This window comes from Balaenoptera musculus, chromosome 10, assembly GCF_009873245.2.
Source record: "Balaenoptera musculus isolate JJ_BM4_2016_0621 chromosome 10, mBalMus1.pri.v3, whole genome shotgun sequence".
NCBI lineage: Eukaryota > Metazoa > Chordata > Mammalia > Artiodactyla > Balaenopteridae > Balaenoptera > Balaenoptera musculus.
The window spans coordinates 95,703,471-95,847,649 of NC_045794.1; the positions used below are offsets into that span (position 1 = coordinate 95,703,471).

Consider the following 144,179-nt stretch of genomic DNA (forward strand, 5'->3'; position numbering starts at 1 on the left):
CTTGACATGAGAACATGTGAAATGTATACTCCAGACTCAGTTCTCCTAAATCAAGGCAAAGGTTTGTTAACAATGAACCTCCATACAGATGGAAAATGAAGGGCTTCTTACTACCAATTTATCCAAAAGCTCTAGAATAGTCATTTGCAGTTTGAGGTCTGACCACAACTTTCACTAGTGCTCAATGTATTTTGAGGTAAAGTACAGAGCATGGAAGAATGAAATTCTCTTCAGTTTCAAATGAACTAATATCTAAACCTGAAAATATTATCAAAGGTGATTCTTTGTTTCTGTAAAGAATAAACCACCCAAATGAATTTATTGGTTTGAAATATACTTGTTTAATAAACCTGACAAGGAAAAATCAAACCAACAACCCTATTTTTGCCATAGTAATGAGAATCTATAAAAGGTTAATTTCTTAGTCCTTGGGAAGTGACACCACATGAGTTCTATAAAAAAGTGGCTATTGAGATTGTTAGACTCGATGTGAGCCCCCCTCAGAATACTGGGGAAACTGCAGAGACTTGTTTATTTGTGGACTATTCCCACTCATGCTTACCAGATGGCTATTGATGACATTAAGTTCTTGTATCACCATGCTCAGATCTTCATGTAATTTAACTATTGCGTTTTTCACCTCCCCTAGAAGAACGTTAGTGGAATCGTTTGTTTCAGGCTCCCTAGGCAGGTCTTTGGTTGCCTGAAAACTAGAACAGGACATAGAGGTGAAATGGTCTACATTTTGGGTGGAAAATGCTACCCAATTACTGCTAGAAATAGGACTTGTCTTCTTTTTGGCAGAATCAGAGTTGTCTGGAAGAATTTCCAGTAGGTTGAGGTGGTTATTTTCCTCTTCATCAGAGGACAGTGGGCCCCTAGGAGCAAAAGGGTGATGAACCCTGGCTGTCTTATCTTTATCTTTAACAGAGGCAGAAGAAGATTGTTGATGGGACAAAGTCCAGAAGGAAGGTCCGGCCAAAATTGGGGGTGAGAGATGAACAGACTTCTCTGGAGAGGCTGAATCAGGAGATGACGCGGATAAAGTAGAAAAGGAGGAGGCTCCCTCAGAGGCAGTTGAAACTAAAATGTATAAATGACAGACAAAGATTAGGCAACATACAAATGACAGTAATAGCTAAAATCATTTTACAGTGTAAAATCCTATCTGGTCTCAACTTAAATAAATTACTTAGAATTTTATATGTTAACTTGTCATAATAAGCCCAAATAAACCCAAAGCAGGAAATAGAGAAAATCTAAAGATGTGTTATATATCAATAATACCATGGAAGTGAAACTAAAATAGAAATATCAATATTCATCTTGACTCTCAAACCTTGCCCAATATATTTTTACACTACACTTACCAGAGAGAGCAGAAAAGTAAAGTATTACATGGTATTCTACTCACTGCCAGCATTTTAAGTTGACATTTAAAGTAGAAAGTGTGAGAAACCTGTAACTTAGATTCCTTCATTTTTTTTTTTTGACAGAAAATATTATGGCAAAACGAACAACCAACTACAAGTACCCCACAGTTATAAAACTAGTCTTTTTCTCTTAATGGTCAAATATAGTCAAGACTGAGTCCAAGCCATCTGAGATCCAGGACACTTCAGCACATGTATATAATTTTTTTTTTCCACCAAGAAACTGTAAGTAAAATAAAAAGCATTCTAAGCCTATTTTCCATAAAATTAAAAATTTGATAACGTTTTAAACTTCCCTTCAGGCAAAATCATATTAAATCTCTTCTTTCACACTTCATTCTAAATCATTATTTCCCAAACTGTTCTGGGGAACACTGTGTTCCTTAAGATGTAAAAAGACGTTTTGTGAGAACAGGGCTTCAAAGTCAAGACTAGTCAATTGCATACTGTGCCTCCCATTAGGAGATTAACAATGTCCGTTAGCAGATTTAAGGTTCTGAGAAATCGACAGTACAGCTGACCCTTGAACATGGCGGTTAGGGGCGCTGGCCCTCTGCACATTTGAAGATCCCTGTATAACCTTACAGTTGGCCCTCCATATCCGAGGTTCTGAATCAGCAGATTCAATCAACCTCTGATCCTGTAGTACTGTACTACGTGTTTATTGAAAAAAATCATGTATAAGTAGACCCATGCAGTTCAAACCCATGTTGTTCAAGGGCCACCTGTAATTTATTCAAGTGTTTTCCAAACTTTCTTGGGCACAGAACTTTTTCTTGTCTCCTTGGAATGTCTATTTACATTCACTTATGTCTTAGGTGGTAAAAATTGGCAAATCCCAGTGCTAAAGTCTTTGTAACTAACTCTGGGCTTGTTACTTAAAAAAACAAAACAAAACAAAACAAACTTATTGACTATAAGTCATAGAAGAGGGGAATTAATGCTTACCATTTAGCACTTATCTTTCTATATTAATTTTATTTATTTTACATATTCATGTCCTTCTAAACTAAATTGGACCTCCTGTAAAAAAATGTGGCCAGGGCAGGCAGCTTCTATTTTCTGCTTCAAAGCTCTCTGAGGCCTATCTCCAGTTCTCAGGAAAGAATTCCAATCACAAAACTTTTGGGGGGTGAAATGAGTATTCTCAGCTGATGCAGCAGCAGGACACAAAAAGGAAAGTAGGAACTTCATTAACACACGGTCAAGACAGGACAAGCACACTTAAGAATCTAGGTCAGCCCTATCCAGATATTCTATCCTTGGATTAAAAAGAGGGTACGTGGTAATGGGCATGCCAATGACGAAAGCCTCCGCATATTTGTGTTCTGAGTCACACAGCGACACTCTGAGCTCCACTCACAGCTGTCATCTGACATGTCCTTTTGCCATCCTCCTGTCTTCTATATCCCAGGTCTTTCTCTTTCTTGGTCTACTCTCGTGCTGAAGCAGCATGTTCTCCAGTAGTTCACTGAAAAAGGATGCACGAGAAGTAAAATTTTGAGAACTTGCATGTCTGAAAATGTCCATGTTCTACTTTTAGGCTTAATGATATTTGGTTAGGTAAAGAATTCTGGGTCAGAAATCCTTTCTTTCCGACTTGTGAAGGCAAAATTCCACTGTCTTCTTGCTTCCAGTATTGCTGCTTTGGAGTGGGAGCCATTCCATTCATTGTATATAACTGTATGTAACGGTTTTATCTCTGAAGTTTCATAGAATTTCCTCTTGGTCTGCTGTGTTTGGAGGCTTCTCTGTGTGCCCCAAGGGTGACTTTTTTTATTCATTGAGGTCAACTGAAAGTCAACTGACTTTTAATCAGGAACTCATTTCCTTCAGCTTTAGAAAATTTTCTTTACTGCTTTAATCATTTATTTTCTCCTCTCTGTTTTCTCTGTATTCTTTTTCCAAACCTCTAACTAGTCCAGGTGTTAGACCTCCTGGAATAGTCCTCTAATCTTCATTTTCTCTCCCATCTTCCCTACCTTTGTCTTTGTGCTCTACTTCCTCAGAGAGTTTTGTCAACTTTAGCTTTCAGTCCTACCACTGAGTTGCTAATTTCTGCTCTTATATTTTTAACTTCCAAGAGCTATTTTTTGGGGGTTCTCAGAAATTCTTTTTGTAACACCCTGTTTTTGTTTCATGGGTGCAACATATTCTCTTATCCCTTGTTTCAATGTTCCACATTAGAAGTTTCTTTCAGATGTCTGGAACACCTTGCTGTCTGCTTATGATTAAGAATGAAAAATTACAAAGTTGATAGGAATCTCTGAGTGTAAGTGTGAGACTTGTCAACACTGAGCTTCAGTGTATAGTCATCTGAGTGGGTCATCTGTTGGGGAACCACTAATGTCAGTATCTTTGGTTCTCTCCTCTGAGGGTTATAGGTTCTTGTGAGAACAGTTTCTCTCTCCTGCCTAGAAGGTAATGATCTGGCTCCCGGTGTGCTGGGAGTCTAGCAGGGAAAGGGGACAGGGTTCTCAGCATTCAGCATTTGGTTTGCATATGGTCACTTAATCCTGTAGTGTTTGTTATAGGACCTGCACACTCAACTCTACCTAGCATCTCTCATTTCAGAGACCCTCCACCTACCTTCTCCAGAAAACAAATCTCCAGACTTCTGCCAGAGGTTGTAAGAGTGGGTGAATATTCAGGGCAATTGTTTATCTATTTGGCAAGGAGGAAAAGTCTAAGGATTTAAATTGCTTTTCAAATAGCTATTTTCTAATTCTCTTTATTTAGCACCACACTCCAATAACAACATGTGGAGTAGGCTTTATAACCCCATTTATTTTATTTTATTTTAAAATAAATTTATTTATTTATTTTTAATCTATTTTTGGCGTGTTGGGTCTTCGTTGCTGCACGCTGCACGCGGGCTTTCTCTAGTTGCGGTGAGCTGGGGCCACGCCTCGCCGCGGTGCGCGGGCTTCTCATTGCGGTGGTTTCTCTTGTTGCGGAGCATGGGCTCCAGGCGTGCAGGCTTCAGGAATTGTGGCACGTGGGCTCAGTAGTAGTGGCTCTCGGACTCCAGAGCACAGGCTCGGCAGTTGTGGCACACGGGCTCAGCTGCTCCGTGGCACGTGGGATCTTCCCGGACCAGGGCTCAAACCTGTGTCCCCTGCATTGGCAGGCGGATGTTTAACCACTGCACCACCAGCGAAGTCCCTATAACCCCATTTAAAACATGAGGCAAAGGAATCTCAAAGAGGCAAAGAAACTTTCCCAAGATCACAGGACTAAAAAGGGGCAGAGATGAGACTCAAATTCTAGTCTCTGATGTTAAACCATATAATCTAACCCACTAAGCTCTAAGTCCACACCATTCTACTATATTATAATTATTTTTACAGTATTAGAGAATTATGTTAAATTCTGGATATAAAATTGAGAAGGCAGGCAACCAGGATGGTGAGGGAATATGACAACCATTCCTTACATAAAGATATATAAGGAATGGTTGATGGATATGCAAATCTTTATTCAAAAAGGGATAGGAAGACAAAGGGTAAGAGGCTATATTTGGTTATTGGAAAATAGTCACAAAATCTTAGTAATATTTATCTCCCTTTTCTCATATTGTGCACAAGTTGGAACTGGGGTTAACAGGTGAAAGTAATAGTAAAAGAGATTTCAGTCCAATTTAAAAAAGAAAACTTTCTAATAGTCATGGTTTTCCACACATGAAATGAGCTGCTTTGGGAAGTGGTGAGTTTCTTGATACTCATGGAGCTCATGCACAGCGTGAATGACCGTTTGGCAGGAATGTTTCAGGCCAGATCAATGCATCATGTGACAGAACTATATATCCTTGGTGAGATTCTAAGATTCTAGGACCCAAAACACATATGTTAAGAGTACTAAGAAACTATTCTAGAAATAATTCACTCTGGTCAGGAAGAATGATTTCATAAGGAACATTTAAGAAGGCTGGGAGGAAAATAATATTTGAGTCAAATATTAATATCATGTTATCCATATAAAGATAACACAGTTATGACAGTCACACACGTGTGATGGGATGAATATCTGGTATTCCACTTCATGTGTAGTGTTTCTCAGAGTGTGGTTCCTGAACCAGCAGCAGCAGCACCTGGTTATTTGTTAGAGATGAACTTCTTGGGCCCCACCCCGGACCAACTGAATCAGACACTTGCGGGGATGGGTTGGGCTCAGGAAACGGATTTTTAACAAACCTGTGTTTCTGTTGCATGCTCAGGTTTGAGAATCACTGCTTTTTACTGTATGCCCACCCTCCTTCTGCTTTGTAGCTACAACTGCTGAGTAAATAGCTTCTCACTATTTACAGTTCTGCAGCTTTGATTCATAGGCTACAGGATGCTTTTGCTCATAAAAAGCCACTTCATCTCTAATTGCTGCAGGCCAATTTACTTTTGTTTCCAAACACGCTGCAGCTGTGCCAGACGCTGCACACTGCACTTCAGGGTGCATCTCCCTGCCTGTTTAGTGACCCTTCTCTGGCTCATTAAGGAGGTTATTTGTTAACAAGCATCCTCTTCATACAGTCCACCCCCCAGAGCTGAAATGCAGAGAATATTGCAAATAAGCTGCAGTAAATGGCTGGTTGTAAAAATCTCACTGTGTGATACATGCATGCTAATGAATGTTGCACTCACTTGAATATATATAGCACTGACAAAATTATTCCAAATGCTGATGTGTTATCTCTAACTTTTTATACTCACGAATAACATTGGGTCTGTTAATTATCATATTACAATTTTTAACTTAAAAAGCATTTGGAAGTACTGGGCTGCAAAAATAAGATGACAAATACACTTCTGGAAATATTTAAAAACTCTCTTTAGCAGTAAATGGAAATTTTTCTGCTAGCAGCAGGTCTTTGGTCAACTAAACAGTTCACTGTACAACAGAGGGATTTTTTTCTTTTCATTCTCCAATTCATCTCTTTCAGTCTTCCTCACTGATATATAATGGCTGTCAAGTTACCTACACACATGAATTAAACTATTGTGATTTTGTTCTATGGTTAAAAAAATGAGACATTTACAAAAATCTTCATAACAGAATTATTCATAACAACCAAAAAGTGGAAACAACTCAAATGTCCATCAACTGATGAAGGGATAAATAAAATGTGTTTATCTATACATTGGAATATTATTCAGCCATAAAAAGGAATGAAGTACTGATTTATGTTACAACATGGATAAACCTTGAAAACATGATGCTCAGTGAAAGAAATCAGTCACAGAAGGCCACATATTGCATGACTCCATCATATGAAATGTCCAGAATAGACAAATCCAGAGAGACAGAAAGTAGATAGTGGTTGCCAGGGGCTGGGGTGAGGGGGACTGGGAGTGACTGCTCATGTGTACAGGACTTTTTAAAATTAATTAATTAATTAATTAATTGATTGATTGATTTTTTGGCTGTGTTGGGTCTTCGTTGCTGCACGTGGGCTTTCTCTAGTTGCAGCGAGCGGGGGCTACTCTTTGTTGTGGTGTGCAGGTTTCTCATCACAGTGGCTTCTCTTGTTGTGGAGCATGGGCTCGTGGTGCGTGGGCTTCAGTAGTTGTGGCATGAGGGCTCAGTAGATGTGGCTCACAGGCGCTAGAGCACAGGCTCAGGAGTTGTGGCGCACAGGCTTAGTTGCTCTGTGGCATGTGGAATATTCCCGGACCAGGGCTCAAACCCGTGTGCCCTGCCTTGGCAGGTGATTCTTAACCACTGAGCCACCAGGGAAGTCCCTGTACAGGACTTTTGAGGGTCATGGAAACGTTCTGGAATCAGTAGTGATGGCTGTACAACTCTAGGAATATACTAAAAACCACTAAATTGTCCATTTTAAAACGGTGCATTTTATGGTACATGAATTAGATCTCAGTTTTTTTCATGTAATATTTGAAATTTTACTTTTAATGCCATTATTATAAATAAGCTACACAAAAGAACCTGATTTAGGAGTAACACAGAGAAATGCTAATAAGTCTGCCTCATTATAAGTGATTATAAATCACTTATGCTACATTTGTATTAGGAAAATTGGATTACTGGATTAAAGGTGAGTTTACTCACTTACCTATGAAGTATAAGTTTGGTTCACTAAATTAAAAAAATCAAATCAGTGTGTCTTTTTGTCTGTACAAAAGCAGGCAGGGGCTGCGCAGCTGGAAGAGCTGTCGGGGCCGTGTCTGGGGGACAGGGAGCACCTGTGCTGTGACTTCCCCGGCAGGTGATAAGACTCCCCTCTCCCTTCAATGCTCTGCTCTGCGCGGTGCTTCTGAATCAGCCTGACAAGTAGCTCAGAGTTAGCTGAGATGGTCTGCAGAACTGTTTTCTATCACTTTCCCCATTTCTTAGGGAAATTGTTAATTGTTCTAGCTCTGAAGGCTTTTATAGCCCAAAAGAAAAAGGTATGGTTAATGAGTCCTTTGTGTGTGTGTCATGTTTGGTTTCTTTCCCCAGCAAAGGTGAACTGAAAAACAGCTACAAAGAACAACTACTGCTGAAATTCAGAGTAAGAAAATGGAACCGATGAGACAGAAAGAAAGGACGAAGCCAGTGAGAATGCTCACAACTATCGCAACATGAGAATGTATAGATTTTTTTTTCCTCCCCCAAATTAGAAAGTAAAATCCAGTGCGTCTAACACACTTACCCTAACTGTGGCTTATGAGCCTATAATGAAAGCTGCCTACCACCAGATCTGGCTTCTAAGTACTTACTAGCTCCTTCTTCCTTTTTAGCGTGCATGATAAACTAAACGACTAACGACCTAAAACAATAGTTTGAGCTCTAAATAAACAGAGAAGCAGAAGGAATGGGCTGTTCTAGGAACAGAGCTATTTATCATCAAAGGGTCAAAGGAGGTCGCTGCAGCAAATCCATCCCTCTCATTCAGTAAAGACACTGAAGTGTATTAGGTGGCTGCCTCAGACAGCCTCCCTGATATTTGCAAACTGCTAAAATATGAGTGTGCAAGTATTTTTCAATTTGCCCAGCTCATTATCTCCAAAGAGTTTATAACGTCAGACCTGGAGCCTTCCTGTAAACAAATATTTCTTAAAAGAAAACCAGGAAATAGGTACTATCTTCTTTATCCTCCGTCATCTGAGACTAGCCACCCATCCTGGCCTCATCATTTCTTGAATTCCTCAACCACAATGACCTTCAGCCATTCCTCTGAGTATTCCCTAGAATATGTCATCACTCACAACTGCCCTACTCTGAAATCTTGTTTTCCAAGACTACTTTTCTTCTCAATTACTTCCAGCCTTTTAGATTCCTTTTACATTCCTTTTAATACACCTACACTTTGGCCTCATTGAGACAATAGATGCAACGATCCTTCTATTTTCTCTCTGTCAGTGCCTCCCGGTTCTGGCTCCTTTCTTGTCCAGTCTAGAATCCCAGGATCCATCACTTCAGCCATTCTCTAGCTACCCCCTTGCCAACACGTCTTCTGCCTTACCTGCTACTAATTCCTAGTTCAGGAGTCAGCAAACCTTTTATATAAAGGACCAGAGGGTAAATCTTTTAGGCTTTGTGGTACATACAGTCTCTGTTTGAACTACTCAGCTCTGCTGATGTAGCACAAAAGCAGCCAAAGACAATATGCAAGCTGAGTAGTGTGGCTGTTTTCCAATAAAACTTTATTTACAAAAACAGGCTGTGGACCAAGAGGCTGCAGTTCCCCAATCCCTGTCCTAATCCTATTTCAATTTAAATATCTACCCTTTTCATTCCTATCCCTGGGATGCTCAGCGCTACAGGAGAAAAGCACAGGCGGCTGCAAATCTGGATTACAAATTACTACTCCTCCGTCTTCTCAGTGTCTTATCAGCTCCCTCTTCCATTCTCTAGATTGGCTGTTCTAAATCTCCAGTCTCTTCACAGCCCTTTTACCACTCCAAACCCTCAGGCTTGGTAGGTGACCTCAGACAATAAGATCCTGAGGCCATGACACATAGAGTGTGGCCCACGAAGGCTCAACGCATTTAAATTATTAAAAACAACAGAACCCTTCCCTCACATCTGGTACAGCCTTTCTCCTCTCTCCTTGAGGGCCCGCAGCATGAGGTGACTCTCTTTCTGGTCTGGATTCTAGTCTGCCTTCCCCACATCCTGCTTCATCTTGGGATCTCTCCCCCTACCTCACCCACCGGCTCTTGTCTCCTTTCTCTCACGTCGAATCCTTTCCTATAACGGCCTCTGTGTTCCATGTGGCAGTGCCATCATGACTTCTGTCCTATAGATGGAGATACTGACATGCAGAGAGGTCAAGGGCCTTGCCTAAGGTCACACAATTAGTGGTTGAGCTGAGATTATGAACCCAGGCAGTCTGACTCCAGAACCTGTGCCATTAACAACTATGCAATTCAGCCATTCTTTGTGCTATGTTGTGATGTAATTACATTTACACAAGTTTTAAAGCCCAAAATACAGTATTAAAATTTTTTGCTTTAAACAGTTGTATGTTACTTTTCAAATTAGAATTAAAAATAAAATATATAGTATTTTATATTTACCCACATATTTATAATTTCCAGTGTTCTTTTATTTTTTCCATGAGTCACTGGGGTCTTCCCTTACACATACAGTTTAGCAGTCAGTCAAGGATTTGGGCAGACTTTATAAATGGAATCTGAGACTCCATCTGAGTCTCCCTCGCTTTCAGGGTTTCCCTCATAAATTTTCAGCTTCTCTCCCAGTGCTGAACTCTCTCTTTTGACGTCTCAGGCCATGTGAACTGAACAGTACCCTCAAGGTATTAATTTCAGTTACTATATTTTTCAGCTTTGGAATTCATGAATTCATTTGATTCTTTTTTTATAGATAGTAGTATTCTATTCTGATGAAATTCCCCATCTTTTCTTCTGTTTTCTTGATTATATTAATCATAATTATTTTAAAGTACTTACCTTGAAACTTCAGTATCTTGATTATTTGTGAGTCTCTTTCTGTTGTCTGTTTTCTCCTGTATTTCTGGTCATTTGTTCATTTCCTGGTATGCCTGGTAATTTTTTGTTGAATGCCAAACATTATGCATGAAAAATTGCAGCAGCTCTCAAGAAAGGATTTCATTGTCTTCCAGACACTTTGTTCTAGTTGAAGTTCGGTTTCAGCATTTGGGAGGGCTGTTCTATTTCTGGCTTGTCCTTACTCCTAGAGTGTACTTCTGATGCTTAGGGTGTAGCCTGTTAGAGAGCCCAGCTGAAAGCACAGAGTATTTACCAGAGCCCCTACAATTTGGCATATCCTGAACTCCAACCTCTGTCTCTTAGTGCCACAAGATTATGAGAATCTCTGATTAGCTCGTCAGCCTCTTCCCATTTAGGATGGCTAAACCGGTTGGCTGCTTCCCATTTCGATTCTCGGCATCTTATCCAGAACATGAGTTTAGCAGCAGGCAAATGTAACAGTAAGAAGTTATACAAAGACTTATGGACTTTTTCTCTGTGATTCCCTTCCCTCTGGAATATTGGCCCCTTGAGTCCCTGAAACCTTGGAAGTCCCAAACTCCAACCCTACCTCCCAAGCTCAGTGAGACTGTGGAAAGCCCAGGCCTCTAATTTTCCCTCAGCTTCTATCATCCTGCTCTGCTAATAAGCAAACAATGCAAGCGGGGAAAACTGAGGTGAATGTGGGACCAACTAAATGTGAACTAGTTTCCTACTCTTCTCACATCACTTCTGACACCAAACGTGTGGGGTTTCCACACGAAGGATTTCTCCTGTGCTCTGTGGACACCCAATTGGGTGTCCTACAATTTAATTCAATTCTGACACTACCCAGAGTTAGTGCAGACCCCAGAGATTAAGGGTTTAAACCCTCAAGACTGCCCCCCATTTCAGATGCCAATTGCAAGTTCAGGCCTCCTCTATTTCTGATCTGTTGACTATAAATTGAAGGATCCCATGGTCCCCTCCTTGGGTTTGATAATTTGCTAGAATGGCTCGCAAAACTCAGGAACATGCTTTACTTACTATTACTGGTTTATAAAGGAACAGCCAAATGGAAGAAATGCATAGGGCAAGGTATGGGATAGGGGCACAGAGCTGCCATGACTTCTCCAGGTGTGCCATCCTCCCAGAACCTTTATGTGTTCCCCAACCAGGAAGCACTTCTAAACCCCGTTGTTTAGGGTTTTTACAGAGGTTCCAATACGTAGCCATGATTGACCAAATCATTGGCCCCTGATGATTAACTCAGCATCCACCCCGTCTCCTCTCCCCACAGGTCAGGGGTGGGCTTGAAAGGGCTTATTATGAATAACAAAAGATGCTCCTCTCTCTCGTATCACTCAGGAAATTACAAGGGTTTCAGGAGCTCTGTGCCAGGAATCAGTGATGAAGACCAAATATATATTTCTTATTATATCACAATATCACAATCCTTTTTCCTAGGATCCTGACCCATCATGTGTTTTCTACCTTGGTTGTTTTACGATGACTTCTAATAGTTTTCCAGCTTTAACCGGTATTTTTGGTGGAGGATTAGACTAATGCTATCTACTTCATTTTAAATAGGAGAAGAAGTCTTCCTTGTTAACTGGTTTTAGAGGAACTTCTTGCTAATTTTTATAATTAAATGTACTTGGTACACAAGCAGTGACCAAAATTTATTTTCAGTTTTCTTTTTGTGGTATTTGTGAAAGAAATGAATCAAAATAACAACTTCCCAGGGGATAGCCATGCACATAAACTAACATGGCCGTCATAACCAGTACTAATTGGGTTCTCCATCAGCAGTCTCAGCAGAAAAGTTGATCTGGTGACAAAACTAAGAATTAGTCTTATTTTTAGGCTACTCAATTCAAAAAAATTCTGGAAAGAGCAGTAAGAAGAGTCTTTTGTTATTCACTGGCCTTACTAGCACCAAGATAAATTTCTTTAACCTCAACATTTTGGCTTCCATTGTTTGTATTTATATTGTACTTCTGACCTGAATTTGAGGCAGTTTAAAAGATTTATATTAAAAACTTTATATTTATATGAGTTAGTTAGCATTATCATATATAAGAATCAATAAACTACTTAGTCTTTGAAAAATGCACCAGCAAACAAGTTATTCTTTTACTAATTAACTTTACAGAAGAAAGTGTAATTATAAAAATGTAGGATTTAATATCTGATGGCCAACGACCTGGAATCTCAACTGGCTTTATCCTTTATTATCCAGTCTAAAGAATACTGCAACCCTCTTAAAGTTTTGTAAGACAGAAAAGGGAAGAGATTCTCCACCTGTTTTTGGAATCAGTACACAGCTCTTTTAAAAAAGGGAAAACACACACACACATATTCATGTGTTCCCATATATATATATATATATGTTCCCATATATATATATATGGGTGTGTGTGTGTGTATACATTCCGATATACATACTAACCAATTTTTTTCATATAGTTTTTTAATAATTAGCCTAAATGTTTAACAGGAAGCTCTTCTTTAATGCTAGTTCTTTCTAATTTGTTCTGCATCAAAACTGTTCAGAACGTGTGCTTCAATCAAGCACTTGTAACCCACAAAGATGAACTGCTATTAGCCCTTTAATAAACAGGGACTTTCCCAGCTCAAGTACCTCTCTTAATACCAATGGATGGAGAGTAAAAGGAGGGAACAAAAACAGGAGGCAGAAAGCAGAGAAAAGTAAAAGAAGAGTACTTCAAAAGAGGTTTTCTGCTTGTTTTTTGTAGACTCACCCCATGTGGTTAAGGTCTTGAGGTTTTCACCCTCCGTCTGAACCAGGCCGGATTCTGTTGGTTTCTGATGGTCCTTACTGATTACAGTCTCTTTCACTGGGTCAAATGTTTTGAATGAGGGGGAGACATAGAGTGTCTCCACAGAGCTCTGGTTATAGAAAGTAGAATCCGACTTTGATATCCTTAAATTAGGGTTGATGAACTCTTCTTTACTAGATGGCCAAAATGCTGGTAAAGTTGTCAATGTTTCAAAACTTTTTGCAGGTGGCTGCTTTTCTAGAGACGTTTGCAAAGGGTTTTCTATTACAGTATTTGTAATGGTACTGTCTGATTTCTTGTCGAAACTCACATTTGTCTGCAGAGATGGGCTTTTTTCTGAGGGAACAGGCACAGCATCTGTGAAGTAACAAATAAGAGCTGTAAACAAAAAGTAAAACTGAAAATACTCTATTTCAAATTTACTGCATTTTTAATAATTGGATTTTTTTTTATGCCATAACAGAATTCTCTCCTATTTAGTCGTTTCTACTTTCTTACTATGTTTCTCTTCTGTCTATATAAAGTATACCCAAGCTATAATTGATGCACTAGTCATTTGGTGGCTGTCTTCTCTCTCTCTCTCCTCACTGAAGCCAAGGCAAGGAAAGCTTCAAATAACTTGTCTTTAAATATTTCTCCCTTCACCCACTTATCTGTCTCTGAAACCACTATATTTTTAGTGCCTTCAAACTTTCATCTCTAACAAGATAAACTAGAGAAAATATGCCACATCATACTGGTCTAGCCTTACAGAACCCCCAGCTACAAAAAAGCCTTTTTCCCCAGAAATAAAAAATGTCTTCCCACCCCAGTGTCTATACAAAGCTGTAAAAGAAAATCACTTTCTTAGATAGCAACCTAATTTTAATAATAAATCTCTGTGGGAGAAAAAAAGCAATTTTCCAGAGCAGTTGTGATGATTACTAAAATGTAAGTTCCATCAGGTCAGGGATCTTTGTCCCTTTTATTCATTAATATTACCAAAGTACCTAGAATATAACGGACAAAGTACCTGGAATACAACAGACAAATAATATTTATTACAAATTGAAGGAATTGAAAGAATGGAGAGAATCTGAAATTTAGGGTGGGTCTGATATGGAAATATTATTGAATATGAATTATGAGCCTGGTCCAAGTTTCTAGATGCAAATTGTTATCAACACTGTCAGTGCTAGAGACTTGCTCTCAAATAGTTTCATCTGAAGTTGGATATGGAAAGAAAGAAAACTGAGAGAGGGCAAGAGGAAGACTGTCTCATTTGAGCTCCCAAAAGAGAGGAGGCTACCGGAATTACGTAAGTTGCTATCAAGTGTTTACATATGACAATGTGCATCACAACATACCTCATAGTGTGCACTGAGATGCTTATTATCATCACTTGCAGGCTCTGAGTTATTATAAAGAAAAACAAATTTTCTTTGACTCTAACCTTCCTTTCCATTTTCATCCACAGTTGGAGGCTAACCTGGGCAAAAGTGCTGCTGGTTTACCACAGAATCAGACAGTTCAAGAAACCTAAATCATTAGCTCTACCAGGAATTCCATTTTTCCCCAGCCCTCTCATCTCCAAACTTTTTCATCTTTTAAAACTCAATTCAACTACTCTCACCTTCTCTATAAAGGTTGCCCTGATTTTTTTCCTCGCTTTATCCTATTATTGTTTATCTTACCGTATCCTGTTTGGAGCCCTGTGAGCAGTTGAAACACTTCATCTTGTTAACTACAAGTCTGGCTGCCTACCTGAAAACAGGCTCCTTGAGGAAACCTTGCTAGGAGTTTTCTTTATACCACAGCACACAACAGTGCCATTCCCATAGGATGTGTTTGATAAGTGCTTGTTGAGTGAAAAGCCAAACTGAAGCACAAGAATAAAAAAAGGTAATGCCTTTGTTTTTTAAATTGAATATAGTTTAACTACTTAATAATGATTAAAGGAAATGGAAAATTGGTAGATGAAAATAACTTCTAAAACATTCCTGATATGCATATGATCAAGTTATACCTAGCTGATAAAGGTTCTTTAAAAAATTAATATATTCTTAGTAGAATACGAGATCAATGGTATCCCAAAGTGCATGTGTACATCACCAGATTGACATAAAAGCATTCCTAAAAAGTGAATTTTAGTTAAATATTTTTCCATTGACTTTCATTTTTCTTAGGAGGAAAGTCTTTCTATAAGTAATGAAATCATCTTGAAATTTAGCAATATGTAAACTAAGATAATTCAGAGTGACAGTGACTTTCTGATGACAATATTCATAATAACACTCCATCTAAATCTCAGAATTGGGATGTATAAAGTCATCTGTATAACCATAATTTTAAAGTTTAGTACAAAAGTTTAAAATTACAAAAGAACAAAAAAAAAAATCTTAAAATTCAATGAAAAAAACCAGACTGGAGTCATTATGTTTCTATCAGCCCTCTTTCTCAATAGTCCAGAAAGAACAGAATGCAATCTTCTGGTTGCTTCGACTTTTTAAAAAACTGATAACCTTTTAAAATGAATAAAGTACTATGATCTAAAAGAGAAAGCACGATGACAAATCGAAAATAATGATTTTAAATGCACAGATTACCTAAAAGAGAAAAATCTTCACTTAAACGGAAAGCTAAAGAGGCCTGAAGATTCTAGACAGCAAGTTGTACTGGGTTTCTATGCCATCAGCCGTGTTTCATCCCTGCTCTTTCTGTGCAACATGACAAACTGATCCTCTTCAATTCAATCTCTACTTTAGTTATTTATAGTTCACGTTAAAAAAAATCCTGCAAAAATTCCCTCTTGTTTCAGTGACAAAGTCTACATGCCTTGGGTTTAAAGGCCCTTCATTGCTTATTTTCTATCGTTACTCAATAGGAAACTAACCCTCAGTCAGGCCATTCTCTTGGTTACTCACACACCCCATGTTCATTCAGGTCCCTTTACCCTCATTCTCCGTGTTACTCCATCTTTCTTTAGCTTTATTACCATTGATTTCTCACCCTGCACTCCAACACTGGAGCACCCTCCCCGTTCTCTGTCTATTTAAATCCTACCAATTCCTCAAGGCCCTTCTCAAATAATTACTACTTCTGGAAGCTATTTCCAGTCATGTCTATCGCTCAATCCTAATCCTTCCCTTCTGTGAAATAGTATTTATTTCTGTAAACTCGTTTTTTCACTGAATTATTTGCTGTATAGAGCCTATCACACACCATATTATGTTCCTGCATTCTGACTTCATAGCCTCCACCATGCTTTTGCCTATAGGAGGTGTGCAAATATTTGTTAAATTTAATAATTCCTTAATTAGTAAATTATCTAATATCAATTTTATATGTTGACTTTGTGTATAACAATGTATAGTGTATGTGAAGCCTAAAAATAAGAATGATCAATCAATGATCAATCAAGAAACGCTTGTTGAGCACTTACTGTTTGCACTGAACTGTATTAGATTTTAGAGACATACTTAAGAGGAAGTCAGAGTTCTAATTGTCAATGAACTTAAGAGCAAGTGTGTATTTTATTGAGACAGATAAGTAGATAGGTAGAAGGAAAGAATATATATACATACTTGCATGTATATACACACAAAGTGCCAAAGACATAAAAATAACTAATAATACAAGTTACCAGTTCAATTTCACAATGTATAGGAGACTGCAGCTTCTCAATAAATGAGTGAATATAAAGTATACATTTGTTTAGCAAATGGTCTTTTTCATGGGAAAAAAAGAAAGTATTTGTATATTCGTATACAGATTTATATAACGTAAACTGAACATGTTTCAGTTTGGGTTCCCCCAAAAGCAGACTCTGAAAAAATAACTTAGATGCAGGTAGTTGATTTGGCTGGTGACCTCAAGAGCACAAGTGAGGGAGTAGAAAGGTAAAGCAAAAAAGGGGCAAAAGCCAATAAACTGTATTAATTACCAGATTATAATATGTGTATATATATATATATATATATATACACATACACACATATATATTGTGCTGAAAGGAAAAGAAGACTGTCAATGCAGAATTCTATATTCTGCAATAATAATGTCCTTTAAAACTGAAGGCAAAATAAAAACATATTCAGATGAACAAAAACTAAGAGAATTAATGGCTAGCAGGCCTTTATAACAAGAAATGCTAAAGGAAGTACTTCAGGTTGAAGAAAAATTATTATACCAGATGGGAAGTTGGATCTTTGGGAAGGATAAGGAGTGCTAGAAATGGGAAATATTAAGGTAAATATAGAATATTATTTTTTCTCTTAATTTCTTTAAAATATATGTGACTGTTTAAAAAATTATAACACTGTGTGTGAAGTATTACAACAAATGTAAATATAATTTATACTACAATTATGGCATAAATGATGGGGTAGTAAATTAGACCTATACTGTTGCAAGATTCTTACATTTTATGCGAAGTAGTGATGCAATGGGACTGCACAAAGTTCAGGATATATAAATTAATCCCTAGAGAAACCACTAAAATTAATACAAAGAGGTATAACTAAAAATCCAGTTGATAAATTAAAATGGAATTCTAAAAAATATTGAATTAGCCCAAAAGAAGGCAGTAAGGAAAGAACAGAGGAACAAAACACAGATGGGACAAGCAGAAAATAAAATAGTAGACCTAAATCCAACCATATCAGTGTTTTTTTCAGTCACATTTTCCAGACTGGATAAAAAACAAGATCCAATTATATGCCGTATACAAGAGACACAGTTTAAAAACAAAGTCACAAATAAATTGAAAGTAAAAGGATTTTAAAAGACATACCATGCAACAATAAGCATTAAAAAGCTGAGTGGCTATATTAAGATCAGATAAAATAGGCTTCAAGACAAAGGGTATTATTAGAGAATAAAAGGGACAGTTCATAATGACAAAAGAGTCAATCATCTGGAAGATATAAACATAATATGTGTATGTAGATGTATAACAGAGTTTCAAACTAAATGAAGCAAAAACTGATAAAATTAAAGAGAGAATTAGACAAATCCAACCAAATCACAGTTGGTAATTTTGATACCCCTCTCTCAGCAAGTGACAGAATACACAAAATATCAGGATACAGAAAACATAAATAACACTATCAACTATCATGACTTAATCAACATCTATAAAGCACCACACCTAACCACTGTGGAATACACATTTTTTGCAAATTTGCAAGTATACATGGTATGTTTACCAAGATAAACTATATGCTGAGCCATGAAACAAACCTCAATAGACTTTAAAAGCTTGAAATCTTATATTAACTTCTCTGGCCAGTGGAATTGAATTAGAAATAAATAATAATATACCCAGAAAAAACTCCCCAATATTTGGAGATTTAAAAACACACTTCAGGGAATTCCCTGGTGGTCCAGTGGTTAGGACTCCGCGCTTTCACTGCCAAGGGTGCGAGTTCAATCCCTGGTCAAGGAACTAAGATCCCACAAGCCGTGCGGCACAGCCAAAATAAATAAATAAATAAAAACACACTTCAAATGCCCATAGGTCAAAGAAGAAACTCTGTTAAAATAACTGGTGCTGATCAGACTTCCTCTTCTGGCTAAGATGGAACAGAGACTGGATTTAACCTACTGCTTAAAACAACTGAGAAACTGGACAAAATTAATGAAACAGTGTTTCCAGACTGTGAACTTCAGGCAATACAGGACAGTGAATCCTGAAAGAAGGAAATAAAGAAGGTGAGCCCTAAGGATTTTCCCAGTGTACTGCCTGGAGAGAGTTTCCAGGCCACAGAGAAGGAAGTGGGAACCCAGAGGGAGTGCAGTAGTATCCGAGTTGAGGAGATGGAGCTGGGCATCTGCGGAGGCCAAGATGATAGGAGTGTGTAGGGCACGGTACCAGAGAAACCTCTGGAGATCTGCTGATCAGTGTAGGCAGGTGAGGAAACTACCTGAAGCCGGGGCATGCACCTCCCGAAAGGAACAGTAGGTGTGATCTTCAGAGCTCACACGGGTGGGGAGTTCATGCATCCACTAGCCAGTGGGAGACCTCATCATTCACAGGACGCTGGTTAGAGTAACACACATTGCTGGTGGGAATGTAAGAGGGTGCAATTACTTTGGGAAACAGTTTGGCTGACACAGCATTCCACTCCTAGGTATTTGCCAATAGAAAACAAAATTTAAGTCCTCACAAAGACTTCTTCATGAATGTCTTTTTGTTTGTTTGGTTGGTTTTTTGTTGTTTTTTAAAAAATTTTTTGGCTGAGCCGCGCGGCACGTGGGATCTTAGTTCCCCGACCAGGGATCAAACCCGCACCCTCTGCATTGGAAGCATGGATTCTTAACCACTGGACCACCAGGGAATTCCCAAGACTTCTTCATGAATGTTTATAGCAGATTTATTTGTGACAGACAAAATCTGAAAACAACCCAAATGTCCCTCAATAGGTGAGCGGATAAACAAATTATGGTATACCCATACAATGAAAAGAACCTAGTGGCAAGACGGGAATAAAGACACAGACCTACTAGAGAATGGACTTGAGGATATGGGGAGGGGTAAGGGTAAGATGTGACAAAGTGAGAGAGTGGCATGGACATATATACACTACCAAACGTAAAATAGATAGCTAGTGGGAAGCAACCGCATAGCACAGGGAGATCAGCTCTGTGCTTTGTGACCACCTAGAGGGGTGGGATAGGGAGGGCGGGAGGGAGGGAGATGCAAGAGGGAAGAGATATGGGAACATGTGTATATGTATAACTGATTCACTTTGTTATAAAGCAGAAACTAACACACCATTGTAAAGCAATTATACTCCAATAAAAAAAAAAAATGAGTGAACTATTGATGCACACAACTTCAAAATAATTAGGCCAGACAGTGAAATAAGCCAGACAAAAAAGCACCTACTGTATGAATCCATTTATATAAATTCTAGAAAATTCATAAAATCTATAATGACAGGAAGTAGATTAGTGGTTACATAGGAACAGGGAAGGGGCAAGGCAGGGAAGGGCAGGTGTAAGGATTACCAAGGGCACAAGGAAACTTTGGGGGATGATGAGTATTACCTTGATTGTGGTTGTCATTTCACGGGTATATACATATGTCAAAACTTATCAAGTTATACGCTTTGAATATTTACATTGATTGTATGATAATTATATCTCAATAAAGCTGCCAGAACCATAACTGGTACAGTTTTGTCTCTTTACTGGATTCTGGCTGATACAGTACTTTAGGTAAATTATTGCTATATCTTTAAATTAAATGCTCTAGGGCTGGGAGAGAATAGAAATAAGGAAAAGCAACCAGGAGACCAGAGAGATTCAGATTCTAAGGTTAATTTAATACCAAAACAAGTACCAAGAAACTACACATTCAGGCACTGTGTGAGGTTTAGAGGTACAAGGATGTCAAAGAGGTTCAAGGAAGTCTTCTGAAAGAGGTAGTGTTTGAGCCGAGCTGAAAGGAGGAGAAGTCAACCAAGATGAGAAAGATGGGAAGGGTGTCCAAGTAGGTGGGACAACCTCAGCAAAGCAATGAAGGTTACAGACAGCGTGGGGCGGCAAACCATTCGGTGGTCCTAGAGCAAAGTGTGTGGCAGAGGGGTGGAGTGAAATCTGCAGAGAAAGGAAGGAGCCAGGGCCAGGGGACCTCATGACTGACAGGCAGGAGTGATGAGGAAGAAGGAAATAGAAATCTCAAGACACTCCTTGAAACTCATTCCTCTGTGGTTGTTTCAGCTGAACTCTGCTGGCGCTCCTCCATCTCACTAAGCAGTCTTTTCAATATTCTTCCCTGGCTCTGTTTCCTCTAAAATGTAGACAGTCTATCCTTGGCCCCTTTCTTTTCTGCCTCTGCAATACCCCAGGGCGACGTCACCTATTACCATACTTAAAGGAGGATGAGATCTATCACCTGTAAGCAAGTAATTCGCACATTTTAATTCTCAGCTCTGACTTCTGCTGAGTTTTAGCCCTAAATACCTACTCATCCCTCTGCACAGGGCAGTCTCACTACCCTCCAGCCTCCTCATCCTTGGGTGTTTGTTCTACCTCTATTAATATGACCATGAACCTCCCAGTCACGCAGGTTATTTTGGAGCATAGCTGCTCCCACAGCCTCTAAAAGGTCTCCTCGCCCTGTCGCCTCAGTTCAATCTGCATAGCACAGCCAGAGTGACCTTTCCAAACTGAACATCTGATCATTTTCTTTCCAATACTTCTTCAAACTACTTAATATGGTTTACAAGGCTCTTCATAAATCAGCCCCCATTTACTTCTCTTGTCTCGTTTTGTACTACTTTTCCTAAAACCGTATGATTCTGCTATGCTTAACTTCTCCCAGTTCTTCACATTTACCATGCTCCTGCCAGGCACCAAGTCTTCACCCACACTGTTCCTCCTGCCTGAAATGCTCTTCTCCCTCTTTATACCTGATTCCAGCTTCCAGGGTGATGGTCATTAGGCGGACATACACTTTCATGTCTCTCTGGTTTTGCTCATGTTCTTCCCTCAGTCTAGAATATCCTCATCCTTACCCTTCTCTGTCAAAAACTATTTCACTCTTCTAAACTCAATTCAAATACTACCTCCTTTGTAAAGTCTTTTCTATATCCTCAAAGTTAAAATGAATCCCTCTTTTCTTTGCTTTTGCATAATACAATGTGAATATTCTTATTTTCACTTATTATTTCAAATATTATTCATTCATTTGCCAAATATTTATTACATATTAGTATGTGGCAGGCGCTAAGCTCTGGTATCAGCAATAAACAAATCTGTGGTTGACGACCTGTTAGAGCTTGTTGACAGCTCTGGCACCCCTGGAGGCTGAACACCCACTCAGGGCACACATCCTGTTCAACTTGTTCAACCTGTAACTGACCGGTGGAGTACCTAAACAGTCACTTGATAAGTGTTTGTTCAAGGAATCATTATCTGGATGATCTAGTCATTAAAAGAAACTTGACTATAGGACAGGAGAAGTCTTAGAGGACATTCTAATTCAGTCCCTTCGTGATATACAGGAGAACCTGAGACTTCCAGAGATTAGGTGACTTGCCAGGATCACATAATGATTAAAGGGCAGAAGTAGGACTAAACTCCAGATTCCTGAATTCTAAACCAATGCTCTTTTTAGGGGAGTCAAAGAAGGACTAAAGAGTGTGGTAGAACCAGCTGCACCAAGTACTTCTTTACCACAGTTGTTGTAATGGTGCATAACTGTGAAGTGACTGGGTTCAGGCCATTTGTCCCTGGGACTGCCTTTAGGGATGCGGGGCCTTGTAGTGGGGGACAGAGTTAAGTTGGCCTGTGTATCTGTGCCTGTTTGTCTTCTCCCAGGAAGGGGTGTGGGGTAGATTTTTTCTTGGATTCATATAAAGAGTGAACAGCATTTATGGAAAATTTTCTGAAGCCCAGGAAAACCTGCGGGGATTTGATGGAGAACAGCAAAAGGTTTGTCTTTTTATGTTTGAACACAAAGCACATAAATGGATACTCTGTAAACACTAAAGGGTTTGTTTCGTGAGGGCTTCCCAACTTTCTCTGGGAGAGAATTTCTCTGGATTCCACTGAAAAGGCAGAGAGGAGTACAGAGTGAATTAATTTGGTTGGCTTGCTTTATCTGGTTTCTCATTTTCTTTCAATTTAAACCTGAATGTCAAAAAGCTTTATTCTCAAGTATATATCCAGCAGACTCCTGGATGGGAAGCCCAGTATTAAATTATGAGACTGTACCCAGTCTCTTCATTGTACAGTGATTTACACCTGCTAATATACTTGATTAATGCAAAATAGGACCTTGAAATGTCAGTCATATTAAAGCTGGTTTGGATATTCTTGACAGTTATCTTTAGGAAGAAGCTTATTCCCTATGTAAGACATCAGACAGCATATTTAAATGCAGACTATCACCAAAATGCCTGAAGCAAGGAAAAAAAAAACCACCAACAACACACCTCCACGCTTTGAGCCTAAGGACAAAAGAGAAATAGCTATGTTGTCGAAGGTACTGAAAATGTTTTTGCTAGTTTGGAGACGATGATGAAATCATTTTTAAAAGAGAACATCAGATTTAATTCCGAGTTGAGAGACTTTGCCTACAGATAGGAACATTCCCATACTGGTAACACTTTTTCATTTTTCAATAATTCCACTGCCTTGTTTCAGGTACTATAATCACTGCAAATTATTTTATATTCTATTATATTGTGACTCTAATAATGGGTGTTATATTCCAACAGAGCTATTGCTGTGATCAGTTCTCCTGTTAGTCTGATACATAGTATCCAATTACAGCTACAAAGCAGAGAGCTGGCATGCATGACAAAAGACGGATGCCAAAATATGTCTTTCTGTAGTTTAAAACTGTGTAACTGAAGGAGCTTCTACTTTAGTAATTATGTTAATCAAAGGAAATAGGACCTGAAGATAATAAGGCATATATACAATGGAATATTACTCAGCCATAAAAAGAAACAAAATTGAGTTATTTGTAGTGAGGTGGATGGACCTAGAGTCTGTTATACAGAGTGAAGTAAGTCAGAAAGAGAAAAACAAATACCGTATGCTAACACATATATATGGAATCTAAAAAAAAAGAAAGAAAAAATGGTTCTGAAGAACCTAGGGGCAGGACAGGAATAAAGACGCAGATGTAGAGAACGGACTTGAGGACACGGGGAGGGGGAAGGGTAAGCTGGGACAAAGTGAGAGAGTGGCATGGACATATATACACTACCAAATGTAAAACAGATAACTAGTGGGAAGCAGCCGCATAGCACAGGGAGATCAGCTCAGTGCTTTGTGACCACCTAGAGGGGTGGGATAGGGAGGGTGGGAGGGAGACGCAAGAGGGAGGAGATATGGGGATATATGTATATGTATAGCTGATTCACTTTGTTATAAAGCAGAAACTAACACACCATTGTAAAGCAATTATACTCCAATAAAGATGTTAAAAAAAAAAAAAGATAATAAGGCCATTTTGCTAAGAGGCCAGAGTTATAAATTATTAACATGGAGGGATGATTTGAATTGCTCATTAATATATTGGTTTAAAGTAGACAGACCATTAATTTAAAATGGATATTTAATGTGAAAGTTAAATAACATGTTTGACATGAAAATCTTAATATATTTACCTTACAATATATACATAAAGCCCCAAATAATCGTAATAAGTTAGAATAGCTATACTCTCCATATGATCTATGATAAGTGTGTGTATGCATATGTGTATGTGTGGGTGTATATACACACAGTTGTAGGTTCTGAGAATTTTTTATCATATATCATTATATTTAACTGTAGTATATATTATATCCAAGTATTAACATAAGAAAACATATTTGGAAAATACAGCTATGAAATATGCTAAGTATATTTAGTACTTCTTTCGATATAAATTTGAGATAATGGTTTAGCGTCTCACAGAAAAACAGAGATATGGACACATTTAAAATTAAGGTGCTTTTCTTTAAAAATCTTCAAGCGGGACGGCTGAAGACTTTCAGGCCATGAAAATGGATCACAATGAATGGATTATAAAATAGGTAGATACAGGATGCTCACTATTAAATCTTACACCATAGTTATGGTTCCAACAATAATAAAAACTATAATTTCCCTCAACAGATTGTTATCAAAACTGAAGCTGGAAATGTCTTCGGGAAGCTGGTGATCATTCCCTATGTCCGTTTTTCTGTTTTTTAGGCTAGAGCGTAAGTGGATCTGGTCTCTGGCACGCTAAGGTCTCCATGTGCCACAGGGCATACTCCAGGCTGACCGAGATGGGCAGGTGCCTGAAGGCACAAGTGTTTGTGACCATCCAACCAAACCTTGTAATGACAATAAAACCCTACAGGTGACTCCAGGAGAGTAAAATATTAAGCTAAACTGGGTCAGAGGTTTAATTCTGACATGAATTAAATATATGAGATGTTTGAAGTGGTACCCAGCCCACAGTAAACGAATAAACAGATACTGTATTTTGGGACAGTCTAAAGAGGTGGCATTACGAGGGAGTCCCCACCATGGCCCTGCCTGGAGGCAGATTGGAACCTGAACACGCCAGTACGCTCCCTTCTCCCCAGAACCTTCTGTATTCACAGACCCCAAGCACGATGCATGCTCTTTGTACCCACCGGTTCTTGGTATTTGAGACCAAGAGACCTGGGGTGCCGTGGAAAGATGACGATGAGATGAGGAACTACAGTTCTCAAACATTTTCCCCATTAGATGTACAGACCAATAATAAACTTTATTACCTCAGTACTGAGTAAAAATCATGTCTAAGTCTGCAATACCGCAACAAACCTTTAAATATCATTTAAATTGTGAATTCAAATGAAGTGGTATTTCTCATGAAGCATGAGTGCTCTATTACTCAAAATAAGCATACACACAAAACCCTGACCTATTAAAACTTCAAGTATTATATAATCTATGTCCCTTTGGAAAACACCTTACTGAATACCTGATGACAGGTACCTTTTCTCTTCCCCCAGCAAAGGGGGATGGCCCTTATTCTTTTTTTTTTTTTTAAATATTTATTTATTTATTTATTTATTTATCTTTGGCTGCATTGGGTCTTCATTGCTGTGCGTGGGCTTTCTCTAGTTGCAGCGAGCAGTGGCTTCTCTTGTTGTGGAGCACGGGCTCAGTAGTTGTGGCGCACGGATTAGTTGCTCCGCGGCATGTGGGATCTTCCCGGACCAGGGCTCGAACCCGTGTTCCCTGCCTTGGCAGGCTGATTCTCAACCACTGCGCCACCAGGGAAGCCCGGTCCTTGTTCTTATAGCTCTCTGCATATATATATATATAAAATTGAAATATAATTGATGTACAACATTATGTGAGTTTCAAGTGTACTACATAGTGATTTGACATTTGCATACATTATGAAATGATCACCATGACAAGTCTAGTAACCATCTGTCTAGATGTTATTACAATATTATTGACATATTCCTTATGCTGTATATTACCTCCCCATAGCTTATTTACTTTATAACTAGAGGTTTGTACCTCTTAATCGCCTTCACCTATTTCACCCGTAGCTTATATTTTAATAATATGACTTACAGCACCATATTGTAATTTATCTATTAATGTTTCATTTGCTCTTTTTATTCCAGCACCTTCCATATATTTTCATTCATTCATTTATGTAACAAATATATTGAGGATGGATCATGTACTACGCACTGTGCCTGAAAATACAAAAGCCAGCAGAATTAGACCAGCAAAGCCTTTAGACATTGTTAATTCATTAGAATTACAAAACACAGAAGATAAAATAACCACAGATATATTTAATTTGTTTAAAGAAATAAAAGCTTGAAAAGATGAGCAAGAAAGGAGAGATTATAAAAATAAAACCAAGTAGATCTGACAAAGATCCAAGTAGACTTCTAAAAATGAAAAACAAAAAAACTGAAATTTAAAAAATAATTGGTTGATTTAAGCAGCAGATTAACTCCAGTTGAAGAGAAAATTAGGAACTGGAAGACAGGTACAAAGAAATCATTCAAAAATACAGCACAGAGATCAGAGGGAAAGACAATATGGATGTGAGGAGTGAGAGGGTCTACACCCCATCCAACCAGAATTTCAACTCTCCTTCCAGTCTCCAGTCACCTGCCCCATTCTGTGCCAGTCATTCTTAAGTACGTGAAAGATTCCCCAGCACAGCAGGTGCTGTCCCACCTCTGTGCTTTTGCTCTGGCTGCTTTTTTACTTTTCTTTCCCTTCCGTCTTCTGGAGGTCGACTTAAGGAACACAGCTCCCGCCTCTGAGCTCAGCTTCTCACAGGTGTCGGAACAGAGGCAGGGGGTAAGGGGCAAGTGTCTCTCTTCCTCATCTGGCCCCTGTTGTGGTCACATATCTGTTGGTGGTGGTTGTTTCTCTGGCTAGGATGGTCATCCGCGCCCTCTGTATGGCAGGCACCCCAACGCTGGCTCTCCTGTGGGGTGAGTATGAGTGTACCCTGGGGGGCTCCCACTCCCGAATGTGGGCCATCCAGGTCTGGTTCGGCTTATTCCAACCACGTCCCTGCTGCTCCCCCCTGCAACCCCACAGACTTTCAATCTAGCACCTCAGGTCTGACATGCGTTAGAATCCTCTCCTCCTCTCCTCTCCCAGGCGATGGAGAGAAAAGTCACACTGTAAACCTATGCTCTCCAAGCCGCCTGGGTCCTCAGGAGTGCTCACAGACCCTTGTGCTTGTCCTCAGCGCTCCTGCTTCCCTCAAAGACAATTCCAAACCATCACTGCTCTCCTCAAGCACCCCTGTCAACTTGACCTTCTCTCTCTCACTTTAGAAGATGAGCTTCTCCCTTACTCATCAACAAAAGAGAGACTTGAAGCTGATCCGCTTCAGCCTCTCACCCTCCTGCTCACCTGCTGACCTGCGGCCACCACCAGTCCTACACCTTCCCTCAGCCCTTCCCTCCCATGCCCACTTGGCCTGTTCTGCCATCCGTGTCCCTGAGACACCCACGCAAGTCACTTCCTCTCTTTCTAGTTGAAACTTCTATTAGCTGTCTCCTCTCAGCTCAGAGGAGCCCAGTCTCTTCTACTGTACATACTTCTTCTCTGAGCTCCTCTGGTTGTTGTTGAATCTTTCTCCTGCTCCCCTCACCCAAACACAACGAAAAATGATTCCTTTTTCCCCCACCAGTGAATTCACTTCCTTCTTTCCTGTTCACTTCGTTCCTCAAAACGCTATACTCTGGCTTCCATTCCTACCCCTCTCTCACAACGAAGCGGCCCTCTGAGAGGCTAGCGCTGACCTCTTAATTGCTGAATCCAATGGACATTTTTCAGTCCTTACATCACACGACTTCTCTGTGGCGTTTAAGATTGATTAGTCTCTCCTCCCTCTGCATCCTTCATTTCACACCTTCATTCATTCCGAAGATATTTATTAGGCAATGTGTCACACGCTATTCTAGGTACTAAAAATACAACAGTGAACAGAAACACAAAGTCTTTGTCCTCTCGGAGCTCACACTATAGTGAGGGAAGAAGAAATGAACAATTAAGTACTTATATATAGTAAGTCAGATGGTGGTAAGTTCTGCGGCAGACAATGAAGCGGTTAAGGGGTACCGGGAAAGCCAGGAATGAGCAGGCCGGTGGGCAGAGGGAGGGGGACAGGCCTCACTGTTAAGGTGATATTTGAGCAGAAAGCTGAAGGAGGTGAGAGAGAAAAGCACGTGGACTAGTGGAGGGCAGAGTGTTCCGGTCGGAGCGAAGCATCCCTGTAGAGACCCAGAGGCAGGAGGCTGCTTGACAGGCCCCAGGAACACCAAGGGATCTCAGGCGGCGGTGCAGAGCGAGCAACGGGGAAAGGGCGGGAGACGAAGGCAATCAGAGGTGTCCTTGGAGGAGATGGGAAGTCCCTGGAGGGTCCTGAAGCAAAGGAATGATATGCTATGACTTCTTTTTTATAAAATCACTTTGGCTTTTTTTGTGAAGGAAGGCTATGGGGGCAAGGAGAGGAGCAGGGCCACAAATTAGGAGACTCCTGCAATAAACCACGTTAGCGGTAACGGGCAGGACCAGGACAAGCCACGGAGGTGACCTGATGCTGGATATATTTTGAAGGTAGAGCAGAAATGAGAGGAAGAAATAAGCCAGGCATGACTCTAAGGCCTGGGTTGGATGCATCTCTATTCCAGCTGCCGTTCGGGAGGCTCCTCACAGACTTCCAGCCTCTTTCCGCTGAGGTCTTTCTGCCCTCCAGGCACCGCTACTGGACAGGGCCCAAGATGATCACGATGGCTCTCTGTCCTGCAAAACCCACATCTGGGAAGCTCTTGTTCTGATCAGCTACGGGGCACAGGCCAAAACCAATTCACCAGGCCTCAGTGGCTTTACTACCAACGCTACTGGTCGGCGTCTCTCTCTCCAGGCCAGAGTCAGATCCTGACTATAATGCCAGGTATGAGCCAGGCACTGGTTCTCCAATTCCAGAGGATGTATTTCAGAGCCTCTCTCACTGGGGTTGGGGTTAGCAAGTAGCAGTCTCTTCACTGCTCCCCCAAAAGGGGGTTGCATGGAGACTCATGGCATATGGCAATAGCTCCCTCCCAAGACATTTCTTCACCAGACTCTTCCACCACACTGTCCCCTTATAACATTCCAAACTGTGTGTGTGTGTTTGTGTGTGTGTGTGTGTGTGTGTGTGTGGTGAGGGTGGGGCTCAAGAGTCACAGGGTAGGTTTCCCTCCATTTCCTTTTAAAAATTTCCACATATGGACTTCCCTGGTGGTGCAGTGGTTAAGAATCCACCTACCAATGCAGGGGACACAGGTTCGAGCCCTGGTCTGGGAAAATCCCACATGCCGCGGAGCAACTAAGCCCGTGCGCCACAGCTACTGAGCCTGCGCTCTAGAGCCCACGAACCACAACTACTGAGCCCGCGTGCCACAACTACTGAGCCTGTGAGCCACAACTACTGAAGCCCATGTGCCTACAGCCCGTGCTCCACAACAAGAGAAGCCACTGCAATGAGAAGCCCGTGCACTGCAACGAAAAGTAGCCCCCGCTCGCTGCAACTAGAGAAAGCCCACGCACAGCAATGAAGACCCAATGCAGCCAAAAATAAATTAAATAAATAAATAAATAAATAAATAAATACTTCCACATATGGATTTGGTATATGATATCTATTTTATTATTAGCTCCTAAGGCAAAAGAGAGTCAGAAAGAGTCCATTTTAACATCCGAATACACATACGTAGCCTGGCAGAGTCCAAAGTTAATATATTAACCCACCTTCTGAATCATTATTAAGAGACTTTAGAACCCTGTAACTCTAACTTGCCCCTCTCCTCAGTTATATGCTGTTGTTACAACTAGCATTTCAGTTCTTCTTCTAACACCACAAATTAAATGTTATAATTATTTTTTAAAAACGGTATTTGTTTAGATTGACCTATATGTTTACCAATATCTTTGCTCACCATTCCTTCTTAAACCTCAGACTTTCCTTTTGGAATCATTTCCTTCTTCCTGAAATATATGTTTATAAGTTCCTTTACTGAGGGTCTGTGGTGGTAAACTCAGTTTTTGTTTATTTGAAGTGTCTTTTTTTTTTTTTTGAAAAGGACTTTATTTCACTCTTGTTCTTAAATGATTACACACTTTAGGTTGACAGATAGTTTCTCAGAGAATAGAGACAGTATTATTCCCCGTCTTCTGGCTTCTAATGTTGCTGTTGAAAAGTCTGCTTTGTTATTCTTTCATAAATAATTTGTCTTTCTTTCTTTCTTTGGTGTTCCACAGGTTCACTATGATATGAGAGTTTGAAAATTTTTTAAATTATTTATCCTATTTGGTATATATTATGTTTCCTGTATCTTTGGCTTCATGTCTTTCATCAGTTCTGGAAAAATTATCTCCCATGATCTTATCAAACTTTGTCTCTCTTTCTACATATATATTCTCTCCCTCTGGGACTGTAATTGGCTATATTAAATTTCATTTATCATTTGTGTCTCAAGTTTTCTTTAATATTTTCCATCTTCTTTGCCTCCTTGCTGCATTCTAGGGAATATCTTCTAATACACACTCCAATTCAGTAATTCTCATGTCAGTTTTATCTGATCTATTGTTTAATCTATCCACATCTACTGGGTTTTTACTCTGAAATAATTTTATTTTTCCTTTCTGAAAGTTTTATTTGGTTATTTCCCAAATCTGTCTAGTCATCTGTCCCTTATTGATTTCATTTTTTTTCTTAAACATTTCATACTCAGCTCATGTCTGAAATCCTTGGAAGCTAAATCTGCTGTTCGTGACTTTGCTGACTCTCAGTCATGCAGGCTTATTCCTTGTGTTTTGGTGGTCACTGATGATGACATCACGTTTGGCCAAGGTTAATCTGTAAGAGTGGGGTCTAAACTGGGTCTGCTTTCCTCCAGAAAGGATCTGTGTTTCTGTCGGGAGCTGGGACAACAGACCTCAAGCACTTTAGCCCCCCAGCTAATGCAGAAGTTTGAGGTTCCGCTCCGCTCCCTCCCTTGCCACAGACTCAGTCAATCCTTAGTTTTCTGATTGTGGATGCTGATATCAGCATTTGCCTTCAGGGAAAACTGCCTTTGATTCCTTTAAACTCTTAGCTCCCCACTCTAATCAGGTTTCAGTTCTCGGGTTTATTTGGTTTTTGCATTTTTGTTCTGTTTTGCCCTTAGAGATTTCCTTTAGCTCCCATGAACCCAACAGTGCATTAAAAAGTATCTTTTATTCCAGAATCTAGAGGTTTTGTTTGTTTGTTTGTTGCAAGAGGAACTTCAGAGTGTCTAGTCCACCACATTGCTGAAAATGAAGTAAGTCAGGAGTATAGTTTTTACCCTGTAGATAATGAAAAGCCATTAAAGGCTGTTTTGAGGATTTGTGTGTTATACAGATGGCTGTGGAGACTATGTGGAAGATAGACAGGAGTGAGATTTAGGCAAAGAGATCACTGACAAAGGTATTCTAACAGTGCAGGTAACAGATGACAAGAGCCCACACAGTACGGGCAGAGATAACAGTTAAAATATGATTATCATAGAACTGTCACAATTTAGTGATTGAATATTTCTGAATAATCAATCTTTTCCCAAGTTTTCCTAAGATTATCATAGAACAGACGCAATTTAGTGCTTGAATATTTCTGAATAATCAATCTTTTCCCAAGTTTATGGGTAGCAAAGGATTGGTAACTATTAGTATCAAAGTATTAACTGCTCCTTTCTGGGTTTTTCTTTTCTAAATTAATTGAGTCAAATACCTCCAGGAAGCAAAACACCTTTTTAAATCCATATTTATTCAAAACATTTGACCTTGGCATGAGCCACAACTGAGCTATCAAGATTTGTAACTGCTGTAGCCCTTTGCTTACCTTGTCTCAAGGCCACACTGCATGCTGGTCCAAAAGGAACACCTGCTACAGAACTCTAAGGCACTTTCAGAGTACCTTTGCAGTACACTAGTGCTATCATATTACACATGAGGACATTCACTATCTACTTCATCCAGTCCTCTAAAGTGCCCATACCCTGTTTACAGAAGGTGGTAACATGAAGAGGGAAAATCAAGCACCACTATTTCCGTTTTGTTAAAACTGCTAACTTCAGGGAAACGAAACTGTAGCTCGAACATGTTGGACATGCTGGACCGTGATCAACAAGAATGCAAAAAGATGAACCACTAGATTTCTCTCTGAGTTTTACTAAGGGAGCAGGCGTGTTTGACGATGACCTACATTCGAGGTTTGTTGTGCTGTTTTGAAATAGTAATAAAATTCTCAGATCTCTGAAATGCACGGCAGACATAACCACCATCCAGAAAGCACAGTTAGAATCTTTAATTAGGTGTCTCAAGGAAAGAGAGACTGATTAAAGAGACAGGAAAAACAATCGTCTAAGTTCGAATTCAGTTATTTTAGCGTACTGCTATTCAATATTTCCAGAACAAATACAGAACTTTCAATGGATGTCTCATAGGCACCTCAAGTGTAACATATCCAAAATGCAACTCTTAATATAGCCTCAAACCTGTTCTCTCCCGTCCTGCCCTTCTCAGTAAATGGCACCATCACATATTCACTTCCCAAAGGCAGAAAACTAGGAATCATCTTCGTTTCCATCCTTTTCCTCATGCTGACAACCAACCATCAGGAGATCCTGAGGGCTGAACTCTAAAATATGTGCCAAACCTGCCCACTTTTCTCCACAGCCACTACCTCCACCCTCAGCCATGGTCACCTGGACAGTCTACAAAGCCTCATCACTGGTCTTTCTGCTTCTGCTTTCTCCCATAATGCATTTTCCCCCCGTTTATATTTAAGTAACTATAAATCAGATGATACCATTCTTCTGCTTCAAATGTTCCCTTTGTACTCAGAATTCAATCCAAAACTCCCCATGACTTACGCAGTCCTGCGTGACGCGGCTCCTGCCCACATTTCTCTGACTTCCTTTCATACCAACCTCCCCTCATTTGCTCCTCCTAGCCTCACTGGCCTCCTCACAATTCTAGGAGCAAGCTAACCAGTTTTTCCCGACACTGGGCCTTTGAAATTGCTATTCCCTCTGCTTGGAATGTTCCTTTCTAGGCTTTTTCATTCTCATCTTACACCCTATCATCTCTTCATAGAGGCTTTCTCCGATGACCCCTAACTAAAGTTAAGACTCTCATTCACTTTACTGAAGCTGCCTGTTTATTTCCTTCACAGCGCGTTTTACACTCTATAATTATCTTATTTGTTCATTGCCGATCACCTTCACCAGAAAAGAAGCTCTCTGAGGGCAGACAGGGCCTGCCTGGCTCACTGCCAAATCTCCATGCCTACCACAGTGCCTGACACACAGTGGAAACCCAGTAAGTATCTGTTGGATTTAAACCAAATTTCTTAAGCCTCCCTTCTAGAATTTTACTATTACTTAGCAATTAGTATCTACTCATTAATAGCTATTTCAGTTTATGCTTATGAAAAGTTGGACAGTCTCTGAGTTTTGACTCTAATTTAGAGAATTAGTTTACTAAGTTGGGGTCTAGAGAGCATATACCATTACAAACAATAAAAATAACAGCAACACTCCTTATTAGTATCAAAATTAACAAAATATGTGGCTCTATTGAATAGAATTCTGTTTCAATAAAGAATCAACAATACTGAGTATTCCTCCCTCTATATCTATTTCATTCCACATTTACCCTGAGCACATCCCCAAGCTTCTGCTCTTTTCTCTTCAATATCTTACCAATTCTGACTCATCCATTATTCAATTCAATAAAGATAAATTGAGAGCTTACTATGTGCTGGGCATTGTGCTAGAAACTGGGGTTACAAGGGTGAAAGGATGATGAGTGAAGTGTTAACAGACATAGTCTCCCTCCCCACAAGTCCCACACATACTGAGTCCCCAAGGCCCTTTCCCCAAGCACAGTCACCTAAATATGAAGCTGCCATTGCCCAGCAGGAAGTTTCATGGTGGGTCTGGAGATGAAAGACTTGAATTGAAAACAAACAAAAGCCAGATTAACTTGTAACAGAGGGAATCTGGGGAGAATATTGGTTTAGCTTGTTTTCCCCCCTCCCCCCAAGCATCTACCTGAGACTAAAGATCTTCTGAGAGGGGAGATAAACAGAGGAAGCAAGAGTTAGGTACTGGAGAGGGAGCTCTTGTATCCTGAGCCTGTCCAGGGCCGAGTCTTGGGAGTTGGGGAAACCAAGGAAGGGCCAGTCATCCATCCATCCAACAAGCACCTACCATTAGCTAGCTCTTTCTGGAACTCAGCATTCAGCAATGAACAAAACAGAGAAAAATTCTTTCCCTCATGCTGCTTTCACTCTGAGGGTGAAGAGGATTTCTGCTTGTTTCCCAGGTGGAGCCTGGAAAAGTAAGCAACATTTTGGAATGCCCACCCCTCTTCACCTCACACCAGCAGAAGACAATGGAAGCAGAAGAAGAGAAATGCAAGTAGGGGGTCTGGGAAGAGGGCATCTGAGTCAGCCACTCAGAATCTCCCACTACGTGAAAGAGGTTATAGTCTCTGCCATCGGGAAATTTAAGATTATCTTGAATTACAAAAAAAAATTTAAAGAATACAGCTACTCCTTTTGGCACACTTGAGGTCATGGCTTGAAAATATGCCGGCGACTCAAGCACGAGTTAAGACGTCACCTCTGCCTTTGAGGGCTCTTCCATCTCTCTGACAGCCCCTTGTCTTTCTTCACCGCTAAGATAGCCCCTCAGCTCTCTCTCTGCCCTCCAGACCGTCCTCCCTCTAAAACTCACTAACTTGAGTAACAACATCTAGAAACCGGGGGAGGAGGATCATCCATGCTGTGTCTCTGGGCACCTGCCACACCAGAGACAGATCCTGGTTTCAGACCAGATTTGAAATGATATGAAAGGAAAAGCTACATAAATAATATCTGGCCCAACACCAATGCCCACATGCATTCCCTCTCTAAGTCCGTGAACATTATTTTAAATTGTATGTGTTTCCTCCTTTTAAATAGACTTTTTTAAAGCTAATATAAAAATCAAGTGTCAATTAGGGATGAGGAAAATCCCACAAAATTTCAGAAGGTAACTCTGCTGGTAGTGAACCTCGCTGGTGAACTTGGAGTACACCCGTTATGCTGCTCTTCTTTTAAAAAACTGTGATGCAGGGAGATCAGCTCGGTGCTTTGTGACCACCTAGAGGAGTGGGATAGGGAGGGTGGGAGGGAGACGCAAGAGGGAGGGGATATGGGGATATATGTATATGTATAGCTGATTCACTCTGTTATACAGCAGAAACTAACACACTATTGTAAAGCAATTATACTCCGATAAAGATGTTTAAAAAAAAAAACTGTGATGAATCTTCTCTGAAGACACTTTTAAAAGTATATGCAGAAAATACAGAAAGAGCAAGAGGACGACTATACTCAATTTAGGGGCATTTCAAACGATACTTTTTTAGCCAACAATTATTTAGTGGAGCACTTACTATGGACTAAGCACTGGATTAGAGGCAGAGAACACAATGATGAACAAGACACAGACCTTCTCGCAAAAAAAAAAATCATAGTCTAGTTGGTTTGATGACAGAGGAAATAATGGGTAATGACAGTACAGCAGAATCGGCGGGGATCTGGAGCCCACACAGAGTGCCATGAGATCCCGGAGGAGGAGCAACAACCCTGCCTCCAGCATGTCAGGAAAGGCTTCCTGGGAGAAGCCACATCTTAGCTGAACCCTAAGGATTCAAATGAATAGGAATGGAGAACAGAGGAATGAGCATATGCAAAGTGTGAGAGAGCACGGCCTTTACGGCAAGTGGTTCAGCATCCATAGCTAGACCCTTGCGTGTGGTGGAGGAGGAAGGAGGTGAAAGGTAGACTGGAGAGGAAAGCAGAGGCCAATGCCAGAAGGAGCTTATCTGCCAGGCTAAGGTGTTAGACTTCATCCTAAGGGGAGCTCCTCAGCATTCTGACCGGCTCAGAGCTGCATTTTAGAAATGTTCCTAGTCTCTAGTTCTGTTTTGACCCCTGACTGCTCTTCCTAACTTGCCCTCCTCCAATCTTTTCTTTACACCGCACCCGCAGTTGTCTTCCTAAAGCAAGGATCTGGTTATATCATGTCCTTGCTTAAAACACTTCAGAGGCTTCCCATCGTTCTCCAGACACAACTGAAACTCCTCAGCATGGCTTATAAGGAGACCTGGCACACATGGCTGTCTTAGTATGTTAGGGCTGCTGTAACAAAGTACCACAGACTGGGGAGATTATAAACAACAGAAATTTCTTTCTCACTGTTCTGGAGGCTGAAGTCTGAGATCAAGGTGCCAGCATAGTCGGGTTCTGGTGAAGGTGCTCTTCCTGGTAACAGGCTGCTGACTTCTCACTGTGTACTCAGCTGGTGGAAGGGGCTGGGGAGCTCTGTGAGGTCTCTTGTATTGTATAAGATCACCAATTCCATTCACGAGGGCTCCATCCTCATGACATAATTACCTCCCAAAGGCCAAAGTCGTTTTAGAGGAAATGACTAAAATAAAGTCGGGAGACCAGAAGGAAGAGCTCTCAGGCACATACCACTCAACATCAACACAGATCCCAACAGGAAGAAACACACCTTGAATCTTCCGTAGGAAGTGACACTATTTTACTAGAGCCAGTGGGAGGAAGAAAGAATTTCTCCTTGCCTGGCAGCAGCTCAGCCAGTGAGAGACTGTCACAACTCAGCCAATGAAAAGCCACTACACTTTGAACTTCCAGTTTCCTCCAATGGACTTTTTGTTTATAACAGTCCCTCCCAACTTCCCCTTCTCCTCTACAAAAGAGTCTCCCCTGCTTTGCTTTACTGGATTTGCATGTGGATTGCCATAGTTGCATGTCCAAATTGCAATTCTTTGCTTTCTTGAATAAACTTGCTTTGCCCATAAAATAACCGGCTGTTTTACTGCTTTAGGTTAACACTCCTAATACCATCAACTTGGACATTAGGTTTTCAACATATGAACTGGGGATGGACACAAACATTCAGACCATAGCAATGCCACCTTGCCCAGGAAGCTCTGGATTTACATCTATTATTCTGGCATAATTATTAGTTGTGCCTCTTTCCACTCTCAAAAGTATCCTGGTTTGGACAAAAAAATTATATGGTCACCTTTATTGATAAGACTCTGCTTACCTCTCTGGTTTCGTCTGGTACCTCTCCTACCATCCACTTAATCCTAAGGCCCTACTAAATTTATTTCAGTTCTTTAAACCTGCCCAGCTTCCTCTTACCCCATCCTACATAAAGGCAGGGATCTTGTCATCATTGGATATCCAGCAGTTAGCACAGTGCCTGGCACATAGTAGGTATTCAGTAAATAGCTGTAGGATGCATAATTTACTCACTCTTGGAAATAGATATATAGCCATTTGTTTCACTCAAATAAAGTCAAATTGGGACTTATACACCTGAGATGTCACAGTCATTTGATGAAGAACTTGTCACCTTAGTTTACATTAAGCTTGATTCTCCTAATTTGAAATGTCTAAGGGTTATACGGTATCTTTTATAATACACACACTCATTAGTAATATAGAAAAAGATTTAGGTGGGATGGCTTCTTGACCTAAAACGCATAAATAATTCAAAAGTCAGTGTCTCTTTTAATCATCAAAATGATGAAAAAAGGTGGTTACTGCATGGCAAATAAAAGGTGGCATCTTTAAATGTAGTTACCATCCTTCTAGTCTTTCAATTATTTAATTGACTTCTGCAAATGATTGTGGCTTTGCCCTATCCATTTCAAGAAAAACCCATTTAACAGTTTCATTTATGTCTGTTTTTCATGCACAAATCATGTTTTCCATATTTTTGAAGTAAAAAAGTGGGAACAATTAAATTTTAGAAAAGGTTTTAATTGGATTTCTTCACCAACCATATAATACACAGTTACTATGCTGATAACCTCTCAAATTTCTGTAGTCAGTTCTCTAATTAAAAGCATGCTTTGCAATGCTCTGATGATTGACAGAAAGATACTTTCAGGGAAATGTGAAAGCATATAGCAACTGTCCTCAAAATGGAAGCCGTTAATGTAATGCACCCAACTCATGAGCAACTGCTTGAACAGCATCATACACACCTAGAAGTGGCAAAGAGCAGAGCTCAAAGTCAGAGCTAAGGTAATGGCAGAGTCACTATGATACCTGTGGGTGGTCTGCAGAACCCCCGGATCAAACGATCCTCTTACTAAATCAAATAGACATAAGTAATATAGCACATCAGATGATAAGTGTTACAGGGAAAATAAAGCAAGGAAGAGAGAGAGGGAGCGCCAGTGGAGGTGGTGAAGTGTCAATTTTTAATACTGTGTTCAGGAAAGCCTCCCTAGGCTGTAACATTTCAGCAGGACCTGAAAAGAGTGACAGGGAGAGCCAGAGAGTGAGTGAGAGAACACCATGTGTGTGGGACTCAGGAGTGGCCTTCAGAAAAAAGGCACTTCCTTGGCATGCTGTAAAAGGAAGCTTAAAGGAGATGGGATCAGGAGATGGGACCATTGGAACGAACTATTATTATGTACAACATGCTCAGATACCTTCTAATTGCCTTGGAATATACTCTCTTCACCAATGCACTAAAAAATGTATTGTGATGGGGCACAAGCATTATTGAAGAGCCTGTAGTGCTTGTCATCTGTGGGCTAGAGATGACCATAGGGATGATGCAGTGGGATTGGGTTCTCTGATCTCAGTGGGAATAATGGCACCCCGGAGTGGTAATAGCCAGATGCTACCACTTAACTCGTAGAGACAAGCTAGACACAACAACCACAGTAGACACAGGGATGCAATGACATCAGTTTTTTGTTTGTTTGTTTGTTTGCTTTTTTTTACTTTCAGGGATGTATAGTAATGGTTAACGAATCACAAGATGGATAGAAAATAGGTGGGCAGCCTACTAAGTGCTGCTTGACATATACAGGTGGAAAACCTAATTAGTGTCATCATGGGAGGAGTCATGGCCTCTTAATTCCTAAACTGAAGCCAGTTCACAGAGCCAGAACCTCCTGATTGAGGGGAAGGTCAGATCCCTTTGAGAAAGAATCCTGAAATGCCCACCATAGGTATATATGGTAAATCTTCCCCTAAGCCTTCCCTAGAGGACCTGAAGCCATTTACAACAATGACTGTCCTTGAAAAGGGAAATACACAGAATTTCCTGGTCTTGTTAGATACTGGCTCTTAACTGACACTAATCCCTGGAGATCCAACAATGCCATTATCCTCTACTAAGTGGGGATTTATGGAAATCAGGTGGCACATGAAGTCTCTGCCTAGGCTCCAACTCACAATGGGTCCGGTAAACCCGCAGACCTACCTCTAGTTATTTCCATGGTCTCAGAATGTATAATGGGAATAGATACACTTAGTAACTGGCAGAATCCCCACATTAGTTCCATAACCCATGGAGTTCAGGCTATTACGTTTAGAGGGACTAGGTAGAAACCCCTAGAATTTATTACACCTCCTCACTCCAAAAAATATTTTTGCGCAAACTGCAGACATTAGCGCTACCATCAAAAACTTGAAAGTTGTAGGGGTGGTGATTCTTGTTTTTCTGAAAAGCCAGATGGTTTGTGGAGAATGACCAGAGATTATTGCAAATATAATCAGGTGGTGATGCCAATCACAGCTGCAATTCCAGCTGTGGTATCTTTACTAGAGCAAATCAACATAGCCCCTGGCATCTAATGTCCAGTTATTGGTCTAGATATGTTCCTTTAAAAATCTCTATCAATAAAGATAATTAGAATCAGCCTTCGTGTGGCAGGGACACAGTAAACCTCTACTGTCTTGCCTCACAGTGTCTTTTAACAGAGACCAGGTAGACCTGGATTTTCTTGATATCCCATAGAACATCACACTGGTCCATTACATTGATGACACAATGCTAACTGGACTTATTAAGCAGGAAGTAACAAACCCTCTTGGTGCTACATGCATGCAGAAGGTGGGAGATAAACCCTAGGAAAGTTCTAGGGCTGCCACATCTGTGGAGTTTTTAGAGTATTCAAAGGTCTGGAGTGTGTCAGGATACCCCCTTGGAAGTGAGAGACAAGCTGTTGCCCCTTGAACTGTCCAACACAAAGAAAAAAAAACACAGTAATATGGGTGTCTTGGAATTTTGGAGGCAACGTATACCACATTTGGGTGTGATGCTCTGACCATTTCCTGCCATTTTTTAGTGGGGATCAAAGCAAGAAAAGGTTCTGCAACAGGCCCAGGCCACTGTATAAGCTGCCCTGCCAGGTGGACCTTATAACCTAGAACCAGTGCTAGTGCCCAAGGCAGAGAAGGATGTTAAGCAGAGTCTCTCATGAGCCCCAGTAGGAAAATCACAAAGCTGACCTCTAGGGCTTTGGAGTAAAGCCATGTCTTCTTTTGCCTACACCACAGGACACCAAATGACTATGTGCCCATCGTGTAATGGGTGTTATCTGGTCCACAGAACACACAGCAGCATTCTATTGTAAAATCAAACGGAATAGATGAGACCAGAACAAGCCAGAAGGCCCATGTAAACTATTCAAGCAGATGTCTCAGACTCCATGGAACCTGCTCCCATTCTTTTACTGCTTCCCCTTCAACTTACACCTATAGCTCCATGGAGAACTGCCAGTTAAGAGAGAAAAGTATAGGACTGATTTACAGATATATCTGCAAGGAATGCTGGCACTAGCCAGAAGTGGTTAACTGCTAAATCAGAGCCTCACTCAGAAGTGCCCTAAAAGACAGTAGGAAAATCTTCCTAGTAGACAGAATTACAAACAGACACACACTTCACATGGAGGGCAAGATGCAATTCAAGGCTGATGGGTGCTATCAGGGACTTGGAAAGAATAAGATTGGAACACTGGTGACAAAGAAATACGTGGATGAACCTTCAGGATGTATGTACACACTGTGTGAAGATGTTCATGTCCCATATAAATGCTTGCCAGAAGACATTTCACTGCAGAAGAGGTTCTCAAAAATCAGATGGGCAAGATGCTCTGTTTAATGGATGTCAACCATCCTCTTTCCTTAGTCACTCTAGTGGTTATACAATGGGCTTTCTCAGTGTGGCAGGGGTGGAGACTGTGCAGGGGCTCAACAACATGAGCTTTCTCTCACCAAGGTGACCTGGCTACCACAACTTCTGAAATGCCCAACCTGCTAAGAGTAGAGGTTAATGCTACATCCCTAGCATGGCACCATTTTCCAGGGAAAACAGCAAATTAATTACCTGGTGTCAGGTTGATTATTTTGGACCCCTCCATTACAAAGAGAGTAGTACTTTGTCTTCATAAGGAGACACACATATTCTGGGTGCAGATTTGTCTTCCCTGCCTGCAGCCCTTCTGCCAGCACCATTAGTGAACATACAGAATACCTTATCTATTTTCACATCATCTCACAAACAACCCTACACAAACTATTCCAGAGTATAAAAAAAGAGCAAACACTTTCCAAATCTTTTTATGAGTCTGGCAACATCTCAGTATCAAAACGTAACAAAGAAAATATGAGAAAAGTCAGTTGTGGTTAATTTCACTCGTAGATACAGATGCAAAACTCCTAAATATAACATTAGCAAATCAAACCCAGCAATATATATAAAAGATAATATATCATCACCAAATTGAGTTTATTCCAGAAATTCAAGGTTGTTTTAATATTTGGAAATCAACTAACTTACAAAATTAACAGCTTAAGGGAGAAAAACCTATAACCATCAATATAGATATTAAAAATGGATAAAATTCAACATATTGATGTATTCATGATAAGACTGTTAACAAATTAGGAATTGAGATCTGCAAAAAACATACAGTAAACCCGTCTTAATGGCAAATGTTGAACTCATTCTCTTTAAGATTCAGACCAAATCTAGGAAGGCCACAATCACACTTTCTGTTCAGCACTGCCTGAGTAGTGCTGCCTGGCATGGCAAGGTAAGAAAACGAAATACAAAGTATGGTTTACAAATGTGAAACAAATCTGCCATCATTCACAGATGATATGATTTTCCACATAAGAAATCTAGAAGAATCTACAAATAAATTAGGAAAATTGATAAGAGTTAGTTAAGCAAGGTTACTGGTTATAAAATCAATATACAAAAATTAGTTCCACTCATTTTCACAATCAGCAAACTGCTAGAAAACACAGTTTATAAAATTATATCTTTTACAGTAGCAACAAAAAATATATAAAGTACTGAGGGCTAAATTTAACAAAAGCTATATAAGAGTTGTATGGGAAAAAAACTATAAAATATAATACATCGAAGAAGACTTAAATCAACAGAATAATTTGATATCGTAAAGAGGTCACTTCTCCACATTGATTTAAAGATTGGTAGCGCCAATAAAAACTCTAACAGGTTTTTTTCGAGGAAATTGACAAGTTTTTTGTGGGAAAGCAAAGGGTCAAAAAAAGACAAAACACTAATAAGTGAAAAGTCATCAAGAATTATTACAAAGGTAGAGTAATTAAAACTATCTGTTGGTGCAGGGATAACCAAATAACTTATGGAACAGAATAGAGGGCCCAGAAGCAAATCCATGCATATGTGTAAACTTGCTTTAGGCTATAGATGGTATATTTCAGTTCATCAGGGGAAAGGGCAGACTTTTCAATAAATGATGCTGGGACAGCTGGTTATCCATCTAGAAGTAAAAATGAACTCCTGCTTCAATCATACACAAAACCCAACTCCAGCTGCATTAAGAGTTGTGGAAAGCAAAACTATAAAAATTTTAGCCTACATATAAATATCTTATGATCTTGAGATAAGAAAGAATTTTTAAAAATCACAAGATACATAAACCTATCTAAGGAGGCAAAAGACCTGTACTCCGAAAACTATAAGACATTGATGAAAGAAACTGAAGATGACACAAACAAATGGAAAGATATACTGTGTTCTTGGATTGGAAGAATCAATATTGTTAAAATGACCATACTACCCAAGGCAATCTACAGATTCAATGCAATCCCTATCAAATTACTGATGGCATTTTTCACAGAACTAGAACAAAATATTTTAAAATTTGTTTGAAGACACAAAAGATGCCGAATAGCCAAAACAATCTTGAGAAAGAAGGAGGGAGCTAGAGGAATCACACTCTCTGACTTCAGACTATACTACAAAGCTACAGTAATCAAAACAGTATGGTACTGGCCCCAAAACAGGCATATAGATCAATGGAACAGGAGAGAAAGCCCAGAAATAAACCCATGCACTTATGGTCAATTAATCTATGACAAAGGAAGCAAGAATATACAATGGAGAAACGACAGTCTCTTCAATAAGTGGTGCTGGGAAAGCTGGACAGCTACATGTAAAAGAATGAAATTAGAACATTCTCTAACACCATATACAAAAATAAACTCAAAATGGATTAAAGGCCTACATGTAAGACTGGGTACTATAAAACTCCTAGAGGAAAACATAGGCGGAACACTCTTTGACATAAATCGCAGCAATATTTTTTTGGATCTGTCTCCTGTAGTAATGGAAATAAAAACAAAGATAAACAAATGGGACCTAATTAATCTTAAAAGCTTTTGCACAGCAAAGGAAACCATAAACAAAACGAAAAGACAACCTATGGATTGGGAGAAAATATTTGCAAACAATGCTACTGATAAGGGATTAATTTCCAAAATATATAAACAGCTCATATAGCTTAATATCAAAAAAAAACAAACAACCCACTCAAAAAATGGGCAGAAGACCTAAACAGACATTTCTCCAAAGAAGACATACAGATGGCCAACAGGCACATGAAAAGATGCTCAATATTGTTAATTATTAGAGAAATGCTAATCAAAACTGTAATGAATATCACCTCACACCAGTTAGACTGGCCGCCATTAAAAAGTCTACAAATAATAAATGCTGGAGAGGGTGTGGAGAAAACGGAACCCTCCTGCACTGTTGGTGGGAATGTAAATTGCTGCAGCCACTATGGAGAACAGTACGGAGATTCCTTAAAAAACTAAAAATAGCTTTACCATACGATCCTGCAATCCCACTCCTGTGTATATATTCAGAGAAAACTATAGTTCGAAAAGGTACATGCAGCCCAATGTTCATAGCAGCACTATTTACAATAGCCAAGACATGCAAGCAACCTAAACGTCTACCGACAGATGAATGGATAAAGAAGATGTGGTATATATATATATAATGGAATATTACTCAGCCATAAAAAAGAGTGAAATAATGCCATTTGCAGCAGCATGAATGGACATTTCACAGCTGAGGAAATATGAATGAGCCATACACATATGAAAATAGGCTCAATTTCATTACTAAAAAAAATACACTTTAGAACAACGAGATGCCAATTCTCATCCAACTGATTGGCAATTTTTTTCAAAAATGACAATGTCAAGTGTTGGTGAGGACACAGAGCAACGTGAACTTTGGAATACAGTTTGGCTTTATCTAGTAAATCTGAAGACGCTCATATTGAACCATCAGCAATTGCACTCCCAAATATATGCCCTAGAGAAACTTGTCCATGAGAACCAGGAATCTTGTAAAAGTATGTTCATAAACAGCATTGTTTGCAATACAAAAAACCTGACACACAGTACTGATGATAGTATTCTAGAATGGAATAAATACATCCTAATATATGCATACAGTGAAACACTATACAGCAGTGAAAATAAATGACAACAATATACACACATAGATGAATCCTAAGAACATACTATTGAGTGACAGAGGAAGTCACAGAAAAATAAATTCTGAATGACTCCATTTAGATAAAGCTTAAAAGCCTGTAAAAACTAAATAATATATTGTTTAGAGTATAAACATAGGTAGTAAAACTCAAAAGAAAAGCAAGAAATGATGAGCACAAAATTCAAGAGTGGTCCCTCCGAGAGTGAAGGAAAGGGATGAGGCCAGTGAGGCAGAGAAGGAGTGTCGGTGAGGGTGTGGTGAGTGCTCCCATCCACTGCAGGCCAGAGTGTAAACAGCCCATCACCGTGCGCCTCGGGAGAGGAAGGGCAAGGAAGAAAAGAAGAACTGAGGATGCTGTACCAGAATCACTTTCCCACTTCACTTTTGCCTTGGGCTGAAGGTGCCAAAATCGTAACATGGAAATTAGAACCATCTGTTGATGGGATAAGTTTGTGAACTGGACAGAATTTACCAACAGAAATTCAGAATAATGCACTTTAGAATCTGCTTCAAATTGAGGAAAAATATCAATAAAAAGCCTACTTTTTTGAGAGAGGAGAATAATGTCATTTCATCATTATTTTTAACAGTAAAAATATGGAAATAACTTAAGTGACCATTAACATAATACTGGTTAAATAAAATAAGATACATTCACACTATGGCAAATTATTATAATAGTTCCAAAAAAAAGGAAATTTAAAAATGGATCAGTGAAACAGAATAGAGTCGTAAAACAGGTACTGTTAAGTACAGGTTAAAGAGTCATTTCAAAACAGTACAGAAAAATGAACTGAGACGACCAGCTGCCCACTGACACTATCTAAAACCATTCACAAAGACTTTAAATCCCAAAGGATTAAAGAACCAAAACAATTAAAATAAAATATGGGTAAATACATACTATGAACTTGGTGTAGGAAAAGTCTTCTTAAAAACACAAAAAACAAAAGCTCTGAAGGAAAAGAGTAATAAATGACTACACGAAATACAAAACTTCCATAACGACACCAACAAAACAAAAAACTTCTATAAAGAAAGTTTAGAGACAATTCACAGCCTGGAAGGTGATATTTGCAACATATGTAATAGAAAGGATTAGTAACATCTATGTAAAAATGCTACAAAATTAATTTTTTTTAAAAAGATTTTTTTTTTGATGTGGACCATTTTTAAAGTCTTTATTGAATTTGTTACAATACTGCTTCTGTTTTATGTTTTGGTTTTTTGGCTGTGAGGCATGTGGGATCCCAGCTCCCCGACCAGGGACTGAACCCGCACCCTCTGCATTGGAAGGCGAAGTCTCAACTACTGGACTGCCAGGGAAGTCCCGACAAAATCAATTTATATTAACAACAACATACAATCCAAAAGAAAAATAGGTTAAGGATATAAGCAGGCAATCCTGCTTATCCAATAGAAGAGGAAATAGAAATATACAACTAATACGTGGAAATGTGCAGATTATACCTACTATGCAATGCAACCTTTATCCAAGTGATAAAAATATAAGACTTGAAAAATATCAAGTGCTGGTGAGGGTGTGAGTGAATAGGTACTCTTGTATACTGCAAGCCAGTGTAAATTGGTATTGATATTTTGAGGGCTAACTGGCACTATTAACTAAAATGAAAATGGGCATACATTATGACCCAGGGATTCCATTCCCAGGAATTTGCCCTCAAGAAACACTCACATATGTGCAGGAAGCTATTGACTGAAACATTATTTGCAATAGTGAAAAATATAGAACACCAAAATGTCTATCAGCATGGAAATAAACTATAAAATCCAGGCATTGCAAGAGTTTAAGAAACACATAGTAAATCTCTAAATATTGACATACACTGAAGGATTGACAAGTGATACTGCTTAGAAAAAGTTTCCAAAAAATACAGAACAATGTTCTAAAACAAAATAAAGTCAATTCTACATACTTCTAAAGGTACATGTATGTATGTAAACACACAAAGAAAGGTCTGGAGAGTAACCAACCAATTGAAAACAACAGTTAACTCTGGACAGGGGAGTGTGTTGGGGTAAGGGACAGTCAAGAGGGATTTTAGTTCCATCTACAGAATTCGGATGTTAAAAGTCAGAATATACTCACTTATTTACATAATTTAAAAATAAATAAAACGTATTAAATCATTACGATACAAAACTAGAAATTCTATTTTTGGGGAATGGGCAAAGTCCTGCAGGAACACATTGAAAGGAGAAACTAGTTTAGTGTGCAGAAAGATTTTATAGCAATAGTGACATTTGAGCTGGGCCTTGGCTGTTTGAATAGGATTTTGTTAAGCATTCATTATTTGATGGAGAACTGCGGCAGACTGTACATTCCAAAGATGACTGTGCTAATACACATCCCATCCCATATGCTTTTCTTTCAATATGCCATTGACAGTTGTCCATGGAGAGGTAGGCATCTACGTACCCTCCCTTTGAACTTTGGCAAGTCTTTTCTATTGCCTTGATAAACTGAATGGGGAGGAAGTTCACAGCATGACTTTGAGATTATTCAGCTTCTGCCTGGTCCTTTCTTTCACAGGATGTTCAACCTTGGAACCCAGCCACCATGCTATGAGGAAGCCCAAACTAACCCATGTGGAGAGAGTACATAAAGAGGTTCATGTGGAGAGAAACTGAGGCCCCCAGCTGACATAGCAAGCATCAACTACCAGACACATAAGTGAATGAGGCTTCAGATGATTCCTGTCCCCAGCATCTGTGTTCTCGGGCTGAAGCCCAGACATAAAATAACGTCACGGAACGGAGACAAGTCATCCTCACTGTGCCCTGTCCTAATTCTTGACCCAGAGAATCCATGAGCAGAATAAATGGTTATTTTGCGCCATAAAAGCTTTAGAGCAATGTGTTACACAGCTGAAGTAACTGGAACAAAGACATTCTAAAGAGAAAGTAACAGAATGTCATAAAGTATTGTGAATACTGGCAGTATTGGGTGATGAGGCCAAAAAAGGCGGGCTGGAACCAGACTATGAAAAGTCTTATATGACAGTAAAAAAAAATTAGACTTATGGGCAGTGGAGAATTGTTGGAAGTTTTTTAGCTGGAAAATGAAATGCTAAGATCTACGTTTGCAAGATATCTCTGAGATCAGTGTGAAGGAAAGACTGGAAAAAAGAAAGACTCAAAAATAGGAAAACCTCCTCCAGTTAAGATGAGTCCTAAACAAGTAAAATGGTGGAATCATCCCTCAAGTGACATGTTTTGTGACCTTCTTCCTCTTAAGGGTTGCCTCTGATGCTCATTTATACTCAAATTCACTTGTATTAAAATGCTGGCAGCGAGAAACATGTAACACAAAAACCTGCACAAGGATATTTACAACAGCTTTATTTATAATTGCCAAAACTTGGACACAACCAAGATGTTCTTCAGTAGGTGAACAGATAAGTACTCTAGTATATCTTATTCAGCACTAAAAAGAAATGAGCTATTAAGCCATGAAAAGACAAGGAGGTACCTTAAATGCACACTACTAAGTGAAAGAAGCCAATCTGAAAAGGTTACATACTGCATGATTCTAACTATATGACTTTCTGGAAAAGGCAAAACTATGAAGACAGTTAAAATATCAGTGGTTTCCAGGGGTTAGAGGGAAGGGAGGAATGAATAGTCAGAACACAGAGGATTTTTAGGGCAGAGAAATACTCTGTACAATACTATAATGGTGGATACATGTCTTATACATTTGTCAAAACCCATAAAATGTACACCACTGAGAATGAACCACAGTGAAAAGTATGGTCTTTGCGTGATTAAAAATAGTGTTAAAGTAGGTTCACTGATTGCAGCAAACGTACCACTCTGGTGTGCGATGCTGATAGTGGGGAAGCTGTGCTCATTTGGGGACAAGGGTTATATGGGGAAATCTTGGTACCTTCCTTTAATTTTGCTGTGAACCTAAAACTGCTCTAAAAAATAAAGTCTGTTCAAAAATATTAGGGGGTGGGGGCTCCCCTGGTGGCGCAGTGGTTGAGAGTCTGCCTGCCAATGCAGGGGACACGGGTTTGAGCCCTGGTCTGGGAAGATCCCACATGCCGCGGAGCAACTGGGCCCGTGAGCCACAATTACGGAGCCTGCGCGTCTGGAGCCTGTGCTCCGCAACAAGAGAGGCCGCGATAGTGAGAGGCCCGCGCACCGCGATGAAGAGCTGCCCCTGCTTGCCACAACTAGAGAAAGCCCTTGCACAGAAACGAAGACCCAACACAGCCATAAAAAAAAAAAAAAAAAAAAAAAAAAAGAGTAGGAACCAATGTATCTGCAAGATTAAAAAAAAAAAAAATTAGGGGGTGGAAATGTTAGGAGATATTAAAATACAAAAACATTTTCCTTACTGTTCTTCTTTCAAACTTCTGGATCTGGATCAGTTTACATAAAGTGTATTCTAAGAATACAAAGCAAGCTGTCTAAAAAATTGTAACCACTTATAACCAATTATTCATGTGAATAATGCCAACCTTGTACTGCAGATATCACCATAACCCACAATTTCTTGTTTTTGGGTCTATTAAAATATCCTCATCATTCTCACAACTGGCTTTATAAGAAAACTATATACATATGAACTTGTAACATAAACCTATACTAATAAACTTAAGTTTTAATATTTTGGATATCAGGGTGCTATATAAGGGGAAAATTGAGGTGCATGGTCCAAAGATGAGGGAGAAGATGTAACTCAGAACATAAGGAGCCAACTCTGTGAAAAGGAAAAGGATGCCTGGATGAATATAAAAGCAAAGATATACAAGGGAATAAAAGCTACTGAGAACATTTTGTTCTCATCTTGGCAGATCTTTCATCCTATTTTCTGAGAAAATCAAGAGGAAGAATGTATTGAAAACTGAGAGTTCATGGAGAATAGACGGGATGGAGTGGCTCGACAGTGGATCAATCAGATCTTGAGCAGCAGTAGAGCCCAGTTGGAATTTGATAGCGTAATTTATTGGAGGCCAGTTTTGGATAATTTTATACTGTGCCACTCTCTAATGTTAATTACTCAAGAGATGATTAACCAATTTATGGTATACCATGCATCATGCTTTTTCATATTTTCATCTAATGCTTGCTTCTGAAAAATATCATAATTTAAACTCTTCCTCAAAGAGAAGATTAATACAAACAAGAGAATGAACTAAAATGAATTTTTCTGCTTTAAAAAATTCATAAAAGATTTAAGGCTTGTAGTTAATAATTTTTTCAATAAAACAATGAAAGAGAAAAAAATCATTGAAACAAATGGTAAAATAAGGTTACAGGATCCTGTGTGGGTTGAATTTATCCATGCTAACCCTGTCCCTAATGACCAAAGTTAAATTAAAGCCACTGTTGCTATATTTCACAAAATAAAATCTGATGAAAAACAGTTCCTGTCCAGTGTTTCTTATTCATGTTTCTGAGTAAAAATTTTATTCTTTACCTAATTTACCTGCATCCCAGAGGTTACAGACATCTGTTTGCCCTTCTGACAACCATGTAGTTGACGAGATAATGGAAGTAGGAATTGTCGGCAAAACTGGCTTTGGATCATCCTCATAAAATAACATCAGGTCCTTATGGAAAACAAGAGAGCACATGAAAGTAGAAAAAAAATTAATCCCACTGCTTCAATATGCTACAACGAATGGACAATTTATGGAGATACAATGTGCCTCTATGTGCTAACATCATCATAAATACATTTTGACTGAAAGAACTTGCACGTAAGTTATCTACACGTGGGTGTCCACTTAGTGTTGGGTGGTATTCTGCCCTTAAGAATCCCCACTCCCTTTGCAGCAACGTGGATGGACCTAGACAATATTATGCTTAGTGAAATCACTTATATATGGAATCTAAAAAATAATGCAAATGAACGTATATTCAAAACAGAAACAGACATATATATAGAAAACAAACTAGTGGTTACCAAAGGGGAGAGGCAAGGGGGAGGGGCAAATTAGGGGTATGGGATTAAGAGATACAAACCACCATGTATAAAATAGATAAACAACAAGGATAAACAACAAGGACAGGGAATTATAGTCATTATCTTGTAATAACTTTTAATGGAGTGTATCTGTAAAAATACTGAATCACTATGCCGAACACCTGAAATTAACATAATATTGTAAATCAACTATATACTTCAATTAAAATAAATAAATAAATAATAAAAAACTATAACTTCCAACTATAAAAAAAGATTCTCACTCCTTGCTAAAGACACCTAGTGCAGACAAGCAATGATTTTGTTTGGGGCATTAACTTTCCCTACCACTCCTTGAGCATCCTTAGAACATACTATCTCAGAGGCCAATTATTCTGTTTTATTGGTAATAACAAAGCTACCTGTGTGTATCTTTTATCCATATTTAAAATTTTAAACTTTTTATCATGGAGTATAAAGTAGACAATAATCCAATCATATAGGTTAAACAACAATCAACTCACAGCCAGTCTTGTTTTATTTGTATCTTTACCACTCCTCATGTGTTTTATTTTGAAGCAAATCTTAGATATATCACTTATTTCAACATGTATCTCTAAACAATAAGAACTCTTTAACAATAATAATTATTTTACACCTGTAAACTTTACAATAATTCCTTAATGTCATCAATTATAAACTGTTCAGATTTTCAATGTAACATAAGTATCACAAATAGGTTTTTCTACAGCTAGTCTGGAAAAGGATCCAAACAAAGTCTACACAGTGGGACTGGTTGACCTGTCTTTCTTCCCCCATGAATGGGGGATAATTTTTTTTGCCTACTTTATTGAGGTATAATTAACATAGTAAAATGCAAAACCTTAAGTGTAAAGCTCAGTAACTTTTAGCATTATGTGTATACTTACATAACCACATTTCCTTGGCTCCAGAAAGTTCCCTCAAGCTCCTTTCCAGTTGATACCATACTCCCGCCACCAGTAAACAGTATTCTACCTTCTATCACCATCAATAAGTTTGCCTGTTTTTGAACTTCATATAAATGTAATCATACCCTATTTATTCTTTTGTATCTTATTCCCACTGCTTAACATAATATTTGTGAGATTCATCCATATTTTGTGTGTATCGGTAGTTTGTTTGTTTGTTTTTCTATAAGAAGTATTCCATTGCATGAAAATATCTCAATTTGTTTATCTATTCTCCTGCGTATGGACATTTGGGGTGTTTCCATATTTCAGCTATTATGAATAAAGCTACTATGAATATTCTTGCACAAATCTTTTTGTGGACAAATGCACTCATTACTCCTGGATATTTACATAGGAGTAGGATGGCTAGGTCATAGGATAGGTTTATTTTTAACTTCATTAGAAACTGTCAAACCACTTTCCAAGTGATTTGCCACTTTTCATAATTCAGCTTTTATTCTGAAGTCATTGTAGATTCATATCCAGTTGTAAGAAATAATACAGAGAGATCCTGTGTATCCTTTATCCAGTTTCCCCTAAAGGCAACATCTTGCAAAATTATAGTACAATATCATATCTAGGATATTGACATTGACATGATCGAAATACAGAACATTTCTATCACCATAAGGCTCCTTCCTGATGCCTTTTTATTACCATGCTCTGCTCCCCACAACTACTAATTTATTCTTCATTTCTGTAATTTCGACATTTGAAGAATGCTACATAAATGGAATCATACAGGATGTAACCTTTTGGAATTGGATTTTTTCACCTGGCATAATTCCCGGAGATTCATCCAAGTTGTTGCATGTATCAGTAACTTGTTCCTTTTTATTGTCAAGTAGTATCCATGGTATAGATGTATCACAGTTTGTTTAACCTGTTATAGGCCATCTAGATTGTTTCCAGAATTGTGCTATAATAAAGCTGCTGTGAACACAGTGTACAGTGTATGAAAATAAGTTTTCATATCTCTGAGATAAATGCCTAACAGTGAAACTGCTGGGTCATATGGTAGCTACATATTTAGTTTTATAAGAAACTGTCAAATCGTTTTCCAGAGTAGCTGTACAATTTTACATTCCCACCAGTGATACATGAGTGATCCAGTATCTCTGCATGATCACCAGCATTTGGTGTTGTCACTGTTTTTTATTTTAGCTATTTTGATATTTCATATTTCAAAATTATATATTCCTAAAGGCTAATGATGTTGATCTTTTCATCTGTTTATCTGTTACCTGTATTTGCTGAAATGACTGTTTATATCATTTGCCCATTTTCTAATTGGATTGTTTGGTTTTTAACTGCTGGGTCTTGAGATTTCTTTATATACTCCAGGTATTAGTTCTTTGCTGGTTATGTGGTTTGCAAATGTTTTCTTCCAGTTTGTGCTTTGCCTTTACATCCTCTTAACAGGGTCTTTCACAGAGCAAAAGTTTTCAAATTGTGATGAGGTCTGACGTCATTTTTGTTTTCTTTTACGGATCGTGCTTTTGGCCAGCCCTAGACCCCAAGACTTTTCTCAAGTATTTTTCTTAAAGTTTTATAGCTTTTCATTTTACATTTAAATCTGTGATCCATTTGGAGTGAATTTCTGTATAAGGTTTAAGTTGAGGTTCATGGTTTTGCCTATGAATGTCCAGCTGCTCCAATATCATTTGATGAAAAAGTTATCCTTCTCCTTTGCATTTCTTTTGCACTTTGTCAAAAATCAGTTGGCTATATTTGTGTGGGTCTATTTCTTGGTTCTCCATTCTGTTCCACTGACCTAAGTGTCTCTCTATCAATACCACACTCCCTTGATTACAGTAGCTATGCAGTAGGCTTTAATATCAGGCAGAGTGATTACTCCCACTTTATTCTTTTTTTTTTTTTTTTCAAGATGGTTTAAGCTATTCTAGGGCCTGTGCCTTTACATATAAATTTTATTTATTTATTTATTTTAAAAAATCTTTTGGCCATGCTGCGCAGCATGTGGGATCTTAGTTCCCAACCAGGGACCAAACCCATGCCCCCTGCATTGGAAGCACAGTCTTAACCACTGGACCACCAGGGAAGTCCCTCCATATAAATTTTAGAATAAGCTTGTTATCTATGTCTACAAAAACTTTGCTGAAATTTTAATAGGAAGTGCATCAAACCTATAGAGTAATTAGGGGCATTTTTACTATGTGGAGTCTTCCAATCCATGAACATGGTAGGTGTTTAATTGGGTGGTTTTAATTTCTTTCATCAGTATTTTATAATTTTCAGTATACTGATCCTGTACAGGTTTTGCTATAATTATACCTAAGGATTTCATTCCAGGGAAGTGATTATAAATGGCATATGTCTTAATTTCAGTTACCACATGTTCACTGTTAGTATATAAAAATGCAGTTGATTTATGTATGTTGATCTTATACCCTACAACCTTGTTGAATTCACTTACTGGTTCTATGAGGTTTGTTGTATCATTTCCTTGAGATTTTCTATGCAAACAATCATGTCACCTGTAAATAAGGACAGTTTTATTTCTTCCTTTAAATTTTGCATGCTTTTCCTTTCTTTTTCTTGCCTTATTACAGTGGCTAGAACTTCCTATACTATGTTGAGTAAGAGTCCTTGCCTTGTTTCTTATCTTAGAGGGAAAGCATTCACCCTTATTTATGATGCCAGTGTAACCAAAAGTGGGGTCCGGCTGCTCGCCGCTCAAAAGCCAATAAAGAGGCCAGACTGGTGGAAAGGAAAGTTTGCTTTATTTCAGATGCCAGCAACTGGGGAGGGGAGGGCGGACGTCTGTCCAAAGGCCGACTCCCCACTACTGACAATCCGTGAGCAGGAGCTTTTATAGGCTGAGGGAAGGGGGTACGTGCAGAAACAGCACAGTCAACTCTGACAGTCATCTTGAAATTGGTCATTGGTTGGCTGATCAGCGTCATCTTGATTGTTTGAAGTACAGTTAATCTTCAGTTCCAGGATCAGTTTGTTCCCATTTCCTTGGGGCCAATTCTCGGAGTTGTACCAGCTTATGTCATGGCTACAGTCTGGTCATCATGTAGTTAACTTCTTCCACCTGGTGGGGGTTTCAGTATCTATAAGACACGTCACAGGATATGGCTCAGAATATTATCTATAGCCCTTGAGAAGGAGCTAAAGGTCCTTGACTATGCTCAATGACTAAACTATTATTGTTTGGTCTTCTTTGGCTGTTTTCCTTTGTTTCTGCATTTTCTCACTTCTCTGATTAAACTTATTCTTTGGCTACAGCTTTTCCACAGACAAAAGGCAGGCTGAGGACATGGGGGACATAGACCATAGGGTCCTGCTCCATTATACTAGCTGTAGGTTTTGTATAGATGATCTTTATCAATTTAAGGAAATTCCCTTCTATTTATAATTTGCTAAGAGTTTTTATCTTAAATGGGTATTGAATTATGTCAAATGCTCTTCTGCATCACTTGACATAATCCTATGATTTTTTCTTCTTTAATCTGTAGATATGATGAATTACATTGACTGATTTTCAAATGTTGAACCAGCCTTCCATACCTAGATCAAATCCCACTTGGTCATGGTATATAATTCTTTTTATACATTGTTGGATTCAACTGGATAAGTCTTTTTGAGGATTTCTGTATAATTTCATGAGGGATAATAGTCTGTATTTTCTTTTTTCATATTGTTTTTGTCTGGTGTTGGTATCAGGGTAATACTCGCCTCCTAAAATGAATTGGGAAGTTTTCCCTCCTATTTTCTGGAAGACACTGTGTAAAACTCATGCTAATCCTTCTTTAAAAGTTTGGTAGGGAATTCCCTGGCAGTCCAGTGGTTAGGACTCTGAGCTTCCACTGCAGGGGGCATGGGTTCAATCCCTGGTCAGGGAACTAAGATCCTGCAAGCCTTGCAGTGTGGCCAAAAAGAAAAAAAAGGTTTGGTATAATTCTCCAGTAAAACCATCTGGGTCCGGAGATTTTTTTTTCAGGACACTTATACTATAAATTCAATTTTTGTAACAGTTGCAGGTTGTGGTTCATCTTGTTTGAGTTTTAGTAGTTTGTACTTTCTTAGAAATTGTTCTATTTCTTCTAAGTTGTCAATTTTATGAGCATAAAATTGGTAGTAATACTTTATTGTCCTTTTATGGCTACAGGAACTGCAGTGATATCCCATTCCATCCTGATATTAGTGATTTGTATCTTTTCTCTTTATCTTTGTCAGTGTTACCACAGGTTCATCAATTACATATTTTTCAAAGAACTGGCTCTTTGTATCATTCATTTTCTCCGTTAACAGCTTTCCTGTTCTCAATTTCATTGATTTCTGCTCTTTACTATTTCCTTTCTTCTGTTTCCTATAGGTTTATTTTGCTTTTCTTAGATTTTTTGAAGAAGGAACTTAGATTATTGATTTTAGACCTTTTCTCTCTTTTTTTTAAATTATATTCCTCTTTTCTAATTTAAGCATTTAGGGCTATAAACTTCCTTCTCACCTCTACTTTAGCTGTGTCTCATATATTTTGATATGTTGTGTTGCCTTCTCATTTAGCTCTATGTATTTTAAAATTTCTTCTGAGCTTCCTCTTTGACCTATGGATAATTTAGAATTTTTTTAATTACCAAAAAAATTTTAAGGTATAATTCACCCCATTCAATTCCGATCTATTGGGTTCCGGCAATCTCTTCTTGCTTACATCCCTATCTTCTTTCTCTGACACTCAGAATCCCAGGTCTCAAGGACACCAAAGATGAAGAAAATAAAGTACCGCATGATTATTATTTGATTCACACCACATTATACTCACATAATCTCAGATAAAAAATATCAACATCTCAGAATAAAAACACCAACTGAATGAAAGGTAAATTTTATTTTACATTTTTAGGGATCATTTTCTTTAGTTCACTTTTGTCTTATAATTATGCAAAATATTTCCAGGGTTCCAGTGACAAATCTAAGAACAAGGTATAATCAAAGAAATCTAGCTTCTATTTCCCCTCTCCACCTTATTCTCTCTGTCCCCTTATGAGCAACCTACCTTCTTTCCTTCTTTTCTTTTTTCTTTCTTTTTCTGTATTTCTTTCTTTTTTAATGTTATGGTTTATCTTTACATGTTACTTCTTTAATATAAACAAATGGAAAATCCAGGAATGGGGCCAAATATAAATGGGAATTTATTATGTGATTGAAGTCACAGTTCAAGTCAATGGGGAAAAGATAGATTATTCAACAAACGATGTTGAGACAACTGATTATCATTTGTAAAAATAAAAGTTTAAAAGTGGATCTCTAGGGACTTCCCTGGTGGCACAGTGGATAAGGCTCCATGCTCCCAATGCAGGGGGCCTGGGTTTGATCCCTGGTCAGGGAACTAGATCCCACAGGCATGCCACAACTAAGAGTTCACATGCCACACGTAAGGAGCCCGTGTGCCTCAACTAAGACCTGGAACAACCAAATGAATAAAATTTTTTTTTTTAAAAAGTGGATCTCTAACACTCTCCATTTATCAAAACAAATTCTTGATAGACAGCATTTAAATACATTTTTTAAAATTAAAGCATAAAAATACTGGGATAGTTTCTTACAAAAATAAACATACTATTACCACACAGCTCAGCAATTGCGCTCCTTGGTATATACCCAAAGGAGTTAAAAATTTATGTCCACACAAAAACCTACACATCATTGTTTATAGTAGCTTTATTCATAACTGCCAAAGGTTGGAAGCAAGCAAGATGTCCTTCAGTAGGTGACTGGATTAATAAACTGTGGTATATCGAAACAATGGCATATTATTCAGCACTAAAAAGAAATGAGCTATCAAGTCATGAAAAGACATGGAGGAATCTTAAATGCATATTACTAAGTAAAAGAAGTCAACCTGAAAAGACTTCACACTGTATAATTCCAAGTATATGACTTCCTGGAAAAGATAAAATTATGGAGAGTGTAAAAGAATAATTGGTTGCCAGGGGTTAGTGGGGAGGAAGGAATGAATAGGTGGAGCACAGAGGGTTTTTAGTGCAATGAAACTATTCTCTATATTATAATGGCAGATACATAACATTATACATTTGTCAAAATCTTTAGAATATACAACACCAGGAGTGAACCCTAATGTAAACTATGGCCTTTGGGTGATATTGAAGTGTTAATTTAGGTTCATTGATGATAACAAACGTACCACTCTGATGAGGGATACTGATAGTGGGGTGTGGAGTGGGGATGGGGGTATATAGGGAAATCTCTGTACCTTCTTCTCAATTTTGCTGAACCTAAAACTGATCTAAATAATAGTCTGTTAAAATAAAAAGCCAAGGTGACATTTTATAAAGTCTTAGACTAGAGAAAGTCTTTTTAGAAATGACTTAATATCTAGAAGCTGTTAAAAAAAAAAGGCACGTTTGACTACATTAAAATTAGATTTCTATAAGGCTGTGATACTGTGATCACAGTAAGAAATATATATTTGGTCTTTGTCCGTGGTTCCTGGCACAGAACTCCTAAAATGCTCATAATTTCCTAAATGGTAAGAGTACTAGGAGCATCTTGTGTTCTAACATTTGGTCTTTGACCCTGGTTCCTGACACAGAGCTCCTAAATCCCTTGGAATTTCCTGGGCGATAGGAATGTCTTTTGTTCTAATGAGGTGACTCTTGGTGGGCTCCTGGATGGCTTCAAGATGGGGACTGGTCACAAGAAAGATCAAGCCATGATTAGAAACTTGAAACTTTCAGCCCCTAACCCTCACCCTCCAAGAAGGGAGAGGGGTTAGAGATTGAGTTAATGATCAATCATGCCTACATGATGAAGCCTCCTTAAAAAACCCCCAGACTACAGGGTACAAAGAACTTCTGGGTTGGTGAACACATCTACACGCCAGGAGGTTGGTACACCCCAACTCCACGGGCACAGAAGCTCCTGCACTCAAAACCATTTTGGATGCATTTTTGGATCTCACCCTATGTATTTCTTCATCTGGCTGTTCATCTGTGTCCTTTATCGTATCCTTTATTATATAATAAACCAGTAAATGTAAATGTTTCCCTGAGCACTGTAAGCTATTCTAGCAAATGATCGAACCTAAGGAAGGGGTCATTGGAACACCGATTTACAGTGGTCAACCAGAAGTACAGGTGACAACCTGGGACTTGCAATTGGTATCTGAAACAGGCAGGGAGAGGGAAGTCTTGTGGACTGAGGCCTTAACCTGTGGGATCTGACACTGTCTCCAGGTAGACAGTGTCAGAAACAAATTAAATTGTAGGACACCCAGCTGGTGTCAGAAAATTGCTTGAGGTGTGGAAAACCCATGTCTCTGGTGTTAGAAGTGAAATGTGGTAGCAGTATGACAGTAAAGAAGAAACACAGGAGGAATAATGTGTTTTTCCTTTACAAAGGCAAAAAAAAAAAAAAAGCCCATAAATAAAGTGAAAAATCAAACGAAAAACTAAAAATGAATAGATAAAGGACCAGATAATAGGCTAAATATTTAACAAATAGCTCTAGAAACTGATAAAGAAAAAGGTGAGAAACCAAACAGAAAAATGAACAAAGGACACGAATAGAGTTAATAAATAAAAAGAAACCCAAAGGCCCAATAAACACATGAAAAGTAGTTCAATCTTATATACAATTAAGATAAAACAAATTAAAACAAAATTTTTCTACCTCAGACTGACAAATAGGTAAAAATTTGATAATACTCAGTATTTGCAAAGATGAGGGGATACACATTTGGTGAATATAAATTGGTACAACTTTTGGGAGGACAATTTGGCAGTACTTTTCAAAACTAAAAATAAACATGACCTTTCAGCAATTCCACTTCTGGGACAGCATCATAAAAACGTATGTATAAGGTTGTTATCGCAACATTGCTTTTAAGAGACAAAAACATAAAAAATCCCAAGATGATTACCAACAGGGATTGGTTAAATAAATTAAGATTCATTTATACATCAAGAATACAGCACAAGATAAATAAGTACTAGGGATGTAATGTATAACATGATAAATATAATTAACACTGCTGTATATTATATATGAAAGTTGTTAAGAAAGTAAATCCTAAGTTCTCATCACAAGGAAAAACATTTTTTTCTTTTTCTTTTATTTTGTATCTATATGAAATGACGGATTTTTACTAAACTTAATTGTGGTAATCAATTCATGATGTAAAAAAAAAAAGAAAACAAAAAGAAAAATTCTTGGCAGCTGTGCATTCTATTTGAAGTTGTGATAAGAACTAATTTTTATGTTTACTGCTGATAAAGAGATTTTTTTTAAATGTCCATTTTTCGATGCAGCATTGGAAATCCCTTACAATTTTAAAGGAAAACCACATACCCGTGACTCTTGGCCTCTGTCACTGCAAGTTCTCTACCTCCAGGCCTTAAAGCGGCAAGGGTGGTACCCTCACTATCCAACAGAGTTTTCTTCAATACTAGAAATGTTCTAGTCCGCACCATCCAACATGGTAGCCTCCAGCCACACGTGACTGTTGAGCATTTGAAATGTGGCTAGTGTGCCTGAGAAACTAAAGTTTTCATTTCATTTTATTAATTTAAATTTAAATAGTCACATGTGTATAGTAGCTACCTTAGGAAAGTTGTAATATTTGTGAACAGAAGGTTGATTATTGATACTTCTATTAAGTGTGTGAATTAGTCCCCTGTTCTCTCTCTCCTTGTGTTTAGATCTTTTTTGAAAAATTAATAATAATGGTGATAATGAAAAAAGAATACAGCACATCTATATGTACTAATATAGAAATATGTCCATAATATATAGTTTAGTGAAAAAAGCGTATTTTGGAACAATTTACATCAAATGATTGCATTTATTATATAGAAAGATGAAGATATATTATTTAGTTAAAAGCATGTATATCTTGAATGAATGAGCAGTATATCTTGAATGAATCCATTTAGGTAAAAAATGTATGGACACAGAAAATTTCCCCCCCAAAATTCATAAAAACTTTGTAATAATTGCCTCTGAGGAAGGGAACTGAAAGAGTATAGAGAAGTAAGAAGAAACTTTGTTTTTCACTCTTTACCCTTTTATATTGTTTAAACTTTTTTCAACAAGTATTTTCTAACTTAAAAAGAATAAAAGCCCAAACATGAAAATAAAGGACTTTTAAGCACAAAGCAGTGATGCAGAAAAGAGGCAAAAGGATGGTGAATTAACATAATTAGAATAAGTATAATTTCCATTTCTCTAACAGCTTTGATGAGTTCAAATTTTTGCAAATATAATAAATGATATGCTAATAGATCCAAGGATAAAAACTGTTTACTCTTCACCTAACAAACAATAAACAGAGGCAGTAAGAAGTAAACAGTTATCTTCTGTCACTAGCGATTTAGTAACGCACAACTACACTGAAGGCTTTGGTCAGATTTACTTTTGTGTGAACCAATTTATAGCATCCCTAACTGTTGCTATGGAAACAACTGAGACCAAAAAAATCATAACCTCATTGTTGAATCTCCTCAAGCAAGAAAAGAGGAAGGTCTTTTGAGCCGGTGAAAAGCTACAAATAGTCTTATTAATTAGCAAATTTAATAATAAAAATTCTGGACAGTACACAGAGAGAAAACTCATCCAAGTGTCATAAATTTAAAGGTTTTCCTTAGTTTTGACTGTATCAGAGGCAAGTACTATTCTGCTTTTGAAAGCCCTATTCTGTTAAGAATTTTATTTACTGCTTTTAGATCATTTTCACATTTGTAGAAAGAGAATAGTTAAAGAAGTTTCCATTTAAAGTTTTTAAAAGATTTTTTAAGCACTCCTCATTTTGCCTAAGCAATCAACGATATCATTTCTTTCTCACTCTGTATTAAAAACATGAGAATTTTAATGTAGATGCAGTACATTTGGCAACAACAATTAGATTTACTATTCAACGTGGTAGGTTTTGTCTTCCGCTACAAAAGCAGATTACTGAAGAGGACATATTGGATTGCATCAAATGTTCATGACAGTAATAACAGTAATGCTTGTCAGTAGGACGATGGAATAGTGTCCTGATATGGTAATGCTTTGAAAAAGGAAAATCTAGCTTTAAACGTCTTTTGAGATAAGGGTATCATTTTCTGCTCACAGATATAAGATGTGAAATGATGTAAATCAATTACGGTGGGTTCTTCTAAAGTAAGAAAAAACAATAATAATGAGAATTTAAAGACTGATTTAAAAAAAAAAAAACCACTAGGTGATATTTTATGTCTTTGTTACCCTCTAAAGCATATAAGATTATTCAAGTCTATTCTCTTCTTTAAAAGCCATCAGGAGCAAATAAACTGATCTCAGATTTTAAAATCATTTTGCCTTAATGTCATATCTTTGAAAATAACCTATGTATTTTCAATCTGTGGACTATTATGCAATTAAGAAACAGTGAAATTTTAATTTTATGTACTTTTCTGAGCTGCTAGAAAATCTTGTAAATCCAATACTTAGTTGATTGGGGAAAAGGGCTGGGAACAGAAGGCCAAGAAATAATTTCAACCCTCCCTCATAGGAACTGTGGCAGAACACTAAACAAAGCACTCTGAGCAGAAGGCCAAACAAGCCTCTATCCCAGGAAAAGAGGGGAAGGGAGCTAACACTGAGTGTCTACTCATTCATTCATTTCACTTTTCATTAACAAGAATCTGGCAACTGAAGATTTAATAATGAACAAGACTAGAAAGGTCTCTAAAGCGCCTGAAAAGGAGCTTTCCTTTTAGTAGGAGAAACACACATAAAACAGAAAAATGAATCAATGAGATAATTTCATACAGTCTTGAGTGGAACAGGTTTCCAGTCAAGATGGTTCTATGTGTTCATATTTCAGGGATATGTGTTCTCCAAACACATAGTAATGAAAGAGAAAATACAAAGGTGAGAATTAAAGGTACAGTCATGCTAAAAGACAAGATGAACATCTTCATGGATGAGAGCACGAACACAAAACACATGATGGTAAGGAGGTTGAAGCTGTGGACCTTTGGGATTTTGGGTCCAGAAAAAGGCAGAGAAAACCAGGAGCTTAATTCCAGAGTGGTAAACACAGATTTAAAGTGACCATCCAAGATAGGAGTGCTAAATATGGGCTCACTGCTTGAAACTATGCCAGGCCTTGGGCTCCACTACTTACAAAGGAAGCTGAAATAACCTGGCATCAGTCACAGCCCGGGACTATGGCTTCTGGAAGTAGTACACAAGCAGGCGAGAAGACACAAACTAAACTTCACTAGCAACTGAGCCACAGCATCCTTTGGTCTGGGGGCCGGATCTGCAATATCTCTGACACGAGCAAAAGAAAGGAGCCCCAAGCTGCCCGGGTAGGTTCTGAACGTGCTACGTAGTCCCAGGTGTCAGGAGGAGGCAAATGAAGAACTGTTAGGCAGGAAAGGTTAAGGACACTCAGAGAAAAAGAAAGATAAAAAACTTGAGCCACTCAAGGAGAGCTTACAAACCAGTATTCCAAAACACAGAAAGAAAACTGAACCCACTCTTGACAAAATGAAACTAAGAAATCTAAAAAGCATATAAAACTAAGTATATTTAGTTCTCAAAAAGAAAATGGAAAGGATAGCATTAATTTAAAGGAATAAAAAAAACAAGAAGCCAAGACAGGCAGAGATGAAATAAGTACAAATGAATATCCTGTAAAAAAGCAATGCAATAGCTATCGAAATAAAACACTTAATGGACAGGGAAAATTCTAGAGTGGACAGAGGTGAAAGGAGAAGAAAATGAACTGGAAGATGGTTCTGATTAATTACCTAAAATGCAGCATGGAGACATAATGAAACAAAAAACTACTTTTTTTTTTTAAAGTTTTTTTTTTAACATCTTTATTGGAATATAATTGCTTTACAATGGTGTATTAGTTTCTGCTTTATAACAAAGTGAATCAGCTATACCTATACATGTATCCCCATATCTCTTCCCTCTTGCACCTCCCTCCCTCCCACCCTCCCTATCCCACCCCTCTAGGTGGTCACAAAGCACCGAGCTGATCTCCCTGTGCTCTGCGGCTGCTTCCCACGAGCTATCGGTTTTACGTTTGGTAGTGTATATATGTCCATGCCACTCTCTCACTTTGTCCCAGCTTACCCTTCCCTCTCCCTCTGTCCTCAAGTCCATTCTCTAGTAGGTCTGCATCTTTATTCCCGTCCTGCCCCTAGGTTCTTCATGACCTTTTTTTTTTTTTTTTTTTTTTTACAAAAAACTACTTTTAAAAGCAGTTGTTGGGGACAGATGGTTACTAGACTTAACATGGTGATTATTTCATAATGTATGCAAATGTCAAATCACTAGGTAGTATACCTGAAACTAACATAATATTGCACATCAACTATATTTCAATAAAAATTTTAATAAAATAAAGCAGTTGAAAGACATAGAAAATGAGACATTAAGTGGCCCAATACATACCTAAAAGAAATTAAGCAGAAAAAAAAATTTCAATGAAATAGAGAAAAAAATATTATTTGAGGAGCTATATATGCCAGAATTAAAGATGTGTGTTCTTATGTGAAAGTACAAATAGAAGTAAGTAGGTACATGCCTGGGAAGGTCAGAGAACACTGAAGAACAGAGCAGGTTCCAGTTCTGATTCAGTGGCCCCCTCCCTCAGGATCAAGCTTGGAGATACTATAAAGGGACGACATCAAAATGAGAAGAATTTTTTGTTCTAATTCTGTGAAAAATGCCATTGGTAATTTGATAAGGATTGCATTGAATCTGTAGATTGCTTTGGGTGGTATAGTCATTTTAACAATATTGATTCTTCCAATCCAAGAACATGGTATATCTCTCCATCTGTTTGTGTCATCTTTTATTTCTTTCATCAGTATCTTATAGTTTTCTGAGGTCTTTTGCCTCCTTAGGTAGGTTTATTCCTAGGTATATGGGATGAAGATCTAAATAGACATTTCTCCAAAGAAGACATACAGATGGTTAAAAAGCACATGAAAAGATGCTCAACATCACTAATTATTAGAGAAATGCAAATCAAAACTACAATGAGGTATCACCTCACACTGGTCAGAATGACAATCATCAAAAAATCTACAAACAATAAATGCTGGAGAGGGTGTGGAGAAAAGGGAACCCTCCTACACTACAGTGTACTCCTACACTGGTACAGTCACTAGGGAGAACAGTATGGAGTTTCCTTAAAAAACTGAAACTAAAATCATATGATGCTGCAATCCCACTCCTGGGCATTTATCCAGAGAAAACCATAATTTGAAAAGATACATGTACCCCAATGTTCATTGCAGCACTATTTACAATAGCCAGGACATGGAAGCAACCTAAATATCCATCAACAGAGGAATGGATAAAGAAGATGTGGTACGTATATACAGTACAATGGAATATTACTCAGCCATAAAAAAGAACAAAATAATGCCATTTGCAGCAACATGGATGGACCTAAACATTGTCATACTGAGTGAAGTCAGACAGAGGAAGGCAAATATCATATGATATTGCTTATATGTGGAATCTAAAAAAAAGGCTACAAATGAACTTATCTACAAAACAGAAATAGAGTTACAGATGTAGAAAATAAACTTATGGTTAACTGGGGGGTAAAGGGGAGAAGGGTAAATTGGAAGACTGGGATTGACACACACACACACTACTATATATAAAATAGATGATGAATAAGGACCTACTGTATGGCACAGGGAGCTCTACTCAATACTCTGTAATGGCCTATATGGGAAAAGAGTCTAAAAAATAGTTGGATACATGTATATGTATAACAGATTCACTTTGCTGTACACCTGAAACTAATACAACGTTGTAAATCAACTATACCCCAATAAAAATTTTTTTTAAAATGAGAAGAAAACCATGAGGGGCTGCAGGGGAGATGGCGTGGCTATTCTGAACTGGTATGTTTGTGTGTGAGGGGGGTGAGGGTGTCTAGTTGGCTTCAGCCTGGGGCAGAAGGTGGCCTGTGCAATGGTTGAATAAAATAAGGAAGGAGTTGGTGGAATTACTGCCCACTCACTGCCTTGGAACCTGCCTGCACACCTGCTGTGAGTCAGAGAGCTCAACTCGGGAGGGAGGTGCTTCCGGTGAGTGCAGAAGCCCCGAGGGGGTAAGAACACTCAGTGGGGACTGACTAGGTAGGCGTGAGAAGATGTTTCTTCACACTTCCTTTTCCAATCCCCCAGGGCAGATGGTTTACAATTTAAGGAGTGCCTCCCTCTAAAGCTGCTTCTTCTTGGGGTGCTAAGGATAAAGATCTAATTTGAGGCATTGATCCTCAGAGTGAGGAATGATTAACTCTGGTATTCTTGGAGGGAGCGGGGAGGGGACAGAGGTGCTCTCCACCGTAGAGTCCACTTCCCCTACATTCCACTTAAGCTGATAGGGCTGACACAGACTAAGGTCCGACCTCTAGCAATCCTAGACAGAGCAGCTGTAACCCCGAGGGGTAACCAGTCATTTGAGGATCAAAACTTTAAAAAAAAAAACTGAATTACAGGTTTCTTCAGAAGCGCAGATATTAGAAAAGATGGATCAAGAAGTTAAAATAAACTTAATACACATACTAAAATAAATAAGGAAAGGGATAAGCAATATGAAACAGGAAAAAACACAATAAAAAGAATGAAATAGAAATATTAAATATCAAATGTAAAAACAGAATGTTGAAATAGAGAACACAGATGGGATAAACAGTAGAATGAACATGGCTGAGAACAAATTATTAAACTGTAAGATCAGATTGAGAAACTCTAGAAGAAGAAAAAAGAAAACAATAAATAGGAACTGTAAAGAAAAGTTAAGAGATATGAAGATAGAAAGAGAATTACTAATATCCAGATAAGAAGAGCCCAGATAAGAAAGAGAGAAAATGAAAATAAACAGTAAGGAATATTTGAACCAGAGATAACTGTCTCAGAATTAAATAAAGATGAAAGACCTCCCACTGGAAAGTCTCATTGGGTGACAAAGAAGAGAGAGAAGGAAAATCACACTTAAGCATATTAGAGTAAAATTTAAGTCTTTTCAACACTGGTGTTGAAACAATTGGATATCTGTAGGGAAAAGAAAATTTTTTTTTTTAAAACCTCAACCTATACTTCACACCTTATACAAAAATTAAATCAAAATAGATCACAGACCTAAATGTAAAGCATGAAACTATAAAGCTTTTAGGAGAAAATCTACACAACCTTGGGTTAGACAAAGAGTTCTTAGATATGACACCAAAAGCACAATCCACAAAATAAAAAATTGATAAATTGGACTTCACCAAAATTTAAAACTGTTGCTCTGTTAAGATATTGTTAAAAAGAAAAGACAAGCCACAGACTGGAAGAAAATATACACAGGTCACCTCTCTGACAAAGGACTTGAATCCAGAATAAATGAAGAATTCTCAAAACTCAATGGTAAAAAACAACCTAATTAGAAAATGGCCAAAAAATATGAATATATATATTTAACCAAAGAGAAGTTATGATGGCACAAATAAGCACATAAAAAGATGTTCAATATCATTAGCCATTTGGGAAACACGAATTAAAACCACAATGAGATCTCACAAGAAACCGAGTAGAATAACTAAAATAAAAATAGTGGTAATACCAAAAGTTGGTGAGGATGCAGAGAAACTGGATCTCTCATACACTGCTGGTGGATGTAAGACGGTACAGCCACACTGGAAAACCGTCTGACAGTTTCTTAAAAAACTTAATATGCACTTACCATGCAATCCAGCAAGCGCACTCTTGGACATTTATCACAGATATATGAAAACTTCACATACAAAAACCTGTACACAAATGTTCACAGCAGCTTTATTCATAAACAGCCCCCAACTGGAAACACTCAACTATCCTTCAGTGGGTGAATGGTTGAATAAACTCTGGTACATCTATACTATGGGATGCTACTTATCCATAAAAAGGCATGAATTATTGATTCATGCAACAACCTGAGTGGCTCTCAAGAGCATTATGCTGAGTGAAAAAAAAAATCTATCTCAAAAAGTTATGTACAGTCTGAGTCCATTTACACAACATTCTAGAAATAACAAAACAATAGAGATGGAGAAAAGATTAGTGGTTGCCCATATACGGGGTTGGGAGGAGTGGGATGGGGTGAATAGCATGAGGAACTTCTTTTGTGGTGATAGAACAGTTCTGTATCTTGATTTTGGTGCTGGTTATAGGAATCTATACTTAGGATGAAATTACATAGAACCCACACACATACACACACGATGCAGGTTGAAAAAATGAATACTGAATTGAAAATTTGAAAACTGAATAAGGTCTGTAGTCTAGTTAGCATAACATGCCAACGTTTATTTCCTGATTTTGATATTGTACTACAGCTATATAGAAGTCAACACAGGGGAAAGCTGGGTGAAGGGTACATGGGACTCTGTACTGTTTCTGCAACATCCTATAAGTCTATAATTATCTTGCAATAAAAACTTTTTTTAATGCATAGAGAAAGATGGACTGTTCAAAAAATTAAATATAGCTTATCCACAGGGGGACAAATAAAATAAGACCCCTATCTTCCACTATATAGTAAAATTCTAGAGGGCATAAAATTTGAACATTGGAAGAAAAAATAAGACACCTTTATTATATTAGGATTAAAAAAAGAATTTCTTTTTTTTTTTTTTTAAACATATGCAATTTTTATTTACCCACAGTAGTTCAATTTTTACTCTTTTTTTTTGGTAGCGCCAGGTCTTTAGTTGAGGCAGGCAGGCTCCTTAGTTGCAGCTAGCCGGCTCCTTAGTTGTGGCATGTGAACTCTTAGTTGCAGCATGCATGTGGGATCTAGTTCCCTGACCAGGGATTGAACCCGGGCCCCCTGCATTGGGAGCGTGAGTCTTAACCACTGCGCCACCAGGGAAGTCCCAAAAAAAGAATTTCTTAAATAAGATTTTAAAAAGCACAAACTATAGGGCTTCCCTGGTGGCGCAGTGGTTGAGAATCTGCCTGCCAATGCAGGGGACATGGGTTCAAGCCCTGGTCTGGGAAGATCCCACATGCCGCGGAGCAACTAGGCCCGTGAGCCACAACTACTGAGCCTGCGCGTCTGTAGGCTGTGCTCCGCCACAAGAGAGGGCGCGACAGTGAGAGGCCCGCGCACCGCGATGAAGAGTGGCCCCCGCTCGCCGCAACTAGAGAAAGCCCTCGCACAGAAACGAAGACCCAACACAGCCATAAATAAATAAATAAATACTTAAAAAAAAAAAAAAAAGCACGAACTATAAAGGAAAACTTTAATTTAACCTTATTCTTATTTAAATTTCTGTATAACAGAAGACATCAAAAACAAAGTTAAAAGACAAGCACAGTTTCTCTTAGAACACTCGAAGCTGGAAAAAGCAAGAAAACAACTTCTCCCATAGGGCCTCCAGAAAGGAATACAGCCCTGCAGACACCTTGATTCTGGGACAGTGAGACCTGGGTCAGACTTCTAACACATAGAACTCTAAAATACTACATTTGTGTTGATTTAAGGCACAAAGTTTGTGGTAATTTGTTAGAGCAGCAATAGGAAACTACTATAATGACTTACCTCTGTTGATTTCCAAGCATTAATCTTGACGGGTAGTGTTTCCTGGGACAACACAGTTCTGCTAGGCAACTGAATGTCTTGACACTGCTCTTGTTTCAATCCTGCCTTGGAAGTGTTTTCTGTCAACAACATAAAGCTAAGATTTTACTTTGACAGAAAAGAGTAATGTTTTCACATTAGCTCACAATTTTTAAGTTAATCACTTCTGAAGATCCATTTTGTCTACAAAATATACATCATGTGCCAATGGTTACCTATGAATATTAATCATTTAATATATCCCTTTATCATAATTGACAAGTTCAGACAAATTTTAAAAATACAAATTCAATTCTAGCCCTTTCTCCCATCAATGATTCAATTTTAAGTTTTATTATTTGAAACATTTTTAAAAATAAAGTATAACATAGTGTAGAAAATAGAGTTTGAAAATGAAAATTACTCAAATGAAATTTTAGCAAAGCAGGAATGACAATTATAATTATTCTAATAATATTTAAAAGAACTTTATTACTGCAGTGTGAATTTCATGTGTTCTAGGCAAAATTAGTCAGAACTGTATAGATTATTTTATAAAAAGAAACTTTTAAACAAAATTTAAAAATTTAAACAAAAAAGAAATGCCAGTGAAGATAAGCTGATATATCTGTTTATATATTTTTGCTGAATTTAATGTTTTTGTAGTCTTAATATCACTTTCCTTCCTATGTTAATTACTATGTAAACAAAAGTATTAGCAGCAACTATATTTCAGCCTATTATTGGGGACAACAAAAAGCATAAGAAATCTATCTTCAAACTGGTATATGCACACCTCTGGGGGTACTTGAAGACTTCCCAAGTCTAAGTACATAGATAGCTTTATGGGCATAGATAGCTTTAAAGGACTCAATTTCCAGATGCACAAGTTCTGTATATATTCTTACCAAACACTGATCTGCCTGAGGATGCAGCTGTGCAGAAGCATCAGGCTGGCTCTTTCCCCTTTCCCTTTCATAATCAATTTTCTCCCACTTTACAAAGAAAGACATTTTCTTTACCCATCTTATTATGGTGCATCTTCCCTTAAGATACAAGCATAATTGTCTCTAAGGCACCAAACAATAGTAAAAAAGACCGGTATGGGGAAGCTTCCTTTAATCAAGGCACGAGAAATCGAAAGTAGAGCTTCAAAGTTTGTCCTGTCTTATACCTATTTCTTTTAATCGCAAAGCATGGCACAAGCAACAGTTCTTTTGGTCCACACCAGGATGTGTGGTACTCAGATATATCACAGTGTGGAGGAGCAGGACAGTTGATAAGTTTCATCTAATGTCCTTGTGCTTTCCATCCCCCAGTACTGTCGAAGAATGCATCATTCCTGAGGAAGAGTCCCATGAGAGAAGAGCAGAGAAAGCACCAGAGGCAGGGGCACCTTATTTCACCAACGCAACGTACTTAGGGCAAGGCTTCATGCCTTAGCTATTTATCTTAAGAAAACTGAGGAGTGTGAAATACAACCAGAGTGATGTCTGGTTACATGTTTATTTAAATAAAGTTAGATGTTTTCTGAAAGAAACTTTAAATCTGATTCTACTGGTTGTTTTCACAATGAGGGCCGACTTTGACAACTAGGTAAATATGGTAAATATTCTCCAATAATTGAATGAAACAAATCTGCAGTTCTGAAGACTTGATGAAAATTCATTTAAAGCATATGACACAATAAAACCATTTTCTCAAAAACTTTTGTATTGACGGGTACACTGCAATTAGAGTTTTTATTTTTCCCACACATTTTATTTTTCCCACACATTCTGAGTATATTGGGTTAAATTAAAATGTAACCAGAATAATTAATAGTCATTTGATAAATTTTAGCAAAAGGTTTTTGGTATTATTTCCAGAAATCGAGAACGTAAATTGCTCCCAATGACTGTTTAACAAATCTTTTTCTAAGTGGGGTGTTTCCAATCCTTTGCTTTCAACAACATTAAAGAAAGATCTAATCAAGTTAACAGTTGACAAGAGATGAAAAACATTTTTATAATAAATCACTATATAATTTTCGGCATATTTTTTGGAAAGAGTTCATAAAATTGATTGACATTGCTATAATAAAACACCTTCTATTCCCACCCAATTTTAGGTGAACAAATCGTCTCAGCATTTACATCTCTAAAAATGTAAAACAGAAACAGAATTTACAAACCCTGTTTATTTCAAGCAATAAGTAATATTCATATATGGGTAAATGAACAGTTCCATGTAGCTCATAAAAAATATGTCTTTCCAATAAAATTGTATCTTTATGTTTAATAAGTACTTAACCACATTTATGTGGTTGTTTTTTCTTTTAAAATTTATTTATTTATTTATTTTTGGCTGCATTGGGTCTTTGTTGCTGCACATGGGCTTTCTTTAGTTGCGTCAAGCGGGGGCTACTCTTTGTTGCAGTGCACGGGCACCTCATTGAGGTGGCTTCTCTTGTTGCAGAGCACGGGCTCTAGGCGCACAGGCTTCAATAGTTGTGGCACGTGGGCTCAGTAGTTGTGGCACGCGGGCTCTAGAGCGCAGGCTCAGTAGTTGTGGCGCATGGGCTTAGTTGCTCCGTGGCATGTGGGATCTTCCCGGACCAGGGCTCGAACCCGTATACCCTGCATTGGCAGGCGGATTCTTAACCACTGCGCCACAAGGGAAGCCCCCATTTATGTGGTTTTGATCGACTGTGTACTAAAAATAACTGTAACGGTAAGTCAATCTAGAAGAACTACTTTACCACTTAAAGCCTCTGGTCACAGACAATTTAGAAAAATAATTTCAATTTATATACATATTTTATGTAGAGACAACTTTCAAGCATAAACATACTTTCTAACAGGATAAAATTCTGTGAGGGATATGGAATAGAAATATGACTTCAAGGAGAAAAGGGAATGATGTACAATGTCCAATAATTAAAGAAGACCATGTATTGTTTCAAATGAATGACTACAGATATGAATCACAATAGTATTTATATTCCTTTAGATGCTCTTAAAAGACTCATGAAACAGTTTTGCTTGTTTTCTTTTCTTTTGTCTTTAATGTCAATATTTTGAATTATATCCTTTGCATTTACTATACTTAAGACAAAATTTCACATGTCAGTTAAAAATGTGTCAGGAGGCATATAATTTTTCAAAGTCATTTGAGGAATTATATAAGAAAAATAGCCTGGTCCCTGCCTTCAAAAAGTTTATAGCCTGACTAGTGAGATAAGTCTAACGTACAGACTTATAGGAAAAAATTAGAGGAGAACAACTACAGGCTAAACTTTCTTAAAATAACTAACTTTAGGAATAGAAATTCTAAGGAGGAAAAAAAATCAATGTGTACCAGAGTAATCAGAAAGAGCCTCAAACAGGAAGTAAAATGTGAAGAAGGCTTTGAAGGATGGCTAGGATCCTGATAAATACAGAGGGAGAAATTATTCCAAGCAGAAGGAACTACATGGGCAAAAGGAGCAAGTATGATATAAGACAAAGATGCTGAAGAATAAGAACTTTGCATTTATGGCTCTAACTTTTCATTTTCTTGTAACTTCACATGAAAATGAATAATTAAAATGAGCTTATTTTGGACTTGGAGATTTTATAAGTAATACCGGCAAACAGCAGTAGTTTGAGGCTTAGATCATCTATGTACTTTCAAGTGATTTAATGAGGAACTATCTTTATTATCACTCTTTGAGCATTCAGCAACAAATTATCCTTGAAATGATATGGACTTAAGTTTTACACATCACAGAAGTAGATTAATACAAATTTCAGGAAGTCAATCGTGAAGTAAAGTGTGAGGAAAACTGAAGAATAGTAAGGATTGTGAAAGAAAAAAATATCTCGCATATTTGGAGATGCATTTTAGCCTAGAATAGCTAAAACGTTATAAGCCTATAATAAATTATCTTATGGAGCAAGAAGGAAGGCAGTTAGAATATAGTGAGTCTACAGAAATTCATTTAGAAATTTTTTTTTAGCATCAGCACAACACTGGAAGTGAGGTGTGCTTAATTAAATTAGGTGATTACACAACATTGCTTTCTGGGTTTTCACAAGCAAGTGGAGGGGGAGAACACACTTCACACATTTAGTTCCTTAATGGAAATGAAGTACCTTGTATATCACAAGCTATTTATCAATCAAGACTGTGAAGTCACAGTCAAGGAGGACCAGTATGTGAATGAGAAACCTCAAAGGAAAAAGCGCAGATGCTTCAGGAAACGATGGTATTGAGTCATTCAAAGATGAGTGCTTAGATACCACGGCTGTAGGTACTTGGCAGAAGCTATCTGGAGAGAAGCTATAGATCTCATTGAGCCTGTATCACGAGATAATACCACAAAGCAGAACTGGTGAACCCTTTGATATTTCTCAGATGAGATATCAAACTGACATTCAAACTATCAGACATTAACAACGTGACAGCACATTTCGGAGTTGAAACCCTTCATCAATACCCAAACTGTTCTATGTATTATTTAGCATGTAATAGACATTGTTGCTATGTATTGACAGCGTCCTTTTAGGTGTAATTGAAGTAAACTAAGTCATTTACCTAACAAAATTAACTTTTAAAAATTAACAAGTATATCTACCATAGAAAATATTCAGTGGGCTAATGAAGAACTAATAAGATTTCAAAGTCTCATAGTGATTAAGTTTATATTTAACTTTTGCAGAACCATGAGTTTGGAACCTTAACAATTTCACTATCTTGGAGCAAACTTACAGAAAAGATGCAAGAATAGCACAAAGAATTCTCATCCAGATCCACCAATTGTTAACATTTTGTCCCATTTGCTTTATAATTCTTTCCTCATTTATGTATGTATCTTTGTCCTATATCGTAAATCTTGAGGCAAAGCCATTGTTGTAGGTTGGATTCCCCAGGAAACAGACTCCGAGACCCAGATTTGTACGAGGGGATTCATTAGGGAGTACTCTCAGAAACCACATCTGGGAGTAGCGAGGGAGGCAGGACTGGGCCAAGGGAGAAATTACACTGTGATGCGTTTGCAGCAGAGGCCTCAGCCAATGCTACTAGGAGCTCTGGGGCTGGAATGGTTCTTCATAGTTGTCCTGCCTTGAAGCAAAGGGGACGGTCCACTTCCATAAGTCACTGAAAGTAGGTTCTCTCAGGGAGGGGGCATGAGGCTTTCTTTAGCTGTTGGGAATTTGAAGAGAAGAACTCAGCTGAGACCCCTCGGGCACCAAGTCTCCCAGCTGCAGAGGGAATAAGTGCCTTGATCTTGAAGCGGGAATATGGGAAACACCACAGCATCCACTACATACAGCACCTCTATTATTCCACTTTATTACTCTGCTCCTATTTACTCATGACAAATACTTCAGAGGCACAGGAGATAGAATGTGAGTATGGTAAATCTTTTTTTTTTTAATTTTTTTTTTTTATAGAGACTGCAGCTTTAAATTTATTTTATTTTTATTTATTTATGGCTGTGTTGGGTCTTCGTTTCTGTGCAAGGGCTTTCTCTAGTTGCGGCAAGCGGGGGCCACTCTTCATCACGGTGCGCGGGCCTCTCACTATCGTGGCCTCTCTTGTTGTGGAGCACAGGCTCCAGACGCGCAGGCTCAGTAATTGTGGCTCACGGGCCCAGTTGCTCCGCGGCATGTGGGATCTTCCCAGACCAGGGCTCGAACCCGTGTCCCCTGCATTGGCAGGCAGATTCTCAACCACTGCGCCACCAGGGAAGCCCGGTAAATCTTTTTTGAAAGGTGAATTTTGAGATTAGTAGGGAAAAGCATGTTTTTTTAAAAAAATGAAAACAGAGGAAGGATAAAGAATAAGAAAGCAGAGATGTTTAAGTAGATTTTTTTAAATTAAATTGGAAATAGGTAGCTAATAAATAATGAGAAAGGACAAACTTTTGTTTCAGGAGATCTTAAAAAGGGAGTTGAGGCAATTTTATTTCAGCATTTTGCTAACAATAGCATACAAAATTTGAGCCACTGCCAGTAGTTCTTACTCAATAATAATGGTAAACAGGAAAACCCAAAACTGTATTATATACTCAGCTACAGGGACAAGAAGAAATAAACAGTCCCTACAAAAGCAAGTCTAAATATTCAGTAGCTGACTCTTGGGTTAAGGTAACAGAGTAAAGCTGCAATACAGAGTTTCCATCACAAAATATTGAATACTTAATGAGATGTTTTTCTTAAAAGTCAAAACTAATCCAGAGGCAGAGTCAAGATGGCAGCGTGGGAAGACGCAGAGTTAGCACCTCCCCACAACTAGGGCGACTGCGGCCGCTGGTGGGGAACTCTGACGCCCAAGGAGACGGGAGGAACCCCAGGGTGAACCAGCAGGACGTGGGGGGACTGAGGGGGGAGGAGAAGTGGAGGCCAGACAGGGTCGGCACCCCTGAGGACGTGGAGATCAGGAGAGGCAGGCGGGAGGGACTCTCTGGGAAGAGTGGAAGAGGAGCATAGAGCAGTCGCCTGGCCCACTTGGGCCGGGGAGCCTGCTGAGCTCCCAAGCCGGTTCGCCCCCTCCAGGCCACATGGGTCCTGGGGGCATAGGAGGGAGGCCGGGGAGATCAGGAGAGGCAGGAGGGAGGGCCCTCAGGGAGGAACGGGAGAGAAGTGGAGGGCGATTGCCCTGCCCACTCGAGTCCAGGAAGCCTGCTGGGCTCCCAGGTGAGGTCCCCTGCCCTCTGAGACCAGGGGTGAGGGGCACGCCTGGGCCCCTTCTGTTCCTTGAGCCTAAGCCCCACCTCCCACAGCCCTCAAGGCCTTTTCCAGCACTGTGGGTCCTAAGCATAGGCCCCGCCCACCACCCAAATCTCACCCTTGCTTAGGCCCCGCCCTCCACAGCCAAGGCCTCCCCCCCCCTTTTTTTTCTTTTCCCTCCTCCTCTTTTTTACTGTTGTGGTACTGATGTACCTTCCAGTTGTTGATTCATCTATATTTTTATTTTTATATTCTTTCTAACATATCTGTTAGTTTCCTAGTCTAATTTTATTTTTTACTTTGTTATTGTTCTTTTTTTTTTTTTTTTTTGCCACCCCACACGGCTTGTGGGATCTTGGTTCATGAGCTGGGGGGTGGGCCAAAGCTGCTGCGGTGGGAGCTCTGAATCTGAACCACTGGACTAACAGAGAACCTCAGACCCCAGGGAATATTCATTGGAGTGAGGTCTCACAAAGTTCCTCCTCTCAGCACCAAGACCCAGCTCTACCCAATAGCGTACAAACTCCAGTGTTGGAAGCCTTGAGTCAAACAACCAGTAAGACAGGAACACAATCCCACTCATAAAAAAAAAAAAAATGAGATGGCAAAAAAATATGTCACAGATGAAGGAGCAAGGTAAAAACCTATAAGACCAAATAAATGAAGAGGAAATAGGCAATCTACCTGAAAAAGAATTCAGAGTAATGATAGTTAAGATGATCCAGAATCTCGGAAACAGAATGGAGGCATGGATTGAGAGAATACAAGAAATGTTTAACAAAGATCTAGAAGAACTAAAGAACAAACAGAGATGAACAACACCATAACTGAAATGAAAAATACACTAGAAGGAATCAATAATAGAATAACGGAGGTAGAAGAACGAATAAGTGAGCTGGAAGACAAAATGGTGGAAATAACTGCCAAGGAGCAGAATAAAGAATGAAGAGAATTGAAGACAATCTCAGAGACCTCTGGGACAACACTAAATGCACCAACATTCGAATTACAGGGGTCCCAGAAGAAGAAGAGAAAAAGAAAGGGTCTGAGAAAATATTTGAAGAGATCACAGTCGAAAACTTCCTTAACATGGGAAAGGAAATAGTCACCCAAGTCCAGGAAGCACAGAGAGTCCCATACAGGATAAACCCTAGGAAAAACACACCAAGACACATGTTAATCAAACTAACAAAAATTAAATTCAAAGAAAAAATATTAAAAGCATCAAGGGAAAAACCAAAAATAACATATAAAGTAGTCCCCGTAAGGTTATCAGCTGATTTTTCAGTGGAAACTCTGCAGGCCAGAAGGGAGGGGCAGGATATACTTAAAGTGATGAAAGAGAAAAACCTACAACCAAGATTACTCTACCTAGCAAGGATCTCATTCAGATTCGATGGAGAAGTCAAAAGCTTCTGACACAAGCAGAAGCTAAGAGAATTCAGCACCACCAAACCAGCTTTACAACAAATGCTAAAGAAACTTCTCTAGGCAGGAAACACAAGAGAAAAAGACCCACAAAAACAAACCCAAAACAATTAAGAAAATGGTAATAGGAACATACATATCGATAATAACCTTGAATGTAAATGGATTAAATGCCTCAACCAAAAGACACAGACTGACTGAATGGATAGAAAAACAAGACCCATATATATGCTGTCTACAAGACACCCATTTCAGACCTAGGGACACATACAGACTAAAAGTGAAGGGATGGAAAAAGATATTGCATGCAAATGGAAATCAAAAGAAAGTTGGAGTAGCAATACTCGTATCGGATAAAATAGACTTTAAAATAAAGACTGTTATGAGAGATAAGGAGGGACACTACATAACGATCAAATGATCAATCCAAGAAGAAGATATAACAATTATAAATGTTTATGTACCCAATACAGGAGCACCTCAATACATAAGGCAAATGCTAACAACCATGAAAGGAGAAATCAACAGTAACACAATAATAGTAGGGGACTTTAACACCCCACTTACACCAATGGACAGATCATCCAAACAGAAAATAAATAAGGAAACACAAGCTTTAAATGACACAATAGACCAGATAGATTTAATTGATGTTTACAGAACATTCCACCCAAAACTGGCAGAATACACTTTCTTCTCAAGTGCACACAGAACATTCTCCAGGATAGATCACATCTTGGGTCACAAATCAAGCCTCGGAAAATTTAAGAAAATTGAAATCGTATCAAGCATCTTTTCTGACCACAGTGCTATGAGATTGGAAATCGGTTACAGGAAAAAAACTGTAAAAAACACAAATACATGGAGGCTAAACAGTGCGCTACTAAATAACCAAGAGATCACTGAAGAAATCAAAGAAGAAATTTAAAAATACCTAGAAACACATGACAACAAAAACACGATGGCCCAAAACCTATGGGGTGCAGCAAAAGCAGTTCTAAGAGAGGACTTTATAGCAATTCAATCTCACCTCAAGAAACAAGAAAAATCTCAAATAAACAATCTAACCCTACACTTAAAGCAACTGGAGAAAGAAGAACAAAGAAAACCCAAAGTCAGTAGAAGGAAAGAAATCATAAAGATCAGAGCAGAAATAAATGAAATAGAAATGAAGAAAACAATAGCAAAGATCAATACAACTAAAAGCTGGTTCTTTGAGAAGATAAACAAAATTGATAAACCCTTAGCCAGACTCATCAAGAAAAAAAGGGAGAGGACACAAATCAATAAAACTAGAAATGAAAAAGGAGAAACCACAACTGACACTGCAGAAATACAAAGGATTATAACAGACTACTACAAACAACTATATGCCAATAAAACAGACAACCACGAAGAAATGGACAAATTCTTGGAAAGGTACAATTTTCCAAGACTGAACCAGGAAGAATTAGAAAATATAAACAGACATATCACAAGTAATGAAATTGAAACCATAATTAAAAATCTTCCAACAAACTAAAGTCCAGAACCAGATGGCTTCACAGACAAATTCTATCAAACATTTAGAGAAAAGCTAACACTGATCCTTCTCAAACTCTTCCAAAAAATTGCAGAGGGAGAAACACTCGCAAATTCATTCTACGAAGCCACCATCACCCTGATACCAAAACCAGAAAAAGATATCACAAAAAAAGAAAACTATAGGCCGACGTTACTGATGAACACAGATGCAAAAATCCTGAACAAAATACAAGCAAACAGAATCCAACAGCACATTAAAAGGATCATACACCATGATCAACTGGGATTTATCCCAGGGGTGCAAGGACTCTTCAATATATGCAAATCAATCAATGTGGTACACCACATTAACATATTAAGGAATAAAAACCATATGATCATCTCAATAGACGCAGAAAAAGCTTTTGACAAAATTCAACACCCATTTATGATAAAAACTCTCCAGAAAATGGGCATAGAGGGAACCTACCTCAACATAATAAAGGCCATATATGACAAACCCACAGCAAGCATCATACTCAATGGTGAAAAACTGAAAGCATTTCCACTAAGATCAGAAACAATACAACGATGTCCACTCTCGCCACTCTTATTCAACATAGTTTGGAAGTCCTAGCCACAGCAATCAGAGAAGAAAAAGAAATAAAAGGATTACAAATTGGAAAAGAAGTAAAACTGTCACTGTTTGCCAATGACATGATACTATACATAGAAAATCCTAAAGATGCCACCAGAAAACTACTAGAACTAATCAATGAATTTGGTAAGGTTGCAGGATACAAAATTAATGCACAGAAATCTCTGGCATTCCTATACACCAACAACAAAAAATCAGAAAGAGAAATTAAGGAAACACTCCCATTTACCATTGCAACAAAAAGAATAAAATACCTAGGAATAAACCTGCCTAAGGAGGTGAAAGACTTGTACTCAGAAAACTATAAAACACTGATGAAAGAAATCAAAAATGACATAAACAGTTGGAGAAATATACCATGTTCTTGGGCTGGAAGAATTAATATTGTGAAAATGACTATACTACCCAAAGCAATCTACAGATTCAGTGCAATCCCTATCAAGCTACCAATGGCATTCTTCACAGAATTAGAACAAAAAATTTTACAATTCGTATGGAAACACAAAAGACCCTGAATAGCCAAAGCAATGTTGAGAGAGAAAAATGGAGTTGGAGGAATCAGCTGCATAGCACAGGGAGATCAGCTTGGTGCTCTGAGATGACCTAGAGGGGTGGGATAGGGAGGATGAGAGGGAGGCTCAAGAGGGAGGGGACATAGGGACATGTGTATGCATATGGCTGATTTGCTTTGTTGTGCAACAGAAACTAACACAGTATTGTGAAGCAATTATACTCCAATAAAGATCTATTTAAAAAATATATTAGAAACCATCAAAACTGCTTTATCAAGGGATTTTGCCCTCTCTTTTTAAGAGTCTTCGTGTACAACTACTCTCAGTGGGATAGGGAGGGTGGGAGGGAGGGGATATTGGGATATATGTATACATATAACTGATTCACTTTGTTGTACAGCAGAAACTAACACAACATTGTAAAGCAATTATACTCCAATAAAGATGAAAAAAGAAAAAAAAAAAAAGCTAATCCAAAAAATTTACAACAGCAATCTGACATGGAAACAGATGTACCTAAAGGTAATTTTAAAAGAAAAAAATAAATAACTGGTGGCCAAGAAAAGAAACCAAATCTAGGACATCCCCTCTCTCCCAAAGGTGATACCGATGAGTTGACAAGATTCTGAGATTTCTCATCAATATTCTCATATCTGGAAAAAAGGGAACTGAATGGACAATGCTATTTTCCCTCTTTATGACTGAAAAGAGGTGGAAACAGCCAAAGAAAAAAATAATAGGTGTAACAGAGTTAGTAAATAAAGATGCTGACACTTAAATGAAAGTGAAAGCCATAGTTTCACATTGAATTGGGTGAAGGATCTGAAGCTGAGGGTATCTCCCCACCTGATGGGAAGGGGGCACATTTCCCAACTTGATAGAATGAGCAGGATCTTGTACAAAAGACTCGGAAGTCCCCTATTCTAAAGAAGATTGCATATGGCCTAATGAAGTCCCCCATTCCTCTTTGCTCCAGAAAAGTGGATAAAATAAGTAGCTCACAAACCGCAACTTGGTGGAGAAAACAAACTGGTCTCAGATATGGTACAAAGAGTCAAGAAATCACATCTGAGCAAATAACCACCAAAGTCTATTGTGCTATACAGTACCTCTATTAACCCATTTACTTCATACAAGAACTCTGTAATAGGAGCTGTATTATCCCCATTTTACAGAAGATGAAATTGCAGCATGAAGTTTTAAGTAGCATGTCCAAGGTCATACAATCCACACAATCTGAATCAGGATTCCAATACAGGCAGTATGGCTCCAGAACCTGAGTGCTTAACCAGGATTCTCTATTGCTTTCAAAGCAGTGTCCAGTCAGAGCTGCCTGAGCATCAGCAAGATGTAAAGAAATGACCTGGCAACTAAACAAATATATTCCAGTAGAAAAAAAGAAAAGAGATGAAGAGGAAGAGAGCGAGAGATAGTATGCCAAAAAAAAAAAAAAAAGATGCCAAATGTAGAAGAAAATATAGCACAAGGAACAGAAGGAAATTCCTCACAATATGGCATTAGATGGTTTTTGAAATTATTGTAAATTGTATGTTTTCATATATTTCATTTTATAATTGTTTGTTGCTACTATATAACATCACAGGGTTAAGCATTAAAAAAAATGTTTCCTGGCCTTACATATTTCCTCCTCTCTTTTAGGAAATGCTTTCCATATCTCCTTCCTATTTTTCAAATGGGCTGTTCTTGTTTTATAGGAATTCTTTATATATTCTGGAAATTAATCCTTGTCAGTTATACGTGTCAGAAAATTTTCTCCTAGTTTGTGACTATCTTTTTCACTTTTTTATACGGTGTTTTTTGATGAGGAGAAAATTCTTAAATTTAATATAGTTTTATTAGTTTTCTATTGCTGCCAAAAATTACCACAAACTTACTGGCTCAAAACAACACCATTTATTATGTCACAGTTCTGTAGGTCAGAAGCCCAGGCAGGCTTGACTGGGTTCTCTGCTTTGAGTCTCACAAAGCCAAAATCAATGTGTCAGCTAAGCTGGACTTTCATCTGGAGACTCAGGGGAAGAAAACACTTCCAGGAGCATTCAGGTGGTTGGCAGAATTCAGTTTCTCATGGTTGTAGGACTGAGGTTCCCATTTCCTTGCTGGGTGGCAACCAGGGATCACTCTCAGCTTCTAGAAACCATTTACATTCCTTATCACTACATCTTCAAGCCAGTAAGGGTGCATCAAATCCTTCTCACTCTTGGAATCTCTCTGACTTCTTCTTCTAACACCAGCTAGAGAAAACTCTGCTTTTAAAGGGTTCATGTGATTACATTAAGTCCATCTGGATACCCGCTTTTTGACATATAATGTAACATAATCATGGGAGTGATAATTCATCATAATTCACCGGTTATGCTCACATTCAAAGGGGAAGGCATTATATAAAGGTGAGGGTCATTGGGGTTTATTCACAGAATTCTGCCTACCACAATAGTCAAAGTTATAAATACTTTTTTAAAAATAGTTTGCTTGTTTTTGGTTAGTTTAAGAAATTCTTCCCTATCCCAACGTGAAAAAGATATTCTCCTATATTTTCTTCTAACATTTTGAAGTTTTGTTTTCTCACTTTTAAGTTCTTAATTCCTCCAGGATTTGTTTTTGTGGATGATATGAGGTAGAGACCTAATTTCATTTTTTTCAATATGGATAAATAATTTCCCTGGTATTATTTATTAAGCAGTTCATCCTTTCCCCACCAATGTGAAACGCCACCTCTGTCATACACTAAGATAACATAGTTGCCCAGGTCTGTTTTCAGGGCTCTATAGTTTGTTCCATTGGCCATGCACCCACCCCTGCATCAATACCACACTACCATGATTACTGTTGCTTTATTCTTGTTATCTAGAAAGGCAAGCCCTCCACCTTATTCTTCTTCAGGAACATTTTGGATATGCTTGAGCTTCTGATCCTTTCAGATAAATTTTTGGAATCAGCTGATCAAATTCAATTTTTAAATCCTTTGGGACTTCGTCTGTAAATGCACTGAATCAGTGATTCTCAACTGGGGGCAATTTTGGCCCCCAGGGGACATTTGACAATGTCTGCAGACACTTCTGGTTCTCACAAAAGGAAGGGATGTGTGCTAATAGCATAGTGGGTAGAGGCCAGAGATAATGCTGAACATCCTACACTGCACAGGACAGTCCCCACATCAAAGAATTATCTGACTTAAAATGTCAATAGTACCAAGCTTGAGAAACCCTCCACTAAATTTATGCAATTTGGAGACAACTGATACTTAATATTTTTGAGTATTTCAATAAACAATTTATTTTGATCTTACAGCCAGCCATTTTGCTAAAACTCTCTTATTATTTCTAATATGTCTGTAGATCTTTTCAAGTTTTCTATATGAAAATCTTTTCATCTGCAAATAAATTTATTTCTTCCATTTCAACACTTATGTTTTAAATTTCACTTACTTGTTTTATTGTCATGGCTAGAACCTCTAGTATAAAACTGAATAGAAGGAGAATGGGAACTTTTTCTTCTACCTGATTCTAAATAGAATACCTCCACATTCAAACGTATGGAAATTTTTTATTTACATTTTTAATACTCAAACTAAATTGCATTTTTGCTAGAAAAAGTGTTCTGTGTGATACAGATTCTTTGAAATGTTAAGACTTTCTTTATAACATATAATCAATTATAAAATCCATACTTTAAAAAATGTTTTATGTACTTGACCTATCAATAATTGAGAGAGAGATTTTGAAATCATCTACTATAATGGTAGATGTTTCCATTTCTTCCTGTAGTCCTACCAATTTTTGCTTTATATACTTTGAAGTTATTTTATTGGTTATATTCACATTTAGAAATGTTATGTCTTCCTGGGGAATTAAACCTTTTATCATTCTCGTTAATAATGTTCTTGGCTTTAAATTCTACTTTGTCTGATATTAATGTAGCTATACTAGTTTCCTTAGTATTATGCTTGTTTTATCTTTTTCCACCCATTTGCTTTCAACCTTTATGTGAACTTATGCTTGCAGCATATATATATCTGGGTTTATTTTTCCCCAATTTGATAATCTCTGCCTTTTAACAGATGAATTTAACCCACTGATATTTGTTGTGATTATTAATATATTTGGACTAATTTCTACCATTTTACTTTTTTATTTCCATTTGCCCCACTTTATCTACGCTTCTTACCCTTTATAAAATTAAAAAACTATTTTTCATTCCATTTTTTTCTTGCTACTTTGGAATTTATATACTCTACTTCTCTTCTTTTAGCATTTACCCTTGAAAGTTTATCATGCACATTTACCTTTAAATGTTTAGAGTCAAATAATATTCTTACCTATCTCTCAAAAAATACAAGGAACTTAGAATACTATAATTCTGTAGACCCACTCCCATGGTTATCCACTATTTTAGTTGTCTTTTTTTTAAACTCGAAAGTTAGACATTATTTTACACAGAAAGTGTTTATTTTATTTTATATACATGTTGACTATTTGTTAATCACACTCCCTTACATCTCCAACCATTCTTCTGGAAAAATTTTCCTTCTCCTTGAAGTATATCCTTTAATTACAGGTCTCATGGTGGTAAACTCCCAGTTTTTGTACTTATCTGAGAATGACTATTTCACCCTCAGCCTTGAATAACAATTTTGCTGAGTACACAAATATAGGCTGTTATTTTCTCTCTGCACTGTGAATATATTGTATCACTGTCATTTGGCCTCCATTGTAACGGATGAGAAGAGTTTACTTTTACTGGCATGGTAATTGTCTTTCCTCTGTAGATGTATCCTCTATGTCTAAACATTGCTTTCATATTTTCTATTTACACTGGATATATCCTCTAGTTCACTAAATTAAGTTTTTTATCTCGATGGTATTTCTCATTTCTGTAAGTACCCATTTTTCAAATTCATACATTCATTCCTAATAATCTTTTTTTTTTTTTTGAAGTAAAACAGTTTTAATTCTTAAGAGTTTAGTTCAGCCCAAGGACCCAGGCTGTGAGAGACAAAACTGACATTTGAATAACTGGATTAATTTAGAAAAGTGCAAGTCTGGTTTTGACAGTTGTGCTTTTGTATATGTCTTTTTTAAAGATTTTATTTTTTAGAACACTTTTAGGTTTAGAATAAAATTGAGAGGGAGGTACAGAGATTTCCCATATACTTCCTGCTCCACACATGCATAGCCTCCCCCATTATCAACACTGTGATTACATCCTTTATTTATTTAAATATTTAAATACATAGTTCTTCTACATTATGTATTCAACCTTTATAATATCTACAGTCTGTGGGGGACTAGATATATTTTTTGCTAATTACTTTCTCCTGTGTTTGGTGAAACAGATTGGGAGCTCATTGCCTGACTTTAATTGGTGGGAATTCTATGGACCTAACTTGTGAATTGAACAGGTTTTCTTCTTGCAGAGAGAACTACCCAGAATCAATTCAGCCCCCTCTTGAGGGTCTGGGTTCAGCACAGTAATCCCATGCTTTCCTTCCCAATGCTAAAGGCAGGCCCAAAATTCATTTTCTTAACTACTAATAACTGCCCTTAAGCAACTCAACCTCTACAGTCACCTGCAGTGTCCCACAGGCACCAGCTCCAAGTCACTTTCACCTGAGCTCACATGTCCTGTTCTTATTTCATTTATTTAATTTAATTAATTAATTTAAAATTTTAGAAGGAGAGATCCTTAGGGACTTCCCATACCTCTGGTGAGGCCAGAAATGTCTCAGTGTATCATTTCTAGTCTTTGATTGTTGTGCAATAAATGAGTTTCTTGGAGCTCCTAGTAAATGTTATTGCCAGAAGTAGACCTGAAATATTTTAGTGAAACTTAGCATCTAGTACAATTCCATTTTTATAAAAACAATTTCTTTCTAGTTATTCATCTTTACACATATATGTATGGATGGATAGAAAGATGCCTAGAATTTATGTTCATCTGATATTAATTATGGCTATTTCTGAGTGACGGGATTGGAAGTGATTAATTCTTTACAATGGGCCTGTATTTTTTTTTTATAAGAATAGAGGGATTTTTCTGAAACAAAAACGAAAGAAGAAAAATAAGCAGACTAGAAGCAAATACTCTAAGATGTTAACAGCAGTTGGTTTAGGGTGGGTAGGGGTATAAGTTATTATTATTTTCTTTTTTATACATTTGTTTTTAAATTTAAAAAAATCACTGCTTGAACATTCACCAGTGTAAATGTTTTAGTAGCAACCACCATTTGTACCATAAGCCCTGCCATTGAGACTGTATGTGATAAGGCAACCAAGTATGACTCTACATCAACTCTCTAAGTACAAAGTTCACTGTGGGAAGTAATATCAACATTGGTGTTTTGCTTATAAAAGTATGACAACTGATTAGCAGCTGTGTGATACTTCTCCAGTAAGATGGTGATCTTGACAAATGTTATTTTGGTCGAATGGTAAGAACTCAAGCCTGACTGGGTTCAAGAAAGAACAGAAGAAGAGAAATTGAGCACAGCAGAGTTGTAAAGGGGCACAGAGAAATGGGGTAATAATTGGAGGGGAATATGGGGTCAAAAGAAGGTTTTGTTTTAAGATGGAGGATCATATACATGTGCTTGATTAAAGGACATTATGGATTATATGATCTAGTTTTAGCTGAAATAATCTTCGCCGATGGACAAGTGGTTTAGAGATTCACATAGTGAAATGAGGCCGGACTGAAAATAATGCCAAAATGCAACACCAATGAACAAGAAAATGGCAGAGTCTACACTTCTAGCCACAGTAGAAGCTGTTGATCAGCCACATCATGGGGTTCAAAATAAGGGAAAGCTAAGCGAATATGAAAAGAGGTCAGCCCTGTCCCTCAATCAGTAATATTAAAGAGACTAACTGAAATACAGGTTTCTATCTCATATCATTATTGAACCTCTCCCATGTGTTTATTGTGTATGTTGCTCTCTGTGAGGTATCTTTTCCAACTAGTATGATATTAAAATCAATGAAAATTTTTTTAAAAAAGTATGACAACTACTTTGAAGTTTAACTTTTGGTCCAACAGGAATCATATACCATTTTTAGGGAAATATTTCCATGATGTAGAATGTTATTACATTTACCATAGGCCAGAGTAATCCTTCTCTAGTACAGGTAAAGTTCCATTGCAAAGAATAATGCCAGTAAAGAGCTCTTTATGGAAGACTGGATGATCCACAGAGGTCATGCTTTGCTGGTCTAGTTGTAAGCAATGTCTCTGGTGATAGTTTTTATAATTATTACCTCTAAGGAAAGGACCTAACTCTGATGCTTACAGCTCAGAGAAGCTGAGTTACCACTGTGCTTTATATAGCTTTCTGCCTTACCAATCAAGCTGCAATTATCCTTCAGCTCATCTCTTCCTTCGAACAACAAAATCATTTAAACAAAAACTACCCAAGCTATCTACCAGAATTAATTAACATGGGGGAAACATCCAGGAACAGGTAAAAAGAAGGAGAAGCAGTGATGTGCGTTAAACACCTTCTCTAAAGTACCTTTTCTCCCCTTGCTAATTCACCACAAAGAAGTGAGGCACAGCTGTTTCAGCTCTGGATCCTAAAGCCAGGGTATCAGATTTCTAGCAATGCATTCAATTTTCCATTTCATTATAACTAAATTATTTAGAGGAGTCTTTAAATTCCTTCTGATGGAAATTTACCTGTATGATACCATCACTTGCCTCCATTTTCTCTAACTCAAATGTTAGAGTCATTTTCAATTTCTCCCTTTCTTCTCCAATACATCATCTACCTACCCATTTCCTTTCTATATTGTCTTTAAACATTACCTTTCCCTCATTTCCATAATCCTAGATCAGGTCCTGGATGCCTGGATTGAATTAACTGTCTCTTATAAAGCTTCCCTCCAATCTGTATCTCCTTCATGTCTACACAAAGCAGTAAGAATTATCTCCCACCAACAGCTGTTTTCAGTAATAAGAAAGCTAAGTTCTGTGACTAAGCTAAACATCCCTTCTGTTCTCCAAGGCCTACAATGGATCCTAGCTGCAAGTCATATCAAATTGAAATTTCCAAATACTGTTCATTATGTCCTTTATAAACTGTGCTGAGTACTCTCAACTATCTGCCCACATTTTTCTACATATTAAAATTTATATTCTCTATGCCTTTTAATCTGACAACCATGTATTACCACGATTAATTCATTTCTTGTATTCTTTCCCACTATGGTAGGGACTATTTGTTGTCTCCTATATTTATTCTCTCCTTCTTCCTTAACAATAGATTTTCTTTCATCTGGGCACATGTCGGTTCGTATAAAGACTACATTTCTCAGCCTCTCTTAAAGCTAGGAGCGTCCGTGTAACTAAGTGCTAAACAGTAGCATGTGAGCCAAAATGTCACGGACAACTTCCAAAAATGTCCTTAAAGGGAAGGGGCATTCATATTTTCAACCCCTCCTCCTTCCTATTGGCTAGAAGGCAGATGTGATGGCTGGAGTCAAGCAGCCATCTTGGATCATAAAGTGGAAGTTACATCCTGAGTTTGGTGGAGCAACAAGACAGAAAGAGCCCTAACATCATGGAGAGCCATATCAATCCTAGAATACCTAGTTCTGGATTATTTTAGAAGAGCGAAATTCCTATTATGTTTACACCACTACCAATTTTGTGGCCTAATACTGTCACTTGTGGGTGCACCTAATTTTAACTGATCTATCCACCTCCAAATTTTCATTTGCTACTTCTCCTAACCCATTAATAATGCCAATAATGCCCCCCTAGTAAATTTTCTTATTTTCCCCCCACCCAACCAAACTGTCAGTTTTCTTTCTTCTTTTAAAATACAGTTTCAGATTCAAATGCCTACATGGATATGGTTGGTACTGCCAAGCTTACTTACTCTAATTTCTCTTTTTTGAACACAAACACGCACATCTATATGTCTACTATGTATGTGTACTATACACAGTAATGGATAAATGAAATTTTAAAATAATGTAACAGATTTTTAACAAACTTACTACAGTTTTATATCCAAACATTCACTACTCACTTTAAATCTTACTACAGATGCACTTCAACGATGCTGTCACTCCCCAAAACTCTTTCTGAACACTGGTTCTTGAAACAGACTGAAAGCCCATCACTAGATATAACTTCTGTGAGAGCAGAAATACACCCAGTTTGCTTACCAGGCCTAGAACAGTGTCTGGCATATAGTAAGTAGGTACTCAGTACATGTTTGTGGTATGAAAAAAAATTAATTGTAGCAAAACTTCTTCATTTGAAAGTAGATTGATTTTTTTAAAAATAGTCAAAAGATATTCAGAGCTCAGCCTAGTGAATAAGAAGCTGTTATCAAGCTGGGAAATACCATTTTGGGCTTTTTAAAAGCAGTGACTATAAAGCAATAAGCTAGATTTTCTTATATGAATCATAAGAATGGCTCAGAGTTGAGCTACTTCTGTAGCAATTTAGGGACTCATTTCCTAAGCTTACAGTGAAGTGAGCCAAGTTTGCTCCTGTTTCAAAGCGTCTGCACCTGCTGTTCCCTCTGCCGGAACACCCCAGATATACCTGGATTGTTCCCTCACTTCATACAAGTCTCTGTTTAAATATCTGCCTCCTCCAAAAGGCCTTCTCTCCCTACCTGACCTAAAATAAAGCATCTCTGTCACTCTCTGTCCTGTCACTGCTTTCCTTTTCTTTATAGGACTTGACACTATCTGACATAATATTTTATATCTATTTTGTTAATGTGTGTTTAATATCCATCTCTGTCACTAGAATATTTGCTCCATGATGAAAGGGACTTTGTTTTACTCACTGCTATAGCTCTAAATTTCTGCTAGATATCCAAATTTCAAATTATAAATTTAATAAATATGTTTATAATGAAAGAAAAGAAGAGGCAAAGAAATGGAGGAATGAAGAACAAGAAAGGTAACAGAGAAGTAGGAAAAGGGGTGAAGAAACTCTAGAGGAGTCATAATTGGTTATTTTACTCTGTTACTTTTTTCTAGTATCAGTTTGAATTTAAGGCTTCTATGAGAAAATTTCAGAATGTGTCTGTCTCTTTTGAGATTTATTTCAAAGGACTGGGTACCCTAAAGAAAGAGGTTCCACGACTTTCAGAAGCATTTGGTTGGTATTTATTATTGTAATTACAATGCCCACCTCTTTTACTATCTTTCGACTGCCCCAGTCCACACAAGTACAAATTGAGTGAACATTTGAGAACTCCTGACTTAGAGTAGTACTTTAATGATTTTTAGCAGGATGGGTTTGTGTGGGTATTACTATTAACATTTTTAAATTTCAATATTTAACCGACACTTGGAATATCTCTCTTTCAAGATCTTGCTTAATAGAATTACATGATAAAGCTGGGAGGCAGGCCTCTGAAAATGCTTTTAACTCTATGTTACTCCTACTATGCCCCTCACTTACGGCGCAAAGTGTAGTTCCTTTCAAGGGACAGTTACGTAAGTCGCATTTCATTAATGTTTTTGCTTCCTCAAACTGTCCATTCTTTACACACAATTTAATAACAGGGTTTATACTAGAGAAGTTAGAGCAAAATGACTTTCCTTTATGTTTTAGCAAATTCAGTAGAAAAGATAACTGCATTTTCCTGCTGATTTCTATTATAACATTATAAATAAGTGCCTTCTTTTTTAGGTTCAGTAGTCCAGATTTAAAGTTTTAGGCAAAGGAAAGGGTTATATTAACACAGGGTATTGTCCTAGAAGAGTTTTAGAGCACTTTCAGAATTTTGAGGCACATTTTTTAAAATGTCAGTTTCTTCATTTGGAGGATCAAATAGTGCAAATGCACACACACCCAGACCCCTAGTCTCAGAAAACAGTTCTTCACTCTCCAGTTATGATTAACATCTTAAAACTGAATCACGATGCCAAATAGGGTAGTCACTAGTTTAATACCTTTAAAGCTCAAAAACATTTTATTTGAATCCCAGATAACCACATTCAGAAAATAGTCATAAAATTTTCTACTGAATAGTATCTTTCATCATTGTTCTCTATAGTATAATGTCTAATATAGTAATAGTAGTACTAATACAGCTTTAATACTTCAGTACTAAAACCCAATGTTTTATATGTTTTAGTTGTTCTTAAATGATACCTATTGCACTTTAGGCCAATGCCCATTATACGCACTTTTATTATGTAGTCTTGCAACCTTAAGACGCTCACGCTTCTTCTCTGAAGCAGGAATTTCTGGTGTGGGAGCAGAAGCACATGCTGTTCGTGAGTTACCCGTACCAGGTAACCTCTTAGGAAATGTCATAGAGTAGGAGGTACGCCGTCTAGTCCGACATGCTACTTCCCTCTCTCTATGCAGCAACAGTTCATCCGTCAGCAACATTATAACTTGCTTAGACTTTTCCCGGATATAATAACCTGGAAAATACATTAATTGGGTTAGAAAAGAAAATATTAATTAAGGCTACAATTAAGTTTTATTCTAAGGAAAATTAGGAAAAAATGAAAATGTAAGCAAAGCAAATAAACATCTAGCAAATGTAGAGGGAAATTTAAGTTTCATTAGAATTGTCAATAACTGTACTCCTTTTCTTATGGTTTAAGAAGTAAATAAACATATGATGAAATCATATCATACATTGGCATTACATTTTTCACCTTAAATATGGTATTGGATTTTCCTTTTGAAAGCAATACATAGTCTTCAATAAATCAAACAATACAGGCATACAGAGGAATGAATCAGATCTAGATGTACTGACCTAGATGTATGACCACAACATATGGCTAAAGATTTACAGTAATATGCATAGCATGATCCAAATTTGTAAAGCATAGGGGAAAATAAACCATTATATATGTATATAGAAGAGAGAAGCAGATAGAGAAATACAGAGATGGGTGGATGGATGGATGGATGGATGATGGATGGATGATGGATGGATGATGGATGGATGGATGGATGATGGATGATGGATGGATGATGGATGGATGGATGGATGGATGGATGGATGATGGATGGATGGATGGATGGATGATGGATGGATGATGGATGGATGATGGATGAATGATGGATGGATGATGGATGGATGGATGGATGGATGATGGATGGATGATGGATGGATGATGGATGGATGATGGATGGATGATGGATGGATGGATGGATGATGGATGATGGATGGATGATGGATGGATGGATGGATGGATGATGGATGGATGGATGGATGGATGATGGATGGATGATGGATGGATGGATGATGGATGGATGGATGGATGATGGATGGATGATGGATGGATGATGGATGGATGATGGATGGATGATGGATGGATGGATGGATGATGGATGATGGATGGATGATGGATGGATGGATGGATGGATGGATGGATGATGGATGGATGGATGGATGGATGATGGATGGATGATGGATGGATGATGGATGGATGATGGATGGATGATGGATGGATGGATGGATGGATGATGGATGGATGGATGATGGATGGATGATGGATGGATGATGGATGGGCAGGTGTACCCACAACATTGTGTATATACACAATCAACATTGTGTATAACTTAGGGATACAATTAGGGTAGGACAAGAGAAGGGAAGGCAATTGGCTTGTCTCTGACATAACATCCTATCAAAATAACGTGATGCCATTAACAGAGTGCCAGAGGACAGTCTAAGACCAGAATTCTAACAATGCTGCTGGCCTTAACCATCGGAGTGACTCTGAGCCAGTTAGGTGGTCTGTCTAAGCCTGAGTTTCCTATCTGAAAACTGTATAAGCATATCTGTTCAGGTTAATTCACAGATATAAAATTATACTCATTCAAATATATAGTATTACTAGTACTATTCTCAACCATCTCCTGTAAGAAATGATAAAGGAAACACCTCTCCACATCTTGGGACCAACTCATATTAACATCTCATGTCTTCCAGAAGTAAACTGAAAGTCCCTAAAGCTTCACTGCTATGCTCATTTTGGGCTCCAAGTGTGATGAATTAAAGTGTTAATATTTCCAGCTATAATTTACCAGTAGTGGAAGTAATGAGAAATAGTCAAATTCAGGGTATATTTAGATGCCAGGGGCAACCAATGTTCTCTAAGCGCCAGTCGTTTCATTAAGATTGATATGGACAATGTCAAAAACCTTTGCTCAAGTTGCCATGTTTTCCAAGATTATTTTATCTAATCTCACTTCTTAGCCATTTCTTCCTTCCAAACTTCTTTGATAACTGCTTTAAACCACACCATTCTCAGCACTCTTAATTTCCTATGATTGGCTTGCAGTCAATAACCAAAAAATCCCACGTGTTTTGGGTTACCACTCTGTTGCAAGATAGAAGCCTGCTGTGACTATCAGTCTTTGGGGACAACACACCAGATACTACCTTCTCCCGGATAATTAACATAGCTTGATTTGGTCGGGGGACTTGCCTTCCCATTCTTCGCTTCATGAACTCATCTCCTTCCACTTTCCCCCTCGCTCCCTCTACTCCAGCCACCTTGGCCACCTTATTCTGCAGTCTCACCACACTCTTTACCTCCTTAGAGCTGTGTGCTGGCCGTTGCTTCTGCCAGGGACTCTTGGCATGACTAGACCCCTGATTCATTCAGGTCTCTACTCACATGTCACCTCCTCAGAGAAGCTTTCCTTCTGCCCATCTTCTCTAAAATAGCCCCACCCCCATCACTCTCTATTCCCTTACCCTGTTTTACTCTTCAACTTGGCATTGATCACTACCTAACACTGTTTTATATAGTTATCTGTTTACTTGCTTATTGTTTTCTTGCCTAGAATACAGCTCCATGAGGGCAGAGACTCTGTAGTGTCTAGAAGAGTGACTGGCACATAGTAAATGCTCAGTAAACATTTACTGAGTGAATGAATCAATAAAGGAGCAAATGACCAAAAAAGTCTCAGTTTTCTCCTTGACATAATACAAATGGAGCCAGATAGATGAAAAACACTAATTGACAATTTATAACTTAGCTGCCTGAGAAAGCTGCTTGGCCTGAAATAATTTCTTATAACACTCCTAATTAGAAAAGGTTACAACTAGAAATTATGGGACAGATGTGGAATATTCTACCTGGAGTATGCATGGATTGGTGGAATTTGAGGACAGCTGCAGGAGTTCAAAGGGACGAGCAGGTACGTCAAGCAGAATGCCAGTCAATAACGGAGGGCTCCTCCCTGCAGCATCAGGACGGTGGGGCCACAGGAGTTTACAGAAAACAGAGAAGAAATCACCCAGAAGTGAACTTCCCATTCAAAGCTGCCCACCGCCCTAGCTACCTCCCCCCACCCTCGAGATGCTGCAGAGCGGGAACCTGGATGTTTTAAAGCGTCAAAGTTGAAAGTGAAAAAAATCCAAGAGCCCAATAAACCTGCTTGAGATAAATAATAACAAGGATGACATATATAATAACAATAGCAATAAGATGGCATCTACTTACTTGTTACCAATATGTTGCAAAAAAGAAACACTACATAGTACTAAAAGAGAATAGTACTAAATACTAGAAAATAGAATAAACTTAGGCAACAACTGCTTTGTGTTTGAAAAAAGGGGGGCTAGGGAAGGGAAAATAGAATAAACTTAGGCAACAACTGCTTTGTGTTTGAAAAAAGGGGGGCTAGGGAAGGGAACTGGGAAGGGGGAGAGGGAGAAAAGGAGGCAAGGAGAGGGAGACAGACAAAGAGAGGAGAGGGAGGGAGGGAGAAAACAGATTCTCTGAAATAAGAAATTAAACTAGGTAAGAGATCAATATCCAAAGACACTATGTAAAACACATCAAGATGAAAAGCTTGTTGGTTCAGGTGAAGGTTAAAATAAAAATAAAGCTATATACTGTTTAACTGGGGATGTTTTGGTTGTAAGTGACAGAAACTCAATTTGAACTGGCCGTGGGAAAACCAGGGGCTGCAATTGGGCCTCAGATACAAGTGAAGCAGAGACTGGAAAACTACCAGGACCCTCCGCCTCCCACCTCTGCTTGCCCCTGTGTAATGCCTTTATTTTCTCCTTTCGCAGGCCGACTTCTTCAATCTGGATGTGGATATTACCACCGACAGCTCCAGATTCACACCTTACACGCTGCCACCTGAGAAGTCTTCCTCTTCATTTATTCAAATCTGAAACATCCAGGAGAATGACACTGAGTGGCCCAGCTTGAAAGTCATATACTCATCACCGTGGCCAGAGGGTGGGATGCTACCATTGGCAACCCCCATTAGGAAGACACAATGGAGTGAGGGGAGGATCAACAAGATAGAAAAATGAATGAGGAAAAAGCCAATTTGAGCAATCCTCCCAAACTGAAAGGACAAGGACATACAAATCACTAGATCAACTATGCAACAGACCCCAAGGATGTTAACTTTTGCAGTCATTTAATCATTTCCTGAACACTTAAGTTTCAGGAAGCGTTCTAAGTAGTGGGGGCACAGGTGAGGAAAAAAGAGACAAGGTCCCTAATGAAGATAATTTCAGATAAAAATTAATGCTCTAAAGGAAATAAAGCAGAGGGGCATGCAAACATCAATTCAGGGTGCAGTCAAGGAAAGTCTTACTGAGGAAGTAACATATCAGCTGAGTCTTAAATAGCAAGAAAAAGCCAGCTGTGCAGACATACAGGCAGAGAGCACCTGGCAGAGGGTACAGCCCAGATTCCACTTCTTCAGGAAAGCCTTCTACTGAGAGATAACAACCCCTCTTCCGCCTCGCCCTACATGTACATCAGGGCCTCAATGGTCAGGCCCTGCTTTCACACACTCTCATAGCACCTACACTTGTCTTTCAGAGTGCTTCCACAGTTTGTAACTGCCTATGTGATAAATGTCTTTTTCCTCCATTAGAGTATAACATCCACGAATGCCAGAACTGTACTTGTTCACTTAAGAGATACTTAAGAAACATTTGTTAAATAATATGCTGAGGAAAAATTTCCTAAGTGCAGGGGAGGAGTCTATATAAATTCACAACTGAATGTCATGTAACGAGATTTGGAAATATGGTAAATTCAAAGATACTGGGCACTGAGATGCATCAGCAAGAAAGACACATGCCAGACTTAAAACCAAAAATCACACATTGGGCTTCTTGTTATAAAACATCATAATACTCCTCTCTCCGTTCCTGACCCACTGACCTGCCAAGATCTGCTCTTCTTCCTATATTCCTTTCTCAGTGAGTATCACTTCCATTCTAAGCCAGAAATATGAACATTCACCTCCCCAGACTCAGTAATCCATGTCTGTTGACTGCACCTACTAACCATCTTCTAATTCCATGCTTTCCTCTCCATTTCCCTTAGTTCAGGCCTGTGATGTTCTAAATCATTTATTTATCTGCAGTTTCCTTTCTGATCTACCCTCCACAGTGCCTTCAGGGGTGGGGATGGGGTGGAGCGTGGAGGAAGAGGAGAAGTATCCCAAACAGTATAGCTGATCAAGTTATTTTCATAAAAACCTTCAGTCAAGTTGGCACAGTAAGTTCATGCTTCAAAGTACCCTTCTGCTCTGTTCCAAATGCACAGCAATAATAGACATCACCAGTTCTGAAAAACAAGATAAAAACCTCCAAGAACCAGAAATATCGGAGAAATGAAAAAGCACTGAACAGGGCTCAAGCCACAGGGCTGCTGGGCTCTTGATCTGGCGGCCAGGAGTTCAGCCCCTCAGGTGTTAGGGAACCAGAGGTGGTCTCACTCTTTGATGTTAGGGGGTATCCATGCTTGTGAGAGAAGGCTGGAAAGACAAGAAAAAGGAAAAGGGTAAAAAAAAAAAACCAGCCACTAATTGCTTCCTGGGCTGTAACATATTTGTAGCTGTGGGAATGGAAGGACACAATGCAGCCCTAAGGCCTGGAACTCAACTAAGCCACCCCCTGGCTCAGCAACTGAATCTGTGGCACCCTCAATCATCACAGGGCATGACCCCTGAGCTACCTTTATAACACTGTACTGGAGGTGGAAACTGAAAAATCAGCATAAATGGAAAAGTGAACATGGTTAGCTGGAGAAGAACCTCTCACCCAAAATAAGCCTGAAAACTAAAATTCCAAAATAGATTTTTAAAAATCTTAAGATGGCCAATTAATGCAGCAATTAAAACATAAATTCACTCCAAAAGAAATCAATGTTCTATAGGATTCTATAGGATCTTCTATAAATCAATATTCTATATTATTGTAAGATTTAAAAATCTAATAATAAAGATTTTAAATAAGTATTAAAACAGACTTTAAATAAATACTAAATAAAGATTAACACAGGAATCACATTCACAACAAGAAATATGAAATTATGAAACAAAACAAAAATAGGCAGAAATGAAACAACAGATAGATATGAAAAGAGCCAACTTAAAATCCTAGAAATGAAAGCTATCATCACTGGGATTAAAAAGAAAAAACCCTCAATATCCAAGGTAAACTCCAAAATCTAACAGTTGAAGAGAGAATTGGTAATCAAAGAACAGTACTAAGGAATTTTTCCAAAATACAGCACAGAGAGGCAACAAGATTAAAAAGATTAACTAAAAGTCATAAGGGACAGATTGCAAGACCCCAATAGTCACTCAGAAGAAGTTTCAAAAGAAGAAGAATACAGTAATCACACACACAAAAAAAGCAATATTCAGAAAGAGCTGGGAATTTTACAGAAAAGCCATAGAATCCTCACGTCCAAAATGATCTCCGAACACCGAGCACGATAAATAAAAATAAAAAGAAAACTATACCCAGAAACACTGCAGAAAACCAGAAGAACATTTAAGATAAAGAGAAACTCAAAGCTACCAATCCCTTCTTTGGGCCTACAAGAGCCCACTGGCCACTCAGTCAGCAAATATTTATTCGACACCTCCACAAACTAGGTGAAGAAACAGAGATACAACTAAAGTAATCTCAGCCCTCCAAATGTCCACAGTCCAGTGAAGGGACTGAGGTAAAATAAGTCATTACAGCAGAGCCATGCGTGCTACCACGGACATGTGGACAAGGTGCTACGGATGGGTGAACTCCACAGGCAGTGGGAAAGCGTTTCTGGTGCATTTTGCATGAAGCTTTACTTGAACGTGAATATATGCTGCAGGAAATAATAAAAGTAAAAATATGTCAATGGCTAATATTTTTAGCTAACATTGACTTATGACTTACTACGTGCCTGACTTTCAGACATTATCTCTAATCCTCACAACCACCCTCAGAGTTTATGAAGTCCATTTTACAGATGAGAAAAGAAAGTTCAGGGTGGCTAAGAAACTTTCCCAAAGTCATAAAGTTGATAAACTAGAAAATAGAGATTGGCTCTATAAAAATAACAAAATATAGACTTTAATTTCTTTGACTGACTTTAGTATACAAATGCAAGCTATTTTATTTGATGAGAACCTGAGAAGAGAATGATTCTGCTGACACAGCACTGAAGTCCTAACCTGGTTACTGGCCCTTCTGTGTTTACAGTCTGCTGTCCATATGAGTACAATAAACAAAGAGCACTGTGGGAAGACTGGCTGGATGGGAACAGTTAACTTTATATAAATTCATGATTTGCTTCCTGCTACTATGATTATCAGTATGACTGGATTTGTTGAAAAGGAGCAAAAGACGATCCAAAATATTCAACTAGGTATAAAGGTTTTGTTTAAACTCACAGTAATATAACTTTTTTTTTTTTAAATTTATTTATGGCTGTATTGGGTCTTTGTTTCTGCGCGAAGGCCCTCTCCAGCTGTGGCAAGCGGGGGCCACTCCTCATCGCGGTGCGCGGGCCTCTCACTATCGTGGCCTCTCTTGTTGCAGAGCACAGGCTCCAGACGCGCAGGCTCAGTAATTGTGGCTCACGGGCCCAGTCGCTCCGCGGCATGCGGGATCTTCCCAGACCGGGGCCCGAACCCGTGTCCCCTGCATTGGCAGGCAGACTCTCAACCACTGCGCCACCAGGGAAGCCCAGTAATATAACTTTTAACAATAACAGAACAGGCTTATGATGACCCCAAAGTCTATAGTATGGTTGTTAAATGAAATTCATTTGTTCATCAAGATTATAAAAATGTTTGTTATAGGAAATCACATTTGCTCACGGAAGCTATAAATGAACTCAGCAGCATTGTGTTAAGTAACCCACCTCTCAATAGATCAGTACACCTACATTGCATTAATTAGTCAAGCCACCAACATCTAGCAGGTGAGTTCAATGGTTAGAGAATTCTGACTACTGCTGTCTGACAGCTGTAGAAAAAGATTAAGTCTGTGCCCTTTGAAGCTAGAGTTTTTTCCACAGTGCTCAGTCACTACATCACACTGCTTAGGAACTGTTGCTTCCCACTCCCCACATCCAGTCCCTTCTGTAAGAGAAGTAGTACCTCCAAATTTTAGTTTTTTTGACTTTTAGAGCCTTAACACAGCTAACCAAGATCTAAAATAATGTTTTTACATTGAAATGTTTTCTTTTTCTTGAACTTTCTCTTTCCAGGTATCTTGTCTCTCTTCAATTTATTCCAGTCGCCTTGAAAAGAAAATCCCTATCATTCCTTTTTTCTCCTACTTGCCCAGGCTTCCTCTTTCTCTAAGCCTAAATACCTGAGTTTTTCTCTCCTTCTAAGAGTACCTGAACTCAAAAAACAAACTCCCTCTCAAAAAAAGTTGATTTTAATCATTTATAAGCTAGTGTAAATATAAACAAATGTATTACATATTACAGAAAATTTACGTTTCACATTTTAATTTCTTAACTATGGCTTAAAAGGCTTCATTCTTACTCCAAGACATTACGACTTCAGTGAGCAAATGGATAGGTGAATGGTAAGGGTTCATCCTCGTGTCTTGGAAGACACACAGAGAAGCAGCCTATACAAAATCAGCCATCAACGTAAATGTGAACTATCTAATTTCCTAAATTAGATGACTGATAATGACAGCAGAAAACTAAAATGGCAGTAATGTCATCAAGGCATGCTACTTCTAGTAAAATAGCTTAACGTAACTTTTTAACACTGAAAATTTGTTTTTTAAAATGTACCTTTTAAAAATCTACCTTTAGTTTAAATATATGTGTATAATATATATTTACTTTATATAATTGTAAAATAGCCCATTTAAGTGAAATTAACCGCAATTTCATGACTTACCTGAGAATAAAACAGTACATAAAGTTATAAATATGCACTTCTGAGAATCTGAATTGGTTTTATAAAAAGAATACTATAATTTGTTTAAATAAATTGTTTAGTAGTATGAAACATTCAACCAGGTATTTTTCAGACAATTTAAGTTCATTCTGGTAGTTCAATGAAACTTTGTTAGGATATTTTTAAGAACTCCTTAAAAATTAAGAGAGGCTGTGTAGCATAATAATAGAATAGAACTAAACAGTATTAGGATATATATGTTTTAATCATGTTCAGCCATTAATTAGCTGTGCAACCTTACCTAAAAAACTTAATCTGAGTGTTAACTCACCATCTCTGTAAGAAAGATAAGACATATCCTACGTTCCTCATAAGATGATGTAAGGATCAAATGAGATACCATACATGGAAATGCTCTATTATTAAAATCTAAAAATGCTCAAACAACTAGATACCATACAGGAAAGAAAGAACTTTACCTCACAATATACCTCCAGTATTTCAGGTGAAATATCTCGAAATATAAAGTAATGTGTCCAACTGTTAACCTTAAAAAAAACTACAGGGCTTCCCTGGTGGCGCAGTGGTTGAGAATCTGCCTGCCAATGCAGGGGACACGGGTTCGAGCCCTGGTCTGGGAAGATCCCACATGCCGCGGAGCAACTGGGCCCGTGAGCCACAACTACTGAGCCTGCGTGTCTGGAGCCTGTGCCCCGCAACAAGAGAGGCCACGATAGTGAGAGGCCCGTGCACCGCGATGAAGAGTGGCCCCCGCTTGCCACAACTAGAGAAAGCCCTCGCACAGAAACGAAGACCCAACACAGCCAAAAATAAATAAATAAATTAATTAATTTTTAAAAAACCACTACAATAAGTATAATACAGTGTCCCAAAAGTCTGAAAACATAGGGAAAATCATGTATTTATTGTAAATTTTTTGAGATTAACGATTAGATTCATTGCTTTAAATTTACTTCACCTGAAAAGTTGTCTGGAAGTTGAAGAAAAACATATTGAGAACATTATTTGAAAATGTTAACTAATGTACTATTTGAAAATAAATTTCTCCTGTTTCCCAACTACTGTGACTTGTTTTCTGAATTTCTTCCCCTGTAGTATCACTATTATTAATTATTGACCATGTTCTGTATGATAGGCACTGTTATAATGTTGGAGATGGAGCATGGACGAAGCAGACATAAAATGTTCCTGCCCTCATGAAACTTAGTTTCTGGTAGGAGGAGATAGACAATAAACAAATAATAAGATAAATCATACCCTACGTCAGATAAGAAATATTATGAAGAGAAAGAAAACAGAGAAGGTGGCTAGGGCATATCAGTACAAAGAACAGGTGGGGCTGCTTTTTTATAAATAAGGTACATCTAGAAGGCCGCACTAATAAGATGACTTTTTGAGCAGAGATCCGGAGGATGCAGAAAGCACTGCAGGTATCTGGGGACTCCAGGCAAAGGGAACAGCAAGTGTAAAGACCAATGCAGAAAAAAAAGACTTTTTTCTATAATATTTTCTACTTTTATCTTTTCTGTATCTCTTCTTGATAACCTGTTTCTAGGGTAGGATCCAGCTGTAGATTACTTGGATCACTACAATTTCTCTTTGATTAATTTCCCATTACAGACTTCACTCTCTGCTTTTTTTCTTCTTTGAACAAAATCATTCTTACTGAGTAGTTTTTCAATGATCACATTCCTTTCTTCAAGTCTCTTATTATTTTTATGACTTCCATTTAGTAAAAATTTACTGATTATCTATTATGTGCCAAGGCCTGATGGTAAAAAGATGATTAACATATGGTATATACCCTCAGAACTTAGCTAAGGAGAGATATATATAGTAGATAAGATACACTGTAAAAAATACCACTCTGATATTATGAATAAAGTGTTACAGCAATTAATTCTGCCCAGTGAAGAAAAGAAGAGAGTTGGGGGTACAAAGGAAAAGGCCTCTGAGCTAGGACTTGAAGACTAAATAGGAGTTCAAAAAGCAGATAGCAAGGAAAGAATATTACAGTGAAGAAGAAACATCTTAAATACAAGCACAGAGATGTATAAGCAAATAATATATTAAGAATGCTTGGTGATGCAATGTGCCAGATTGAAGACTAAGGAAATTAGAGTAGAAAGGTAGATTGGGAACACACTAAGAGTCTTGACTCTATCACGAGAACCAATGGGGTTTTTTTTTTATACAATTTTTAAAAATTTAATTTAATTAATTTATTTTTTGGCTGCTTTGGGTCTTCATTGCTGTGCGTGGGCTTTCTCTAGTTGCGGTGAGCGGGGGCTACTCTTTGCGCTGTGCAGGCTTCTCATAGTGGTGGCTTCTCTTGTTGCGGAGCACAGGCTCTAGAGCACAGGCTCAGTAGTTGTGGCACACAGGATTAGCTGCTCCGCGACATGTGGGATCTTCCCAAACCAGGGATTGAACCCGTGCCCCCTGCATTGGCAGGTGGATTCTTAACCACTGCGCCACAAGGGAAGCCTTGAGAACCAGTGGTTTTGAACTATTTCAACTGCACACACCATCAGTAACAAATTTTTGTGCATGCATCCACCCCCAAATATATATATACATTTATTTATGTATAAATTAAATTATGTCAAGAGCTACTATTCTAATATGTTACACTCATTAGGGAACAAACATAAAAAGAGAAGTGTATAAAAGATAAAAATAAAATGAGTAATATTTTCCCCAATGGAATCATTTTTCATTAATTAATATTTATTAAATTAATAGTGTGCACCAATGTTATCAATCAATAACTAATATACCTTCCATAATCAACAAATGAATATACAGTTGACCCTTGAACAACATGGGTTTGAACTGCACGGGTTCACTTATATGTGGATTTTTTTTCAATAAATATGTACTACGGTACTACACAATCTGTGCCTGGGTGAATCCGAGGATGTGGAACTGTGGACTGTAAAGTTATATGAAGATTTTCCACTGTGTGTTGCGGGGGAGGGGGTGGCGTCAGTACCCCTAATCCCGACATTGTTCAAAGGTCAACTGTACTATGCTTCTGTTGACAATTTAGTTCTAACTTGCATTTTTTTTTTCCTCTCTTGATGCTAACAAATCATCAAGAGTATTTATAAAGTCCAACACAGCATAGTTGTACTTCTTTAATCCTAAACTCAACCATTAGGGAATCTGAAAGACCTTTATGATAGTGTATTCAAACATACCCATATATACCATACCTGTACATATGAAAGGTATAAATGAATAAATAGGTTTTTCTGTATATTTATAATTGCATGCTTATCTATTCTAATGCTCAAAATAGCTCCTAAACTCTTTAAAGCAGGGGCTGACCCTTTCTTTCTACTTAAAAAGAAATTATCATAGTGCTCTGCTCAGTACAGTGATAAAATACCTGTTCTGTAAAGTACAAAAATGATTATACTTCATTCACTATTATCCAAAAACTTATGCCTTTTTAAAACCTAACTCTTGGGCATGGAAAATTTTAATTAGTATTTAATTTTAATTTTAATAATAAATTTAACCCTAACGGAAGGTGATGTCTTTACAATTTCTGGATTAAGAAGCGTAGCATGCTCAAAACCCAAGAAGATATTCTCCAATTTCATCATTAAGCCTCAAACCTGACCTAAAATAAACACATAAAAAAAGAGAGGATATACACCATGGCCAAGTGGGATTTATGCTAAGAATGAAAGGTTGGTTCACCTATGAAGATCAATGTAATAACACCAAGTAATAGAATAAATGGGGAAAAACACATAACATCAACAGATGCAGAAAAGGTATCTGACAAAAAGTCGGCACCCTATCGTGATAAAGGCACTCAGCAAACCAGGAATAGGAGAGAACTTTGTGAACCTGATAAAAGGTATCTATGAAAAACCCATCCCTAACATTGTACTTAATGGTGAAAGACTGAAAGCTCTTAAGATCAGGAACAAGACAAGGATGTCTGTTCTAACCACTTCTATTCAACATTGTACAGGAGGTTTTAGCCAGGACAATTAAGCAAGAGAAAGAAATAATATTCATCCAGATTGGAAAGGAAGAAGTAAAAGTATCTCTATTTGCAGATGACATAATCTTGTATGTAGGAAATCCAAAGGAATCTAAACAAACAAACAAAACTATTACGGCTAATAATTATTACAGAAAATATTACAGCAAAGTAGTAGAATACAAGATCAATATATAAAAATCAGATGACCAGTTGAATTTCTATACATCAGCAATGAAAACTATGAAAATGAAATTAAGAAAACAATTTCATTTATAGTAGTACCAAAAAAAGAAAAAAAAACTTAGGAATAAATTTAACAAAAGAAGTATAAAACTTGTACAATGAATACTACAAAACACTTATGAAAGAAGACCTAAATAAAAGGAAAGATTTCTTATGTTCACAGATTTGAGGAAATAATATTATTTACATGGCACTATTCCTGACATTGATCTACAGATTCAATGCAATCTCAAAAAAATTCTAGCTGCCTTTTTTGCAGAAATTGATAAGCTGATGCTAAACTTGATATGAAAATGCAAGGCACCCAGAACAGCCAAAACAACATTGAAAAAGAACAAAGCTGAAGTTGCAAATAAAGTCACTTTCCTCTATTTCAAAACTTACTACAAAGCTACAATAATAAAAATAGTGTGGCACAGGCATAAGACTAGACATATACATCAATGGAACGAATTAAGAGTACAGAAATAAGCCCATATATCTATGGTTGATTTCTGTAAAGGTGCCAATATAATTCAATGGGGAAAGAACAGATTTTTCAACAAATAGCAGTGGAACAACTGGATATCTGCATGCAAAAGAATGAGGTTGGACCTCTACCTTACACCATATGTAAAAATTAATTCAAAATGGACCCAAGATAAATGTAATAGCTAAAACTACAAAACTCTTAGAAGAAAACATAGGTGTAAATCCTTGTGACTTTAGACTAGGCAATGAGTTCTTACATATGACACCTAAAGCACAAGCAACCAAAGGAAAAACAGATAAAATGGACTTCTTCAAAATTTAATCAAGAAAGTAAAAAGACAACCTATATAGAATGGGAGAAGATAACTGCAAATCACCTATCTGATAAGGGTCTTGTATCCAGAATATATAAAGAACTTTAAAATTAAAAAAAAAAAAACCAAAACAGTTAAAAACAGACAAAGGATTTGAATAGACATTTCTCCAAAGAAGACATATAAATGGCCAAACAAGGTCATGAAAAGATGCTCAACATAATTAGTCTGCAGGGAACCATAAATCAAAACCAGAATAAGATACTACTTCACATCTAGTAAAATGGCTACAATAAAAAAAAAAAGATGGACAATAACAGGATTAGCAAGGATGTGGAGAAAGAGCAATCCTCCTACACTGCTGGTGGGAACGTAAAATGGTGCAGCTGCTAAGGAAAACAGTTTAGTGGTTCCTCAAAAAGCTAAACATTGACTTAACATATGACCCAGCAATTCCACTCCTAAGTATACCCCCAAAGAAACTGAAAGCAGGGACTCAGACCGATACTTGTACACTAATGTTCACTGCAACATTATTCACAATAGCCAAAAGGTGAAACCAACCCAAGAACCCATCAACAGATGAATAGATAAACTAAATGCTGTAAGTACATACAAAGGAATGTTATTCAGCTATAAAAAGAATGAAGGTCTGATACATCCTCTAACATGGCTGAACCTAGAGGACTTTATGGTAAGTTAAGTAAGTCAGATATAAAAGGACAAATACTACATGATGCCACTTATATCTGGTACCCAGAACAGGCAAATTTATAGAGACAGGAAGTAGATTAGATCAAGCCATGGAGTTACTGCTTGATGGTTACAGAGCTCCTGTTTGGGGTGATGAAAAAGTTTTGGAAATAAATAGTGGTAATGGCTGTGCCACAGTGTGAATGTAATGAATGTGACTGAACTGTACACTTAAAATGGCAAATTTTATGCTATATTTATTTTATCATAATTTTTAAAATTAATAATACACCAAAACCCATAGGATTGTGCACTTTAAATGGGTGAACTGTATGATATATGAATTACATCTCAATAAAGCTTTTTTTTTTTTAAGTGAAGGAAAAAAAAAGAAGAAATGAGCTCTCGAGCTGTAAAACGAATCTTATGAAAGAATCTTAAATGCATATTGCTAAATGAAAGAAACCGTTCTGAAAAAGCTATGTACAGAATGATTCCACTATATAACAGTCTGGAAAAGGCAAAACTATAAAAACAATAAAAAGATCAGTGGTTGCCAAGGGTTCAGGGCAGGGGAGAAAGGATGGATAGGTGGGGCACAGGGCACTTTCAAGGCAGTGAAACTGTTCTGCATGATACTGGAATGGTAGACACAGGACACTGCATTTTTCAACACCCATAGAACTGCAGAACACAAAGAGTGAACCCTTTGTGTAAACTAAGGACGTTAGTTAATAATAATGTATCAATACTGGTTTAATTGTAACAAATGTACCACACTAATGCAAGATGTTAACAGGAGAAACCATGTGTGGGTGGGGAAGGGTATGTAGGAACTCTGTACTTTCCACATAATTTTTCTGTAAACCTAAAACTGCTCTAAAAAAGACTATTTTTAAAATGTATACTTAACACAGAGATTGCACTGAATTTTATCCTCTTCTCATGATTCATAAGACTATTCACTTTAACAAATTATAATTTTACATTAGATGGGGAGGAAGTGCTGATTCTTTTACCATTGCAGAATATCAGGCACTACTGAATCATCTCAGTTCAGTATCCTGTACAGCCTTTCCCTACTTCTCCTCTTCCACCCCCGACAGAATTACTTTATGACCTAAATTTCCGTATTCATAAAACTACTTCCTTCGTAGTTTTTGAAGATTCCATAGTCTTTGGAAACACTTTCTTACATTTATAACTAAATTCCAGTCTAATTATAATTACAGTGACATTATTATATCAAATTACCATGCCTCCTATTTTATTCATTTTGTTCTTTTTTTTTCACATTGCCACGTTGGTTTTATTTGGTCTAATTATAAAATGTGTTTTAAAATATACAAATTTATATAAAACAAAATAAAAATCATCTCTAATCCTACCAGTACCACTTGGTGAACTCTTATATACATAAACATAATTTTTTAAACAAAATTGGACCATTTTGTATAGTCACTCTCTGTCTTTCATTTATTCTCTCACTCAACAAATGTCAATGGCTTCTCTCCTTCCAAGACCCAGCAATGGGCAAGGCAGACAAAGTCCCTGCCCTCATGGAGCTGACATCTTTTGGGGAAAAATAGGCAAACATATTTGTACTCCACACAACCATCCTATGAGACAGATACTGTTATTATCCCAATTTACAGAGAGCTAAACTGAGGCCTCAAGTAATCTAGTAAATTGCCTGAGGATACATAGCTAGGCAGTAGCAGAGTCAGGATTCAACCCCAGGTTGAATGACAACACTATTTGATGACAGACTCCGAAGCTTTTAACTTATAAAAGAGATATATATCTTAGTATGATATACTGATCTTTACAAAATGGTACTGGGGGTAAAAGGTTGGATTAGCTCCCCAAAATAACATATTAACTCCAAGGACATAGTTCCTTGACTTCAATCATGAAGTTTGTTCATGGAAAATTATTCACTACTATTTTGTCATATTTAAATTAAGTAGGACCTCAAGTCCAACTTTTTAACTTTTTTGGTGTATTTGTTTTATTTATTTTTTCACTTTATTTTTAAATTCAATTTATTTAGACTAAAACAAAAACAAAATCAGTTCACCCATTTCTCCCCACCCAAACCTCCACCTGTGGCAACGACTAATCTGTTCTATGAGCTTTTTTTTTTTTAACTCCACATATAAGAGAAATCATACAGTATTTGCCTTTCTCTGTCTGACTTATTTCACTTTGCATAATGCCCTCAAGGTCCAAAAGAATGAAATCTTGCCTTGTGCAACAACATGGATGGACCTCGAGGGCATTATGCTAAGTGAAATAAGTCAGACAGAGAAAGACGAATACCATACAATCTCTCTTATATGGTCATCGTCTATGAGACATCATTTTATCAGATACCTAAGTGTGTTAGTTTCACACATCCTTTTGGAAAAGAAAATATTGTTCTCTAAGGCACTCAAGAGTCAACACAAAGGATTAAACTGAAAACCATAACTGTCCCAGAGAAAAGGCAGCTAGTACATTTAAGAACAACTTTCCCCCAGCTCCAGCTTTAAAATGATCCCCTCCCAAACTCTTAATCTTTACTGGCACAATGTATAAACTTCTTCAACTGGTACCTTGATCTTTTCCAGCTTCATCTATGTGTTGAAAATCTTTTAGTGTTTGAAGGTTATGGAACCCCTCTCTGCAATGCTGAATAACTTTCTTTGATCCATTCTTGATGAGATAATCCATTAGGGTAAGGGATTTATACACATGGCGCCAGTTCTTCCCATGGTCGTTGAGTCTCTGCCATAACATACTCATAATCTCTGAGAGAGAAACTGTGTTGAAAGTCAGGTCACTGATATCTAACATCAGAGAAGTAGAAGGACCCCAAGGGTCATTAGAAGTTGCTTCCCTGACTTTTATTTCCGCATTTGAGTAATTTTTCACAAAGTTTTTCACTTGCCTCCTGAATGCCATAGGTAAGACAAATTTGAAGGTAAGATGGGGGTTGAGAGCAATGGACTAGGAGTTTATGTGATTGGTTTATAAAACCTTTGAGAGGTAGCTGGTCCCCAGGTCTGCTGCTCCCAAATACAAATGATTAATCTCCACCTTGACAAGGTATCAATTTCCTGCAAAGGAAGGCACAAAAAATATGTAAGTTAAATATTTTTTTAAATGTCTATAGAAGATCAATTCAGTCTGAAAAAGCTAGCTTTAGTTTCCAAATCAGTGCCTCCCTTACATCAGCCAGAATTGAGGGTACCATATACATGTTCCTAGGATTGATATGGGAAAATCTCCCACAAGGGATTGGCCTATGTTATTTAAAGAAATATAGGTGGTCTTTCTAGACCTAAAAGTTTCCATTGAAAGTATCACTGAACCTCTTTGGCCAGAAATAAAATTATTATAAAGCATTACATGGACAGTGGACAAGTTACTATAAGAAAACGGAACTTGCACTGTGACATCTCTTGCTTAAGATTTGTTGTCATGTATAAAAATGTTATGTCCTGAGAGTAATCAAGTGAAAACTGAGTCTTAGAATCATCAACTGACCCTATGGTTGTATCCTTTTTAGAACCTACAAGTCATTAGAATCAGATCGAAATGTGGTCTGTTTTCTTGTTAATCTAAAAGAGGGGAGGGTCATCAACTATTAAGACAACTAATTGTCCTTAGCGGACTCCACAACTAACTCATGGCACCCTAAACCAATATTTCAGTCCTCATAAGGCTGGTAAGTTTAAGGAAAAGGTTAAATTACTTTCTTTACTCAGCTTTAGAAAAAGATGCCCTGACGAGCATCCAGACGCACTGAAGCCTCAACAATCTATCATCAGATTTTACGAGAGACACTGCACACATACAAAAGAAAGATGTTAAAATCCATAACAAATGTGTTTGTTATTTTTAGTTTTGTTTCTCTTCCTTGACCTTCTCAATTCCTAGCTCAGGCTTGATTAATTTCTGTGTATGTATTTAAGGAAGACATAAATTTTCAGAAGCTTCCTAAATAAACTATCACTTCTTTTTTAAAAAATCAGAGAAGGGGATAAGTAATCTTCTTTGGTAAAAGTCCAACACATCCTCAAATAAACAAGATAGAAAATCTATCTGTTTAATTAAGATTTCTCCAGAAGAGACTATCATCAACCTTAGGAAGAAAAAGAGAACTTGTGTGTTTTTACAATTTTCTGATTTTCTCTCTTGTTTGCACGTCAAACACAGACATTTTTATCTGACTCACTCCTGCAGCGAAAACTCGATTTATAATGTGTTTCAATAAGCTATTAAAATTTTCAATCACGAGGGTTTTCTTTTTCTATTGTCCTTTTCTCCCCCTCTACCAAGCTCACTCAATGCAGAGATGCACGGTGACATTGGCTTAGAGCAACGAATACTGATCTGTTTCTTCACAAGTCTATTAAAAAACAAAACAAAACAAAACCCTGTTAGAATCATAACTTGCTGGAATTAAACAACAGTTTTTAAAACCCTCTTTTTCTTTTTTGGATAACTACCTATGTATATTTTGGAGGGACAAAATAATTTTTAGGTTTTCCTCTATTCTCTAACCTGCATTTTAAAATTTTTTTAAATGTTTTCATAAATGAACTTTCTGCCCAAGAAAACTATCTACATAATAGCCTTCCATCCAATAGAGTAGTTTAAAATGGATGTGTTGGACATCATACCAAAATTAAACACATTCCTAACCATTCGAAAAACCACAAGGAAAAATGTCTGGATAAGTGAATTAATATCATTTACTAACATACAGTACTTTGCGATATGAACACAGAATATGTAAGACACCATTCTACTAATGAAATCTTTTCAAGCTAACAAGGAGCTCAATTAATTGGTGTTAGTTGTAAATTATATGTTGTTTTACTATGTGCTTTAGACACCTGACTATATGCAAATGCTCAGTTTACTCAGTCCTTCAAAATTTTGAGATTATATCAATAAATACAGTGATGTGACATCTAAGACAAAAGTAGTGCCCAAGAGGGTAAATTTTCACACCTGAGTTTTGGTTGTCTGGCTACCCAAATCCCTGTAATATTTAGAAATGGAGAGAAGTAAGATATTTCATATCGTAAACCTGGGTTGCCTCCTCTGACAGGCCTTCACCCACCACACTTACTACGTAGGTCTACCCATCATGCTCTTTTCAGCACCCAGTTTACTTCCTTCATGACACTAATCAGGATGCATAGTTATGTGTTTGTTATTTTCTCTTGGCTTTCTTCACCACCAAACTGGAAATTCCTTGAGAGCAGGGACCATGATTGTCTTATTTACCAGTGTAATCCTACTGTGTAAACAGGTACCTAGCACATAGCAGGCACTCAAGAAACAGGTCATTGAGTGAATGACCAAGTGGTGGAGTGATACTGCTTTGGTATAAACCTGAATTGATTCTACAGCTTTTAATTATAAACATGACACGTAAAATATATAATCTAGCTCTTGTAATTGTCAAGTAAAATTCTAGAGTTTTGAGCAAACATTTTCAAACCAATCAACAAGTATTTCTTGAGTACCTACCATTTATATGGCTTTCTGGAGGATATAAGAAATATAAAACATGCTCCTTACATTCAAAAACATCATTTAGTTAAGGAGCTTTCTCCCTTAAATGATTCCAAAATAAACAAATGATGAGGTATAAAAGATCTCTTAATTTTCTTATTACATTTACCCACTTCCACAACTCTTTGGCAAAGGCTGTTTTCTCCCCCAACTTTACCTGAATCATAACAGGAGAGCATTTAAGTTGCCAAGTGACATTAAACTATGGGTCCACAATCTCTTATCTGAATCTTTTGAGGCCAAATGAGTCACGGAATTCAAACTCAATTTTTGGGGGGTAACTTTTGAAGGGTAATGCCATGCCTACACCATATATTACATGATACCCACAGTGAGATCTGGGGTAAGTTTAGCAAGGTCTGAACAATCAAACACATTAACATGACTGCAACAAAAATTTGCAAATATTTGGAATAAGTAAAGACAAATGGCTGTTTCAGTTCAGATCTTGTGGCCAGAGAAGTTAGGGGGAAAAATTGGTTTTCAGAACTTTTTCGATGTCAGAATTGAGAATAAAAGATTGGGGAGCTACCAGATGCAACAATTTCTACCAAAAGAATAAGCACAAATTCCCCTACTGAAGTTGTAAGTTCCAAACCCGCAATCTTAGGAATTTAAGTGATTAAAACTATAAAATGAACTAGTCTCATATATCCCCTTTCATGGGCCAAATTGTGTCCCCCAAAATTCATATGTTGAAATCCCAACCCCCAGTACCTCAGAATGTGATCTGGAGATAGGGGACATTAAATAGGTGATTATAGTTATGTGAGGTCGTTAAGGTGGCCCCAATCCAATATGACTGATGTTCCTGTAAGAAGAGATTAGGACACAGACACACAGAGGAAAGACCATGCGAAGAAAGAGGGAGAAGAAGGATATCTACAAGCCAAAGAGAGGTGGCTTAGAAGAAATCAACTCTGCAAACACCCTGCTCTCAGACTTCTAGCTTCCAGAACTGTAAGAAAATAAATTTATATTGTCTAGGCTACCCAGTCAGTGGTACTTTATTATGGAAGCCCTAGAAAACAAATATACCCCTCCTGCATAAATTCTAAGAAAGATTTATCAACTATATCTAGAAAAAGTTAAAGAGGGTCCGATTGATATTTGGTTTTGCCAGGTTTAAAAAAATACATGTTTTGAATATACTTACTTGCATTCAAATATGTATAAATAGGAGGGAATGTCTTAAAAGAGACGTTTCTGAAGAGATAAGCAGAACATATAGTTGATGGCCATACTTTTTTTTTAAGATCAATTCATTAATTAAATTAGAGGCAACAACTAAAAACACTTTCCTTGAAAATTAAACATCCCTTTATGAAATAAATATATTTCAGATGACTCCAAACCTTCAAAAAAAAAAAGATTGGGGAGCTAAACTGACGTTGTCCAAAGATTTAGGACAACAATGACAACAGCATCTAAGAGGCTGAGTACCAAGACGCATCTCTGGAAAGACACATTTAGGGTAGTGCTATGAGGACAGCACAGCTCTTGTGTTTATACAGGTTCTGCCTGTAGACATGAGATCAACTCAGGAGAAAATAAGCTCTGGCCAAGATCGTTATAGAAGAAGGATTACAGAAAATACCTCAGCATTAGAAGGTGTTGCTGTTTTGATGGAAAGAACACTGCAAGAGTCAGAGAAACTAACTTGAGTCCCTCCTGTGTGTTCATTAAATCACTCAACTATTAATTTTCCAGAATTTACCATGTGACAGCCTCCATTTCCAAGAAATGGAGAAACAGTGCACAAGACACAGTCCCCACCCTCTGGAGCAAATGGCTACTCTTTACTGAATGCTCACAACGTGTTCACACCTAGGCATTCAGTACCTCATCTCATTACTTTAATTAGGATTCCAGAGGTGCAGATTTGAGGTCCTGCTCTGCCATTTCCTAATTAGGGCTTAAGGACTTCTCTGAGCCTCAGTTTCCCCATCTGCAGCATAAGGAATAATCACCACCTAGGGAAGACTGTTGATGGGAAGACATGAGATGTTCTGTAAAGGACTTCTAACGTGAAGGGCGGAGGGAGAATCAACTGCCTGTAGCCAGGGTCGTTCCTTGGCATCCACTTCATTCTTTCAACAATTGTTTCAGAATGACCACTGTGTTCCAGGCAGGCCCTGCGGAGGGCACTGGGTCACAAAGACGACTCAGCCCAGCGACTGCCCTCAGGGAATTTACTGGGAGTGGGAGGCTGGGCCTTGGAGAAGCTTCTAGAAGGAGGGAGTGACGTGATGGCGTCACACAGTAATGACCTTCCCTCACGCAGACCTGCGAGCCTCGTCGCCCTCCCGCCTGCCTCCCGCCGGAGCAGGGACCAGCATGGGATGGGCAGTGGGATAGCACCCCTCCAGGGCCCTCCAGGCCCCCTCCCTCCCCACCCCCACCCCCACGCGAGGGGCTCCTACCTGAGGGGAACGTCCAGCCGCCAGCGTCCGGGCTTTTCCCTCCCAAACACAAGCCCCGCCTCCTCCAACCGGGCCAGAGCGCCCACGCCCATTCCCACTTCCGCTTCCTCACTTCCGACCCCTCACTTCCGGCCTTTCCCAGAGCCAAAGTCCGCCGCTGGACGGAGAGGGATGCAAAGGAGAGGGATGCCGAGGGTTAAAATAAGCCCCGCTTGAGAGTATCCCGCGGCTTGAAGGCAAATGTCTTCATTTCACGATCTGTTGGGCTGTGGCACTGCCCTAATCCTTCATTCAAATAATAAATTTTACAATTTGTGTTACTAGTGTAATTTTAACTGACTGGCCGTCCGCAGCTGATTTTCATCTCAAAGGACAAAGAATGTAATCTCTAGTAGTAGATTACTAGAGATGAAAAGTGTGTGTGATGGGCAGTGACGGAGTGCCTCCAATGAGGGCCTTGGGTACCACTGATGGGTAGTCCTTGAAATATTCGACTGACCTTCACTGGGCACCTACTATGTGTCAGGCACCCACGAAAGCAGCAAGGACTCAGGTAGGACAGAGTTCAATGCTGGATGAGTTTACAGGCTAGTGGAGGTGACAGGCACCATCCCAGAAGATTGCAACAAGATATGTATAGCATGATGGGAGAGGAGAGAGCATCTAATTCTACCAAGGAGTATTTGAGGGCCGGTTTCAGAGAACAGTTTATATCTGAATTGAATCTTAAAGGATGACAGGAGTTCTCTGGATAGGCAAAGTAGAGGAAGCCATTAGAGGCAAAGGGCACATCATGTGTAAAGGCTTGACAGCTGAGAGAGCCTATTATCTTGGTAAAACTACAAGCACTGTAGTTAGCATGGCTGTCGCAGACTATTAGTGAAACAGCACAGGGAGATGAAGTGCCAGAGGAAGTTCAGATCATGAAGAACCTTGTCTGTACAACCAGGTGATTTTATCCAGTAGGCATTGAAAATGTAATCAAACCCATGTTTTAAAGAACTATGGTGGCTGAGTGGAATACTGACTGGAATGGAAGGAAAGAGATTTAGAGAATAGGAAAATGCTTAGTAAATGAAAGTTACCTTTGTTTTTGGTTCCTACTGCTTCAATCATATTTATTATAATAACAGCCTGCATTATTGATACTGACATGTAGATAGGTAAGTGTAATACAAAATGATAGGAGATATGGGGCTTCCCTGGTGGTGCAGTGGTTGGGAGTCTGCCTGCCAATGCAGGGGATACGGGTTCGAACCCTGGTCTGGGAAGATCCCACATGCTGCGGAGCAACTAAGCCCGTGCGCCACAACTACTGAGCCTGTGCTCTAGAGCCCGTGAGCCACAACTACTGAGCCCACGTGCTGCAACTACTGAAGCCTACACACCTAGAGCCAGTGCTCTGCAACAAGAGAAGCCACCTCAATGAGAAGCCCGTGCACCGCAACGAAGAGTAGCCCCCACTCGCCACAACTAGAGAAAGCCCGCGCACAGCAACGAAGACCCAATGCAGCCAAAAATAAATAAATAAAATAAATAAATTTTAAAATGATAGGAGATATGAAAGAAGTTGGTACATTATAACCAACTTAGCTGGCTGTAATGTAGAGTAGTGGGGGTAGAAGCCAGAGGGAAATTGAAAAGATGGCCTGGAAATGGGTGGTTCAGGACCTTGAATGCCAGGGTAAGGTGTTGGACTTTATAAAGTAGTGAGGAATAAACCAAAAGTATTTTTTACATAGAGTTATAGTTTATGAAGACTTTTTATATGCATATCTTATGTAAATTTCAAAGGAAGTCTGAAATGTAGGTGTTAATATCCCATTTTACAGATAATATGCTAAGTTTGAGGCACATGCCATCATTCTACATTAGAGCCAGGTACTATTCTGAGCCATGAGAACATAAGGAAGTTATAATCTAATAGTCTAATGAACAGGAATACGTCAGTAAATGTGACAAATTACCATGATAAAGGCAAGTATAGATTGCTATGGGAGTCAAAAAGGAATTTGTCCAAACCACACAGTTAGGGAAGGCTTCCTGGAGGAGGTGAACCTGAGCTGAGTTTGCAGGAACAAATAGGTTATATGACTTCCCCAGAAATATTCAACTAGCAAGGATTTAACCGGAACTTGAACCCAGATCTCCTGCATGCACTTCTATGCTCTTTCCCCCATGCTGAGAACCAATCTTTTGTCCTTGATGTTGAGCTTCATTGACCTTCTCAGTCACAAGTCTACCTGTTATATTTTGAGAAGGTCAGAGACCCCAATTTTTTCTTTTTAAACCCATTCATTTTCTCCTTTTAGAACAAATCTCCCGGTATGTTCAGAAAAATAGATTGGAAGCAGGAAAAGAGGGATTGGAAATAGAACAGAATTTTATAATAGTTCTGGCAATAAGTGATGAAAGCCGTAACCAAAGCAGAAGTCATGGGCCTGGTGCCATACTCCACTCTGCTCATTCTTCTCTGACACGCAGACTTTTGCATATGATGTTAAAGCATAGTAGTTACTGGACTTGGCTCCAAATACATGTGGGAGTGAGGGAGAAGGAGGAGTCTACGGTGAGTCTCAAGTTTCTCTTTTGGGTGACCGCGTGAATGGCTGTTGCTAGTTCACCTAGATATGTACACGGTCTGAGGAACAGATTTGGCAGGAAAGATGATGAATTCTGCTTTGGACATTTTGAATGCGAGGTGTCTGGGGGCGACCATGGGAAGATGCCCAGGAGACAGCTGAGTAGAAATAACTGGAATAAAGGAGAGGGTTCTGGGCTGGGCTCACAGACTTGAGAGTAGCCAGCACATAGGAGGTGATTGAAGGGGCAGATGGAGAAAAGAGAACAGAGCAAACTCAAAGACGGTGGTCCCAGTGCAGGTGGAGAGGCCAGTAACAGTGACGGAGTGGATCAGGCAGGCAAAAGGCTCACGTGGTACCAACCTATGGATTTAACTCCGCTAAAGAAACATTGTGTAAAGAGATTCTTCTTGTCTGCTTTCCTCCATTTGGGGGCACCATAATTTAGTTGCAATACTGTAGCATCCACCGAATACAGACATCATTTTACCACAGTAACTTGGTGTGGGTTTGTTTTGTTTTTTTTCCTGAACTCAGAGTTTTATAAAAGTGAACAAAGCTTTCTTCACTTGGTTTCCAGGACATCGCTTCTTCTCATCTCCTTGGCGGTTTTCCTCTTATTTCTCTGACCTCTCGACTTTGGAGGAGTCAACTTTCTGTCTGTATTCATTTCCGGGGTGGTTTTATCCAGTCTCATAGTTTTCAACACCCTTCCGTCTCTCAACAACAGTCAAGGTTTCATTGCCAGCCCTAACCTCTCTCGACCTCCAGACTCATATGTCTAACTCCCTTGTCGGCCCCACTGGCAGGTCTCATAGACATCTCAAATTTAATATGTCTGAAAGCAAACTCCTGATCTGGTCTTCCAGACCTGCTACCCCACAGTCACTCCTGTGTCAGGAAATGACACATCCTTGCTGCTAGTTTCTCGGGCCACGAACCTTGGGGTCACCGTTGACGTATCTCTTTGTCTCTCACACTGCACATCATGTCCATGAGCGCACCTGTGCCACAGGGTGGCTACCAAGCCTGGGTTATGTGTGCTGCACAGGTAATAAACGGTTTATCAATGCCACATTTCTAATACACATAAAATAATAATAGTATCTATGGCTCCAGACTTTACAGTCACCCTGTATATTCAGAATTCAGTCACTCCCCAACATCTGTCCTAAGTCACCGTCATCTCTTGCCAGGATCGTTGCAGTAGCCTCCCACCTGCTCTCTCTGCTTTTTCTCTTGCTTTCTTACTGTACAATCTATTATCAACATAGTGATCAGCATGAGACTTGAAAAACTTAAAACACAAGTCAGATCATATCATTCTCTAGTTCAAAATCTTCCATTGGCTCCCATCTCACTCAAGAATAAAATCCAAAGACCTTGCAACAGCCAGTGAGGCCCTACGTGTTCTGGCCCCTGCTCCCTCTCTGACCTCCATCTCGACTCCTCTCCACCTCACTCACTGCATCAAGCTTGCTTCCACCTTCAGGCTTTCCTCCTGCGAGTCTCAGTACCTGCAAAAGCTATTTCCCCAAAGAACCATCGGGCTGGATCCCTCACTTTATTCTGGACTTTGCTCAAATATCCTTTGATCTCCTAATGAAATCACAACCCCCGCTTCAGCCACACTGTCTATGACTCTTGCTCCATTTTATAATTCTCCGTGGCAGTACAACCATCTGACGTATGTATTATTCCTTCCTCTACCAGAGTGTGAGATCCAGAAGGTCAGGGACTATGTTTTGTTCACTGATACATTCCCAGTACCTGGAACAGGCCTAACGAGGAGTAGGTGCTCAAACATTATCTATTGAATGAATAAAAAGAGAATGTCTGAATCCATACTATTGGATGAAAAGTATACATTTTACCATGAAGTTAAATTAAACATAATTATAAATAAGAAGTTCTGATAGTAACAATGACCCGTCAAAAGGAATTGCTGGAAAATTTTAAACAAGTACGGTTTTAAATGAAAATTTCTCCATGGTGGATAAGTCCAGATTTCATATATGTCTTAATTCTCCCGATTTTGCTGATATTTTTATGAGCGTCCTGTGATGGTGAGGACTGAGTTGCTGGCATTCTCACATGAGGGTTTTTATTCTTAGTTTCTGCCTTTGCACCGGTTCAGTTACAGAGCTGCTATGAAATTAACCACCAAAGGGGCCTTGCTTCCCACCCAATATGCTCTGTAACATGTCTGCAGATCATTACTACCAAAATAACATCTCTGTGAGATCTTCCTGTTCTGCCCTTGGTGCCATACTTGGAGGGGAAGGGGTTGTATTCTGCTCCCTGGGAGCATTGCCCTGTGGGAAAGCAGCTTCCTCGCTGGGCCCGTGCTCAGAACACCATGGCGCTTCCTGTACAGCCCTAGTCAACAGTCCCCTTCCTTCCCACTTCAAAGCCACTGGCTCGGGATAAGGACTGTGGCCAGAGGATTTCAGTGTTTGAAAACTAGCGATGGAGCTGTCGGGTGATCCCACCAAGAAGGCCCTTAGAATCTGGAGACTGAAGAACACATGGAGATGTTGTTTTAAAATCATAGTTATCTTGAAAAGTCTGTCTTTATAACATGTGGAAGTAGTGGGGACCCTGTTCAGACGCAACTTGGATTTAAGAACATTTGACAAACTTGCATTAATACAAAGAAAGTTCTTTACTACAGACTTAAGAGGAGCAAATTCCTTCCTTTAAGTCATTTGACCAATCATTTACTGAGCACCCACTCTGACCAAGTACTCTAATGACTCCACACCAGATTCTTCTTTTCTATTTCAATAAAAATGTTGAGTGATCATAACCAAGGAGAAATTCCCTCCCAAAAAAGTAAATCTTGAGCAAGGTTTAGGTATAAAGGGGCAAAGAGATAGAAAAGGATACCATTTCACAGTGGAGAATAAGTTTAAATCTGAGACTCCCAAATTGTCTTATCTGATACCCTCCTTCTTAGCCTTTAAGGGGTTAACACTGGGAACATCTTGTCAGCCAGTATTTCCCTCTTTGTCTTGGGTCTGGTCACCCAACGCTGAACGGTGCCACTTAGCAAGTAGCAATGTCTCTAATTTTGTGCAAAAGATGCAACGTTGGCAATCCGTTTTCTAGCAAGAGCAAAGACAGAGGAAGAGGCCTTCGCAAGTTACACTTGGTATGGGAGGAAGGAGCTTAGAGAAGAGAGCGGCTATAAATTTGAAGGTAAGAGCTAAGGAAGTTGAAGGTGACAAAAACGTTAGGTCGTGAAAAATCTTAAAATCCCAGAAATATTTTAGTCCAACCTACTCAGGAGAAAATGAAATCCCCAAAATCTAAGTAACAAGCCCCTGCTCACACCTGACTATGGCAAAGCTGGGGTTAGAACTCATCCTGGCTTAAGTTTTTCTTCTGTCTTTTCTTAAGGGTAATATTATGGGCTAAGGGTAATATTATGGGCTGAGTCCACTAAGAAAGCATTTTTTTTTCTGGCATTTTAACATTGTGAGTGATCCAGGGTGGTATTAACAAAGTTCCACTAAGAAGTCCTAATGTTCCTCTGGATGCTTGGATAGACACAGAAAATGCATTTTCCTTAAGACCAGCAGCAGCTTGCTGACAGACCATCTCTAGGATTAGAAATTTTCTTATGTGAACATAATCGTTCGGGGTGAACTTGTTAAAACTGAAACCAAGCATAAGGAAGCAAAAGTGTTTCAGTGAACCTCCTGCATTTTAATTCTACTCCAGCAGCAAGAAGACAAAACCACATAACCTAAGGCTCACGCCCAACTCTCTGGAGCCCTGTATCTGCTAGTTCCTGTGTGGTTTGCACACAGACTGCAGGGCCAACTGGGGGTAGTTTGAGGGAGGGAAGAAGAAGTCGGGGAGGAGGAGACACTCAATGGATCTGCGAGCCTGTGCCCTGGGTTAGTGTGGTACTTGGAAGACAGCACAAGGTGGATCTGTACTCTGAAATGCAGACATTTTGATGTTGGAATTCATCTTCCTTGTCGCAAGAAAGAATTCTAATAACTCCGTGTCAAAGGCATAGACTCAAGCTCTTCTCTTCTGAAAGGTATGTTATTATACACCATCAGTCCACACGTTCTAGAGATCTTGGATAGCTTTATTATTTGCAGAATGTTCTGTAGGAGTCAATCTAATTAAATGAATCCCATGGGCTCTGTAAATATTGGTTTTAATTTTCGGTTCATCACCTAAGGTCTCTACATCTTTTTCTGTAACAGTGTTTGTGGTGATAGGATTCGACTTCTAGCGAATGAACTCGGCTGCTCCTTACCCAGCCCGTTACACAAAAAGACTCCACTAATTGGCTCCTGAGCCATCTCAGGGAAAGACTTTGGATCCTGGGATTACAGAGGTGAAATTCCACTTCACCAGTGTCAGCATTTATTCCAAATTGGGGTGGGGGGGGGTGGCAGGTGAAGGGCGGAGCAGCAATGAATGAACACCAGTACTGCGTGGTCAGGATTTCTCTTGGGGCTTGCGTTTCTACTTCTGTTAGTATTTGTGGTGCCTTTACAAAGCACACCAGTTCGGGTTCCTTTACAAAAAGAAAACTACGTTGAAATAGGTTTTGAGAGAGTGTTGTCTGTCTTTGTCTCTTTATTAACAGTCAACACTGTGTCCCTAAGACGGTCTCCAGTTCAGGCACTGAGCCCGTACACAACTCTCTGACACTCTCTGCCCCACCTGCCCCCGAACCTGAGGATTGCATACACCCACCAAAGTTTGAGCCAACTTAAAAATATCGTTTTTACACACCTGGAATTGGGTCTTGTTAATAAAGTATATGTAACTTCATCTGCACATTACTGAAAATATACACCCCCAGGGGAATTAAGAGGAGGGAAAATGTTTAGGATCTAAAACTCCAATAGAAAAGATTACATGTGCTCATGTCCTGTCATCTGAGGGTGGGAAACCTCAGGGTGAAAAACCTTTCATCCTCTACAACTACATTTATCATAGACTTACTTGTTCTTTAGTGGGTCCTTTTTCTTTCTTTTTTTTTTTTCCTTCTTTTTGGTTTCAGAAAGAACATTTAGTATAAGTGTACCCTGCTTTAACAACCCAGTATTGTTTATAAAACTTCACATTTATAAAATAATTTTAAAGTGATCCTCTTTACAAAAGGATCCATTATTAAATAAAGGGCACTGTGTAAATTGAGAACCATCTAAGTGTATTTAAATTTCAAGTTTTAAAAATTGATTTGCACCCTTTTGGAGAAATTTAAGGATTTTTATGGTAAAGGGAGACAGCCCTATATCATTGAATAAAACTATCTTTTTAGATTGAACTTGGAGTGTCTCCCATGTAGTAAACTGTAATCTGATTCTCCCTACATTGTAATAGATTTCATCTTTTTAAAATGACTTTACTGAAGCAGAGGGGAAGGAGGTGATCGATTTGTTCAAAATGAAGAAGTATCTCTATTGCTAATATAATATCCTTTTGAATATCTTCTATATCTTGGGCCCTGATGAAAATCCCTTATCTTTTTTTAAAATTTCAATTGTTCTACGTCTATCTCATAGGGATATTGTAAGAATAAATGAGTTAACATAGATATGAAATGGCTTAGGAAAAAGGCGCTGTGAAAATACAGGGTGATATCAGTATTAGTTATCTCTTTGAATCTTGATCATTTTCTTCCCACCTCTTATATGAAATATATCTCACTTACTGCCTGAAGCCATCTCTTTCAGAGCCCTTGCCTTCTGGAGGGGCTGAAAATGAGCCTAGTTCCCACATACTTATTGATTCTCAGAGAATAACACCTGCGGGTATTGGTGATTTGTAGGGCTCATGCCTGAACTCTAGCAGAACTTGCTTCTTTTCCTGGCTCAAGAAAAGTCTACAATTGTTCAAAAATGTGTCATTAAGTGTGATTCCATCAGGATTTCTTAAACAAGCAAGAGTTGCTGCTGGATTAGTCCTAGGGACAGGCTTCATTTTTGTGCCCTCATAAAACAAACTCAAAACTTGGTCAAGAATCTTTATGACCTAAGCTATTTGAATCAAAGGATGGGGTTGACTGACCCCCATTTGTCCATCTCAAGTACTTGCCCACCATATCTCGATTTGTAAAGGAACAACACAGCCCTCTGTGTGTGTGTGTGTGTGTGTGTGTGCATGTCTTTTTTTTTTTTTTGCCTCTTTACAATTCTTAGGAAAATATAGCCTCATTTAACAAATGAACATTTATTAACACTTATTGTGCATTTACTATGTGTCAGGCTTTGTGCTAGGCAGTGAGTTCTCTTCAACAATGTTAATGTTATATTAGGTTTCAATAAGCTTGAGCCAATAGGAATTCAGTAAATAATTTTTTTTAAAAAACAGGTTTTTAAAAAAAAATATGCATTCACAGCAAACATTTTGGAGAATTAAAAGAAACTATTACTAAGTACGTGAAGATTAAAGTCTTACATGCCCTCCAAAGAAGATATAAGACATACATCTTACGAAGAAAGTGAATAAAATGTCCAAACATAAAGAAAAGTTGAAATATTTGTACAGTGAATACCTCTATACTCACCTCCTAGGTTCAACAATTGCTAACTTTTTGGCCTATTTGTTCTATCTATATGTATTTCTTTCTGAACTACTTGTAAGTTACAGACAAAATGATACTTCAGCCTTAAATAATTCAGTAAACATCTAAGAATAAGAACATTCTCCTACATAACCACAATTCAATCATTATACCTAAGAAGATGAACAGTAATTCATTAATATCATCTAATATCTAGCCCATATCTAACCTTAACCATCATCCCCCAAATGCTGTCCGTACCTTAAAAAAACTAGGATCTAATTTTTAGAAAGAAAAATACATTTTTGCATTAGAGTTTTATGTCTTTTTATTCAACATTGGATTTTTTTGAAAAGGTTAGGCGTTATCTTGTAGAATGTCCTACATTCTGGATTTGTTGTTGTCTCTTGGTGTCATTTAATTTGTTCCTCTATCCCCTGTATTTCCCTGTAAACTCCAAGTTAGAACTGAAGCACTGATTCGATTTCAGATGAACATATTTTACAGGGTGCTCCATATCGCATCTCATCAGGAGACACGTAGTGCCACATTGTCCCTCTATTTGTGACACTCAGTTTGATTGTGGCTCAAGATCGTCACCTCACTCCAGGGATTCCTTTGCAATTAACAAGTGATCTGACAGGATCACACTTAGGCATTGTGGTAATATCCTATTTCCTAACAAACCTCACTCACTAGCTTTAGTGAGTCTTTAGAATCCTTGCCTAAATCAACTATTCCGTTGGGGATCATATACATTTTAGTACACTTTGAAGAAGGATTAGACATACGCATTCATCATTATCAGCAGCAACAGCAGATATTTATTGAGTGTTTAAGTTCAGGTAATAACAAGGATGATGATGATGGTGGTGATGATGATGATGATGATGATAGTAATAAGTAACATTTACTGAGTGTTGCTGTGGAGCCAGATGGTCTAGGTTTGAGGCCAATCCTTCCGTTACTAACTAGGCCAATTGGGATAAGTTACTTAGTCTTTCTGTGCCTTAGTTTCTTAAGCTATAAAATGAGAGTGATATTGGTACCTATCTCATCATATTGTGTTGAAGGTTAAATAATTTATACACGTAAAGGGTTTTTTTTGTTTGTTTTTTGTTTTTGTTTTGTTTTATTGGAGTATAGTTGATTTACAATGTTGTGTTAGTTTCAGTGGTACAGCAAAGTGATTCAGTTATACATATACATATATTCATTTTTTTCAAATTCTTTTCCCATATAGGTTATTACAGAATATTAAGTAGAGTTTCCTGTGCTGTACGTTAGGTCCTTGTCGGTTATCTATTTTATATATAGTAGTGTGTGTATGTTAATCCCAAACTCCTAATTTATTCCTCCCCCCTGCCATGTTTCCCCTTGGGTAACCATAAGTTTGTTTTTGAAATCTGTGAGTCTGTTTCTGTTTTGTAAATAAGTTTCTTTGCATCATTTTTTAAAATTAGATTCCACATATGAGTGATATCATATGATATTTGTCTTTCTCTGTTATATGTAAATTTTCTAAAACAGTGTTTGTTATTATTATTTGCCAAGCACTTTACAGGTATTAACTCATTTGCTTCTCCTAACGGCACAATGAAACAAGGCCTAAGATCACCCTTCTTTTATAAGTGAGGAAATTGAGGTACAGAGAGGTTAAGTAACTTGCACAAGGTCACTTAACTTGTATGTGGTAGAGCCTGGATTTGAACCCAGGCGGTCTGACTCCAGAGCATTCTCTTGAAGACTCCTGGCACATGGGATGAGAAGGAACACAAATGGGACTGAAAGAAAATCAGTTATAGCTTCCCACCCCCACCCCATCCTATCACCACCCAAGTTTTAAGTTATTTTAAGTTACTGAAAATCTGGAAGCGTTGCTACCAAAATGTATTTTAGGTTTTGTTCATCTGATAATAGCACTCTATTAAGCACAGGTGAGTATGCTTATTGCATTTCTATAGTTCAAGGCTATGTGTAAGAACTTTAAACATCAGAGATAATGCTAGGACTGAAAAATATAAAACTGTAAAGGAAGAGGAAGGAAAAAAAACTGAAAGGAATAATACAAGAGGGGAGTTATGAGATCTCAGAACCTTGGGGCAGAAGGTGATATTTTGATACAGTCAAGGGGGGAAAAAAACCCTTTCATTTTTCACATTACTGTACTGTGTAAGATTTACCACTAAAACACAAGAGTATAGCCATTGTCAGATTTATAAAAGACCACATTGGATTTCTTTATGGGATGATGGATGAGTCTTGTTAGTAGGTAACTTTCCTGGTTGGTTATCTCACTCACTCAGATATTCCATAAGTCAGTCTATGGCTTTGGAAACACATAACTGTGTACAGAAAAGGCCTCACAAACCAGGTATTGGTCCCTACCCCTTCATGAGCATTAAAAAATGGTTCCAGTGCTGTCTTATTCACTCTTTCTATTGCCGTTACAGAAAGCTCTCAAGTATAATTTTCTAAAGAGAACTAAAAATAAATGAGAAAAAAGCCCAACATTAATAATGTTTTTATGCATTTCCAACATAGTCATTGCTAAATTGGTTCTGCCTTTTTATGTTTTCTAATGAAAAGCAGGCTAATTGATCAATTGGTCATGAATAATACTTTTTCATTTGTTTTTCTCCTCACCTCCTAGCCTTCCAGAACCACGAGCTTAATGTGGCAGCCTGCAAATGGTTTATGATTTGTGTCTATTGTCCAGTGCTTTATGGGAAAATACTGGAAACCAACTGCTGGGAACTCAGTAGGAACTCAGTAAATAATAAGTAGATACTTCTCTTGTTAAGTATGATTTTAAAGAAAAATCTTTAAATAAGTAGGAAATATTACTAAGGAAGTACACTAGTAGAAAAAAACCTGTTTGATTTATAATTTGAATTTTCATCATCATTTTATAAGTGATAGATTTTTAGCAGTTTACAGAGCAAGGTGTGAGGTCAGATTAGCTCCCCTCCCCCAAATGGATTTATAGTCTAAAAATGTGAATTGTTGAATTAGTAAAGCCAGCAGGAAGATCCCAGCTATACATTAAATCATATTTTAATACATTATATCAACCTTTTAGGTTGATCATAAATGTGTTGATATCCATAGCGCAGAGGTTCTTACTGGCGGTGGTGAAGCTAGAGGTGAATAGGAGTTTCAGAGACACATTTAGGAAGCTGAAGAAAGCTACAGAAACTCTCCCCAGGGGTAAAAAATATGTCCAGCATTCATCCACACACACATTTACACAGAATTTCCAGTGGACCACCTCCCCCCTCCCCCTCCAAGAGTCCATCCATACATTCTCAGAAGGAAAAACATCCTCTATCTGAAGTGTTTTTTTTTTTACCCTAAGCCTTATAAAGCTTTAAAAAGCATTTTCACACATTATCTCATTTGATCTGCCTATGATCTTTGAGGCAGACAGACCACATATTTTGCCTCTCATGTTGCAGAGTGGGAAAAGCAAAGCTCGCGAGTTTAAGTGACTTGCTCAAGGTAATTTTGCTAACATCTGCCAACACTTAGTACCTAGGCTGTGAAATTGTAGCCCAGGGCTCCTTCTACTACTCTGGTCTAGGCACAGCATTCTGGAGACACAGGAACCCTTGATGGGGGTTCTGGAAATCTGAATTCTGGCTCTACTAGAAACTACCTGTGTGACCTAGAACATGACATTGTAGCCTCTCTGGGCCTCAGTTTCCTTCTCAGTCGAGTGAGAGGTTAGATCACATGTTCTCTGAAGCCCCTTCCATTCTCTGTTGCAAACTACCTAATCCCCGCCGCGGTCTGAGCAGAGGGAAATGACTTTTCTCTGTGCTAGATGGCAAGACCTTTCACCCTTCCCTGTAGGTCATTAGAGCTGGCATCCCCTTTTAGATGGGTTCCTTTTCAATGTCCAGATCCTGCTGGAAACTATCAACATGGACAGTGCTTTTGTGGGCTGCTGGTGTGTCATTCTGCTGGTTGCCTCATTTTCCTGCAGGGCTGGCTGTCTCACAGCAATTTTGCTCTAACTCTGTGCTCTGCACCCGACAGACGTACCATGCTATTTTATGATCCCTCTTGGGTAGTTCAGAATATAATATGGAAATAAAGAATGCTGATGGACTTATTTGGGGCTGATAGACCTTATCCTTCTAAAAAGGTTATTTCTCTTGAAGGATGCAAATCTTCCACCTGATTTTTCGTCATTAGCAGTTATTTCCTTTAATGTCCCTGAAATGTGCTTGGAAATCAAAGAGTCGTGAGAGAGCCAACAGCGCTGAACACAGACGCCCTGAGACAAGAAAGGACATGACCAAGCCCTTTCCTTTGGGGGGTATTTGTAGAATCTTTGGGTCAGTATAATTAGGACAAATTTGTATGTTCGCCTCTGTTTCAGATTTATAAAAAGTGTCCGCAGTGCATGTTGCCAAGTATACAAAATCCATGATATAGCCCCAGTTTAATTTTGGGTCTCTCCAGGAAGATAAAACAAGCAGAAAGTTCTCATGCCCCGTATGTCAGTAAACCAGGGTTTTATAATATCAGTTGTCAAACGGTGGAAACTTAGAACCAAAGGTGTTCTACCCATCACAGGAACCACCCTGCTGTTGGCCTTTTGAATCATCTGAGCCAAGCGCTATTAGCACAGACAGGTTAGCTCCCTCAGTAACCAGGAAGGTGTTGGTGTCTATTTATGATTAACAGCCGATGATAGAAAATTGGGGGCCCTGTCTTTTTGCTCACTGCATTCTCTAACTGAACGTTAGGCTGGCGAGTGGAGTTCTATCAACTTCTTGGAGTGAAGTGTATAATTTGCTCTGTACCGTGTCAGGTCATTGGATTTTAGGAGGTAATACTGTCCAGTGATGAGAGTGACAGAGCATGAACTTAGCTCCTGTGTTCTGCATTCTACTCTCAGCTTCGTGGATGACTCAGAGCGCCCCATCCATGCTTCTGTCCTTGAGTGAAACGATACCATTCTTTAACCCACTATACAGGAGACTTAAGAAGAGTCGTGCATTGCTACCCCCAAAGCATGTTTATTATATCTTTGACATAACATAAATGTGCAATCTCGCATTTTTAGAATGCATAACATGGTGCTTTCTCATTTAAACTCATTTGTGGAATTTCTATTTCTTAGACCAATATTGTTAAATAGACGACTCATTCATTTTACAAACCAGATACTGTGCGATGCTGTGTCTTGACACAGGTACCCTGTAAATATCCAGATAAACAAAGAAAGAGGATGTGTGAAGTCAAAGAATCTCCTAGCTGGAGAGTAATTCCCAAGACCTGACACAAGGAAGATGGGGCTCTTAAATAGTGGCATGGACACACAACTTTGATTTTAAAATGCAAGATGTAGGGGAAAGTAAGATTTACTACACAGCCAACTTTGTCAGCTCATATTATTTCATAAAGTGAAAGGTCAATTAGGTGTTCTTATCATCAAGAGAGCATGCTGTAATGCTTTGTCATGTAGACACTATAAAAAAAATTACCTATCTGGTGACTTTAATCCATCTTTTGGCTACTGTCAGCAGACATCCCCTCAGTCCTAATTCACAGTACCCAGAGGTACTGAGAACATTTAGGGTAATAAAAACAAAAAGAGAACAGGGTCCTTTTCCCTAAGGAACTAACAAGCTCTTAGGGAAACTAGGACAAACGAAAGCAAACGCTGCCACCGCAGGGCAAACACCCAGGAGACAGGGTAAGTGGCCCAAGGCCACGCTTTGTAGGGAAGGCTTCCTGAAGGAGGTGCGTCTGCAGGCAGATGGAGATGGCTTGGCAAAGGGGCGTAAAGTTATCCACAAATTTGCGTACTTCAAGGATATCATAGGAGGAATAGAGTCTTCTTTGCTGAAGATCTGTTTATTTTGCAAGTGACAAAGAGTAGAGAAGGCTCTTGTGAATTTTTTTCCTTGGGGATCCAGATATTAAACTTGTGCCAGTGGAAACTGTACCTCAAGCTCTTTTCCCAGATAACCTGTTTTTCCTTCACTTCTTATCATGTCCCCCTAAGTCTTCTTTTTCAAGCATAAATATCCTTTGTTCTTTTAACTATTCCTCCTATGATGTGGTTTTACACGCTCTCATCATTTTAAGTGTTCACCTCCAATGGACTCCAGCGTAAGGCCCCTCCTAAACCATGGTGCTCAGAATGGGACAGAGCTCTCCAGGAGTGGTCTGACAAATGCGAAATCCCATGGAGTAGTTGCCTCCCTTGATCTATGCCCTATACTTCTATTAATATGGCCCGAGATTGCATTAGCCTTTTTGGCACTCATGTCAGTCACACTGCTGACTATGAACATACTGAAATTGTGGTCAACTCATACCCATGGGTTCCCATGAACTACTATTAAGCCAGTTCATCCTTATTCTGTACTTACACTATTGATTTACTTAAAAAAAAAAAAAAGAAAGAAAGAAAGAAAAGCAAACACAGAGTTTTAAATGTAGAGACATTTAACTCTATTACACTTGATCAAATTGATAACAACCCATCAATACATCTCAGAGCTAGGATATTAGTTCTCCCTCCCCAAGGTGAATACTTATCTGCTGGCATGAGGGCATAGCTAGTCTCAACACTGGCCTGGAAGAGACCTCAAAAGGGTCAGGACTTTATTATCTACATCTTTAGAGAAACCAGTGAGCCTCAATCTTTCTAACTGTAAACTAGGAACAAATGTGAATAGCCCTTTCCTTCCCGAGGGTATGCAACAGTGAGTCAGATGTCTGCAAAACTCCAAGTCAAAGTTACTCAGAGGCAGTATTATATGAGAGGAGGAAGTTTTTATATCAGGCTTTTGACAGCTTTCAAAAGATTTGATTACTCTGATCGCTATACGTTACAGTAAATAGCATTCATTTTTGCAACTGTTTTATAGCTATAATTGAGTTATCTGATTTGGGGTTGCTGTAACTTCATGTCATGTCAGTATAATTTCAGCACACGATTATTTGTAATTTGAGGAAGGTCTATGAATCTGTTTCTTTGCAAGGCCTTGTTTAAAATGATTCTCCTCTCTCCATCCCCTCCCCCAGACCCATCCTCACCCCTAGTCTCTTCCTCCCTAAAACAAGGACTACAAAGACCTTGAAGTCTAGATTTCCCTCAGAGTTTGGGAAACCTTTCAAAGTCTTTCCAAGCTCATTTAGCAGTTCACAGGTTTTTGCAGGTAGCTTGTATAATATTTATAATTTCAAGCTAGTAGAAATGTCACATTTCAAAACACATCTCTGAGAACAGTTTTATTCATTATAGAAGAGTGCAGGGAACAGTCACACTTTTATAGTCTGTCCTCCGAATGCAAATTTTAATCTTGCTTTTATGACCTTGTAATCATTAAGATTCAAATAGCCCCTCCCCACCTCTCACTAGTGATTTTTTTTTTTTTTTTTTTTTGGCTGTGTTGGGTCTTCGTTTCCGTGCGAGGGCTTTCTCCAGTTGCGGCAAACGGGGGCCACTCTTCATCGCGGTGCGCGGGCCTTCACTAGTGATTTTGATCTAGGGCCTTGCTACTCAATGTGAGGTCCGGGGAACAATGATATTGGTATCACCTGGGAGACTGTTAGGACTGAGTGTCTCAGACCCTGCCTAAAACCTACTGAATCAGAGTCTGAACTTTTAAAAAAGTCCTCTTGTGATTCTTCTGCACAATAAGATGTGAGGAGACCGGATCTAGGGTGAAGGGATTTCACCCCACTTTACCCACCATAACCCCATTTTACCCACTTTACCCCTTGTGTCGTAATACAAAACTTAACAAAACTCCATTTGGTGTTTATTAATAGTTTAGATTTGTTAGTTAAATTTTTTTATCTGGATTTAAATATTCTAGATACATCCAGCTATTTCTCAAAGTATCTATAACTGGTTTTAAAATGCTCTTGCCTTTCTGGGTTCTTGCAGGGCAAGAATTCTCAACAGGGCATAATTTTGAAACCCCCTCTGCATCAGGGACATTTGGCAATGCCTGGAGACATATTTGGTTGTCACAGTTTGGAGGTGGGGGAGAGGGGCTACCCCTGGCATCTGGTGGGTGGAAGCCAGCAATGCTGCTAAGGGCCTTATGATGCACAGGACGCCTCCCGCCCCGATACACGATAAAGACTGAACCAGTCCCACGTGTCAATGGCAACGAGGTTGAGGAGGCCTTTTGTAGAGGTATGTGGTTTGTAGAGAGGGACTCAGATGTGCAACGGTTCGCAGCAGAATGCAGGAAAATGAAGCCATGGGGCAGGTCATCACGTGGCCAGGCGAAGAGCAAACGGAATGGCAGTGGCCTGAGTCATGACAGTGGGGGCCTGGGGGGCAGTGAGTAGAGAATCCAGCCACAGGGGAGAGGAGAGATCTCAGGGAGATTGTAACCAGTGCTCTGTGCACGACTGCCAGCTTTAGGTAACAGGGTTGGAGTTCAGAGATTGGACACCATGTCTGAGCTGGGGGAGGGGGAGGGAGGGGCTGGAAAGAGACAAAGCTTCAGTCCTGGACTGGAGGTTAGGTGTGATCTCAAAATCATGTTAGACCTGGAAAGGGAGAAAGGATTTCGGGTGTTAGCATAGGAAGACACGGGTGAATATCAGGTAGATCCAGTAAGAAGTGGACTTAGGTGCAAGGCAGAATCCCACTTGCTAGAACTGGGACACTTCAGAGCCAGGCCAGCAGCAGGGGGTGACCTGATGACAGTTAGCTGAGCGTTCAGCTAGAGTGAGCTTCTTAAATCCCTCCCAACCAAGAAAGGCTTAGGGCTGAGTGTACCATATGGTTGACTTGCGGGAAGAGGTCAAGGGCTTCCAGCTATAGAGAAAGTTGGGCAAGAAGCAAGTCAGATCCTGATACTGGCTGCTTAAAAGTCACAGGATAAGAACTGGAATAGAACTTGAGAGGTCCTCTGAGTCATTTACCTACTGCACGGCACCTAACTCATTTCAGAAAGATGACCTACTCTTCAACTGTAAAATTGCCAAAGTAAGATTTCTTAAGGACCTGTGTTGATGCCTTATAATCCATCTAAGTCAAAACTGCTTCCGTATTCCTAACCCTAAATCACCTTACCGGATGTAAGTCAACTTTCTTTCATCCTACCCTGCATATGATGTGCTTTCTAACATTCAGTAATGATAAATAACACCAACTACCTTCACAGCTGCCAAACCCAGCCTTCTCTTCTCTGGACTAAAGAACCTCAGTTCCATTAGCGTGTCACCCTAAGAGTCTCTACCCAACCTCTTCATCCCTTTGTTTGTCTCTGGACCCTCTCCAAGTGTTGCCGGCTTACGATAGTCACCACCAAAAAGTATTTATTAAATATACACTGTGTGTAGATTGCCCTTTTGACCATGGAAAGCAAAGAAGAAAGAATATAAAAGGATATACATGGTTTTGGTGGTTTTTATTAGTCTCTTTTCTCTCCAAGGAGTTGTCAATCTTTGCCAAGTTCATAGTCTAGTTGGAGCAACAGTCCTTAGGCTAAGTTCCGTTGTAAAATTTTAGTTGTCCTATATATGTTTTCACTGTGACCTTCACCTAAGGGCAACAGAGTGTACTGTCATATAAAATATCTCTGACGTGAATTTAACTGTAAATAAAAGTGGGATAAATGCATTTGTTCAGTTCCAGAGAAGGCATTATACTGCCATGTGGATTTTCTTTCAAATGAGCTGCAAAACAAAGTTCTTTTCCACGTAAAGGGATTTATTCAACTGAATGCACTCGCTTTGCTGCAACTGGATTAATTTCATTTCACATCATGTCTCTAAGTAGAAAAGTAAACTGATTTGCAGCAGGCTAAAAGGATATATTGATACATCCTACGTCAGTAAGATTTATTCCAGCTTGATTACAACAATCACAGTGCACTGGTTGTTTTAGCTTCTGTAAAGTAGTTGCAAAAGTGCACCATTTCAGTATGTGCATTAAAAAATTTATCAAAGTTACGATTAGATGGGAATGTTGTAGAATGAAAGAGAACACAGATATGTAAAATGAGAAAATATTATAAAAAATATTAATTTCATTCTGTATCCATGTTCTAAAAGCCGCCATTGTAGATCTTTGAATTGTGTTTCACACTGGTACTGCTCAAGATATACACAAGCCCATACGTGGGTGAACAGGTATTGACCATGCGCTTGCTGTGTGCTCATTGTTGCACTAAGGACCACGGCCCACCCAGTACTGGACCACCACCCCCTCACTCCATCCTCTAATTTCTGCTGCGCACTTGTCTCCTCTGCTTCACTCTCCATTTCCAAAACCACAATCTCACCATTCTCCCGGGACTCTCAATCTCTGTCTGTCTTGGGACTCCTCCTTTCATTTCTCCCAGATTGCTGACTTTATGCTGGCTTGTGCTTCTAACACAATAAAGCTGCCAGTGGAAAAAAATTTCTGATTTCCATAGCTAGTAGTTTCTATAACTAGTGGTTACTTTCAAAGGAAATAGCTTGTGGAGATGAGGCTGTGGTGTCACAGGGCTGTTACATGGATCAAATGTAACAATGTGTACTGAAAAAGCTATTTGTAAACGGTAACACACTTTCTCAAAGTAAATTATTACTGTATTACATGATTTTAGGGTTTAAAAAGCAGCTGGATGATATATAAAAGTTCAGTAAGACTTGGTAACCCAGTTGGAAATGAGAATTTGGGGCACTGACCCCTTCATCAATAAGCTAGAACTCTTCAACATTTTTTACAGCCAAAGCACACCCATTCCGTTGAGAACATACACTCTGGTCCAAGGACTGTGTCTGCTCACCATTCTGGAACTAGGCCTTCACTCTCACCTGAGTGTCCCCATTCCCCACAGTCACCTTCCGAAATCCCAGCCAACCTTCAAGGGTTAGCCCCAAATCCACTCTCTATCCCCAGCTCTTACCCAGACAGAATTCATCTTTTTCTCCCCAGCACTCATATCAGCCTTAGAATTATTTATGTGGGTATCAATCTCCCTGCGACCTGCTGAAGGGCAGGGCCATCCTAGCATCTGCCAGGCCCTCTTCCCCGCCACAAATGGACATAACAGGTCAAAGTAAAGTGGCCAGAGGATAAAGGAGAGAATTCCACGGACCAAAAATGGCCTACAAAAAGGCTCTATTCCTGGAGGCTGGTCTCAGATATGATAATGTACTTGCACAGCTAATTGTTGGACCCTATGAAATGGAACAGGGTCTATGAAATAGATTCATAAAAACCCTGTGAGTGGTGGGTACAAGGAGCGTTCTTATTCTTCTTCGTACTTTTCATTTGCAATTATTTCATATGTTTAAATGAACATAAAAGACCCCATCCTATTTAAAAGTTAGTGAGTTGAGTAACTTTTATTCTAACTTGATTTTCAGTCTCAAAGTTTTCCTGTAGTTTAAATTAGAAAAGTCATCCTTAACGCCACAGCTTAGCTGTATCTTATCTACTGAATATGGTACCCAGTGAAATCAATAGTCCATAGACTGTGATCCACACAATTCCACCTTGCATTGCATCCATATTGAAAGGAACTCCTTGTGCAAAGGGTGGGGCTCTTGAAGAATAAAAAGTACCACTTTTTAGCACATTTTTAAAAAATCCTTGAGCTGTTTTACTATTTTAATACTTTACCTTTGCCAGGGCAGAAAGTCTTTTTTAGGAATCATCTCTAACATGATTAGCCATATAACTATTGCCAAGTACATAATAGGTGCTCAATAAATATTTTTAAAATAAATTAAAATACTATGCCTTTCTAAAAGAAAGATAACTTCAGTCACTTAAAACAAATAGCAATGGGTATAGCTTCCATTTGCTGCTCTTTTGTATTCATTAGAAATCATAGAAAAATGGGAATTTGGGGAAAATATCAGACCTGTTATGGAAACTGCATTGATGAGAGCAGATTGTAATTTTGTTTATAGTGATTTGATATACAATTATTTGATTTATTGTTATTGTGGATTAAAGCTGTGTTGTTTCTATAACAAAAGATTGGCCCAGAGCCCTCATCCAATGCCAAACTCTCTAACATCGCCTCTGTTCTTTCATCAGCTGCCCACCCTCACCCCCCGCCCCGCTCTCAGACTCTGTGCGATGCAGTCCTGGCACAGACCCCTAACCTAAAACTCCAGCCAATTTCCCTAACTACACACTTTCTCCCCTTCACCTGCCAGACGCTTCTTGTTCTCAGATGTTGCACCTTGAAATCGAGGGCTTTCAACAAGTTAAAAAAGGAAATATAGAATTACCTAGCTTATCAGTATTTTAAGTATTCTTGAAGACTTAAATGAGAGTTCTTATACAAAACCACTTGAACTCTTTCTTAAGATATGCTAATTTTTTTTCTCTCTTTGATTGAACTGTTGACCTTCTGGATAAATGACTAGTTATTACCTCAAGTATGTTTGGAACTATTCTTGCCCTAACCATTCTAAAACGTAATTAACATGAAGACATTGTTGTAGGAGCACATCACCTAGGACTGGGATCTCATTAGACGGCACAAATCGAGCAGAACTGTGCACGCTCCATGCTCCAAAAAAATCTCTAAGAAAAATCCACAGCATTGAGGGAAAGGTTAAAATTGCTGATTTCGTGAGCTTTCTCTTACCCATATATTTAAGTTGCATAAGGATCCAAACATAGAGATGATTGTGGTTCTCCTGTTTGAAAAATGAAAGCAACTCTGTTTTCTCAGAACTCTGCTTGTTCAATGTGGCTGCTCTCACAGCTCTGGGTCAACCAAAACCAAAATAATACATTTTAGAGCTCTAGCTTTTCCCCCCAAAGAAATGCATGGCATTTGAAGGTATGATCCCATGCAACAACAGATGCTATAAAGAATGACTGTCCTCTAGGAGGTAGTTAACAAATATGGGGAAACTGAGGCCCAAGGAGGTGCAATAACTCACAGGTAATTCACACTCCTTGAGCTTCCCCGTCTCTTCTGCCATAGAAGGAGCTCTTCACTTTCTGAATTGAAAACCATTTCATGCTGGCTGCTTAATTATTTCAGTAAACGCTCCTAAGTTTGGGACCAATCCCAACTGTTATGAAACCTTATATGAGGAATAATGATGCTCTTCAATCCTGGGGTCCCAAAGGTGATCATTTCTAGTTCATCGCAGGGAATTTGGATGCCCATGTCGGGCCCTAAGTGATTGGTACCTTCAGGAGAAGGCTGCCTGATTCTACCATTCGCTTCATTTGTAAGTGTATAATATGTCTTAACGCACAGAGATGTGTCATATAAACAGTAATTTCTCATTTTTATAATAACATTTTTCCTTATTTGCAAAAATATTTCTGACCTGAATTTATTCTTGTCATGGCTGGGTGTTCAAGCAGAGTCTTGTTTGCCTCTACAGCATATCAATAATGTATTAATTAGCTTCCCAGTGCTGTCCCAACAAGGAACAGAGAGGATTTATCTAAATCATGAAACATGAAATAAAGCTAACACTTTGTTAATTATATTTTAAGGGCAGTCTCAGCATTAGGTAGTGTAGCGAAATTTCGGCCTAATTTTTGAGAGAAGATAACAGAAAACACTACTCAATTAACAAGGCATTTGTTTAGCACCTACTGTGCACAAATTCTAAGAGGCAACAGAGGCTGAGATGGGGGAAATTGGCCAATTTAGTTTTATAGTCATAGTTAAAAGGCAATAAAGGGCAAGATAATATTAAGAGTTTTAATTCAGTGTCAATTAGCTTAAGTATATTAGATTGAACCATATGAAATTGACAATGTCTGACCATTTTTTACCAAAAGAAGTGGCAATTTCATATGATTCAACCCAAAATTAAGGCACTCTTATCATACTGTATCAGTTCCTAAAATATTATAGTGTTCATTTTCTATTTTTTAAATGAAATGATTCAAGTTGAAGCTGTCATTATTAGAAAATCAGTAGAAGGTAAATATAGGTCAGGGATTTGACTCCTGTTTTTCATATTTATTTATTTTTGTAGGCTCAAAAAATAGCATATATTTTGTAGTTTTTAAGGGTTTCTTTTGTTTCTTTGTTTGTTTTCTACTATATTGGAGACTTCTGTTGATTTGATTTAGAGTCACGGACCCTGCTACCTCTTCTTCAAGTGTGATATTCCCCAACTCAGTTCTTCAGGCAATTTCCTTCGTGATCTTCATGCAAAACTGTCCTGTCTCTCTTCTTTTCTGCAGAGATGTTTGATTGCTGAACACTCTGCTTTTTTTGATCTATTTCTCTATGGGAGATTAAATCTTAACATCCAATTTTGTCGGTCTGTCCCTGAATTACAGATTACTGAGCAGTCAGAACAGGTTACCACACAGGTATTCCACTAAATCCATTCCTCTAATCCCTTCAACATTTAACAAATATTTACCAAGCGCCTATTTTGTGCAAGCTGTGGAACAGCCTCTGTCAAATACGAAGTCGTATGGCCACAATGCATGCATTCACATACATACGAATTTAGTGCAAACTAAGTACCAGGAACTGTTCTTGCACCTGACACGTTAGTCTATTTAACCCTACCCGAGGGGGGTAGGTTACATCGTTATATCCATTTTAAAGATGAGGAAACTGAGGCCAGAGAGCTCAAGTGAGCTTCTAGAACTCAAACACCTGACCAAGGCACCAACCATTGTTCTGGTTATTGTGGAGGACCCGAGGTTAGAAAGCAAGTGCTTTTCCCAGACCATGAAGTTAAAGTGGGACAAATTAGCGGTGCCTTCTGATGCCCTAAAATGGTAAATATCAACCCAGACCGACCTGTGCACAATGACAGAAAACATTCGCACCTGTCACGCTGGGTTTCCTCCCAGCTCAGAACACGCTGACGTGTCCCCATGAGGCCTCAGTGAACACGGGGACACATGCCACACGTGCTGACCGGGGCATTCTTGCAGAGTCACATCTTACCCCAAATCTTATCACAACCCTGCCGAACGTCAGTCTCTATCAAGAAAGTGTTCGCTCATCTTCCCGTTATGCCCAATGTGTGAACACTGATAACACATCTAAATTCGAAGAAAATCAACAGAAGTCATCTCAGTCAACCTGAAAAGTCCAGTGACTCATTCACACCCTTTTCACAGGGCTCCTGCGGGCCGCCCGGCTTCTCCTGAACCGGCCTCCAGGCTCCTGCAGCCTGAGTACAGCTCAGGGCTTGATCGCTCTCCTCTGCAGACCAGATGAGTGCTAACTCCCTCCTGCACAGACGGTAGGGTTGCTCAGCCAGCCGCCCCTGCTCTGTGTTGCCGGTAACCCCACCACTTATGTCCCTGAGGCCAGTTCAACAAGGTCGCCTTGTAAAAAAATAAGACGGAGGAAGATGCTGGTTTTTGAGCCCCAAGAGTAAATTCCATCACTCTGAAAGTAAAACCATAATATCTAAATTTGATTCGACTTATGTCAGGTCTGATAAATACATGCACCACGTACGTATTGGTGCATGGATGCTTAAACCATGTACGCTGACTGCCGAAAACAAAAAACTTACTGTCTCATTAAGAAGACGAGAGCTGGTAGGCCAACTCACCAGAATAAAGAAAAGAAAAATGGAGACTCTAACTTCTACACACACACACACACACACACACACACCACACATTTGTGTAATGCAGCCCACAAGACAGTTGCCCAGGCAGTGAAGGAAAATTAATGTTTTCCAGGATTTTCCTGTTTAAATTTAAACTGTTCCCATGAGCTTAGTGAGCTTGGCTTTAGGCCTCCATCCTCAGATGGAAGGCTGGCACAGATTTCAGCCTTAGGCAGTAAGCAGAGTAGGTAAGAACGAAGGCTCAGGAGCCAGACACCCCAGGCTGGAATTTCAGCTCTACTGTCTTCCAGCTGTACAACCCAGGTAAGGTACTTATCTACCCTGTGCCTCCATTTCCTCACGTGTAAAATGGGAATAATATAACTAAAACTAACCCCCGTGGGTTTTTTATGAAGAGCAGATGAAATAATAGCAGTAAAGTGTTTAGAACAACGCCTGGTTCAGAGCAAACCCCCAAGATATGGGAGTTATTTGGAACAGTAACTTCAAATGGGCTCACATATCCCAACAGGAAACTCTTGAGTTCTCTTTTGTTTTTAACTTTAATCTTTTTTCTTTTCTTTTTGTTTTTTTTTTTTTTTTGGCTGCACCACGCGGCATGCAGGATCTTAGTTCCCCGACCGGAGATCGAATCTGGGCCCCCAGCAGTGGAAGCGTGGAGTCCTAACCACTGTACTGCCAGGGAATTCCCATCACTTTAATCTTTGTAGCACTTAATTTCCTATTTCTTCTTCTTTTATGTATGTGCAGAAGGAAGGTGTTTAACCATCCTTGGAGTACAATCTTTCCTTTCATTAAAAACCATTATTAAGTGTCTTCAAGCTTCTTTTCTGCGGTAAATGATCCAGATTACTTAATCGTTCTGTTTTACATGCTGTAATCATGTATTTGAACTTCTCAACCATCTCTAGATTTAGTACACGCAGAAATATTGTCTAGGAAAATTTGGTTTTGGAATCCTTTATCATCTACAGTCCATTAGCTCAAATGTTTAAAACTATTGTTCATAAGATCAAAGTTAAGTTCTTTACCATATTTGTCAGTTGGTTTTATTCTGTCATATTGCCATAGTCAACTAATTCTCAAATGCATAATTCAGCACAAGCCAAACCAGACAAGACCAGAAGTCATTCATTCATTCACCAAATATTTGTTGAGGGCCTACAATGTGCCAGGCACTGTGCTAGCCTCTAAGATTACAAATGAAACATGCCCTGCTTGGAGGAGCTTATAGCTTCGGAGGGAAGACATGGAAGTAAACAAAGCATTGTCAAAGTCTGTCATTAGATGCTGTACTTGAAGTGAGAAGGTGGCAGGATAAACTTGGGGCAGAAGGGAGGGAGAATTCAGCACTGCTTGGTGGGTCTAGGAAGGCTACACAGAGAAGGTGACTTTTGAGCCATATTAAAAAATGGCAAGGAGGGACTTCCCTGGTGGTCCAGTGGTTAAGACTACGTGCTCCTGATGCAGGTGGCCCCGGTTCGATCCCTGGTCAGGGAACTAGATCCCACATGCCGCAACGAAGATCCTTCCTGCCACAACTAAGACCCGGCGCAGACAAAAAAAAAAAAAAAAAAAAAAGAGGCAGGGGAGAAAAGGAGGAGAGTATTCAAAGAAGAAGAAACTATTAGCTTCCAGGGTGCTGGTATGTCTGGGGCCAGGATCTAGGGAGGATGCAGAGACACAGAACTGCCCAGGTTGGCTGGGGCTGGGCCCACAGTGACCAGCCCAAGAAGCCTGAGCTCCGTCCTGCAGGTCCAGGGAGAGTGGGGAGGGTGTGTTTTACACAAATCACTCTGGAAGCAGTGAAGAGGGGAGACTGGAGGCATTTGAGTCTGGAGTCAGAGAGGAAAAGCAGGATTCTGGGGTCGTGGAGAGAGACTGTAAAGCCTCACTAAGGAGAGGGTGAAGGAAAGAAGGGAGTCATTTTAGGCATATTTAAAAGACAGGGTTTAAAGACCCAGTAGAGAGGGATGCCAGAGTTGGGAAATAGGAGGAAAAGAGAAGGAGGAGCCCAGAAGGAATTCGAGGTTTCCAGTGTGGACCCCTGTGAGGGCCTCGGTGCCATATTGTGCCATAATAGAGCGAATACAAGTTGGCACAAATCCTTCTCCTAGAAATGCTCCTCAAAGACATAAGTCTTGTTGAAGGTCAGTAGGGAATGTCAATGTTGTATGCAGAGGGCAGTATATATATTCCCTACTAGTTATTCTTTTCAAAAGACCCCTTAATATATGTGACTTACATGAGGTAAGATAATATTCATGTAGGAGTTAATTTAAAATTAAGTTAATTTTTAATTTTCTGGAAATTAATTTTCCAGATACAGTAAGATGTTAGCATTATCTCAGTTATCTGTGCCTGATAACCACTAAGATATCTACTTATCTGTTTACTTATTTATTAATCTGTCTCCCCCCAACTAAGACAAGCTCCATGAGGTCAAGGACTTTGCCTCTTTTGTTCACATCTGCATCCCCAGCCCCTAAAACAGTGTTTGCCTCACGGTAGTTGTTCAATAAATATTTGTTGAGTAAATGAATGAATTTCCATACGGGTAAAAAGAAATCATCATATCCTTTACTAATGTGGAAAGAAAAGAAAAAAAACCTGGACTTAAAACAATTTTTCATGAACAGATCCAATTTGCAAAAATGGAACTGACGTTTAAAAGCTATTTTTCTTCCTGAAGCTCTACTTCTGGGAAAATCACAGCTGCCAGCTTAGATGGTGGTTTTAACTGCCCAGTTACAAATTCTGCACAGTTGTACACATTGGCAGAGCTCAGCTTCCTTAAATGCTGTTGGATCAGTAAGGAAATGGTGATTTTCCTTACTGATTTCATGCCAGTTCCTCTTTTGTGAAAATTCCCGTGTGCTGTCCAACGGAACACGTACAAGAAAACCCGAACATTTTGGGGCCAGAAATTAAGTCTCTCATGTTCCTCTCTGGTCAGGTGATGTTAAACCATTTCTACTTTCAGGCTAGGGTGTTCAATTGTTTTCCTCTTTAAATTTAGCAGAGAGATTATTCCTCCTGGTGGATTGCACATATGCTCCTTTTGATCTGTGAAATAGCTCATTCCCAGATAAACTTTAAGCTCCCAAATGATGCATGTAAAATACTGTTTATGAATCGTGGGAGAAATGTTTCACATTCTCATCACTCCAACACGGTTGCTCCAAACCACTCTCTCCGAGGTTCCTTATTTTCCAAGAAGAAGGAAAAAAACTTCAACGCACAGCACTAAGATAACAGTAATAGCAATCACACTTCCCTTGGATGTTACTCAATAGTCTCCTAGAGGCTACAATGTAGGAAACTCAGCAGCAGCAGCAAATACTTTCCATGAGCTGGATACTGTGCTAGGTCCGTACACTACAAAGAGGAGCGAGGCAAGGTTCCTATCCCCCGGGGCTTACAAATTAGCTGGGGCAGTAAGACAGAAACCACAAAGTAAAATTAATAGTTACTAATGAACTACATGGTCAGTAAGTGCTACACAGGATTCAGAAATGGACAGTGGTAACCAGACGGTGTTCCTAGAGGAGATGGACTTAAATTTGACTTGGACCTTTAGTGGGAGACTGCAGTGAGAAAGGGCAAAGTGGTAGGAACATTCCTGGATGCCATTGCTAGGGGTTCCACCGGCTGAGGTGAAGGTTGTAGCAGCTAAGGTAGGGGCTAGATTGGGGGTGGCCTTGAATGCCACTCTAAGATTGTGGGGCTTGATTCTAGAAGTAAAGTGGAATCATTGAGAATTTTGGAGCAGAAAGGATGTGAGCTAAGTAATGCTTTACAGAAATTAAATCAAACAGAGATCCATGCTATGAATTTAATCGGGGGTCTTCAGAATTGAGATAATGAGACCATGACCCAGGCTGGGGACAGTAGGATATCTCCATCATGCAGTACATTCCTGTGAATGCTTCTTAGGGATTTCTACGAAACTGTGCTCAATATGCCTAACTGGCTCCACACCGTAAGACAGTGACTTTGTGATACCGCGTGCTGCTTGGAAGTAACCTCATTCCTTTAGAGCCCCACAGTGTGTACATGCAACAGGCCCAGGTGTGGTCCCTCTGCAAACCTCAGAGAATCTAGGCAACTTAGAGGATAAAAGCTGGGAGGAATCTCAGAGCCCGCGAAGTCCACCCCCTCAGTTTACCGATCCAGAGGCCGGCCCTTTCTCAGGTTCACACAGCTCGTCAATGTCGGGCTCAGGGCGCGACTAGATCTCCTTACTGCACCCCAGCAAAGCTTCCAAAGCCGGTCCAAATTCTGCTTTCAGGTGTGTGTGTATATACATTCTGGCAGAATCCAGAAAACTCCGATCACTAACTGAGATAGTTGAAGCTACTTTCCTTGACTCCTCCCAGAATCCATTCCCCCAGATCCAGTCCCTGCCTGAGCCCCCTCTTCATTGCTGCCAACTCCCTGCCTCCATGCTTTCCCGCAGCATCTTCCGGCTTCCAGTTCTCTGCTCAGACCCTGTTGTTTCTTGTGTCTTGCCATGGATTGTGCTGTCTTCTTTGTCCAGAACCCTTTATGGTCCCAGCATAAGCCTCACCACCTTCAGGAGACCCCTTGGCCTCAGCCCCTCCCCTAGATGGACTCAGGTCTCCCTCCTTGGAGTTCTGCGCTACCCTACACGAGGCTGTATCCCTGTGTCTCTTAGATGTCTTATAATGCCTGTTTATGTGCCTGCCTCCCACCCTTCAACTGTGAGCTCCCTGAGGGCAGAGACTGAGTATGCATCACTGAACACCCAGCATCTTGCCCAGAGTCTGGCACATACGGGGCATTCAAATGTCTGATGAATGAATGAATGGCATTTGCCTTCTTGGTGCATTCATTCATTTAATAAATATTTATTGAGCAATTACTTATGATCAGTATTGTGGTTCACTGTTACATGTCAAAATATGCCAAGGCACTCAAGCTCCAAATTATGCATGCGTAACTTATGCACGTGGCGTGTCCACATGCACACGCAGCAGAGACTGTGTACATGTCTACAAACACCAGAGCTGGCAAATGCAGTAAACTGTGTGCCAGATGTCTCCGAAATTTGCAAAGAACCAAGAACCAAAAATGACAGTTAGCTCCATATAAGCCCTATAAAAGAAAAGCGAAAAAACGCAAAAGAACAAAAGAAACTTGAGCAGGAGGAAGTGGCTATTTTTTTTTCTGTGCACTCAAGCCCAGGGGTGGGGAAGACTTATAAAATCATTCTGTGCTGGGCAGGTTCATGTAAGCCTGAGTTCCCCAAGGGTTGGCTTTAGGAGCTGTTAGGAAAATTCATTGCCATGCACGAGTCGGGGGATTGCTTTTTATTCCACTGGAAATTGTTAATGGGGACCGCGTTAGCGGCCCCTTCTTGCTCTGCCTGATAGAGAGACAGCGGGTTCACCCAAGCAATTCTGAAACCCTGATCACTGCCAATTAGGGGAGCATTGTCTGGC

At 38.7% G+C, this 144,179-nt stretch overlaps 1 protein-coding gene across 1 annotated transcript; it reads right to left on the reverse strand.

Annotated features, from left to right (window-relative positions):
- Positions 1-478: 478 nt before the first annotated feature.
- Positions 479-109,012, reverse strand: ENTHD1 (ENTH domain containing 1). The gene is made up of 6 exons (XM_036866985.1): positions 108,664-109,012; positions 91,348-91,590; positions 69,357-69,475; positions 50,323-50,446; positions 13,123-13,518; positions 479-1,083 (listed from the first exon to the last, which is right to left on the reverse strand). The coding sequence occupies exons 1-6, from the start codon at positions 109,010-109,012 to the stop codon at positions 479-481; spliced, it is 1,836 nt and encodes a 611-aa protein (XP_036722880.1).
- Positions 109,013-144,179: the final 35,167 nt, after the last annotated feature.

Excerpts from the sequence above, each read along its gene's own strand:
- ENTHD1 (XM_036866985.1), bottom strand. The coding sequence starts at position 109,012 with ATGGCATTCAGGAGGCAAGTGAAAAACTTTGTGAAAAATTACTCAAAT. Across the intron at positions 69,476-91,347 it reads TGCAAGACTACATAATAAAA|AAAACACTTCCAAGGCAGGA; the intron begins GTGCGTATAATG and ends TGTTGTTGACAG. Across the intron at positions 13,519-50,322 it reads CTGTAACCTCTGGGATGCAG|ATGCTGTGCCTGTTCCCTCA; the intron begins GTAAATTAGGTA and ends GTTACTTCACAG.